The following is a 144,179-nucleotide window of genomic DNA, read 5'->3' as shown; positions in this document are numbered from 1 at the left end:
TTCAGAAAATATTAGCATTCCAAATTTCCTCTTACTGTGTAAACGGCCCTCTAGAACACTGATAAATAATTGTGTGTGTGTGTGTGTGTGTGTGTGTGTGTGCGTGTGTGTGTGTGAGTATGTGAAGTTTTTGCTTTTGGTGAGGAAAAACAGCTGAAAGTAAGGGATCAAACCCTGGCTGGCTGGCTGAAAGGCGAATGTCTTACTCATGGCATTATTTTTCAGATCCAGTGTGTGTAACATTTGATCACACTGCTAGCATCAATCAGCAATCCTCTATCAATAAACTTTATACAAAAGAATGCCTACATATTTGAATATAAAATTCAAAGGGAGATTATTTTGATCTGGCATATGTATTATCACCAGACATAAAAGAGCTAAATGAAACTCCCATAAAACACTTGATTTTGAGGGGCTGGAGAGATAGTATAGTGGGTAGGGTGTTTCCTTGCCTGAGGCAGATCTGGATTAGATAACCGGCATATCCAGAATTCCTTATGGTCCCCAAGCATCCGGTAGGGTAATTCCTTAATGCAAAGCCAAGAAGAAACCCTGAGGACCACTGGGTATGACTCAGAAAACAAAACAAAGCAAAACAACAACAACAAAAACAGCTGATGATGAGAGACTGTGTTTCTTTCTTTCTTTTTTTTTAATTGAATCTCTGTGAGCTACAGTTACACAACTTTCATGTTTAAGTTTCAGTCACATAATGATTGAACACCATCTCTTCACCAGTGTACATTTTTTACCACCAATGTTCTCAGCATTCCCCCACCCCCCACCTCAGGCCCTTCCCTTCCCCCTGCCTCTATGGTGTTTCTTTAGTAAAAAGAGACAAACACTATATTTAACTCTGGACAATTGACCAATATGCTTGCAATTAGGTTTCCTTAATTTGGGCTGGCAAACTTTTTGATAATATTTTGCCGTTCATAAATTAATCATTCTAAAAGTTAAAAATGAGTATTAAATCATCTTAAATTATTTTAATAATTTTAATGATAATTACTTTCGGTATTTGCCTCAAACATGGCTGACTCAGATTTGAGCACAAGCACTTCATAGAATTTTCCGAGGAGGGATCCTTGGTCACAGAGCTACAGGCAAGCCCTGAGGAGTGCTGGGTGTGACTCCCAAGCAAATACAAAAATAAATGTATCTGCATGCTAATATTAAAATAGAGATGACCTAAGTTTCAAATACTTAGCATATACAAAACTTCCAAAGTATATCCATAAAATTATAGTCCCATAAGAATTTCCAGTTAAGAGAACACGGTTAACTTTTGAGTCTCTTTTAATTTTTGTAGATTCATTAAACATATAGTAAAGATTCTGGAAACTTCAATATGAGTGTGATGTGTTTAGCCTAGTATTTTGAGTAGTATTTTTGCCACAATTTAACCTCTCCATAATATGTTGAGATTATATTCTAAGAAATAAATTATGAAAATCATTTCTCTCTCATAAACAAATAGCTCTATAAGCACAAAGCTGCTCGTTTGAGTTTACCTAATCATCACTTTTGATGTTTGACACATTATTTACAAAGCTTTAATCCTTCCCTCCTTCCCTCCTTCCCTTCTTCCTTCCTTCTTTCCTTCCTTCCTTCCTTCCTTCCTTCCTTCCTTCCTTCCTTCCTTCCTTCCTTCCTTCCTTCCTTCCTTCCTTCCTTCCTTCCTTCCTTCCTTCCTTCCTTCCTTCCTTCTTCCCTCTCTCCCTCCCTCTCTCCCTCTCTCCCTTCCTTTCTTCCTACTTGGGTCACACCTGGCAGTGCTCATAGTTTGGTCCTGGGTTTGTGTTCAGAGATCATTAAGCAATGCAAAGGGACAGTAAACAGCACCAGAGATCAAATTGGGATGAGCTATATACAAGACAGGCACAAAACTATCTCCAACTCAAAATATTTTTCTTTTCCATTTTTCTACTTGATAATAACAATCTTGGTATTAAATTTCATTTGCCAATTTATAGATGAAGAAAATATATAAGATTAAATAATTCATTTACTTACACGTTCTTCTGTGATATAGCTGCAAGTAGGACTGTGATTTAACTATTTTCTTTACAACTTACTACTAAGTACTGAGTACATTATTTAAAATCTTGGATCTGAAGTTTTTTTACCACTCCAAATGAAGGATCATTATGAGAACTCAAATAGCTGATGCTTAGTAAGTGTTTAATGAAGACATGGCTGAGATGATCACTATTATTACTATTACTATACTATAACTATTTTCATATTCATGACTGCATTGCCAGAATATCTTGAACAGAATAAAATTATTTCGTTCAGGGGAAATATTTGATTACTGAATTCATATCCAAATTAATACCTAACTTTTATAATCTATGTGGACTATAAGTTTTCACGACCTTTTAATAGCTTTTATTTTGACCTACTGCCTTTTTGTATTCTTTTCCCTCACCTAGCATTTCATTTCATTATTTATTAAAGAGATTGTACTTATCCTTCAGGATGCATCAAAGTGCTATTTCTTCTTGACATTTTAATTTTATTTTCTGTGATGAGTTAGTTGTTCTCCTCTTGGCATTTTCGACCATATTTTAACATGAATATTATATTGTACTTTCTATTTACTTCACTGTTTCCTCACTCTGTTGTACACATCTTGAAAAGCTTAGTCTATGGTTTATTCATGCCTGTCTGCCAACACACAGAGCACATAATATGTTTGTTACATGACATATGATATGTTGTCTATCATAAAATATAAATCAAAACATTCACAAAATCTTTCCAGATTTTTAAACATGTGATTTTGACATGTTTTATTAAAAGGGACTTGATAGAAAGTGACTGCAAATATCTCTCACCAACTGTAAAGCAGTAATTTCTATTCTCAAATTTTAATAGTTATTCATAAAGTCAAATGAAAATTGTTCAACTAGCTAAAGTAAGGGGTGCACTTACAAAATGTATAGCCACATCTGTCATTGACAACTGTGCCAGTAATTGGTAGTTGTTTATTTTTGGTGGATACATTTTTTAAATGAAATAACTTTATTATTTTGTTTCTTTGATTTTTAGGAATGTCCAATAGTACTAAGTGGCTCCTCCTAGATAACTGGTTTAGAATCATTCCCAGGGTGTTCAGGGAAACTTCTAGTACCAGGAATTAAACTAAGGTCTCCTACATTCAAAGTATTCACTCAAGCTCTCTGAGCAACTTATTCAGAAATAAAGTTTTTTGTTTTGTTTTAATTCTCCTGTTGTCCTTGAAGGAACTTCATTGCAATTAGATTCATTCCTTGAATAAAATGATGTGGAATCAAGTACAAATTAATTTTAGAATTGTTAATCAGATGTTTTTTACCATTTTATTAACAAAGTTTAATTTCTTCTGTCTTATAAATGCCATTATAAAGCACCATCTCTTTTTTAAAAATTATTTATATTTTTTGAATCACTGTGAGATATAGTTGCAAAACTTTCATGATTGAGTTTCAGTCATATAATGATCAAACCATCCCTCCACCAGTGTACATTTTCCACCACCATTGTACCCAGTATCCTTCCTGCCACCCTCTCCTTATCCCTGCCTCTATGGCACACACTAAACTTCTTACTCTCTCTCTGCTTTTGTGTATATGGTTTGCAAAACAGATACTGAGAGGCCAACAAGTACCATCTCTTTTTATCATTTTAAGTCTATCTAAAATTCTGTATATTCCAAGTATACCAGGTAAGTATATTTCTAAAAATATATTTACTACAGAATTTTGGCTCACCAAGATATCTTTGAATTGGATATACTTTGAATTGGATATATAAGATATATTTTGAATTGGATATCTTTGACAATTCAAAATAGATTGCCTAAAAGATGAAACACTGAGTTTATAATCAATTTTTAAAATACACTGCTTTAATAAGCAATTCTGAATAGCAATATCCTTTGAAATAGTCTCTGAGAATTTGCAAAAGTTCAAATTACACTAGATGGATAGAAGTTTATAGGCCGTTTTATATTATTCTCTCTAAATTGGGTTTGGAATAAAACTAATTTATGAGCATGTTTACCTACATTGTGAACTAAACACTAGAATTAATGTTACAATGATCATATTTTTAAATACATAAGTACTCATCTGCAAAACTGGGGTGGAGGATTTTGATGTTTTTCAGTACCATGGACTCATTCCTTAAAACTAGTTTACAGAGATTCTTTTGTTTACCATGTCTTTGCATTCACACATTTTGCCCATCTGACACAACAGTAGTTAAATATGATATAAATATCTAATTTCATGCTGTGTTTAATGCTGTTCCCCTATATATTTTATTATTATTTTTATTTTTATTGTTTTTTGCTTTTGGGGTCACACCTGGCAATGCACAGGGGTTACTCCTAGCTCTGCACTCAGGAATTACTCCTGGCAGTGCTCAGGGAACCATATGGGATGCTGGGAATCCAAACCCGGGTCGGCCAGGTGCAAGGCAAACGCCCTACCCGCTCTGCCATTGCTCCAGCCCCATCCCTATATATTTTAAGATCAATGTTTTAAGACCATATTTTAAGATCAGTCAATAACAATTATTTTGAACTCATAGAGAATTGAAATTACAAAATGTCTCTATTCCTTAATGGTCCTAGAAGCATTAAAGAAAATCATGAATAGATAAGATATTTTGAGCAAACTCTTATTTAGGTGACAAGGAGACATCACAAAGAGTTGAATATGCCAAATACACACAGAATGCTACTGAGGAGGTGATAATAGGTATAAGAAGGTGATCAACATCTCTAGAAAGAAACATGAGCAGACACAAAAAGCCTTATTCAGTGTCTTTTTTTTTTTAGGTCACACCCGGCGATGTACAGGGGTCACTCCTGGCTCTGCACTCAGGAATTACTCCTGGCAGTGCTCAGGGGACCATATGGGATGCTGGGAATCGAACCCGGGTCTGCCGCATGCAAGGCAAACACCCTACCTGCTGTGCTATCACTCCAGCCCCCATCCAGTGTATTTCAAAAGGTTTAGCATTTGGCTGACAATATACAAGCTTGATGTGGTAGTTGGAACTAAAGGGAAAAAGTTTGGTGTTCGTTTTCATTTCCAAACCAGCCCAGATGGATAGAGGCCAAAATAAAAATGAAATAAAATTGCAGTTAACAAATTTTAATTTTTACAAGCATATGTGTGATCTTCATTGAATTGGCAACAAGATTAAGATGTATCCTGTCTTTAATGTGAACACATTAGTAACAGATTACCTTCAAGGAATGTGAAATAATTCTCTCTTGTTCCTTAGAGAATATATTTAGTTGACTTATATTTTGGAACTTAAGACAGCAAATTAAATTTGTATGTGTGGATAGTCTGGTATGTATGTGTCATTTGTCTATTAAATTAGATTTTAAAGGTACTCTTTTGATATCATAGTGAAAAATGAGATAAGAATTACAATGTTCAATGCTCTGTAAGTTCTGAGTGCTGCCGCAAACCAATCAATATCTAGTGAATGTCCCAGGCATCAGGTTGAAAGGGTTAAGTGCAAGCAGCTTAGATGAATTATCCCCAGAAAATTGTTTTGCAATGGTATAAACTGCCTTTTGATATCAATCATGTTAGTTTTAGAAAGTATAACCCAGACAAACAGAAATAATATCCCCAATGCCATTTTCCAATCTTCAAGTCACTGTAGGAATACTGGCTGGCGCAGTAACAATTATTTTTAAAATAGTAGAGCTTGTGCTATGAAAGGCATTGGCTTAAGTGATATGTCCACTGAGTAATAGAAGCTATTCGGTCACTATGATTAAGAAGTAAAACTTGTAGGTATAATTTAATAAGCAATTTAAATCTAGTCTGTTGAGATCTTACTCAGCTTCTAAAGAGTAAAAATAGATGAATATTAGGGTATAGTGTTTATGTTTTCTATTCAAAAAAGTTGCCTACAGCTTTGTTTGTCCCTCTGCTATAAATATAGCTGAATTTAATGTTGATGCACAGGTAAATATAGCCAATACAGATCTACTTAGAAAATATTCACATCACGATGTTCAAAAGCAACATAGAGTCAAAAATCTTTCAATAAATATCTTTTAAAAGCAGACAAAAAGATACATTTTCTTGGGTGATGTGTATATTCAACTATAAAGATTATTCTCATCAAGGGAATTTTGTATTTTTATAAATGTGCCTAATAGGCTCTAATGAACTTTAGAGGATAATATAAATCTTTGAATTTTAAAACAATTTAGAGAATTGAAAAAGGCTTTTGTAGGCTGATCTCTTGATCGTCTTTGATTAAGCAAGGTTTATTATTAATTGGTAGTGATATGTTATAATGAAAATGTCCTGGAAAATGTTTACATTTTATTATTATACAACTATATTTGAAAAAATTCTTACTGAATTGACATATACATAGAAAATTTAACCCGAATGATTAGTAACCAAGAGATTCATGGAACTCTAGATTTAGTGATTTTAAGCAATACCTTTTGAAGTTTAATATACTAAAACACTAAGTACATACCTAATTTGAACCAAATATCAATGACACTGAAGAAATATGAGAATACCACATTGGTTGCATCTGGGTAACATTGCATCTGCCCATGCCCATTCTGTTGAAATTTCTACATCTTTCACAAGTCCTGCTGTTTGAACAATATGTTGTCATTCACATGTAGCCAATTCCATTTGGCAAGCAGTATCCTTGGCCATCTGCAATTGATGCATAGCTAGTTTTTTTAATCACTCCCAGTGGCATTCACTGCATTACATTTTTTTCAATTGTTCCCAGGTCATTTCATCTTGCAGGGAATTGAGTTTAAAGGTAGCTAATAAAACTAAGATGACTGACACAAGCTGTTAGATATATGAAAAATGAACACATCACCAGAATTAAATATGGTCCCTAAAAAGCTTTGGGATGAGATGAAATGAAATACAAAATATTGACTATTTAGACCACAGACAGAAGAAAGCAACACCTCAACTCTTCCAAGCACTTTAAGAAGCCCCTCATTTTAGACCCTGCATGGTCTTCTCCTTTGTCAATTATCTACCATCAATCAAATTCCTGGTAGAGGGGCCATAGAGATAATTCACTGTTTAAAGCACTTGTGTTGCTTGTGGCCAACCCTGGTTTGATTCTCAGTCCTTCGCAGTCCTTCACAGTATCAACTGGTAGTAACCCCTGAACATAGAGCCTCAGAACTCTCATCCCACAAAATACAAAAGCTGTCACTTATAAAAATGTAATAGTGGTGAGAGATTGACTTAAATTCCTCACTTCATCTGTTTGGGACTTTTGTTTTGCTTAAATTTCACAGTGATTTAATCTATGAAGGGCTAATTTTGTCTATTTATTCATAGGCCTTAAAGATATTATAACGTATAAGTAAATACATAGCTGAAAGTCAGAAATAACCAGTAAACTACAGTAATGAAAGGAATGCAGTAAAGTTAAAATGCCGGGCTTTTAATGCAACAAACTCTAGTGTTTAATTATAAGAATCAGGAACATAGCATTTGACTGGCTACAATAATATTTCACATGTATATAAAACATAAATAGTGCTGAAGTTTCTTTTTACAATCTAATTTTCATTTCATAAGATTTTAGTGAGGTTGACTATTGTTACAGGTTTGTTGTATTAAAGGTTTCTAATACAAATCTGTCAGAAAGGGTATGGATGTATGAATTTAGAATATTACATATGAACCACTTTAAAACAAACTCAGCTATGATCCTTTAAAAAAATTCCAGTAACATTGTTAACTGTAGTTACTTTTTTCCTTCTATTACATGAGGAATATTAGACTGGAGTAAAAAATTACATAGCTAGTAAATAATGGGATGGAATTCAAGCCAAGGTCTACCTTTTTCCAAAAGTCATTTTACATTTATTTTTAGAATCCATGAATAATTTATGAATTGTAGTTGACATAACTTGGATAATAAGGAGATACTTGTTACAATTTTACATCAAATTGTACACAATTGTGAAACAAATCTCCAGATCTCTCTATCATTTATGTTATTTATATTATTATTTTATATTATTTTAGAAAAATAGTAAACAAGAAGCAAAAATAGTAAATCTAAGACAAAATTTTCCTCAATTAAGTGAAAACTTAGACATATCACATTAATTTTCTTTTTTTTAACTTCCGGTTGTTTTTATTTCAATTCAGATATTGAGTTCCTTAACTGTGAAATATTAATTTTAACATCAATGACTTGCAAAGATTCTAGGAACAAACTAATTTTTCAATGTTTTGATATTACATGATCAGTTACAGAGGTTTAGGTAAAGCAATAAAGATGTAATGGCTCAAAGAAACATTTAATAGCTTCTTGGAGTAAAGAAAAGTGTTAAACATGAAATTTGCAGATATTTGGGGTGATTAACTTTTATGTGGACTAAAATCTATGCCATTCTCTTAAGGGAAGTCAAATTTCTTAACAAAAACAGATATGAAACAAGGGAAAAATAATAATTGTTAATTCATCAATACCTTTACACATAGTGTAGAAATTCTTATGTTTGTGTATCAAATATTGATTGAGTATTGATTACATGCCTGACCTTATTCTGTACATACATAGTGAGTGAAATAGCACAGTGTCCTTCCCTAGAGGAGCTTATATTCTCATTCCTAAGGTGAAACACTGACATAAGTACTTTATGCTACCTCAGACCATGCCATTTATTTTCTTAAAGTTGGTCATTAGTACATCCTATGAAAAATTCTTCAATAGAGTTGTATGCTGCATTCACGAATCTGTTTGCAAATGTGTATTATCATCCTTTCTTGCTTTCTTTCTGACCTTTCCAAAGAAAGCTATTCGAAGAACTGTGTTAATGTATGCACTCTAACCTCGATGTCAAAAATAACTTGGTTCTCTTGGGTGAAAAGAAAACCTCACTAGGAGTAACTTGCTGCTTTATCTTCACCAAGGGGGACACTGAAACAACTGGACATCTTTTACTGCCAGCGATCACTTTACTAATATAGCATTTCACAAGGTTTTTGCAATAACTATCTTTGGGTCTTCTCATAAGAGCCCTGTAATAGACATAAATTTTCCTCAAGAGAGTAAGATAGGATCTGAAAGGCCTATAATAGCTATCATAAATGAATAATAAAATGTAGAAAGGACAAGCCACCATGAAAATGGCAAATGAATATGATGACGTGTGTACTGTGCTTGTAGTAATTGTTGGAGTGTTATATTTACAGAAATGTTCTACATTTGGGGGGGTTATCTGTGAAATTTAGCAGAAGTGGCATATACCAGAAAATTAGTTGCTTGGTAAGAGGTGGTTTAGAACACTATAACCTAGAGCCTCTCTTCTTGTATCTTTTGGATTAAATCTAATACAAACATCTCATTATGTTGATTTCCAAAATTTATCAGTTTTAACAAAGTCTATGCACTTTGAACATCCAAAAAATCTCTCTTGGACACATAGAAAAGAAATAATATGTCTAATAATAGGCTTCTCATAATATAACCAGAACTCATTTAGTGGCAAGGAACTTTAAGAGCTAAAATAAAATGTGATTTATGTTATTATAGAGGTTGGGAAAGTGTTAAAGAATGAAATTAAAAATATGGATAATCACTGCATAACTCAATCTAAGATGGGAGGTAAAATAATCAATTCTTTCAAATATTGCTTTATTTTCAATCTAGTTTGCCAACAGTAGTAAGATTAAGCCCCCTAACATCTAACATATTCTATCAAGTATATGCTCTTCCCATATCCTCCTACAATATTCCATACAACTTATCCGTTTAGTGTCATAAATATTACACACTAGTATAACTGCATTACCCCTTGGCCCAATCATAAATTCACATAAGTATATGCTTTATTCAACATTTGTTTCACCTTCCCAATAGCAAAGTCCAACTCAGATTTTTTTTAATCATTTATGAACTGTTGGTTGATTACAGTTGCCAATAGGAACTCCTACAATGACTCTGACTTACTCTTCAGACTTTATAACGGATTGTTTTATTTTGCTTATATTTGTGTGCATTTATCCTCTAAAAGAATCTGATTAATTTCTGGAATTTATCAACTTAAAAGCACACTGCTTTGCACATAGTTGATAAGATTATATAAGTCTTATTTAAAAAAAAAGAGTTAAGATAGCAGACACTTTAAAATTCTTCAAGATAAGAAAAAACAAAAAAATGATGGTTCAAATTTAATTCCTTCTTTTGATTCAAGTTAATTGAATTTAACACCTCTTGTTTTAATGGAAACAATTATCCAGTTCACTTTTTTTTTTAATTTGAAAACTTGATACAAATTTTCCTGTTTGATTATGTTGATTTACTTAATATTATTGAAAGTCTATGAATTACTGGAAATAACTATACGTTAACCTTTCCTTTATTATAAAACTTGATATAGATTCTCCTATTTGCTTTTATTGATTTACCTGATATTATTGATATACTATGAATTATGGAGATTTCTCATTAATAAAACAAACCACATAGCCTCTAATAGCATAATGTGTTCTCAATTACACAACACAACTAAAATTTCCTGCCCACTCAACTATGAAAAGACTGTTGAGAGAATCAAAATTAGATTAAGGTATAAAAATGTACTTACAAAGTGCATGCAATGTGAACTATTTTCACATATGTTCATATTCTCTCGTGTCCTCTGATACTAATAAATTAATGCGCTATTCAATATTTTTATTATATGGACCTCTAAAAGTACATTTCTGATTTTTCTTTCATTATTTATTCTGAATATTGCTATCACAACATATTTAGTTTATCTAGAATTTAAAAAATTAGTGTTAGGGCCTGAGTGATAGCACAGCAGTCAGGGCATTTGCCTTGCATGCAGCCAACCCGGGTTTGATCCTCGGCATCCCATGTGGTCCCCCAAGCACAGCCAGGAGTAATTTCTGAGTGCAGAGCCAGGAGTAACCCCTGAGTACCGCTGGGTGTGACCCCCCAAAAAATTAATGTTAAAATATAAAACACAACTTGATCAAACAGATGATTTCAACAATATTAATTGAAGTCCTGAAATGCATAGATTACCTTAATTTATTTATACTCAATATCTTGCAGAGAAAGCCAGTCTAGACTTTTATTAATTTTTCTTCAAATTATTTTTATTATTACTATAATGGCACTAAAGTCCAAAAACAAAGATAAAATTATTTTGACATTGTTTGAAGTAAAACATTAGTACATCATTCATTATTCATTTACCTAAATTGACAGGTTTAGTTACTACTTTGTATTTATATTCCAGTGGTCCAATACTGAGAATTTTTTAAATGTTTTTCTAAAGCATTTTTCATGCTTTGTGGATAAATATTGAGCAGACTAATGAGTGGATCTAACACAAAAACCTGAGTTATTTTTTTTTCTGTTTAATTTGCCATTATTCTAAAACCAATGGTGATTAATGTACTTTAATGCAGTAGAAACAGTTTTAGGTAAGGCTTCTTTCATTAAACAGATATTTATATTACCCAGTTCTATTATTGGCATTAGCTCTGTTCATATTTATATAACATACAATATGCATGGGTAAGTTATCACATTAGGTAAGAAAAAGGTATTTATATTTAAAATTGCCATTTAAATCTCAACTTTTCTAAACAATGTCTGATTCTCAAGCCAAATTAATGCTTCTCTCGACTTATTAAAAAGATTTTCTATAGATCAGAACATATGCATTGCATTACAATTACTTAAACAGTAAGTATTAATGTTGATCTCATGACAATTTTCTTTAGGTGAGGAACACTAATTCATTTTTATGACTCTAAAGCCTAAGAACTATATATTCTGGGCATATTTTTAGCATTGAAACATCTTTACTAAAAGAAAAACTATTAGATTGTTCATACATGCAAAAATATTTAAGATTGCAGCTATCTCAAAGCAATAATTAAAATTGACTATGGCTATGAATTATATCATAAGCTACATTTTCCTTTTCTAGTATGTCTCTCAGGTATTCAAATCAAGGAAAAATATCTATTTGGATCCACAATGTCCTTTAAACACTACTTGTCATGGTAATATGAATCATGATGCCATGACAGAGGCTAAGTGTAGATGACAATTTAATACAATTTACTGGAACCATTTCCTGTATCTTTTCTTTTTCTTTTGAAAACTGGCAGAATCGACTTTGGTACAATTAAGCAAAGATTAGTTTATGCTTGCGGCGAATACCTTCAGCTGTTAGACTGGCAGTAATAATATATTTGATAGTAGTTGACAATTCACCAATTTCAAATTATCACTATTTTACTCCTTGCTCTAAGAAGATTTAATTCTGGAGAAAATAGTTTCATAAACAATTATCCCCTACTATCATTCATATCATTATCTTAAATTTTGTCTGTTCTCTTTGTCCTTGTTCTGGATATTGTTCCATTTCACTAGATGACTTGATATCTCATTATTGCTATTTATTGCAAGCAAAGTCTAATATAAAGAACCTTAATATTATACCATAATGGTATAAAACATTACATTTCATTGCCAAATTAACAGCAATAAGCTTTTAATTAAATTTTAAGTCATTAATACTAGAATTCATGTATCAAAATAAAATTAATGGAGATACTTTAGAGGACCTAAGAGCTACAGTAGTGGTTTTGAAGTGAGAGTACATGCACTTACTTTTGTGTATATTAATTCTACAAGTATTGAATTTAAAGGGAAATTTAAGAATTAGCTAAGACTCTATACATATCATTGTATATATTATACTATAAATATTCATATAAACATCTATCGAGCTGGTTGTTTAATTCAGCTGAACTCAATCATTTTTGGTGTGTAAACATAAAAAGTCAAACTATTTATAATTACTTTCAAAATATGTCAGATTACATCAAATAACTGAGAAATTAAACAAATGGGAATATTAATTTTAATTATAATAGAATATATGGGATTTATTTAATTTAGTAATTATGGGATCAAACATGGGCTGGAGCAATAGCACAGCAGGTAGGGCTCTTGCCTTGCACACGACCCACCTGGGTTTCTCCGCCTTCGATTCCTCCGCCCCTCTTGAAGAGCCTGACAAGCTACCGAGAGTATCTAACAGAGAGTAAAGTATCTAGCAGAACCTGGCAAGCTACCCGTGGCGTATTTGTTATGTCAGAAACAGTAATAACATGTCTCACAAAGGAGACTTTACTGGTGCCCTCTCAAACAAATCGATGAGCAATGGGATGACAGTGGGATCAAACATATCAGGAAATCTTTTTCCTAAGATAATAAAGGTTTACCACTTTAGGAATATGTTAAAACAAAATTTGTTTGTGATTTTTTGTTGTAGTTGCTGTTGTTGTTTTTAGGTCACACCCAACAGTGCTCAGGGCTTACTCCTACATCTGTGCTCAGAGATCACTCCTGGTAGTGATCAGGGGACCATATGGGTTGGCAGGGATTGAATCTAGGTCTGCCCAGTGCAAGACAAAAACTCCATCCACTCACCCTGACCTTTAAATTATTTTTTAAAACTTGGTTATTTTATCAAAACAAATGTTTCAAAAAGATTGATTTTGCTTTTCTATATTTTTAGAACTATGAAGTCCTTAATAGATCAATATTTTTTAAAAGTTTAGAAACTGATCAAGGCTACATGAAATAAAATGTCCATAACATTGTTTGTTGCCTAATAGTAGCAGAATAAGTCATGGAACTTTGTAGTTTTCATCAAGAAACCTTAAAGACCTTTTCAACTACATGAAGAGGAATAAATAAAGTAGCAAAATAAAATATTGGTAATGCAAAGTATTGCTACTGTTACTGACTGCTTTGAGTACTAAATCTGCTTTTGATTAAAAAGCTGCACTTTCACTATACTTCAGAATTCTGACAGCAGCCCTGCAAACTTTATCTGTGACTTTTTCCCCTCTAATTCATTCAACTCTTAGAATTTTATTTAGCAATTTAGTGTCATTTTGATAAAACTTTAAACTACTCATACTACTACTTTTTCTTTCCAACTTTTTCCCAAAGGACAAAGACAAATTCACTCAAGGAGAGTAGAAGATTACCTATACAGAATACTATAATCTGAACAATACTAGTCAGGGCTGGGTGTCATAAATATTCAATAATCTGTTATATAAATTAATGCATAGCTTTCCTAATTTTCATTCATGGTTGAAGTATTAAGAAAAAATACACTAAAGTTGCATAAAAGTTTGGAATATTTTTCTACTGATAATTTTAAAAGTCAGCCCAAAAGACTCAGAATTCAGAAAGCTGAGATTAAAAACCCAATTGCTTTAGCTATCACTGGATGGCTTTAAATAATTAGTCTATCTATGTCCTGATACTTGAACTTCTCATACGTGTGAAAGTAAAAGTAAAACATACCTCTGCCCAGTGATATGACTCAGAAGATAGAGTACACACCTTGTATGTGCTAAACTCTAGGTTCAATCCCTGACACTGAATGTATTGAGCACAAATGGGAGTGGCTCTGGTGGCATCTGAGTCTTGTCTCTGGCCCTCAAGCATTCACAACAGCTAAACCATTCTCCACGTTTCTTCACAGCAAAGGTTGCAAGAATTTCCTCAATCCAAGAATACAAAGACAGCCCACTGAATGGAAGAAATTATTTTCCCACCGCTCATATGACAAGGAGTTAATACGAATATGTAGTATAAGTCTCTGGAAGAACTTTACAAGAAAATAAAATCTATTTTTATTTATTTAATTTTTTTGCTTTTTGGGTCACGCCTAGCGATGCACAGGGGTTACTCCTGGCTCTGCACTCAGGAGTTACCCCTGGCTGTGCTCAGGGGACCATATGGGATGCTGGGATTTGAACCCGGGTCGGCCGCATGCAAGGCAAACGCCCTACCCGCTGTGCTATCTCTCCAGCCCCAAGAAAATAAAATCTAACCTTCATCAAAATTTGGGGAGAAGAGATGAACAGAAACTCCCTCAAAGAAGAAATATAAATGACCAAATGGAACATGATAAAAATGCTCTGTATCAGTAATCATCACAGTTATGCAAATTAAGAACAGAATGAGATAATCATTTCGCACCACAGAGACTGGCTTGCATCAAAAAGAGCAGGACAACCACTGCTCACATGTATGCAGGGAGAAAGGGACTCTCATTCACTGCTGGTGGGAATGTCTACTAGTCCAACCTTTCTGGAAAACAATATTGACTTTCCTAATAACAACTAAGAATTGAGTTTCTGTTGGACCTAGCAACTCCTCTAAGAAGAGTGGGTGGGAATTTGCCGTCAAAGGTCAAAGAACAAAATGGAGAAAATACATTTGCAAGTCTATGTTCCTTAGAGCACTATCCAAAATAGCCAAATCTGGAAACAAACTCAGTGCCCAAGAACAGATGATTGGATAAAGAAAATATGGTGCATATACACAATGAGATGCTACTTGGCCATAGCAGAAAAGATAAAGTCATAAAATTTGCTGCTACATGGAGGTAACTGGAGAGTATCCAGCTGAGTGAAGTTAGGCAGAGGGAGAGAAGGCAACACAGAATTATCTTTCTCAAGTGGAGGGTGGGGGTTGGGGAGGATAGGGTGCGGCCTATGGTGAAGAGAAGCATTCAACCAGAAGGAGGAGTAAACTGTAAGGTGGTAAAATGTTATGCATTTTGGTGGATATAAAATACAAACTAGCAAGCAGTTTGGTGGCTGTGGAAGCAAATGTAGGGTGGTGGTGGGAGGGGATTGGAGAAAGAAAATGGACACTCTTAAACTCATGCCCATGAACTGCCTCTGGTGGCAAATAAGCTCATTAACTGGCGATGATCCTGAGACTCATAATTAAATCTCAAAAGAGATCCACAAGTTGCAGAGATGCTTCTGAACCCCACAGTGGATTCTATCACCAGACTCTGCCACCCGAAGTCACTATCCAGTTAAAAAATAACTCTAGGTGTATCACCCCATTCGAAATTTTTGAATTCCTGGAATGCATGGCTGCAACTGACAACTTAACCTGTACACCACTGATAAAACAGGAGTATCACACCACATTGGATGGGATGCAAAGTAGATGGCAACCAATCTCTATTAAGAAAATATAGATATACAGGTTCAACCTCTTACAACATGTTAGTAATATCTTCCACAAGGGCTTAATGGCTCCATGGTGACATACAACAATATTCAGTTTCTTCTAAGAAAACACTTTTTGATAATTTTTAGAGAATTATTTATAGCAAGCAATATAAATTAAATTATTCAGAGCCTGCTATAGGAGGTTGAGAGTGTTGTTAGAAAAATTTGAAATAATGGCGGTGGGAAGGTGTAATGATGGTGGATTTGATGTTGGAATATTGAATGCAATAAACCATCATGAACAACTTTAAAAATAAATTTAAGAAACAATCTAAAAAGAAAGATAGAGAAGAAAAAGGAAAAAAGGAAAAGAAAGGAAAGGTAAGGAAAGGAAAAAGGGAAAGGAAGGGAAGGGAAGGGAAGGGAAGGGAAGGGAAGGGAAGGGAAGGGAAGGGAAGGGAAGGGAAGGGAAAGGAAGGGAAGGGAAGGGAAGGGAAGGGGAGGGGAGGGGAGGGGAGGGGAGGGGAGGGAAGGAACTTTCTGGATCTACGTCTTATCTTCTTACCTGGCTAGTGGTTTTAGAATGGGGGAGGAGGAGGAAGATATGAGTAAATTATGTCATTAAATAGGAAAATAAATTTGACTTAATTAGGTACATTGAATTTGATATTAAAAATTCAGTCAAGCCCTTCTCATTTTGGCACTGTTTCTCCAAATATAACTTGATACTGTTCACTATTATATCACCTTTAAAAATAAAATCTAAATTCAAGATGTGTTCCTCATTGTAAGAAATATTTAGAACTATAACCCTTCAAAAATGCGGTGGGAGAGATGGTACAAGGGTAAAATTCATAAGTGTTAACCAGGTTCAATTCCTGGAACACTAGGACTTCCTGAGCCTTGATAGGAGTGATTGATCCCTGAGCACCAACCAGGTGCAGCCCCAAAACCAAGACCAAAATTTTATTTTATATTTTAGCATGTAAAACTTTACATCTCTTCAAAAAATTGCCTTATAGTCATCAGGACACAGAGGTCTCTAGGCACTTAGCAAAGAAATATGCTGCTTGCCATTAATACTGTCAAGACCAGACACAAAAAGTTCTGTTCTGTGAAACAGATGCGGGTAATAAACATTTGGAAAGTGGTTATATTTTTGTGTAATCCAGTACGAAAGATCTTCATGTAGGCCATCCTAATGCTGCCTTATTACTTACAGGCTCAAATTTTAATCACTCACTTTCCTTATCATTGAGCTTTCCAAAAGTCTACCACCTAATAATCTGTCATCTTTTTATTCCAGAGACTGGAAATATTAATCATTATTCAGGAGACGTGTGAAAGAAGTATACATTGAGCAGTAAAATGTAACTGTAGTAATTAAAATAAAAATTAAACACTTTTCCTGTCCATACTATAATTTGGAGTTATTTGTTTTGGGTTATCGTGGAGATCTTAAAAACGTTATCTACTGCAAACTTTGGAACTTAGAGGATAAACACTTCATTTGAAGGTTAAGACTATCACAAGCAACAAAATCTTATAACTTTGATGGAAAACAAGAGTTCCTGGAATTTAGCTCAGCAATAAGGTAATTAACTTTGCATGTGTGAGATCCCGGGTTCAATCTTAACCCCCCCCCAACCACACACACACACTCACACACACACACACACACACAGACACTTCCTCCTTCACCTTAACTTTCAATGACTATTAAAATTTTATTGGTTATGTAGGCAGAAACCAGTAGTAGAGGGCACTGAGTAAGTTCTATATGTTGTCCTTTCCTGTGAAATAGTTGGAACACATTGCCTCTAAAAAATCAGTTTCTGCAAACCTGAGTGTGGAAGAGTTATAAATTTGAGTCAGATCTGTTATTGATATTTTTCTATCCCATTAGATTTATAGTTTTATAAATATTTCTAAAACAATAGCAACATATTAGAACAATAAGTGAATTTACTAAATGATGTTTTAAGGTTTCTTGTAGGTCATTTTATTCTTATACTGAATTTCCCTATTAAAATGCAGTGGAATTAGCTGTCTGGAATCAATAACAATTTCTCATTTTGAGTTGCCACATAAATGCTAAGGGATGGTTATTTTAGCTCAATGCTTGGATTTATTCTCAATTAGAATTTATTGACATTATAATGCTTAACATTCTTTCAAAGGGTAAAGAAATGTACTAGCAAAATATATATATATATATATACATATACATACACTAGTTAGTAAACAGATGACTAATTCATTGTAAGTATTTTCTAAGATGAAAACGTGAGTGGTTCATTCTCGAGTTATATATATTAGGTTTATTTTGCTAACATTCCAGTCTTATCATTATGCATATATTTATAAATTGCATATTTATAAAGAAGGAATCCTATCAGAAGCTGTGTCTGGACAAACATTTCGTCCTCCTAATATTTAAATTTAAAACATAATAAAACATGTTATCCCGTATATAATCAGACCTTGATTTTCCTAAGCCCTGCTCTACTATTTAAGCTTTCAAATTTCCTTTTTGAGTTTCATGTTCTTATTAATTTAACATTTTAGATTTAACTTGAGGGCACAGAATATACACAGGGCTGTGTCGCCTCATTGACACATCTTCAATTAATATTTACAGACAAAAAATTACTCCTACTGAATACTGAATTCAAGTAGATAGCTGTATAATAAGTGGCAAAAATAGATAGAATGTGTTTTGAAATGCGTTTTGTAAACACATTTTAGTTATAGGTTAATAGTCTAATTTATGTTTTGTAGGTATAGAAACCCTTACACTAATTTCCTAACTTCTCACAAGCCTTTGAATTGATACAATACTTATTCATTACTGATACATAGATTAAAATTCCACAAAGCAAGTAGATATGGTAGAAAAAATATCTGAAAAATTAAAAAAATGTTTTTTCAAATTATTTTGTATTGCTAAGTATTATTTATAAAAGATCCTGGTTTTTATATATATTTGATTTTCATGAAATATTTTGTTGATACATTTATTTTTTTTTGAAATTTTGTATCACAAAAAACACTGTGTTTAAAGTAGAAATACAAGGGGCTGGAGCAATAGTACAGCAGGTAGGGCATTTGCCTTGCACCTGGCCAACCGGGGTTCGATTCCCAGCATCCTATATGGTCACCCGAGCACTGCCAGGAGTAATTCCTGAGTGCATGAGCCAGGAGTAACTCCTGTACATTGCCAGGTGTGATCCAAATAGCAAAAATAAATAAATAAATAAATAAATAAATAAATAAAGTAGAAATTCAAGCTTCTAAATTTCATAAAAATATGTTGTGGTCACTCAATTTCCACCCTATAATTATGTATACATTTTATGAATGACACCTCAAATCATATTACTGATGTGTTATAAGTAAAACCTAAGTTAAAAAAAAATGATGATACATTTGAATTACATTTTGAATTGAAAAAAAATACATTACAAATGCCTATACTCTGAATAAGTACTTTGGCAATCAATTCAATTTATAACTTGTGGGATAGGAGTGTTTTTATTTGTTAAACGAAAATAGACAGTGTTCCAGTCTTGTCCCTAATGTTATTGGGACACAATGCAGTATTGGGGATTTAATCCAGGCCTTCTGCATGCAAAGCATGTACTCTAGTCTTTTGAGTTATCTTTTTGTTCCCTATAGCTGTGTTTTTCCCAAAAATTATAGCCCCATAAATTGGTATCCATATTTTTATAGTCAGATTTTATTATTTTGTGATTGTTGTTATTGAATAATATTTAAGTACACTTCAGTTGGAGTCACACCAGTGGCAAATAATAAAGATCTACCAAAATCTGTTTCTCATAAAAGCAATGAGAATGCTGAAAATTTATTCCTTTTTTCATATCTTTTAAAAAATTAACCAGTCTTGCAACCCTTACAGCAGTTTCTTAAGAAACTGCTGAATGTTTGTTTAAAACACTGAGATCAGTAGCATTTTTACTTAACCTATTCTCATCCCTCTCCTTCAAACTCAACACTAACCAAATATCCAGAATTACAGTGACAGCCAGCAGAGAGTTGTAGCCTGCTAAAGAGCAGATGGATTTGGGACTGTTCAAAATCTACATTCCCAGAAAATTCTCACTCTTTGGACTATTTGCACAGATCTCTGAAAAGCCCCACTCCTGGAGTTTGTATTCATGTGAAATGACTGAAGTTGTTCACTGCAAAGAATCATGGTGGGCAATTGTCAAAAACAGCCAATATTTGTTTAACAATTTGGTAGTCTAAGGTATAATCATTTTGACAAGTAATCTGAACAAGAATTGTGGAAATACAAAATGTGATGCACATATGTATATACACCCAATGCACACCTATGCACAAACCCAGGAAAGATGGGCATGGTCTAAAATCTTCCTTCAGTGTGAATATGAGGCCCTCAGAAAGAAAGATGTGAAAACAGCAGGTAGGAAACTTTTCTTGCATGTAGCCAACCTAGGTTGATCCCAGGCACCTCATAGGTCCTTTCAGCCCTGTCAGGAGTGATCCCTGAGCACAGAACCAGTAGCAAGCCCTAAACACACACACAAACACACACACACACACACACACACACACACACACACACACACACACACACACACCCCTCTACCACCACCACCAACAACAATAAAATAAACTTGAAAGCTATTGACTGCCCTCCTGAGAATCAGATGGAGGTTTGTTAATTTAAGATGTTTAAGGAAAATCCAACTTCATCATCATAAACTACTAAACAAATCAGAGACAGTGACCAAATATGACAAAGATTATAAACTTTATAGAAATATTTCAGAAAAGACAGCACACAAACAACAATGAAAATGTCAAAGCAACAAATTCTGAGTAGTTGGAAAGCATGAAGATCTAAATTGCTATGATATTAGTATCACTGTCATCCCGTTGTTCATCAATTTATTCGAGTGAGCACCAGTAATGTCTCTATTACACTAGGCCCTGAGATTTTAGCAGCCTCTCCTTACTCATCTTTCCAAACAATTGGAAGCTCTTTCAGGGTCAGGGGAATGAGACATATTGTTACTGTTTTTGGAATATGGAATACACCACGGGTAGCTTGAGGCAGGCTCTGCCGTGCGGACAGGATACTCTTGGTAACTTGCCGGGCTTTCCAAGAGGTATGTATATATCTTTTACTGTATTTGAGATATGAATACACCAGGGGAGCTTGCAAGGCTCTCCCATGCAGGGAATAGACTCTTACACTTTTCAGGTTCTCCAAGAGGGAGAACAAGGATATTAGATGCCATGCGGCCACAAAGCGGCTGCGTGCTTTCAGGAACTTGGTCTTATAGTCTCTGGATGTTGGCTGTTAGTGGGATTAGATGGTGCCGGGAGCAGCTTGTGTGTGTAACTGCCAAGCTACTGGAAAATGGGGGGTCTGGGTGGAGAAGGCTCAGTCCCAATCTGAGCAGGCTTGGAGATCTCAGCCCCGGATCCCACACACCTGGGTTCCTCTGCTGGTCCCTTCATGCGTGAGGCTCATCAGAATGTGTGGAGAGTGAAATTAGTATAAAATACAATTATTCAAACTAAAAAGTACAAGGCATGCAAGAAAATATAGGCCATATGTAGAATAAAGAAAATATTGAATGGAAACTGTCACTGTTTTGTTTTGGGTCTTTTTGTTGTTGTATGTATGCCAAGCCTGGTGCTTAGTGTTTGAGCCTGACTCTGTACTTAGGTGTCCCTCTCAGTGATACCAGAAAGATCAGGTGGTATAGAAAAATGTTCTAGGTTTTGTTTGTTTGGTTGGTTGGATTTTGTAACAGATATCCTAACAGTACTTCCGCCCACCAGAGCCACTTCAACATAGGAAAAGCAGCAAATGAAATTCTATCTAAATAAAAAGGGAAAGATGACAGTAATGCTTCACAAAATAGAGACTTTAAACAACAAAATAGACATTCTTAAAATAATCAACTAGAAATATTGAAATAAAAAATACTGAAACACTTTTTGTATTCATGTACTCATTTTTAGTGATTTCTTGCTAAAACATTTATGTGTGTATGTTTATGCATGTATTAATTAGAAGAGCTAAAAGCAAACATTCTCTTGAAACAAAGAATCAACAAATTTGAATGATATTAACTGAAAATTTCACCTTGCAAAAGAAATAATAAATTAATGTTCTTAGGATTGTGAGTTACTTAGTGTATCCATATATTCATAAAGGTAATTCCATCACGAATCAGAATCACAAAATCCCATTAATTATCGATTTCTTGAGCGGGCTTAGTAACCTCTCATTTTGTCCTTTCTCTGAGATCTTAGAAGTCTATCTCGACTTGGCACTCCCAACTATGTCGCACTGAGGGCTTTTTCAGGGTCAGGGGAATGAGATCCAGCTTGTTATTGGATTTAGCATATGAATACACCATGGGAATTTATTCCTTTTTTCGTATCTTTTAAAAAATTAACCAGTCTTATTTGGGAAGTCTTACTTGGGAAGCTTGCAAGGCTGTCCCTGTGGGCAGGAAACTCTCAGAAGCTTGCCAGTTTCTTCCCAGGGAGAAGTAGCCTTCAAGATTATCTTCTGAGAGCTTGCTTTTAAGTCTCTCTCTGGATGTTGGCCGTTGATGGGATTACACACACCTGGGTTCCTCTGCTGGTACTTCATGAGTGAGGGCTGTCTGAACGTGTGGAGAGGGGCTTCCAGCATGGCTGTAGCTAGGTTCCGGTGGTCTTTGGCCGCCGGGAGCTCTGCTCGAGGTGGGGAGGGAAGCTGGAGCCCATCCCCTCCGAGGGACCCGGTGAAGACAGCCAGGCGTGCAGGCAACAGAGTCTCCGCATTAAGGTAATTCCATAATGGAAAGAATCTTGTGCATGAAAATAATAGTGAAAACAACAAAAGTAAAAATGAAATTGAGCTACATCAGAATTGAAAACTTTGGAAATTAGGAGACACCATCAAGAAATTAAAAAGTATTGTAAAGAATGGTAATAAATATTTGCAAATCAAATATAAAGGAACATATACATAATAAATAAAAAAGCCTTTTATAGCCCAATAATAAAAATAAAACAATTTTTCAAATCACTGCCACTGTCATCCCGTTACTTATCGATTTGTTCGAGTTGGCACCAATAACGTCTCTCATTGAGAGACTTATTGTTACTGTTTTTGGCATATCCAATACGCACGGGTAGCTTGCCAGGCTCTACCGTGCAGGCTCGATTCTCTCAGTAGCTTGCCGGGCTCTCGAAGAGAGGCAGAGGAATCGAACTCGGGTTGGCCATTTGAAAGGCAAATGCCCAACCGCTGTGCTATCGCTCCAGCCCAATAGGTACCATATTTGACTAAGGAATTTTCTGTGATTTTTTTTTGGGGGGGGGTCACACTTTCCTTCTTTCTTTGCTTTTTGGGTCACACCCGGCAATGCACAGAGGTTACTCCTGGCTCTGCCCTCAGGAATCACCCCTGGCGGTGCTCAGGGGACCATATGGGATGCTGGGAATCGAACCCAGGTCGGCTGCGTGCAAGGCAAACACCCTACCCACTGTTATATTGCTCCAGCCCCTAACTAAGGAATTTTCAAAGAGAGTATGGTCATAAGTTCTTGAAAAAACTCTTAATGTCAGGGATATTTAATAAAATGTAAATGGAAACCTTGATGGGATACCACTTTATATTTACTAAGAGAGCTCTTAAAAAACTAGACAACAGCAAGCATTGGTGAATATGTGATAGAAAAAAATCTCCACAATATGCACGTTGGTAAGGATACAAAATGGTAAAACTAATTTGGAAAATATTTTAATTGTCAAAAAGTTTTACATTATTATAGTACCTAATTCTACTACTGGTACATCATTACTCAAGGTCATAGAAAGCATAGATATATACAAAAGCCATATATGAGTGCTCATAGCAATTGTGTCATAATTTATCAAATATATAATTGTATACATTACAAAGATTATTGTTAACATCATTTAAAAGGTGAAAATATATATCAACTAATGAACAGATAAACAAAATGTTATATACCCATGCAAAGAAATATCAGCCATTTTTTAATGTAAAGAAAAAGCTCATACTGGTTTTAATATTTACAAATTCTGAGAAAATTATGAAAAATGTAAAAGCTTATACAAACTATCCAATAATATGCAATTCCCTTAATACAAAATGTCTGTTACATGTAAACCCTTAGAGACACAAGATAGATTGCAGTTGCCAGGTGCTGAGGCAAAAGGAAAATGGGTAATTGGGGTGTGACTCCTAAAAAATACAACTTTTATTGGGGGTAAATATTTCTGGAATATGATACTGGTGATGGTTGTGCAACTTCCTGGATATTTCTAAAACTACAGTTACAAAATTTCAAGTGCTGAATTTTTTGATATAGGTAAGTCATATCACAATTCAAATCAGGAAGTTAGGCAAAAGTGTTTTTGTTTCTTTTCTCTCTTAAGGTCAGGAGTCCCACTGCTGAACTTTTTTACCACTTAGCTTTTTTTTCCTTTTTTATTTTATTTTTTATTTTATTGAAACACTGTGAGATAGTTATAAGCTTTCATGTTTGGGTTACAATCACACAATGATCAAACACCGTTCCCTATACCAGACCACTCAGCTTTTAATTGTTTTTATCAGCCCACAGTTCATATTCTCAGATGACCCCAAAATTAAACTATAAAAAAAGAGTTATGATAAAAAAGATAAAGTGAAAACTAGGGATAGAATTATTGGATTTAAAGGGGTTTTCTTCACATCATATTTGTTTTTTAACAAAATTAATTTTCATAATCTTCTGTCAGATTAGAAATATAAAAATCATGTACTAAGACTATTCAAACACAGTCTCTTCTATATACTGCTGCTAGTAAATGCTCCCTTTTTTCCTATTAAATTCCTGTAGAGGTATATATCTGTTCCCACCAAAATGACAATTACATACTATATGATGTTCTTGCAGGTTAGAATGATAGAATATACGAGAAATATACCCTGGTTTTGAAAAGTCATATGAACTAAAATCAAATTTTAAAAAGTTGAATATTATTAATTTAATGTCTAATATTTTTTCTGAGATATGGAAAATTATCAAATTTTATCAATGTTAATTTATTTGTTCTCATTTATTCCTTCTTTTAAATTTTTCTGACTTTTATTATATTTTTATTGATCAACACTTGCTAGAATACATGTCTGCACATAGACAACTAATCTTGATATCCAAGATAAAGAAACATCATTCCTAATTCAATATATTTTTTAAAAATCTGTCAATGACATCACTTCAGTCACTTTAGAGTTAAACATGTACTTATCTATAAAGCAGGGAATAATTTCTATATTAAAATGGAAATACCTAGAGCTAAACACACATATATAAGTGTGTATATATTACACACATATATGTATGTGCACATACATACACACATATATATACACACAATGTGTATATATATGGATTGGGCTTCATCCAGAAGTGCTCAGGGATTACTCCTGGTTCTGTTCTGGCAGTGCTCAGTGGACCCTCTGGGATTCCAGAAATTGAACCTATGTTGGCTACATGCAAGGCTACCCACCCACTATACTATCACTCCAGTCCCTAGCTACATACATTTTAATAGTCTTATTTAATAGTATTATTTACTCATTATCTCAATTCATATTTTTAGTAAAATATGGATGCATACCACTCTTTTTTTGGCTTTTTATTTTACACTTAAGTTAATCTGCTGCATTTGGTAAACTTCTATTCTACACAAAAGCAAAGACATCAATATTTCTAAAGAATTTTGCATTTTCTCTCTTTTACCCTGAACAGTACACCTCTTCTTCTACTCTCATTAAGGGAATCTGATCTCTATAATGATATATGACCGGAATTCCCCACCTTTGACTGAAACTTTCAATTGGTCATCAGGATACTAAGAATATAAAAGGAGAGAGACTCTGGGCATGAGTTTTCTTGTTTCTCAGCTGTCTATCTCAGGATGACACTAGCAATGTTTCTCTTCCTAAAGTCAAAGGCTGAAAATCAGTTCCTATTTCATAGCTATCATTCTTTCATAGCTCAAAGTGTGGGGTCATCAAAGAAGTTCCATCTTCGTTAGCTCTTCCATATTCTTTACATCAATTAACAGCTGTTATACCCTACATGAGCTTTGCCTTAAATTCTCTTTAGTTATCTATTTGAATGCACCATCTGTTCCTACCAATACCTTGATTGATGCAGAAAGTGTACTGTCTTTGGTATATTCTTTCGTCAAAGAAATCGACTAAAAAGTCTTTAGTGCTACAGTGGACTCTTTTAGAGACTGGATGCATTTAGGAATAAACCCTGAGGGATTAATCTTCTAAAATGTGTGAGTTGGACTTTTGCTGTAAAGAAATATTAAAAGTGTACTTGCTAAGTTTTATGTATAATTTTTTGTTAAGATCTCAGTATGATTTTTTTTATAGCCTTTCTTAACTACCTATGTGAGAGACTACATTTTTGTCTTGCTTGGGGAAGCCTTATTTTTCTGAAAAAGTTTTACCTGGGCAGAATAGAAATCTGCTTCATTTTTTCTGATGTGTCACTGAATCTCATGACAAATAGTTTTAATTGTATGCCTTTAAAAATAATTTTCAAAAATAAATTCATTGCATATATTTTACTTGACATCTAAAATTAATAATATTCCAATGTTTAATGGTAGCTGAAAGGCATTTTATTTATGTACATTAAAATCATATTTTAAAATACCACTTCACATCACTTAATTATATAGGCCAGTGACATCAGAATGTAATCAAAATTGGCATAGCCATCTAATTTAAATAGTGATGACAAAACTCATCCATAAATGGGTATTTATGTCAATTTTCTCTTGTCTTTGTACTCATTTTCTATTTTGCTTCTCATCCAGTGTTATAGATTGATGCAGCATATTTTTATTTCTAAAAGTATTTTATTGATCCTTCGTTAAAAAAAGCATGTTAACATTTTAAATACATTTTCTTGTAACATAAGCCTTATGTAGTAAATATATATATATATATATATATTCTTGGCACTAGGGACATAGCTCAAAGAGGTGATCACATGTCTATATGTATGTAGCTCCTCAGTCCCTAGCAGGGCAGGACCCCAGAGAAAAGCTAGTGGCCCCTGTCAGAACCAGTCCCAGCCATGTCTCTTCAGTAGTCTTATCTCCGAAACAGAAGGACTATCCAGTGTCTCTAGGAGTGACATCTATTCCCCCAACACCACTAGGGAATACCCCAATGAAATAAATACATCTGTAGACATACTGGCGCACCTGCCAGATCAAGTATTTTCATGAATTGTATCTGCGTCCCCTGAGCAGTACTTGTGAGGTATCCTGGGGTTAAAAATTGAGTAATCAATTACATTTAATTGAAATCTCATTTGAGTTTCAAAATGACAGCTAATCAACAAAATACTTTGAAATTTAAACCATATTGCACACACACACAAAAGCAGAGAGATTTTTGTTTTATTTGGGGGCTACATCCAGCAGTTCTCAGGGTTTACTCCTGACTTAACTGTCAGGGATCACTCCAGGCATGCCTGAGGGACCATGAACCCGAGTTGGTTGTGTGCAGGACAGCAGCAACCTCCACATCAGAGATCTTTTCATTAGACACAGGCTGATTTTGAGGGTGGAGGTGGAGGTAGTTTGGGTCACCTCCAGCAACACCCTTTGCTCTGCAGTCAGGAATTTGTACAATGTTTTGAATTTACCGTCTTTTATTTCTTCTACCTTCCATCTCTCTGGCCCCAGACACACATACTTCTTAATGAAATGAATTTAACTTCTTTGGTGTAAATACTTAAAAAAAATCTATATATGATTGCTTGTTGCCAAAAGGATAAATAACTTAATCACAATACTCTCACTTTTATGTTCCGTATAGGACATTTGCACCGAGAAAACATACTCACTTATCTAATTAATGAGAATAAGCAGATCATATCAACGGCCCTCAATTTTTTCACTCTTAATTCTCAGAGACTCAGCTGAATAAAAGGTAAGTTCAGTTATTTAAGAAGCAGTCACTATGCAAGAAGTCAAAAAATAAAGCATTTTATTACTGCTAATATAAAATAAGGAGTCTAAAACTTAAAAAAGTATGACGATCTCTTTGCTACATGGAATAGCACAGATGTGGAGGAGTCTCATTATAAAAGAAACTCCAAAGAAGGTTCTGACAGTTTACATATAAGAAGGGAAGGAAGAGAATGTGGAGGATAGTTGTAAGAACAGAAAAGTACACTGAGTTAAAGTGAAGGAAAGCATCACAAAGGTTTCCCCTTTTCCCTTCCTCCCCCAACCAGACTTGAGAAAACGAACCCGGAAAGGACATCTTCCCAAAGTTCAGGTAAAGAAACAATAGGAGTTCAGACTTCTGGTGCAGGAATACAGAAGTGTGACTGATCAGTGGATGCTGGGTCCTTGTGAGAAATTCTTTCGAGTCTGCAATGCATGGGATGGACATCAGATCTGGTGCAGAAATGGTAATGTTCAAAGAGACTTTGCAGTTGCCTGTGATTATGCCTGAACACTCACACATAGATTTTTAACCTCTAGCCAGATTCCTCACTTGGTTTTATGCTAAATATCTCCAATGAATCTATTACAGAGTATGCTATTTCAGCTGTCAAATGCATCAAGTCAACTTTCAGTTACATTAAAAACAAATTTTGAGTTGATATGTACAAACAAAATTGCTTAGCACCTATCTGCTCTGCTATCCAATTGTTGGATACATAACAATAATGTTTTGAATTCTCCATCTTCTATCTGTTCCAGGATTTTACCTACAAACAGTAGACTATACTGAGATGTCAAATGATTGCAAATATTACTCCCCTGATAAGATACTACAAAGGTGATTTTTTTAAAACATACAGGAAAGAAAAATAAAATATTTGTCAAATGAGATGCCTTTATAGAAAATCAATTTGTGGAAAAGTGAATGTTAATTTGTGATATGGAAATCAATTCATTTTGTAACCAGGAAGATCTGGTTTCCTTTTTACTCAAGAACCAATCAAAAGAGAGGCATTGTAATGACTGGAGAGATAGAGCTAAATTGGGAACACTGTGGCTCATATTCTCTAAACAGGAATCTTGTCTGCATGGGCACGGGAAAAGGATTCTGTAAAGAAAGCAACAAGGAAAGCACATTTTTAGAAAGGGAATGTTATAGGCTGGTGGGTACCAGAGTGATCAATAGATTCACTAAGTAGCTGATTCCCTGAGGCATACATTCAATGTGAGTGGAAATAAAGATTTCTGATTAAGGTCTCAGTGCTTCTATCCATTAGGAAAAGATAAGACGTATATTCTCATCATTTCTTAGCCATTCATTGCCGGGCAGAATTTTTGCTTTCTAATACTGAATTCAACTTCTAATTTCTTTGGGCTGGCTTCACTTTGTAGTTGCTGTACCATTTTTCCCATCTATGTTATTATTTATATCTTTCCAATGGTGTATATAACCAGTTGTAAGACCAGCAAGAAAGTTACAGATACTCAGTGGAAGAGCCGCAAATTCCAAGTCAGCTTTGAGAATCTTTAAAATCTCTTCAATATGACACAGCCTGAGATAGATTACAGGATCTGCCTTCAAGACATGACTTAACCATTTAAAGAATAAAACATCTATTTCTTATATTTGTTTCTTTAAAGATATTACTAGATTGTACAACAGAATAGGGATGCAACCTAGAAAAAAATATTCTAATGAGAGTTGTGCAACAGATCTTTAGATTCATAAATCCAGTCTGGACCAAGAGAAAAAAATCAACTGTGAAGTTCACTGGATTGCATCAACAAATTGTACTAGCAGAATTAAGTGGGTTTTCTCCTGAGAGCAAATACAATGATGTCTTTACTCCTACACAAAAGTCTATCCAGATGGATTTAATTTAAAATGAAAATTGGGTAACTTAAAAGAAAATTAAAAAAAGAAAAACATTATTTTGTATACTAAAAATAGGGTAGACTTCTGAAATAACAAGCAAAAGCACAAACCCTTACATTTAAGAAGCCACTGTCAATTTAAAGTCAATTTTAAATAGGTGAAAATAAAAACTGCACACCGAAATTATAAACAAATAGAAGAAGTATATGTTCTTTGCATAAATTTCTTAGTAAAGCAAGAGGCAAAATGAAGTATTCAAGAAAAATGACTAAATATTTAAGAGGATATTTATAGAAGTTCAATAATTCTGGTAATCAAAATACCAAAAATTAAAAAATTTCAGTAACAGAGAGTTAAAAATTCGCATTTTCAAAAGATTTTGTATTTTTGAAAGGCTTTGGCAAGAATTTGAAGGACGATAAACCCAATGAGACTAAAAATTTTTTAAAGTTCAGTAAATAATTTGTCACTAAGCAATATGAAGAAATATACATATTCATATGAACCAAAATAAAATCATATATATGTTTATGAAAGACTCTTGAAAGTCATTATATTGTAAATTGTCAGTTGACCATTTTTTTTTTTTTGGTAATGCTAGCCTGAGCTGAGCTTGATGCAAGTCATCCATATCAAAAGGCATCTACTTCAAAGAGGCTTAACTTTAGAGCTAGACTAACACCACCACACCCCCTCCCCCCAGGCTACTCTAGTTTTACAGATCCTGGTTGATTTCGGTAAGTGGCCAAGTGAGACTGAATTATTCTTTATCTCAGAATACTTTAAAAAATTTTATTTTATCTTTAACAGGTGTTTTTTATTGTAGTTTGAGTACAGTGGTTTCAATAGTATTAGTGTTTGACTTTGATATACAAAGTTACCGTACCTTATAACCATAACCGCGAAGTATCCAAGATCTACCACCATGATCTTTTTTTTTAAATTTTTTATTAGTGAAAAATTAAGAGACTGAGAGCTCCGAGCCTGCTCAGATTGGGACCGGGCCTCTTCCGCCCAGATCCCCCATTTTCCAGTAGCTAGGCAGCCACACCCAGGGGCTGCCCTTGGCGCCACCGTGTAATCCCAACAAACAACATCCAGAGACTAAAAAACCAAGCCTCTGGAAGCGTGCAACATCTTATAGCCTACTTCTCCCTCTGGGAGAACCTGGCAAGCTACCTAGAATGTCCTGCCCACATGGGAGAGCCTCGCAAACTCCCCATGGTGTATTCATATGCCAAAACCAGTAACAATGCTGGGTCTCATTCCCCTGACCCTGAAAGAGCTTCCAACCTCCAATGCAGCATCGTTGGGAAGGACGAATAAAGAGAGGCTTCTAAAATATCAGGGCTAGGATGAATAGAGACGTTACTGAGACCACTCTAGAAATTCGACAATCAATGGGATGATGATAATGATGATGATGATGATGATCATTAGTGAATTACCATGAGGTACAGTTTCAGATTTACAAACTTTCATGCTTGCATTTCATACAATGGTCGAGTGCCCATCCTTCCACCAGTGCCCATTCTCCACCACCAATGCTCCCAGTATCCCTCCACCCACCCCATCCCTTCCTCCCCCCACTCCACCTCGCCTCTGTGGCAGGGCATCCCCTTTTGCGCTCTCTTTTCTTTGGGTGTTGTGGTTTGCAGTAGAGGTATTAAGTGGCCATCATGTTCGATCTATGTGGCCATCATGTTCGGTCTATGATCTACTTTCGGCCCACATCTCCCATCCTGAATGGGCCCTCCTAGCACCCTTTACTTGGTGGTCCCTTCTCTATCTGAGCTGCCTTTTACCCCAGCATTCGAGGATGGCTTTTAAACTATGGAGTAATCCTCCTGGTACGTATCTCTACTACTCTTGGGTGTTAGTCTCCCATTCTGTTACTTTATATTCCACAGATGAGTGCCATCTTTCTATGTCTATCTCTCTCTTTCTGATTAATTTCACTTAACATGATACTTTCCATGTTGATCCACCTATATGCAAATTTCACGACTTCATCTTCTTCTCTAATAAGCCTAAATAGTATTCCATCTTTGTGTCACTGCCAGTATCCACTCTTATGATTTGAAAGCACCCAAAATAGAGTAACTCCAGAAATCTTAAAACTTAACTCTAAGCCCAGATGCTTGAGCTCAACACCTCTCTCTCTCTCTCTCTCTCTCTCTCCTCTTTTAACTCATAAATCTCTAGTATTTTAATTTTTGTGTGTGTGAAAAAGCATCTTGCAAGCTTGGAACTCTAAGGGCTATTCCAGTCATAATATCAAAAGACTGAGACCAATGCACAGAAAAAATTTCATATATCCAGACCTATAAAGGTGTCCACATGAAAATTGTTAATAAGGTGAGCAGTGACCACAAAGACCTTAAATTTTGATCAACTTCAGAATAGAACAGTATCCAATGAGAAATGTTTGGAGTAAACAACTGTAGAAGTGAATGATATAAAATTAAATACAGTGATAAAGGTATTGTTAAAGCATCATATGGATGGGAAAAAAATCCGGTGAAGAGTGTGCAGAGTATGTTAGCTTTTCAATATGGTATATAATGGGGGCTGGAGATATAATACAATACACAGAGCATTTGCCTTGCATGTGACAGTTCCAGGTTTGAACTCCAGTGCCTCATATGGTTGCCTGAGCTGCACCTGGAAAAGGAATGACATTGTCTCAGTCCTTGACCCTTGTCTCTTAAGAATTCACTTTGGGGGTCCAGAACAGTATAACGGGACAGAAATTTTATATATATGTATGCATGTGTATATATATACATATATATATATACATATAAATTTTATATATATGTATGCATGTGCATATATATATACATAAAACAGTAGCAAGTCTCACAACGGAGACATTATTGGTGCCCGTCAAGCAAATCAATGAAAAACGGGAGGACAGTGCTATGTGTATATATATGTATATATATGTACATGTACATATATACACATATATGTAGCTTTTTCAGTAATATTGTGTGTGTATACACACACACATATATATGTATGCACTGTATCACTGTCATCGCATTGTTCATCAATTTGCTCGAGTGGGCATCAGTAACGTCTTCATTTTGAGACTTGTTACTGTTTTTGGCATATCGAATACACTACAGGTAGCTTGTCAGCCTCTGACGTGCAGGCGGGATACTCCAGGTACCTTGCTCGGTTCTCCGAGAGGGATGGAGGAATCAAACCTGGGTTAGATGCGTGCAAGGCAAACGCCCTACCTGCTGTCCATATATAAGATGGACTGGAGCAACATATATGTATGTAGTAGTAAATGCCTGAGGCTTTAGAGCAGGCTAACCTGAGAGTAAGCCATGTCACATTGGTCGTCTGAACTGTCCTTCCCTGTCCGCTGTTGGCCGTTCTTTAGGTTTCCTACCATTGTACCTCTCACACAAGGTCATCTCCTGGTCTCCTGCTGCTGCACTCTGCACCCACACACAAACCCTGCACATCTGCAGCCATCTCCATCTTAAAATTTTCTCATTATTGCCCCATAGGCCAGCGGGAAACGGGAGGGTGAACACTGTATTAGCGATGGGGTTGATAAGGGAAAGGTTAAAGTTTAGGCACTCTCACTTTTTCCCTTTCTTCCTATACTCAAGTGCTCCAGTAGTATCTTACTCCTTGCATTGGCAAATCCACAGGAATCTTAGCATTATCGAACACTGAGATACCCCATCTATCTCCTGGGATCATGATCTGGTTTCCTGCAGTTTTTCCCTCCGTCAGCATTCCAGAAGGACTCCGTGCAATTGCCTCTCGACTCCTGAGGCATCGCTCCCTCTCTGCTCAAGTCTGACTAAAAGGTCTATGCTAATATGCATAACTTTTATATCTTAGCTTGTTGGGAAACTTGTTATTCTATATAACATTGTTCAACAATTTAAAATAATGAACCTGTGGTTTGTCCTTTGGGAAAGAAATAGATATCAGAGGCCATATAGTATAATTGGAAGCATAGAAAAATGTGATGAAATACTTTTAAATACAGAATAAAAAGGGAAGTTGCACCAGAAGGTCATTATCCAAATACAGTATACAATAACCACCCAGAAAAGGGCACATATGATTAGCAAGGAAAAGAAATCAAGAAAATTGGAATGTTTTCCAGAAGGTTGCTGAATTGTATTTAACCATTCTATTGTTATCTGTACATTTAAAAAATGTGAACCATTATCTCTGAAACCAGTTACTTACAAATGCCAACCAGAGAATGTATTATATAGAAATAATAAAACTCCTCTTTTTCAGCCAAATTAGTGAGAGAAACAGTATTTATACTTTCTAGTCACAACAGAAGATAGTGGGTTATGTAGAAATTAATAGATAATGGTTTTCTTAAATTAGCACTTAATTGCATATAGAGTATAATGTAGCTATTGTCAATCTAAATAAAATAAGGTATACATATGATAGGACATAAGGGAAGGAAAAGCTGAGAAACAGAGGCACAAGGTGCTAATACTTTTAAGAGTGAAATAATTTTAAGAGTGAAAAATCTAGGGATGAGGGAGATGGCTCAATGTCTGGCATTCAAGTTTTTGGGGGTGGGGTGGAATGTTTTGTTTTGTTTTATTTTGTTTTATTGAAACACTACAAGATACACAGTTACAAAATTGTTCAGGTCATATGTTTCAAAAATTCAAAAATTGTTTCAGTTCACACAATGTTCCAATTCCTGTCCTTTCACCAGTGCACATTTTCCACCAAAATGTTCTGTTGTTGTTTTCCTCCCTTCACCCTGCCTCTATGGCAGCTACTTCTCTTCTTGTCTTCTCCCTCTCTGTGTCTTTCTCTCTCTCTCTCATTCCCCCCTCCCTCTCCCTCTCTCTTTTCTTCTGGGAATTATGGTTTACAATACAGGTACTGGAATCATGTATATCCCTTGACCTGCTTTCAGCACTCAGTTCTTGTCCAGAGCTATCATTTCCAACTCTTCATAATCATAGTTGTCATATCATGTCGTACCATTTCCAACTATCATTGTCATAGTCCTTCTCTATCCTAACTGTCCTCTCCCCCACTCCCACATACACACATACTTGTAGCAAGCTTCAAACAGTGGGTCAGTCCTCCAGGCCCTTGTTTATATTGTCTTGGAGTATTAGTCTCATATTACAATTTTTTTAATATCCTACAAATGAGTGCAATCATTTTAGGAAACGCAGGTTTAATTCCTGGCACTGAATGATCTCCTAAGCACTGACCCTGGGAGTAATACCTAAGTACTATACAGTGTGATCCTGAAACAAACCAAAAAAAGATTAAAAATCCTTAAATAATTTTATAGTATCTGGTACCAAGAAAAACCCTAAACAGCACAAGATTTTAATATGATTTTTAGAATTGATCCAGTGATCTCTTCAGGAATTTAAGTATAAATATAAGTAGAGGTAATGGTTTCATACTATGTCAAATTTTACAGTTGCTTATATTGAATATATGAATCATCAATGGTAGTGCTCTACAAATTCCCATTTTCCTAGAAACCAAACACTCAAGAAGCTACTGGACAAGTTTCATATGCATTTCAACAGTAAGGACTCAATATTATACTGGTACTTTCCAGCTAAACAAACACTCCAGGCACACTTGTTTCTGAAGATTGGGAGAAAGAAATGTAAGTGACATTGACAGAAATTGAGAAAAAATAAGAGAAATGTCATTTCTAAAACCAATGAACTAAGTAGAAGTAAGTTATTAAAACAAATTATTTTCTAATATTTAAAGTTAGAAACACTTGATATTATTATCACAGTGAGCACTCTAATCATTTCCCCAGGCAAACTGAAGACGGGTACCATAATAATACTACATTTCCTGTCATTAGATCAAAGAATATCATTTTTTTCTGTTTCTTTAACCCTATTTCTACTGACCCATATTTCCTGCATTTTGCTCCCAGAGTTACCAATTCCAAAATATCTAACACCATGAGAGTCTCCTAAATATGTCCCAGTCTTCTTTATTTCCAGATCAGTTTTTTTATCCTGTCCAATGTTTGAGCCCATTGTTCTGTACTATCAACAGCCTTTTGTATTCTCTTTTGTAGTGTCCATCCTTGATCCACAAAAATAAATGCTCCATTCAAATTATTTAACACCTTTTCCACTCACCTTCTTCCCTACACAGCAAGTGGAAACTCAACATTTTAATGATGAATTCAAAATGTATATCAAAACAAGTGCAGATTTATTTGTGGAATATAAATTAACAAAATGGGAAACTAACACCCAAAAATAGTAGAGACAACTAACAACTAACAACTTATATCGAACTGACCGCATATACCAAAACTTCCATTGCCTCACTTTCTCCTCATTCTTCAGAGGTATACAATTTTGTTTCCTTCTCCACTACTACACTAAAGTTCATTTTGTCAAAGTCCCACAAAAACTTTACTTTTGCCAAATTCTGTGATCAGGTTTTGTACCCCCTTGACACCTCTGCAATCCTTATCACAATTTACTGTTCTCTTTTCCTAAAAACCACCTCCTGTCTTAGCTGCAAGGGTATCAATCTCATCTGATTTTTCTAATGCCTTCCCAATGGTGAGAGCTTCCCGTTGGAGTCTTCAGGGCTTATTCCTAAGTCCTTTGTTCTTTTCTGTCTCCCTCTCTATTTTTATTACTGTTAATGACTCTAAACTTCTTGTAGGATCTTTACTGCCTGCTTTTACTGCCAACTTTCTTGTTTTCTTTTCAAATCTCAAAAGCAACATGTCCACACTAGACACCGTCACTTCTAAAACCTGAATGTGTTTCTTTTCTCAAAAATGGCACAATTATTTACACAGATTCTCAAGCTTAAATAAAGCAGTCAGGGAATTGACTGCATTCCCTCCTTGCCCTTTATTAAAAATATTGGCAAGCTGAAATAATACCACCATCAAAATAAATCTCATTTTCTCTTCCTCTTCTCAGTCCATTGCTACTATTGTAATTCAGATCATCTGTTCTAATACATTGTTATTGACCTTGTAGTTTCTCTCTTGTTCTCCACCCTCTGAATTAGCAATAATCTTCAAAGCACAGCACAATCTAGATTTTTCCCCTTTTTTAAAAAAATTTTTGGGAGAGGATTTGGTTATTCATTGAAGTGCGCTGGGGCATGAAGATGTGGACCCTATGCTTATGCGTGTGTACTGCGGTGCTAAGGGCCAAGAGAATTACCCCATCACTGCTCAAGGGATATCTGGGTCATCATACATAGTGGTTTTGGAGCAGACTCACAGTGCTGGGGATCAAACTCAAGACTTCATACAAGCAAGACATGATCTTAGGCCTTTGAAATATCTTTCTGGACTCCTGATATATCTATTTTTAAGCTTTAAAAACAGACTTGTAATGTCCCTGACTCCACCCCCACCACACACCACACACACACACACACACACACACACACACACACACACTCAAATTCTTGTTTTGAATGCTTGTGCAGTTTTGAATATAATATAAATCCTATACATAGACTAAAAGTCTCTGGCCCTTTTACTAAACACTTTTACCGAATACATATCAAATAGTTATTTCTGATTCTTTATGCTACAATCACAATACACACTGTACATTTTTCAATCATACCAGGTCTCTTTTCAAATATATAATATCCTTTTCTGTCTCAGCAGAAAATATTTACATTGTTTAGATGGCAATATTTGACTTTACTATATAGTTATCTGTTAAACATCATGTCTCATATTCAACAATGCCTATTTAAAAATGCATATATATTACTCTCCCTTCCCATCTAATTAGCAGCCCACATTTGTCAATTTATCTCTGTCATTAAACTTTTCTTTATTCAGGGAGACTGTTGTAGTTTTAAAGTTACTTGTTTATTTACATGTTTATTTTCTGTCTTTTAAAAATACATAATTTCATGATGGCAGGAATTATGTCTTTTTCCAGCACCAATTATCTACCAGAATTCATTTATTTTATAGAGGAATGAATGAATTTAATGGGTTTGAAATATTCCATATGTTTTTAAGCTACCAAATCCATTTTAAGTGTCTGAAGTGAGAGATGCTATCATATGTTCTTTTGTACTTCTGCAAAGCATCTAGCTGTGCCACATACACTGAAATTAAGTCTTTAAATCTTTACTGACAGCTTTAAATTCAAATTAATATATATGCAGATATACATACACACATATATACATATATATTTATATATATTTACACATCATACTATTTTTATGTCAAGTTATCTCATTTATTTCTCTTTATATCATATTTTTTGCCCTGGAGTCAATACCCATGTTCAGAGTCTGAGCTAAAATGAACAATATAGAACTAATAAATATAACAAACTGGTTAATTTAATTCCCTCTTTGTTGTAGCCAATTTGGAAGCAAAATGTAAATTCTAATTTCATTGAATTTTTATAGGAAAAATAAATTAGTAACATTTCTTCAAGCAAAATAAACCCACATGGTTTCTATTTTTACATTGCCTTTCATTGCAATTTTAAACCACCCACAACAATTCAGTCAAACAATCTGTGTGCTTTTTCCTCTAGGGAACTTGCTAAATTTGCAATTGAGATAAGCAATCAATGCTCACCTCTGCTAAACTGTACATAAATATTATTTCAAAAGGAAATTCCTAGGAGGAACTCCTTTATAGAATGTAACTTCATTAGTAAGTAATGGATTGCTCTACTGTAGGTTTTCTCCCATCAAGCTAATTTGGAAATTGTTAATTGTCTTATATTTCTTTCCTATGGTAAAATGAATGATACTCCTGTGTGAGAATCGACCTGATTAAAATTATGCTTCCACACAAGATAATGGTATTGACTTCATTTGACTTTTGTGTTCATATTAATCTATTTATTATAGAATATCTGCAAAATTAAACTGATATGGGATACATCCTCATCTGTTACCTTGTTTCCTTATTGACAACGAAGGATCTTGGAACACTGGTAGAAGGTTTGGTGTAGTAGTTCAGCAACTGTGAAGCTACTACTTTAATAGTTTTTCAAATTTTGGTATCTCAATAAAGATTATTAAAATGCAATTTTAAGTTTATAAAAAATCGTTTTAAAAGTTATTAGACCTAGAAATTGAGCTTTCATATGATTCCGCAATGCCACTTCTGGAAAATTATCCTAAGGATGCAAAAAAGCACAATAGAAATGACATCAGTACCTATATGTTCACTGAAGCACTGTTCACAATAGCCAAAATCTGGAAACAACCCAAGTGCCTTAGAACAGATGACTGGTTAAAGAAACTTTGGTACATCTACACAGTGGAATACTATGCAGCTGTTAGGAGAGATGAAGTAATGAAATTTGCTTATAAGTGGATAGACAAGGAGATGAAGTCATGAAATTTGCTTATAAGTTTATAGACATGGAGAGTATCATGCTAAGTGAAATGGGTTGAGTCGGAAAGAGAGGGACAAACATAGAAGAACTGCACTCACTTGTGGAGTATAAAATAACAAAACATAAGACTGAAACCCAAGGACAGTAGATGCAAGGGTCAGAAAGACTGCTCTATAGCTGGAAGCCTGCTTCATGAGCAGAGGGGAGAAGGAAGCTGGAATAGAGAAGGGATCACTAAGAAAATGATGGCTAGAGGAATCTGTCGGGATAGTAGATGTGTGCTGAAAGTAGATAATGGACCAAACGTGATAACCTCTCAACATCTGTATTCCAAACCATAATGCTCAAATGTAGAGAGAGAGTATGGGGAATATTGTCTGCCATGGAGACAGGGGGAGGATGGGAAAGGGGGGATATACCAGGGATATTAGTGGTGGGGAATATGCACAACTAATATCCCTGTATATCTTTCCTTGGAGGAATGGGTGTTTGATCATTGTGTGATCATAACCCAAACATGAAAGCATGTAACTATCTCACTATGATTCAATAAAAATTTTTTAAAAGTTATTAGACCTCTTTAAAATTTTCAAGAGTTCCTCTATCTTTTGCCATTCCTGTAACTTTACATACTTATTTTCTCTAAAAGTAAATTATGGACTGGAGTCCCTTGCATGAGGCCTACCCAAATTTGATAACTGGGATCTCATATAGCCCCCTGAACACCACAGGAGTAATTCCAGAGTGTAGTACCAGGAGTATACCTTGAGCATGGCAAGGCGTGGCCCAAAATCCAAAAATAAAATAAAATAAAGTATATATCTCTTATTCAAATTGGAAAATTTTATTTTCTAGTAAGCAAAAAAAACACATATGAATGTATTTTTGCTCATTTAATATAAATATTTATATCCCAATTTTTTTCTCAAACTATAATTTGAGATTACCAGAATGCTATACAATTTTGATATTTAAGACACTTTTGAGAACCATAATCTGAATAAACTGTAGAGAATAAAACTAAGGAAGTAAACTTTCAGTAATTTAATGTATTCTGTGTGTTTGTCAACCTTTTATCCTGATCTTGGCACCCTTCCAACCTTGTTTCCTTTCTAAGGCTCCTCTGACCTTGCCCCCCTCATCTCCTGTCAAGACTCCCCATTGATGTGATTTTTATCTTTGGATCCCTTGGAATATTCTGGGGCTTTACAAAGGGTCATATATCCCCTTGTTGAGAAATCCTGGTTTACACCACTAATTAACAGCATCATAATCCTAAAAGATGACAGAGAAAGATCATACCTCTTTTTCCAACCTGAAAATCATTTCAGCCAGTATAAGAAAGTGACTCCCAAATTTTATTAAAACTGATACAATTCTAAGTTGACATTTGCAAATCAAATTTATTTTTGAACCTTCTCCACAATTTACTTTTGTGGGAAGGGGGTTGTTTTGCTTTTGTTTGGGGGCCTCTTCCGATAGTGCTCAGGGTTTAAACCAGGCTCTGTGCTCAAGGATCATATGCAAGGCTGTGAGGATCAAACCTGGGTCAGTTGTCATGAAATGCAAATGCCCTACCCACTGCACTATCGCTTGGGTCCCCCCATTTTATTCTTTATAATTATTTGTCATGGATAAATAATGAGCCTTATATAAGTATGAAATTGCATCTGCAACTGCTAATTATCTATTGCTGTATAATGAATAGTCAAATATATAAAACATATTTATTATCTCACCATTTTTATGGCAATGGATTTAGTACTATCTTGCAGATCACTGTGTTTAAGTCACATGTTGGAAATAAGTGTATTTCCTCATGCTGTGATTTTAGCTCTATGTTAAAGACCGTTTCCAAGCTAAATCATTTATTACAGTTTGCTTCTGTTTGGTGGAAGAACAGGATTTCTTCTTTCTTACTTTCATAGCCACGGTATTGTTAGCATTAAGTTTACCCACCATTTCCCACGTTACTGTCTCTTTCCTCTACTTTCCTCCTGTTCCTGCCCCTTTAGTAGAAGAGTGTTTGATTCTGCTTCTACTCTTCAATATCTTCAGCTGATAGCACCAGGCAACCCAAAAGTTCTCTTAATTTTATTTTATTTTTTTGCTTTTTGGGTCATACCCGGCGATGCTCAGGGGTTACTCCTGGTTCTGCACTCAAGAATAGCTCCTGGTGGTGTTTGGAGGGACCATATGAGAGGCTGAGAATCAACCCCGGGTCGGCTGCATGCAAGGCAAATGCCCTACCTGCTGTGCTATCGCTGCAGACTCCAAGTCACTTCATTTTCTTCAGGTGAACTGTTAAGAAATCTGAGAAATAAGTACCAGGAGGTTGACCCCATGGCTTCGAGGCTGGCCTCACGTTCCGGGGAAAGGGCAACTCAGAGAAGTGATCACCAACTACATTGTAGTCAAAGGCCATGTGGGGGAAGGGAGTTGCGGGCTGAATGAGGGCTAGAGACTGAGCACAGCGGCCACTCAACACCTTTATTGCAAACCACAACAGCTAATTAGAGAGAGAGAACAGAAGGGAATGCCCTGCCACAGTGGCAGGGTGGGTTGGGGGGGAGATGGGATTGGGGAGGGTGGGAGGGACACTGGGTTTACGGGTGGTGGAGAATGGGCACTGGTGAAGGAATGGGTTTCCGAACTTTGTATGAGGGAAGTATAAGCACAAAAGTGTATAAATCTGTAACTGTACCCTCACGGTGATTCTCTAATTAAAAATAAATAAATTATTAAAAAAATATATATCTTATCTATTTAAAAAAAAAAAAAGAAAGAAATCTGAATAACATTTGTAAAAGCCCTTCGGCTCTAAAACGTAAGATAATTCTAAGTGATAAATCCAAATGTCGCCATAGTTTTGCAGCTTTCAAATAGAGACATTATCTATGTTTTATGATAAGCAGGGGATATTATTCATGGAATTTGTACCATGAGGTAGAAAATGTCAATTGTGTCTACCAAACTTGATAAATTAAGTGGGTACAAACTGACTACAAATGATATATGTCACTGTCATCCCGTTGCTCATTGATTTGCTCGAGTGGGCACCAGTAATGTCTCCATTGTGAGACTTGTTACTGTTTTTGACATATCAAATTTGCCACGGGTAGCTTTCCTGGCTCTGCTGGGCGGACTAGTTACTCTCAGTAGTTTGCCAGGCTCTCCGAGAGGGGCAGAGGAATCGAATCTGGGTCGGCTATGTGCAAGGCGAATGCCCTACCCGCTTGCCATTGCTCCAGCCCAGTGATTATATATAAAGTGATTATTTATAAAGTGATTATAGGTAAGGTGTTATATATGATTTTATATGTATATAAAGTAATCAAGTGACATTAGGTGACAAACACAAGAGTAAATAAAAATAAATGACTCTAAGATGAAAGGTATAAAAAAAGAATCATTCTTAAATTGCTTTATAGACTGATTTATTGAAAAATTAAATATGGCTGCTGAATGCCAATCTTCAATATACTTTCAAAGGGTCTAACATAAAACATGAGCCCATAGTTGATGGTATTTTATTATAATATATATATTTTAATAGAATAGAACTCTCTCACGCTAAAATAAAAAGACAAATTAAAGATGTAATTGGTCTATACTTAATTAGAAGGAGGGAATCATTTTTTTTTTTGCTTTTTGGGTCACAACCCAGCGATGCTCAGGGGTTACTCCTGGATTTACACTCAGGAATTACTTCTGGCGGTGCTTGGGGGACCATATGGGATGCGGGGGATCGAACCCGGGTCGGCCGCGTGCAAGGCAAACGCCCTACCCACTGTGTTATCGCTCCGGCCCCAGAGGGAATCATTTTTAATGTATAAATGTCAACAATTCATGAATCACACTGTAAATGTATTATAAAATTGTACATGATAATACTCCAATAAAGCTAAAGAACAAAATTTTTATATCCTTAGGTACAAAAGGGTGCTTATTGAACAAGTTCAGGATGTCTAAAGGAACAGAGCTCTATAACTTGAATGATATATACAATTTATATTTGGGAGTTAAAGTGTTATTTCACAGTTGATGAAAACAAAGAAAAATGTTTTGTTTTAATGTTTCTTGTTTAATGCAAATTACCATGGCAAATTTTCAGTGATAAAATATAAGGTTAGAGTTAACTGGAAATGGTCCTATACTGATTTTTACAAAGAATATCAGCACTACATCTATTAGAGTGAAGAATGTTAGAGAAAGCATAAGCAAAACAGTCTTTTACACCATGATATGCCATGTGATACCTATAGAGCAAACTGCTGTCTGCCTGACAGGTTGTCGTGCACAGCAGCAAAGCATTCCTGTTTATAGGACTTGCTCACACACTTGAGAGTACATAATATCTGTCAAATCCTCTAAAAAAAGATCAGAAGTACAAGTAGACAATTTTTAATTCATCACATCTATTTTTAAATAGATTTTAAATCAAGATAGGTCTTGATTTTAAAGGACAAAAAAAATATCATGTTTCATGTAAAATGCACAACTGGGAGATTTTATTTCTCTCCCTTTAAGACTCCTCTAGTTACAGAGAATTAAGGTATCCTGGGACCAGAAAAACAGAGAGAGAGAGAGAGAGAAAGAGAGAGAGAGAGAAACAGAGACAGAGACAGAGAGAGACAGAGAGACAGACAGAGACAGGGAGACAGAGATGGAGACAGAGACAGCTAGCCAGACAGAGACAGAGAGACAGAGAGACAGAGACAGAGAGAGTACAGTGAAGAAAGAATGAAACTTGCACCAGGACAACCCTGGTTTGATACCTGGCACTGCATCTGGTCCTTGAACCATTCCAGGAGTGATCCCTGAACACAGAGCCGGGAGTAAAGTCTGAAAGCTGCTGAATGTGGCATCAAAAGCAAAAAGTAAAAATAAAAAGAAGAATTCAGATATCTGTTTAGATGTTATCAGTAGAAAAACTCAGTAACACCTTCAATTTTTGTGATTCATTTTAGATTAGAAATAATTTTATTTAAACTCAATTTTCAGAAATTATATGCTTACTAGTATAATTCTGAGTCCAAAATCATCAGTTTCCCCAAAATGTGCTGGAATCCCAGTGAATTCTCTCAAGATAGTATTATGAAATGGAAGATTGCTTTCTTAGAGAATTATGATTGTGCACTCTCACAAAAATGGTCCTAAACTCCGTTTAAACTGGCTCTGGATTAGTATTGTTTGCAGATTCTTTAGCAAAAGAAGTACTTGTACACCTGTATATTCTGAAAGGCAAAAATAAGTACTTAAATCTAGACCTCAGATTATTACCAATTGGTATTATTTCAAGATTATTGTCCATTGAGTAATTAATAATAATCAGATGCAAAAAAAGGAAAAATAAGTGACAATGTGAGGGCTGCATAAAAAATCTCCTGGTGTGTGACCCTGGAGGCTCCTGAACCATGAGTCTGAGCACCATAGCTTTAGTAAGTCAGGGCATCAAAATGTAGACAGCAGGTCCAGGCCTAATTCACTGGGACTAGTCTCCAATGCTTCCAAACACCACTGATGAGGTCCAACAAATGGTTTTTAAAATGAATTTAAAAAAAAAATATTAGTGAATCACTGTGAGGTACAGTTAAAAACTTATGAACTTTCATGTTTGCATTTCAGTCATATAGTGATTGTTTACATCCCTCCACCAGTGCCCGTTCTCCACCAATGTTCCCCCTATCCCTCCCAACATCCCCACCTTATCCCCCACCACCCTACCCTGTCGCTGTGGCAGGGCATTCCCTTTTTTTCTCTCTCCTTTTGGTGTTGTAGTTTGCAAGAGAGGTATTGAGTGGCCATCATGTTCGGTCTATGGTTTACTTTCAGCTCGCATCTTTCAACCTGATTGGGTTCTCCGAACATCCTCTACTTGGTGGTCCCTTCTCTATCCCAGCTGCCTTTTCCCCCAGCTTGTGAGGCCAGTTCCCAAGCTGTGGGGCGGACTTCCTGGTTCTAATCTCTACTACTCTTGGGTGTTAGTCTCCCATTCTGTTACTTAATACCCCACAGATGAGTGTGAACTTTCTATGTCTGTCTCTCTCTTTCTGACTCATTTCACTTAACATGATACTTTCCATGTTGATCCACTTATATGCAAACTTCATGATTTCATCTTTTCTAACAGCTGCATAGTATTCCATTGTGTAAATATACCAAAGTTTCTTTAACCATTAAAATGAATTTTAAATGCATGAGAATAATTGTTTTAAAGAACTATGTATCACATACATTTTTATAATGTACTTCAAGAATCTGTGTATCATTCCACACACCTTTTTACTAATTTAGTTTAGTTCTTATTATCAACAAATACTACAAAATGGATAGCAGTAAATGGACTAAATGGTCCAGTAAAACAAATTATATTCAGAACTGATTTAATGATTTTTACATAATTTACATCAATTATAAAGAAAAGATCCTAAAAATAGCCTGAAGAGCAACTATAGCCGTGCATACAGCTGAACCCCAGCTCCACATAAGGTCCCCTGAGCACCACCAGGAGTGATTCCTGAGTCAGAGTCAGGGATCTCTGAATGCTACCAGATATGGTCTCCAAAGAAAATAAGTTATTTTAAGAGATGAAAATGTATTCTACATAAATAACCTTTAGAAGTTAGTATAATTGACTTATTAACCAGATTAGTGTTTCACAACGTGAGTATCACCTCCTACCACCACCACTCCTGCCGAGGGGCACTGGAACAATCTAGTGGGGCTTAGTAGTCCCAGGTGTAACTAAGGATACCTGTGGAATCTTTGTGGAATCTTTCCTTTTCTTTCTGAAAGCAGGACAGTAGACCACATAAGTTTGGGAGACTCCGATCTACACAAACACATTTGAATTAAAGTAACTAATAAAGAGAGAGGGAATGATTTCATTATGATAATCACACTTTCTTAAATAGTATTTCAACACCACTTTATATAAAGAATTTACTAAATTACACCATAAAATGGACTGGAGCAATAGCACAGTGGGTAGGGTGTTTGCCTTGCATGTGGTCGACCCGGGTTTGACTTCTCCATCCCTCATGGAGAACTCTGCAAGCTACCAAGAGTATCCCGCCCGCATGCACGGCAGAGCCTGGCAAGCTACCCATGGCATATTCAATATGTCAAAAACAGTAACAAGTCTCACAGTGGAGATGTTACCGGTGCACACTTGAGCAAATCAATGAACAATGGGTCGAGACAGTGCTACAGTGCTGCATCATAATATAGAAAATAATTAAATTGTGATTGTTTCAAAATATTTTCCTATAACTTACAGAACAAACTATAAAACGAATATTAAAAAATGGAATTCAAATGTAAGTGGTGAGGACACAGAGCAACAGTACAGTTGTAGGGCACTTGCCTTGCACACGGCCTACATGAATTCTCACCCTGGCAACCCATATGGTTCCCCAAGCCGCCCAGGAGTGATTCTTGAGCATAGAGCCAGGAGTAAGCCCTGAGCAGAGCTGGGTGTGGCCCCCAAACAAACAAAAAGTATACAGGAAAAGCCAAATAATTACAGTATAGCTTACTTACATCTCAATACTTTTTAGAGTACCGAATAATTTTTAATGATCAAACAATCACAAAAATATATAGTCTCTATTTTCTGACCACAAATTTAGAGTGAAATTCTAAAATACAAAGAGCAGTTATTATATATTGGAAAATTACAAGATATACTTCACAAGAAGCAAGGGCTTAAACAAAAGAGAAAAATGGGGTGGAAATTAGAAAGAAATTTAAGTAGGTGTATTAAATTACCACACACACACATAAAAATGTGATCCTGTGAGATTCTGAGACCTGTAAATTTACCAAGGTCAGCCAAACAGGAAGGAGGAAGTGTTTCCTGCTAGTTTGACTCTGCAGTATACACATTTAACCTTTACTTCAGACTACTTTCCACATTAGAAAATGAATAAAGATTTAATAATTGATTTTCTAACTTATTTAAATTGTCTCTCCCTTATTTGTTACATCTGCATTAGCTCTCTACAAGAAGTTCTGCTCATTCAGGTAATTCATTCAAGCCTCTTGTCTCCATAGATGCAATCATGAAGTGTAGTTGTGATGCACTTAGAAAGCACTTTCTTCATTATTCCACATTTCCGTTATTAATTCCTTTTTATACTTAAGTGCTAGCTATTAATTTATATAGTGAAGTAATATAAGTGGAATAAAGAAAGACATACCACTTGCCATCAGATTTCAATATTGCTGTCACCTTACTAACTTAACATAAAGTAATATAAAATATAACAAAATATTACAGAAAATATATTTTGAGAAGAGGAATTAAAGTAAGGCAGTAGGTTACTGATAAACTATTTTATCAAGGCAGCATTAAATTACAATGTATGTTTCAGGTGTATTTGATTATAAGTCAACATCCTCATATAGTATATTAAATATCACTTGCATATAAATCAGTCCTTTTTTACATCATCCAACTGTGTCCCCTTTCCCTAAATTTATAATTTGGTTTTATCTATCTATCTATCTATCTATCTATCTATCTATCTACCTATCTATCTATATATATATAAATACATTTTGCTTTTGGGGTCACAGCAGGCGATGCACAGGGGTTACTCCTGCCTGTGCACTCAGGAACTAACCCTGGCGGTGCTCAGGGGACCATATGGCCATATGGGATGCTGGGATTCGAACCTGGATCTGCCACACGCAAGGCAAATGCCCTACCCACTGTGTTATCACTCCAGCCCCTAATTTGGTTTTATATTCTGAAATATTTTTTATTTAGATTTTTTATTTCTTTTTTATTATCATAGAGTGAAATCACATAGCATTTATTTTTGACTTATTTTATTAAATGTAGCATCTGCCAACTCTATTCATGTTTGCTTCAATAGCACAATTTCATCTTTTATTTGATAACTGACAGGTATTATATGTTGTTTATGCTCTTTTTGTTTGTTTGTTTTTTGCTTTTGAGGTCAAACCCAATGATGCTCAGGGGTCATTCCTGGCTCTGCACTCAGGAATTACTCCTGACAATGCTTCTGGGGAACCGGATATAGGATGCTGGGTCTGAACCCCAGTTGGCTGCATGAGAGGCAAACACACTCCTTGCTGTATTATTATTCCAGTCCCCTTATATGTTGTTTACAATTCTGCTGATGAAAATGTAAAATGAAAACAACCATCATTTAAAAATTGGCATTACATTCTATGAACTTCATGGTTGTTTGCATGGTGGGTGATTTGTATGATGATAACCAAGAGTTTCAAATAGGGAATCAAGAAAGAAAAGTGCAGTGCACAGGAACAGTATTAGATTTATTTATACAGTTTTTCCTCCCCACCTTAGAGTCTATTTCTAGAGATCAGGGATACACACATGATTTGGGTAGAGTTGAAATCAATTTAGTCAGTTGTTAGAATAAATATATGTTATGATAATTGAAATGCTATAATTGAAAGGTAGAATTGTGGAGTGGCTAGCAAATGTACCTTAAAGAAGATGATAGTGTGAGCCAAAAAATGTGGAATATATTCAGATTTCAGATTAAGTATAAGGTAAAGATATTCACAATAAAAGGAAGAAAAAAATCCACATCAGTTAACTATTCATATATTTAATGTACTTTCTGATCACCTATGATATAAAAGGTGATATAATAAGTTTTAATAATATATGGAAACTAAAAATGGTCTGAAGAATTTAAGCATCCACTCCAAGATAGCTCAGGGCTTAGAGGTCCATGCATGTGACCTCAAATTTAATTCTCAGCATTGCAAGTTCTTCCCCTCTAATTTATAACCAGGTGTATCTCTAGAGGCCGTGAGCACTTGAGCCCCTGCAAGTGTGTGTGACTCAGGTGGTTCCTGGCAGCTGTAGTCCTGAGCAGCACCATGTTGTCAGGCTCTAGAACGGAACAACTTACTCTGTTGTCTGTATCATTTTCAGGGGTCTCTTAGAACCCTGAGCACTGCTTGGGAGAAGCCCCCGCCCACACATACACACACAAAGAATTTATACTTATCTGAAAAAACAAGTCCATTTAGTATGAAAAAATAGCTAAAATTATGGAAGTATGTAATATTTGGAAGAGAGAACAAATAACCAAATTTGATTTTGGTACCTAAGTGGTCACAGAAATGCAAAATTTTAAGCTGTTTTCTTGTTCGTGTTGCATGGAAGTGGGGTGGGTTTTTTTGTTTTGTTTTTGGGTTTTTTTGTTTGTTTCTTTGTTTTGTTTTGTCTTGGGCCACACTGGATGTTGCTCAGTATTTACTCCTGGTTCTGCACTCAGCCTGGTTGGCTTCAGGTTGGCTCTAGGGACCACATCTGGTGCAGTGGATTGAACCTGAGTTTGCCACATGCAAGTCTAATGTTCTATGGGCTATAATATCAATCTAGCTCTGTGAGCTGTGTAATTTTTTTATGTAATAAGAGATTATTAGCAAGCCAATTTTTCTAGTATTAAAAAATATGCTTTTTTGGGAGAAAGTAACAGTAAATATAGGTCTTTGCATTGGTTGTGTGTGGTGAGAGAGAGAGAGTGAGAGAGAGATAAAAAATTATAGAACCTAGCAGGGAATTGAAACGATGAGCCAAAGCTCTAGGATTTAGATTGAATCAAAAGAAATTTGAGATTTATTCTGTAGGAAATGGGCAAACTATTAAAGAATGATTAGCAAGACAGAAGCATGATCAAATTTTAATTTCAGAAAGATTACTCCAGATTGAGTGTAGAAAAAGATCAGAAGGCAAAATTGAATTAGGGAGAGTATTAAGGGGATGAGAGTTTAGGGAAGATGAAAAACCTGAAATAAAACCATAGCAGACAGAAGAAATAAAAGAGTATATCTGTCTGCTGTCTTCTTAATAAAAAATGGAGAAAATTTAAATTATATAATATAAAAAGCAAACATTTGCTTGACTTGAGTACTTTATTTAATATTACTTTGCAAAAATATAATAGACATAATAGACACTAAGTAGCTGTTTAGCTTACAAAATAATTCCCTTCTCTAATTACAGCTGAGTGACTATTTGTGTAAGATATAATCTTTAACTTCCATAGCTAATGTATAAAAGAATTTTCTTTTCCCTAACATGAATAATCAGTTTCTTTCTGTTAGAAATCAAATTTGCATAGATACATAGAGATTAGAATTTGAGGATAAATCCTTGATGATGCTGTCCTACTGAGAAGACTTTTCTTGGCTTAGTTTGTATCTTAACTAAACAAATAAAACACTTTATTGAATCTTCTTTGGCCTCAGATAATAATACATTATGCAAAATTTTTAAGTTTCAATTAAAATATTAAACTTATGAGTATTACATAAAGTTGAATAAATGTTACAAATTTTTATTATTGTCATTGATCCTACAAATATAACTGTCTCTAAATTAAGTACATAAAGTTAAAGTCATGGATTCTAACTTCATAATTTTTCTGTGTATGTGTGTGGAGTGAGGTAGTCGGTTTATGTTATGGATGACAGGACAAGTGAAGTGTTCCCTACCAAAAAATGAATTCAATTTACCTATAGACATATTTTTTTTAAGATCGGACAGCTTAGTTTGAAATGTGAGAAAGCAGTCTATGCACAGACTATATACTACAAGTAGAGAGTGTATGAACAAATTTTAATATGGGGAGTTGAAATTTTTTTCTTGAAGGCATATTATTTCAAATTAGCTTTGAGGTAAAAGAATACATGCAAGTAGAAGAACCAGATTGGTGTTAATGCAAGATTTCATGTTGACAGGATAAATGAGATAGATCTGCGACAGGAGGGAGCTGGGAGGAGTGCATTATAAGAATAGTAGTGGCTAACTATTCAATCCAGGAAGAGAATGATGTGCAATATTTCAATCATTGGTTGCAGTGCTCACACACTCAACTGGAGTTCTCACCTGGACTCAGACATTTGGATTGTGGTAGTTGCACAAATACTCATCAGAGGGTCCACTAATTTGTTTGAGGAATTCCCACATTTCTGAACATAGGCTTGTGTATCTTTTAGTTGTACTGTTTTCCTGGGGTTGTATATGCACAGACACACACACACACACACACACGGGGTTGTGTGTTTTAAGTCTCACACCCTCAATACCAGGGGTCTACAATAGCCAAGTAGCCACAACTGCTCTCTACCCATGCAAGGAGCCCTGGGAGTCAAACTCATGATCTTACTCTTGTAAATCAGCTGAGTTTAGTCCCTGAGCCATCTTTCCAAACCATCAAATAAAATTTTTAATCAAGGTTATTAATAGACTCTTTTAATAGAGCAAATCATTAAGTAATTTTTAATACAATTAAAAGGCATACCTTTTCCAATTTCCTAGTTTTCATTAGCAAAAATTCCCCTTCACAGTGCTTTTGACATATTATACCACTGCACTGTAGCACTGTTATCCATTGTTCATCGGTTTGTTAGAGCGGGAACCAGTAACGTCTACATTGTGAGACTTGTTGTTACTGTTTTTGGCATATTGAATACGTTACGGGTAGCTTGCCAGGCTCTGCCTTGCGGGTGGGATATTCTTGGTAGCTTGTCAAGCTCTCCGTGAGGGGCAGAGGAATTGAACCCAGGTCAGCTGCGTGTAAGGCAAATGCCCTACCAGCTGTGCTATCGCTCCAGTCCTTGATATTTTATACCTATGTTATTCCCAAAGAGCTAATCTGTAAATAGATTGCAAAATTCGAGAAGAATAATGCTTCAATGCAGAACAGTCCCTAATATGACCTCAGGTGCAATTGTTCCGGGGGCTTCAGCTCAGCATTTGTGAGTTGAGTTCCATACAACACCTGGAAGACAGGCCAATTCTCATAGCTCCATTTAATGTCACACCATGCTCTATTCTACAACTGGTCATTGACAGTAGTAAAATGATAAGCTATTGACTTTCTTTATTATTTGGTATTATTTCTCCAATAAAGCAGTTTTCTATTACTAAAGAAAACTGTTTCTTAGTACACACAGAATAGAACAACCAACACATCAAGATAAAAATGCAAATTATAAAACATTTTACTGTTCACTGAGAGAAGGCTTGGGAAACATTTCAATATTTGGGCAGTTATTAGTTTATATTATCACTCTATTTAGCTAACAATGCAGAAATAAATTATTTTCTAATTGCTTGAATTTCAATGATTGTGCCTCTGGAAAGTGGAGCCAGCTTGGCGGAGTTTTGAAGCCTTTGTGTGTTTATAAGATGGGGAAAATTAAGAAAATGCAACTGTTGTAAGGCTTCATCTTTCTGAACTGAATTGTGGGTGCAATCTTATAATATATGGCTAAAGTGAATGTCTGAACAAAGGTTGAATTTCAAAGTGAATAATGGATCAAAAGCTGGTTTGAAACCAAATAACAGATTAAAGACAGGGCTTGTTTTCAAAAAAGTGATATGAATAGCTACAAAGAGTGCTGTCAGATTTTCTCTAAGGTTGCAGAAGAACAGTCATTGTTTGTTTGTTTTATTTTCCCAGGCCTGTGATTAGCTGATTCAATTCCATTTTCCCCAAGTAACTACTAAGATAATGTGTGTGGTTGCAATTGAAAAGGTCCAAAGAAATCTTACCTACACAGTGCAGAAATAAGTGAAGAAAGCTAATTGCGCTGGAAAGGCCCACGATTACAAAACATTGGACTTTATTTCAGGTATTCCTATAAAAAGTAAGAAGATTAGATAGATAGATAGATAGATAGATAGATAGATAGATAGATAGATAGATAATGTGTATGCATAAACATATATAAACACATGTCTAATAACTTAATATATGTATAAAGTATATACATATATTATATGTGTATAATATTTTAACAATAATATTAAGTATATATTGCACATATACATTATATGCAATATACTGACTATAGTTTAAACATATAATGCTTAATGTATTTTAATTTTATTTTATTTGGAGGAATTTGGGATCATACCCCACATTTTTCAGTGATTACTCCTGGCAATAAACTCAGAGATCACTTCCATAGATCGTAAAGAACCATATGGGGTGCTGGGATCAAACCCAGTTCAGTCACATGCAAGTAAGCACCCTACTTGCCGTATTCCACACTCCACATCTGGCCCCATATTTTTTAAATTTCAATTTTTATTTTTTTTATTGAATCACCGTGAGATATAGTTGCAAAGCTTTTATGATTGAGTTTCAGTCATACAAAGATCGAACACCCGTCCTTTAACCAGTGTACATTTTCCACCAGCAATGTCCCCAATATCCCTCCTGCCACCCCCACCCCACCCCATCCACTGCTGTTGTGGTGGAAAATTTTCTCTTCCTCATTCTCTAGTTTTGGGCATTACAGTTTGCAATACAGCTACTGAGAGGCCATCGTGTTTGGTCCTTAATCTACTTTCAGCACATATCTCCCATCCCGAGTGATCCTTCCAACCATCACTTAGTGATCCCTTCTCTATCCCAGCTGTCTTCTCCCCCAGATCATGACGCAGGCCTCCAACTGTGGAGCAATCTACCTGGCCCTTGTCTTGGCCCCATATTTTTAAGTAATCTGTGGACACTGTGTTAGAGATACATACTGTTGGTGAATCTCGGTAAAGTAGCAATTTAAGCCTGGACTATAAAAGCTAGTACTAGGGCATTTGCCTTGCACATGGCAGACCCGGGTTCGATTCCTCCACCCCTCTCGGAAAGCCTGGCAAGCTACCGAGAGTATCTCGCCCACACAGCAGAGCCTGGCAAGCTACCTGTGGTGTATTCGATATGCCAAAAACAGTAGCAACAAGTCTCACAATGGAGACATTACTGATGCCCACTTGAGCAAAATGATGAGCAACGGGATGACAGTGATGCAGTGATACTATTTATAATCATAATTCCTCAATAAAATTTGAATTGAAAGACAGTTTAAAAACTTTTTCCTGATTATAACCAGTACATTGGTTGAAAGTCATATTTTTGTACAGAGCAAAGAGAAAAATATGTTTTGCTTCTTTTGTGGGCTACACCTAGTGTTACTCAGGGTTTACTGCTGGGTCTGTGTTCAGAGATCACTCTTGGAGGGTCTTGGGGGTCATGTATGAATCCTGGACTCAAACTGGTTCTGCTCTGTCCAAGGTGAGCACCCTAGCTGCTGTACTATATATCTGACTCCATAATCAGACCTTTCATCTTCCATATAAGAACAGCAATATTATACAAGACAAACATTAAGTGTGAAGAAAAAGAAATGGAAAAATAAAAAGATATGTGTAATGCAATAGCTTAATGAAGGAAGTGAAAGAGTTTCTATCCTATACAATATGTAATGCTTTACACACTTAAGCAAAATCTATTTGCACAACTAGATCTAATGGGAATTAAGATTTATAAACAATGCAGAAAGTCCCTTTTGTTATTGCACCATATAACCAGATGCAGACCCAGAAGGATATGGCCTTTTTTTTTTCTTGTTATCATGCCAATCGGGGAAAAAAAAAGACACATTACTAAAATTAATGTGTTGTGTGACTTTGTGAATGACCCTTCAAAATGTCAGTCTTTTGCAGTAACATTAACCAACAGGAAGATGGACTTATTTCAAGTCCAGGTGTTGAGCAATTTGAAATGCATGAGTTACTTGTTGTGAAACAATCATTCCCTTTGAGACTCATATCCTCATCATTCCATGGACTATACACATGGTGAATACGCATTTACTTTCCTTCCTACATGCAGATTTACAAAAAGACTAGGATTTTGCTGTCTCCTGTTCCCTTGACAAATTCTTATGGCAGGAGTCAAAAAAGGCAAACTGTATGAAAGAAGGAAGGCTGGATGTGAATATTGTCCTAAAACATTGTAAAATTGAGCATCATGAATGAAAACATCAAACCAACAGATGGCCTCTGACTGAAACAACTATACAATTAAGCATTACTTAAGTAAACCCACACAATAGAAATAAACTGAATAATTACAAGCTGTTAACATGTTGCAAACTCCAAGGTTGTTATTCCTAGAATTTTTCACTCTTTCTTAAATGACTGGTATTTTAAATTATATTTTCTTCTGTCACAGAACAGCAGAGACCTTTATAAGTAAAATATTTTGTTTGTTGTTTTGTTTGAGGGCCACACTTGTCAGTGCTCAGGGATGACTCCTGAATCTGTGCTCAGGCATCAATCCTGGCAGTGTTGGGAAACCTTAAGCTGTGCGGGCATTGAATTGGGATCAGGTGTATTCAAGGTGAGCACCTTAACTATGTATGCTATCTGGCCTCACGAATAATTTTTTAAGTGTTTATTTGACTGTATTTGGAATCAAAGCTTGTAAAATATTCGTATTTTTTTCTGTGCATCTTAAGAGATAAATTTCTTCTCTTTAGTGTCAAAATAAAATCACATTGTACACAGATGTGCTCTCCCAAACAATGGGGTGATATTTATTTCCTAATAGTGTGCTGATATACAGAGGACTTAAATATGAAGGTTATGCTTGTAATGCTGGTAAGAGGCATTTATGTATTTGAAAAATATAAATTGCTCATGTGTATAGTCTTTAGGAAGCTTAACTAAGAGAATATGGTATAGCTAAAAATCATCATATGATAAAAATCATAAAAATAATCATATGATAAAAATCATAAAAATCATCATAAAAATCATCATGGCATAGCTAAAAATCATATTGTGTTGTTTACTGCATTTAATTTTCAGATTTTATGGTCATTTAGGACCTCATTTTCATTAAATATGAGATTATTATCTTAGAAAATGGTATAAGGGAATATTAGTTATGAAATATTTCCTAAAGAATCATACTAGTTAATTCCCCTAACATCAGAAGCAGTAATTCTGTGATCAAATATAACAATTTTTACATTAAAAGATTGATACTTTTCACACATCAATTTTTTAATTTCAATATTGGAGTTTTGTTATCTGATCAATTACAACTCTATAATTGTTATCAACAGTTGTGGCATTTTTCTACGTTAGAAAATAAATAAATACTTTTCCAAAAAGAAAAGCCTAAGGTAATTAAATCTCCATGAAATAATTTCATTTTATAAGTATTGCTAATTTTGTTTACAAATAAATTGAAGAAATTCTTTTTAAATAGAAGAAAATGTTAAACACACAAAAGGAGAGATTTGTAAAGTAAATTTAGTGTGCTTGTGTAAGATTTCACCAATTATCAATACATGATGATCATTTTATATTTTCTGTCATATTCACCTCTTCTCCTCAATTAAAGGAGTGGGATGTCAAGGGATGTTTAATCTTTGATACTTTCTTGCTTCTTCAGTAACTATTCCATTATATATACATGTGTGTGTTTGTGTGTATACATCTGTATACATATCCATATATATATACATATGTCCCCCATACAAGGACTCTAAATCCCTGAAATTTTATAATCATAAAAAATATAATAGTTTGCTATGTTTGTTAAATATTTAGTTTATATTTCTCATGTTTTTTTCTTCAGTAAATTTCTTTGAAGTAGAAACAAATAAATGCATCTACTGACTGTGCTTTGTACATATGTTTTTAAGTTCCTTAAAGATGTAATCCTTTTCTCACATAAATATGTGTAATCTCACATAAAGATGATCTATTGTATACATTTCTCCCATACAATAGTGACATTTCCCTTACTACCACAAAACTAGTAAAAGTGAAACAATGATTTAATGTTGATTTTTAAAATCTTTGTATCACCGTATCACTGTCACTGTCATCCCATTGCTCATCGATTTTCTTGAGCGGTCACTAGAAACGTCTCCATTGTGAGACTTGTTAAATCTCTGTAACAAGAAATAAAATAGTTCATTTTATATTAAAAATAATTAAAATTAAAAATCATCTTTATTTTCAGGAATAAATAATCTAACACAGAAAACAACAAACAACCCCACTAGATTGATAAGGATTTATAATGACATTAGGATTTTTAACTGAAATTTAAGCTTTCATTCAAACATTTTAAAATCCATTATATTTCTCCAATTAATTATCTTTATGGCTTTGTGTAAGTAAAATAATCTTTGTGCCTTACTTTTCTCATATATAAAATGGAAGTAGTATTAGTAACTGTATTACAGAGTTATATATATAATATATATAATTATACAATTATAATTTATTGTTAAACTACCAATGTTTTGAATAACATCTGAGATATAGCAAGTAGCATAATTTAAATGTATAGCTAATTTGTCTTATTTAGTTCAATGTTCTAGATCATGTTCATTTAGCAAAATACAGGAACAAATGAGCGTAATAAGATGCAAACCTAAAATACTTGGTAATCCCATTTAATTTTATCTTTCTTATTTACAAAGCACATTCATACAGATATGGAGACATTTTAGCAGAAAACAATGCTATGAAATAATTTAATTAACCATTAATAACTTACACTTAAAAGATCTCAATAATTTTTACCTAATATCCCGTCTGAAAAAGTGCACTATGACTTCCAGGAAGTTTTAAATATATGCAGAGCATATTCCCATATAGCAAATCATAAATAAATAAAATATGTGAGAGGGTTTTTTATTTGTAAAGCCTTAAGTAAAAATTTCTCCCATAAGTTGAGATTCTGGCATAAATACTCTCTGGCTAAGGGTAAGCACTGTACCTTAATTATAGCAGCAGGGATAGTGCTGGTCCCATGGATTTAGAAAAACTTTCCCTAAAAATGTATTTACCAATTGGAAAAAAAATTCACGATAAAGGATACATAGCCTTATGAAATAAGATGCTAAACAAGATTTTCAGTGCAAATTAAGGTTGCTTCCAAAACAAGGAAAAACGAGTAACATATTTGCAAGCATAAAAAGAATTTTGAATTGCATCCCTAGTATTGTTTACAATTATAACATAACAGTCATTCATTCCATTATACAGGAGCCTGTGAGCTCTATTATCTCCTTATTGGTATTATGAGACAAACAAAATTTGCATATTTCATGTTTAGACTGTACATAAAAGATTTGAATACCCCCTTAACTCAAGCTGCACATGAGATATTCCAAATAGTTGGAACAAATTGTCCTTACTCTTCAAACATCTCACATGAGCAATTCCAGGGATCATTCTTCGTTTAAGTGAAATTATGACAGAAAGTGAATTGCTGATCATCCGCCACTGGTAATTTTGTTAAAATATTAAATGAAAAATATCTCCTTTATCATATGATTAAAAAGGAAATGTAAAGTCTAAGTATTGATTATAAGAGCTAGTAATATTAAATAATCTAAAGTTTGTTTTTTTTAATTAGTGATGCACAGCTATCATTCACCAGCACACACTTTTTACATTTTATGAAAGCAATAGTGTGTGACCATTTTTGTTTGTTTTGGGACACATCTGGTGGGGTGCAGGGCTTACTCCTGGCTCTGTTCTCAGGGATCGTTCCTGGCAGGCTTCAGGTATCATATGGGGTGTCCTGGATCGAACCCAGGTGGGCTGTGTATAAGGCAAAGGCTCTGTCTGCTGTACTGTCGCTCTGGCTCCAATTTTAAAGAATTATTGTATTTTGCTTAAAGTATTATCTGAACTATCTCAAATTTATTTCTTAGGTTGTCCAACCCTTATAAGTGACTATTGGATATGTTTTATTTGAAAATGAAATAAAGTATTGAAAATGAGGACAGTTTATAATATATTTATTTTTATACAAACTTGCAGGGATATGTGAACATATGTAAACATATTTATATGTTTATATCTAAATATTTTTAACATGTAAAATAATTTTATATGATTTACATCATTTTCTACATCATCTTTGGGTACAACATCTCCTAAATTATAAGGAAGATATTAATTTATGCTTTGATAGCATTGAGGTTACTTAAAAATGCAAATATCATGAAACAATTAAATTATAAATATTAATACAGATAATATTAAATGAATGTTTATGTATATTATTTTAATAATCAACCTTAAGGTACTATTTAAATTATTGATATTAATGCTAAATTTGAACAGAATATATAAAATGTATCTGGAATCTGATACAAACAAATGTACTTTAAAAATAATTTTTGAAAAATCAGAAGCATTACACCATTAATTATGTGTCAAGTTATCAGATTATTTACTCTGTTAGGTATGATAATGACATGATAATTATGAAAGGCACCAGATCACTTACATTACATGGTCCCCTAAACTATTTTACCTCATTAGTACCTTAGGCGAACGGCTTCTTCCGTCTACAATATATGCAATAAAATTCTGTGCTTTGAACTCTTAAGAAAGGAATAGGAAAGAAAGAGTATGAAAGTAGGTTGGAGAGGAGAAGTTCACACAGAGTATAAAAAAAGGAGTAATAATCTGGGGGCACATTTATTTAACATATTAGACCATAAGTACATACTAATACCACTACAAATGAGGTTGGATTCTTTGTTAGATTTTCTCTATTTTTCTAGTGGAACGGGGTCAGTGAGATACACCCTAAACTTTGACATGAATCCAAATGCTTCTCTTCCTCTACATAATCTTTCTGAGTGACTTCATTTGAAACACTTCCCTTGTTTCCCAGAGTGATAGCTACCAACATACCCTTCCATATGCCCAGAAAAGTCTTTCAGAATATCCTGCTCCAGGGAAGCCCCTGTCTGCCAGGAGAGCTCTGTAACTGGACTCAGCCGCTGGCAACAGGAAGTCTTTGGCCACACATAGCAGCAGGCAGTCTAGCCTCCTATGCACCTATTTTTGTGTGCATCATCAACTAAAGCATTTATGAGTGGCCAATTTGCTCAAGCAGGACAGTATTGAGAAACAGGCCAACTTGATCTTTGGCACATCTCTCTCATCATAAACTCAATTCTATTCTTTGGCCAGGCCAACAGTTAATTCTTTCAAAATACAAGTCTCCAGTTAAAAAAATCTCAAAATTATTTTGCATTAATTTACTATGCGCCTACAACATTGGAATCAAATGGTAACATAAATGTATATAACCTAAGTTTATCATTCAACAATCAGTTTCTTAATTATAAAAAGTATTGGGATTTAGCATTTCTTCATTTCAAAGTACAACCAAAGCTAGGTTGAGAATTGGAAAGAAAAAAAGACCAGAAGATAGGAGTTCAAAAGGATGATAGAAATAAGAGAATAAGAAAGATCAAATTGTGTGGAAGGGCAGGGGAAAAAAGAAAATAACGAGGGTATGAGAAAAACTGATACCAAGATAAAACTGAGGTGAGAACAAAGAAGTAAGTGGAATGGTGGAAGGAAAGAAAATATATGCTAAATATGAATATAATCTTATATTTTTTACCTTCTTTGGTTCTTAAAATCAAGGGTCCATTCTTGCATAATATTGAATGAGACATACATTTCTTAATTAAAATCAGTATGCTAGAATGAATGTTAAAACTTCAACTAATAAAATCATTATTTATTATAAGACATAAATAGCACTATTAATTGGTTTATGTGTAATGCACAAGAACTTTTGAATCTAATATGTTACTTAGCAAAGACTCAGCTTCAGAGATATGTGTGATATGCAATTTCCACCAAAAATGACCTTAAACAGTTTATTTTCAACATTTAATTAGACAATTTACTGTGACTCATTCATTTTATCTGAAATATTTTTGTCTCTCACTAACCCTACATTGTCATTTTCAGATGATATTAGAATAGAACTTTTATTCATGTCAACAAACTGACCTCTTGAATGACATCATTTCATTTAAATTTTTTTTCTCATTTTCAAAGAAAGCAACCATTTTTTTTATGATTTTACAGTACTACAGAGACTAGTTTTTCTTCAAAACATATATAACATTGTATAATTTATGTATTTTAAGGAATATTTTATTTTGACTCTTTCTTACAATTTATCAGTTTATCTTATGTTTAGACAGTACAGCACTATTGTGTAATGAGATTGTAACATATAAAATATGGCTTATCAAAATTAAACATAGTATTTATAAAACATTTCTACTCAGTGTAAACAAACAATTTTTTAGGGAAACTCACAAATTAAAAATAAAGTTTTAAAAGCCAGTGGTATGCTCAAAGTTCTAATCTTCTAATACAATGCATTGTATAGGATTCTTGGCATTTATTTCAATCTGAAACATTTTTCAGATATTGATTAATATGAAAATATGATATGTTATTGTTCAAGTTAAGCAATAAAAAATCACTGAAGATCATTAAAAGACTAAAAATATGGAGCTAACCTATAAACTGGGTCTTCTTGATAAAAATTTTTTGCCAATACTAAAGTCATGTTGTAGCTATATAGCTAACATATGAACAATCTCTATGAACTTAATGCTAGCTCTAATATTGTTCTTATTTTTGTTTAAAAATACTTCCTCTACTAATTAATGGAATTCTGACTAAATTATAATTTTAGAGCTTCAGATTGTAAATACATAATGCCAAGCAATAAGACAAATATTCCAGGATAAATATATCAAGTAAATCCATGTTATCTATTTATTTCAATGGCTATACTGAACATATCTTGCAATAAATACTAATGCAAAACATAAACTAAAAATGACAGAAGGAGATAATGAGAGCATGAGAGAAAAATAGATGGGATAATAGAAGAGACTCCAAATCAAAGCCATGAACTCCAAAAATGCGAATTTGAATATGCAATTAGGAGCCAGGTTAGAAGTTTAAGGATAAGTCAGAAAATCTGAGAGACAGAATGAAGAAAAGTGTCATCAGACTCAGAATAAATAATTGATTTTTCAGAAGAGGAAGTCAGACAGCAAGTTTTAACACTTTCTTAAAGTTTGAATTCATAGAAGTTATCTGAAAATTATTTGTAAATAAAAGAACTTAGATATAAAACTGGCATGATAAGTGACTTATATTTTAATTACCATATAAGTGCTTTATATCCTGTCGTTGTTGGTGAAAATTAATTTAGTCCACAAAAATATAAAATGTTTTATTAAAAACATGCAAAAATAATGGACTTGACTTAAAATATTTATTTATTTTATTGCCTTAAATGAGCTGGAGTGTTAGCACAGTGGGTAGGGCATTTGCCTTGCACATGGCCGACCTGGGTTCAATTCCTCCATCTCTCTCGGAAAGCCCAGCAAGCTACTGAGAATATCTTGCCCACACGGCAGAGCCTGGCAAGCTACCCGTGACATATTCAATATGCCAAAAACAGTAACAAGTCTCACAATGTAGATGTTACTGGTGCCTGCTCGAGCAAACTTAGATGACAACGGGATGACAATGATACAGTAATTTAATTCAATTCCAGATTCAATCACCTACTGTTAGTGAAATATTGGCAACACACTCCTGTCCATGATTTACTGTCATCTTGGGTAAAATTGGAGAGCTGTTGTTCTTAACTTACCAATTTGCAAGAAATAAGTCAGGTAAGAAAAATAATGAATTTGAAAAAGTTCCAAGCTCATCAATAATCCATATATTCCATGTATTGTATTATACATCATCCCAACTTCTGTATAAAGAAGACCACATCTTCTACAATGTCATTGTTGGTGATGTTCATGCCACGATAGGACCAAGAAGGTCATCTGAAGAACACATTGGAATCCACAGCCTAGAATGGAACGAACAGGGTGAGAGACAGTCTGAGTTCCTCATGTTGGCCAAGATCATAAATAGTAACTCGAGTTCCAGAAGGCCCAATATAAACGCTGGACATGGGAGTCTCCACAATGAATTGATCACATCATATTCAACCGATGGTTTTGCCTGACCAATGCCGCTGTTGTCCTAAAATTCCAAATGGGATCAGACCACCATCTCCTTCGTGTGAAATTCTACTTCACAGAGCAGGGAGAAAGAGTGGCAAAGTTTAAGAAAAGAACTCCCAGAACGACCATTAACTGGGAGCTCTTTGGCACTATCGCGGCACTATGGTAAGATGCCATCATTGACAACAACGACGAGGAATGCAATAGACTGGTTCAGCACCTCCAAGACTGTGCAAGAATGAATGAGAGTGAGAAAGCCACAAAAAAGATGCCTGTTTTTGGAAAATCTAGAGCTCATTCGCCAACGGGATTTGGCGTAAATCTTAGGCAATCTTGAGCTAACGTCCGAGCTCTAAGAGCTGTGAAGAGAAGCGATAAAGGAAGACCTCAATGAGAGAAGAGTAACAGTGTTGGCCAATGCGGCAAAAGCCTGGAAAAGTATTCACAACACTCGCTTGTCCTTTGCCAACTATAAGGCCAAGATGACTGCCCTCTGACGTCCTGATGGATCTACCACATCTTCCAATAGGGCAATAGAAAAGGTTATCCCCGACTTCTAATCAGATCTCTTTGATAGCCACATCTACCTGCCCACATACCAAATTCCACAGGATGATTATGTCATTCCCCAGCATTTTCCCTTCCAAAATCCAACACACCATTTTGTCGGTAAGCATATAGCACCTGGTCTAAAGAAAGTCAGATATGAACACCTGAAGAATCTGCTGCCTATACTTGTCAATACACTGGCTCAGCTCTTCACATGCTACATGTTTGAATGCAAGGTTCCATCCCAATGGAAAACCAGTAGGACTGTCCTGTTGTACAAGAAGGGAGACATCCACAACATTGGCAACTATCACTCGATCTGCCTGCTGACCACCATCTACAAATTATTCACTCGAGCCATCCTGAATGGGATTGGCAGAACACTAGATGAAGGACAACCATGTGAGCAAGCCCGGTTCCAAAAAGGATTCATCATGATCGACCAAATCCACATGGTGACCAAGCCCCTTGAGGTTTTGCAAGAGTTCAAGATGTCACTCTATCTAACATTCATTGATTTAAAGAAAGCCTTTGATTCTGTTGAGACTGAAGTGGTCATTGAAGCCCTAACCAAACAGGGCATTCAAATTTAGTACATCAGGATCCTCTGTGAGCTGTATTACAGATTTACCACCAAGATCTCACCATTCTACAAGGAAGTGATCATCTACATAAAGAGAGGGGCTCAGCAGGGCGATACCATTTCACCGAAACTCTTCAGTGCCATCCTCAAAAACATCATTCGATGACTGAAATAGGAAGGAATGGAAATGAAGATAGACAGTCGGCAACTACCCTATCTCCACTTTGCTGATAACATCATTCTAATAACACCAAACATTAGCCAAGCGGCATGAATGCTGGCCAACTTTGACTGTTATTGTGGAAAGGTAGAACTGAAGTTCAATCTCGTTAAAACAATGTTCATGAGAAATGGATTAGTTCCTGACGTTCCTTTTGCTCTCGATGGAATGATCATCTCGAATGTAGCAGTTTTGTGTAGCTAGATCGAGAACTCATCATGGAAATTTACCTGGCACCTGAGCTACCCAGAAGGAAGTGAGCAGCATGGAACACCTTGAAGAGCATTGAAGAAGTTGTCAAGAGGATGAAGAACCTCCGCCTCTAGGCACATCTTTTCATCTCCACCGTTCTTTCTGCACTAACATACACCTCAGAAACCTGGGCCCTACATAAATAGGATTAGAACACTTAGTGTCTCCCAAAGAGGAGTCAAAAGAGCTATGCTTGGAATATCATGTTTCACTCAAGTGTGAGAAGGAATCTGGAGTTCCAACCTCTGTAGATGATCAAGAATCAAAGATGCTGTCTTGTTTGCCAAGGCAGAAAAATTCAGATTGGCTGGACATGTAATGTGATTTGGAGATGACCACTGGACTAGAGCTGTTACCTACTGTATTCCACGGTACGTCAAAAGAATGTGTGGCCGCCCACCTATGATATGGTCAGACTTCTTCAATACCCTAAAAAAAAAAAAAAACGGTTTGAGGCTCTTGGTGTTCCTGGAGCAAGCTGACGCCATTGGGCTACACTAGCATGCTACGAGGATGAATGGAGACATTACTGGCGCCCCCTAGAACAAATCAATGAGTAACAAGTGATACAAGTGATCATCCCCCAAATCTCCCCCCACCCAAAAAAAAACTAATGAGTTTCACCAAAGATAATTAATTTAAAAATTATTTAATGAGATTCTTAGAAAATTCAGAAAACCAATAAGAAATGTTGAGATACTCATGGACTACAATAATATGGGGTGTCTTTAGTACAGTGAACTTATAAGGAAGAGACCAACTAGCATTAGCAGTGCTGGCAGAGACCCACACTGTAGCTAAAGAATGTTTTTACTTTTCTAATATTTTTTCCTCTCTGTTGTCTCTTGATTATGCTTGGCATTGATTAAAGCCAGGAAAGACAACACAGCCAAATGAAAGCACAAAGGGACATTTTTTATGAGGTGGTGTGAAAGTCAGAATAGAGTTTTGTAACCATGATATTCAACTCCTTTTGTTATTTTGGTCCTTTACTTGGATGGATATATTTCATCCTCAGAGGGTGTGTTGACCATCAGGGGATGATGTCAATTCAGAAACTTTGCCATCTAGAGCATAAATTATTACATGAGTAACACTTGAACTTTTCATATATGGAGACAGAGAAAAGGGCAAAAACTAACACTTACCATAAAATATAGTTGCAATGATGCCTACTATAGCAGATCATAATGTCTAAATTTATAACCACTGCTTTCTTCTTACATCATCTGTTCTATGTTCCCTTTAACCTCTGTCAGCACCTAAAACAGTCTGGGTTGTTACTCAGGGGAATGATCCAAGTAATTCTTTCTTCTCCCAAATCCAAGATTTTAATTATCTAGTCTTCACAGGATTGCTGCAATTTACTAGTCATTAGTGTTTTACAGGAATTATCAAAATATCTTTTAGTTTCTCTTTGAAAACATAATAGTCATGTTTTATAGCTTTATTTGGCTGTACTTATTCCTGGCCCTATGTTCAAAGACCACTCCCAGTGATATTTTATGGAAAATATGTGGTGCTAGAAATTTGACCTGTATCAGCAACATGCAAAACAAGTACTGTAAGCTTCTACTACTCTGGCTTCCAAAATTTTGATATTCTTTATTCACTTCATAATAATTACCCAATTTATGATTGATAATTTTTATTGTTCACTCCAATTCTGTTTACAGTGTAGTAATAGAAGAAATCCAAAATGGCTTGAGAGCCTTAGTTTTTAAGTTACTGAAACAATGACTATTCTTTCCTTGTAGAAAAGTGATTCTTCTTCAATATCACTTAATTTGACATGATTATGGTTATAGAAATGTAAACAAAGGTTCTCCAAGTGACACTTATATACACAAATAAATGCACCTGTATGTATACACACTGTAAGATATATGTAGTTATATAGTTTATAAATATACATATATACATGCAATATATATATATGGACATATATATGCATACACATATATAAATATTATATATGAATATGAGAGAGAGAAAGACAGAGAGAGAGAAAGCAATCACATCTACACCTTTCTTCCTAGAACTTAGCTTTCTGGCTATGAACTATGCTAGCATTTCTCAAGTGGGTGGGCCATATATTCAACTTTCCGGGTCCCCAGGATATTCCAAGGTGGATTCATGAAAAAAATTCCGTGCATAGTTTCAACCAGTAGGGAAAAAAAAGTCCAACAATCAGAAAAACCTTTGAGATACAACAATTCATGCCATTATATGCAGGGTTTTAGTTTCAAATGACCCCACATGCATTCTCTTGGTTGGCACCATAAGGCATCCAGTAGTCAGGCCTATTACTTTTATGTAACAGAATATATTACAAATGTGGTAGTTTTGTAAACATAAGTCTTTTAGATTTCCATCACAGTAAGACTTAAGCTTGGATAGAAGTGGAGGGTATCATGTTATGTGAAGAAAGTCAGAGGGACAAATACCTGTTGATTTCATTCCTTTCTGCAAAGGGTATTGGGCACTGTGACCGTCAAAATCCCTATGTTAACACTATTATAAACATATTACTTTAACTGCAACAACAATGGAAATTTTTAAAAAACAATTTTTTAAATGAGGTTTTAAGTCAGTGTCAGAAGTCATTTCTTTAATTGATTGTTAAGTGCCCCTCTCAAACTCAAATTACCAAGTAATGTAGTCAAGATGCATTTGTCCTAGGTGATGAAATCAAACTGCATTTAATTGACTTTTTGAATACAATTAAGAATAGCCTTTGTTATGTAAGCAAGATAAAATATCTTCTTCTTTGGGTTATTGGAATAATATTTGGATTATAACATCCTGCAAATTTTAGGTGTACATCATTAAAAACCAGCATGTGATATATCACATTTAATTGTTTTTGTTTGCTCCAGTAAACAAACTTTTAAAGAAAGTCCTCTAAAAGCAAACCTGAGCTAAGGGTTTCAGAGCATGTAATTAATTGTGTGCTCTATAGAGAAGAGAGGAAGGTAGGCAGGATAATGTGGAACAAGAAGTTATGTAAAGTTTAACTTCAGTTTGAATTTGCCTGTAGGGTGATTCCTCTAGCAGCTTTGCATCATGATTCACACCACATAATTACTTTCTTTATTGTGTCAAGAAGGCTGAGCTTTTGTAACCTACTCCCTAGGACAAAGAGGTGAGCTCTGTGGGGAAAGTGCAGATACCCTTGCACCAGTACAGCACAATTCTTTGGAGAAACACTTGTAAAAGTTGCTTCTAACATGCTTATGTACTGTGATGCAGAGGTTTAGAAAAGAAAATCTGATGCCAGCATCCTAGTAGGCTGCCTAGTTAGTTAACTCCCAAGAAGACTGATCTCCCACAAAAATTAAAATTCCCTTGCATGAGCTGGAGATATAATACAGGGAATATAGTTTTTGCCTTGATATAGCTGAGCCCAGGTGATCTTCGGCCCCTCGTGGGATCCCTTGAACACCCCAAAAGTATTCCCTGAGCAAAAAACCAGGTGTAAACTCTGAGCAATTCCAGGTGTGTTCCAAGAAACACTCCCCAAAATATTTCCACTGCATTCATGAAGAGTTAATCACAGAGTAATTAATACATAGATAACTGAAGTTGTGCATTAATAATTTAAAAACAATAATCTGACATTCATCTGAAGAAAGAAATAGGAGAAACAAACTACATTTATAAAAAAGCATTGTCAAGGGAAATAAATTTTGGTGGAAAAAGCCAACTCAAATTTAGGCAAACTTCTGTCTTAAGAAAAAGCATAGGTAAACTCATGAAAAGTGTTTTTTAATTTACTAACCTTTATTGGCTCTGTAGTCCTAGAATTATCTTGTTAATTAGATTCCCTAATAATTTAATAATTTTACTTAATTGCAAATGCTTAAAGGTGGCAATTACTTATTTAAGCATGTAGATAAAATAATCAGAACAGTATGAGAGCCCATATGTACAATTCTACATTTAGTGCCATTTACTATGTGAAGGAAATGGATTCATTTGTTCATGGATGGATAGATAGAAATTTGTAAAGTGCTGCATTTTGTTCTTTAATGTTAGCACTTTAAATGCTTCTAGGAAACATACTTGCATTTTGTTCTTCATTTAGAAATGAATTTAGGGAAACACTTCATTTTTTTTTGTGATTCCTGGTAATAAATCACAAGCAGAGATACATTATTTAGGAGTGATACGAGAGGATTGTCTGCAGCTTTCATTACTGGTTGGCAGAGCTGCTGGGATGATTTGGTTGGAAGGCTACAGTGAAGCAGAGACTCTACAACATGCTAGTGTGCTTGATAGAGAAGATTTTTTTTTTTCTGAAGTTGTCTGATAGCTTGGAAAGACTTGGGAAGATGACAAGTATTCCATATTCCTAAATAAAAATCAGAACCTTACATGAGCATGATCCATGCTAGTCACTGTGATGTTGATTAAATATGAATAAAAATGATTTGGGCAGCTTTTCATCAGATATTCATAACCATATTTCTCCCCACAGTGGAGAATACTCTGCAGACTCGGATCAGTGCCTAAAGGCTCCCTCAGTATGCATAGACACAGTGGACCATAGCAGCTCTGAAAGAGCCATTATAGTCTATCATGTCAATGGTCTGTGCACGAGGACTCCCTCAGTATGCATTGACACGATACACCATGATGACCTCAGAACATATGATTAAGATTTCAATGGAAGAACCATAAAGGTTGCATTAAGAGTTCAGTAGAATTTCAACAGAAGTATCTCATATACTTTTCATGAATTCATAATAGCTCATAGGGGTTTGTTATTAATTTAAGTAGAAGTTAAAAAAATAAACCAAAAGGGACACAGCCAGTAAGCTCAGGTTTTTTTTTTTTAATTTTTATTTTATTAAATCACCATGTGGAAGATTACAATGCTTTCAGGCTTAGGTCTCAGTTATACAGTGCTGAAACAATCATCCCTTCACCAGTGCCCATATATCACCACCAAAAAAAAAAAAAAAAACCCACACAGTACACCTCTCATCCCGCACCCCCACCCCCCGTCTTGTAACTGATAAGTTTCATTTTACTTTCTGTTTACTTTGATTACATTCAATATTTCAACACAAACCTCACTATTGTTGTTAGGAGTACCCCACTAGAGTCAGACCTACTGTGAAGACAAATGAGGTCGTGCGGCCGCACGGTTTTGAATTTCTGTACTTTAACAACTAAGTCCAGGGAGATTTCTTCCAGATATTGGATCATTGCAGGCTTCAAAACCCAATCTGTGGTCGTCATAATATGGCGGACACCGCGCCCTTCATCCCCGGAGAGAAAGAGGCGAGAGAGAGAGAGAGAGAAATACCTTTCCTCTCCTGGGTGGGCACGGGGCCGAGGCTTAGTTCTCAGGCTGGAGACATTCTGTGAGGAGTTGCCCATGCCAAAAGAGGTTTTGCTGGGTCTGGATTCACGCTCGTGCAGCTGCGGAGAGGCCGCACACGCGTGCGGCCCCCGGGGTTCACATCTCGGCGGTGGGAGGGGGCCGGTGCCTCCCCAAGCTCAGGTTTTTTTAAAGTCAGGTATTTTACTTTTCTTTTTAGGTTATTTTTTTATTCTACACAGACAATAATGAACAGACTTACTGTCAGTGTGCACAAGAAATATAAATAGCACTGTGGCACTGTTGTCCCATTGTTCATCTGTTTGCACCAGTAACGTCTCCATTGTGAGACTTGTTGCTACTGTTTTTGGCATATCGAATACGCTATGGGGAGCTTGCCAGGCTCTGCCAAGTGGGCGGGATACTGTCGGTAGCTTGTCAGGCTCTCCAAGAGGGATGGAGAAATCGAACCTGGGTCAGCCACTTGTAAGGCAAATGCCCTACGCACTGTGCTGTTGCTCCAGTCCAAGAAATATAAATAATAATAATATTTTGATAGAAATAAATATATTTTGATTATTGTGATAACTTGATGTGCCTAACACTGTGCTAATTATCTCAGAAATATCATCTTATTTTATAAAAATAAAAACCCGTAGGTTAACAGTATAACATTTGCTTCCTCACATATGGGAAAAGAAGGCCTTGGAAAGGGAAAGATATTGCTTTGTCAAGCACTTGCTTTGTCAAATGTTTTGAAAATATTTAACATATCCACTACTCTTGATTTATCAACAACATAAATTCAAACATTTATGTTTCAGAATTCACATGAATGACTGCCATGCAATCTAAGTAAACATGTACAAATAAAAATCTTAAGGAATCAGGCCTTTCAAAATTTTCCCAGAGTTCTACCAATATCCAGACATGTGTGTGAGGATTCAGTTTATTCAATACACCTCAAGAAAGATACAGATCTGTGCTAATGGAACTAAATGTATCTGTGTTGTTTCTACCTTCATAAACCTTTTCTTCTGATGGCATCTTAAGTGAAGACTCAATAACAATAAAAAAAAAGTAAACAGTATTTTTCCTGTAAAGGGGTGGAAGCAGTGTACTTTGGTCTATTGGCATATCCTATACTGTTGTCTATTTTTAAGAATGTACGTAGCCAAATTTAAAAGAAATACTGGAAATAATTTTAAATATTTATTAACCTGTGTTTTTGTCAAGATATGTGACAACCCACATGTTCATTGAGTTTGTAAAGATAAAAATAAAGCTATGTTTCGTGGAATGGGCTGGAGTGATAGCTCAACGGGTAGGGCGTTCACCTTGCACACATCCAACCCAGATTCGATTCCTCTATCCCTCTCAGAGAACCTGGCAAGCTACTGAGAGTATCTTGCCTGCTCGGCAGAGCCTGGCAAGCTCCCCGTAGCGTATTCAATATGCCAAAAACAGTAACAACAAGTCTCACAATGGAGATGTTACTGGTGTCCGCTCAAGCAAACCGATGAGCAACGGGAAGACAGACAGCTTCATGGAATACATTTTTGCTGAATCTCTGAAAACGATTAAGGTATTTAAATTGTATGAATTAAATAAAATCCAGAAGAGTGTTATTTCTGGAAATCAGATGTCTATGTAACTTAATAAGGCAGGGTTTGTTTTTATAAGGTGGAAGGAGCCATTATTAATTAGTTTTAATCAGTATTTAGTATGTTTAAAATATGAAGGTAAGTTTAATTTTGCTAAATAGCCCACTTATTTTGATATGGACAAGATTCAGGAACATTTTAGGCTAGAAAGAATTATTTTTTGCCTACAGTATATTGTTATAGCGAGGACCTTGAACCAGCCAGTGATCCGTGTCATTTTAGTGAACATGTCATATTAGAATAGCAGATTAATTCACAGCCAACAACAAACACTCAGGGCAGCTGTAAGCAGCCTCTACTATAATGTCCAAACAACCAAGTGTGACATTCTGCATTAATATTGCTAACCCTTGTGGTAACCTCTTTCATAATAAAAGAGTTCATTTACCCATAAAGCAAATCATAAAAAAAGTCATAATATTCCAGGGGAAAAAACCTACATGATTACAGGTATATATTGAGGGTAACCAAACAAAGGAAAAATAATTTGTCATCTTGGTTGTCACAGTTGAGCCAGGTAGGAAAGAGCTTTTGAAAAATAAATTTCGAGCAGAAATATGGAGATTATTTTTGTTTGTTTGAGACAGGCTGTGGGTTGCTTAAATCTAACTTGGGAATTCGAGCGTGCAAATGAAATTCACATTAACCTGTAAGGCAATTTCCAGAAGAAATATGTACCTATTTTTATCATAAATATTCCATCTTCCATACCCTCTTGAAAAGGTAAAGGACGTTAAACTATAGTGAGAAGTCAGTTGCAACCACCTTAGTGAGAATTCTGTCCCTGGGTTATAATTGTTACTCTAAGTTACCTGTGTTATTTGATATAGGCATCACTGTATCTCTGTAATTCCGCCAACGGTCTCAGATTCTGATCAGTGAAAAGAATGCTATTTGTTTCTTCTTACCCTCACAGGAATATTGTGATATTCCAAGATATGATGTCTGTTAAGTGCTTCCTTAGAAAGCAAGTGATTTATAAACTCTGATCTTACAGAAGAAAAAGTAGGCTCTTGACAGTCATAAGAAAATGCAATGACAGATCTTGCTATTTTCAAATATATTTCTTATTTAACCAAGGAATGAAAAACATGCTTTTAAAAGTACACATTTAAAGAAGAAAATAGTTTAAAATGCATTCCAAAAAATAAGCAACTGCTCAACTATCTTTACCTAATTTAAAGTATTTATTTGGGATGTATATATTGTTGGTATATAATTGCTTCTCACTTTTCATGCTTCAAAAATCAAAAGAACATATATTCAAACAGACACACATAGGAATATATTCTTAAATCTATGTACATACACAGATATAGCCTTATTCTTATATCGATGTAGATAGGTTATAGGCAGGGAGTTACCTGTGTTCAGTATGAAAATATGTAGGACAATAGTTATATTTTATACTGTCTTGATTTAGACAAGTTCAAAATTTTACATACTTTGGTAAGTTTTTTTGTTTCATGTTGTGATAACCAGCTACATATTTCAATGTAATATGTTTTTATTAATTATGATGTGATATAATGTTTTAGCAAATAACACACATTTTTTTACTTTAAATTATATATAGTATATTTGATTGTTTTACTCAGAACTGCTCGTAAAGCAGCAATTTAATAAATGGGAAGGAAAACTATATTTTTTAAATGTAATAAAAAACTATATTTTAATATAGATAAAATTATATTTTATCTATATTAATAATTTTTTATGTATTAAAAAACTATACTTTTATTTTTATGTTTAAGGAGAGTTCCTTAAACCTGCAAATCTCTACAGTTTTATGGAATATAGTTTGGGACTCTAGTTCCATAGAGCACATTTCCCAAAAGGAGTAGCTAAAAAGTCAGTACGTTTTCCCCCCAGGGCTCTTGATATCTCAAAGTGATATCCTTAAAATTCCTCAACAGTCAGAATATCTAATAAATATAATAGTTAATTGATGTTAAAAATAAACTATATTTAATTAACATTTTTACAAGGCCAAAATATCATTCAGTAAAGAGAGCATTAACCCTAATCTTCTCATCTGACCTTTTTCTTTTTCCTTTCCAAAATTTAGTGATTATATCAGTTAACTGAAGCATCAGATTATGGGTATCTTCATTTGCATATTTTATTTATTTAAGTCTAAGAGCATGATTCTGTCCACCTCTAAATGGAGTATAAGTAATTAAAAGATGGAAAGAATTTATTAGTCCTTTACTAAAATGTTGACTGTAAAAAACTAAGGCACACAGAAGGGTGTGTGCACTCTCGGGCTCTCCAGGCGGCTTTGTCTCACCGCAACTCGTTCGGTGCTCTGGAACCGCTTTGTATGGGCTGGATCGGGACAGCCGTTGGCCAAGGACAGGCTAAGGAAGAATGAGGTCCAAGCTGGTTGCTGATTAGTTACTGTTTATTCAATCTTCTATCTTCCTCATCTCCCTCACTCCCAGCTCCGGCCTCTCTCTGGATCAACTGCCGCCACTTCTCTCTCCCATCTCTGGATCTGCTGCACAGCCTTCTAGGCTACACCCAGCCAAGGTAGCAAAATCAACATAAGAAAGCCCTTCCTGATGGCAGGGCATTCCAAAGCCCTTCCTCACTCTTAAGGTTTTTTTCTTTCCTTAGTCCAAACACTTATTAACATCTTAATACTAGTTATTTTTGTATGGATATAGCAAGAGATACATTGAGGTTTGCAAGGCAGCTCTCCTGCCAACAGCTTGCCACAGGCTCAGACCACAGCACTCAGGCCAAATAATCACTCCTAACTAGATAACTCCAAATCTAGTTATCACTGTTTGGATCATGACAATATTTGTCCATGATCAAGCTCTTAACTTATAGTTAAGCATTAGGCACTTTGGCCAGGCCCATCTCTATGCCAGGGTAGCACACAACTCACCGCTTACCCTGGGTCTGTCTCATCCCTCTTCGGGCCCCTGCTTTTGGGGGTGCTAGGAAGTAAGGGCAGCTGAGGCTTAGGTCAAGAGAACAGATGCCCAGGAAGAAAATATCATGTAGAGTCAAATGACTCCCAGGTTACAAAAGCATAACATTTGCTAAGTCTTCCTGTGTCCATACAAAAAGGACATTGCTCTGAATAAACTATGCAAAAGATTTGAAGAGAAGAGAAAAACATTATTTACAAGTCAACAGAACACTAAGAAAGAAGCTACAAATAAACAAAGAGGAATAGGAGCACTGTAATGGGAGTAACCCAATAAACCTAAACTACCTGAGGCTATGTTATCCTACAGTTCACAGTCCCAGAAATCCTGGAAATATCAAGCAATGCATTATAGGCAATTAGCTCTTCAAAATTTATATGTATTATGATAGCTTTCTCAGACTATACCCAACTTCTTTCTGCTATGAAGATAAGGTGAATTTTTTGCCAAGAACTGAAAAAAAGATTCTCCAAATACTGATACAGAAAGGAAAAGTTGTCCCTGAAGGAGTAAGATACTCCAAGGAATAAAGGGGCAATAGATGCTGAGAGATCCTATTAATTAACACAAATCCAGAGAATTTAATACATCATCAAATCAGTACTTGAAGGCAAACAAAATGAGTCTATATTCCAATGCCTACTTAGTTCAGGGGAGTAAGTTAAGTATTTTAGAATATGCAATTAACTTGTTTATAATGTAAAGGTGTTATTGAGTATATTGCAACAATTTACTGAATAATACTCTAGTAACCAGAAAGAACAAGTATAGCTCCCCGTGTGTTAACATATTCCAAACAACTATTTGGACCCTGGAAAACTCTAGGTGATTGCAGTCCATTTATCTGGAAAATGTGAAAGAGGAGCCAGAGTGCACAGAATCAATTCCACTGCCTCAAAATTAAAATTATATTAACACAGTATGTACATAAATTTGGAAACCTAAAGTTCTGTATTTATAGTTTCTCAATATTGTGATTTCACTGATTCACATAACTCAAAGCATGAAAAAGAATAGTCTTTGTAACATAACTGCTCCTTGCTCCTTATACTTATAGAAGTTCAATAGGCTGTTCAAAATTCAGAAATAATTCTATATAACACATTTGTAGGGTATTTAAAATAGATTGCATTCGTTCTAAAAACAGAAGAATCTGTATTTTCTTTTGGGTCACACCCAGCAATGCTCAGGGGTTACTCCTGGCTCTGCACTCAGGAATTACTCCTTGAGGTGCTTGGGGGACCATACGAGATGCTGGGGATTGACCCAGGTTGGCCGCTTGCAAGGCAAACGCCCTATCCACTGTGCTATCACTCTGGCCCCAGAAGAAAAATCTTTACTCATCTACTTCCCTTGTCTATTTGGTAGTCTTCCATGCTTAAATTAAATATTATATTTTTCATTCTATCTATTAGTAGTGACTAATACATTATTTTCAGAATATGTGAAACCAGTTTTGAAAAGTTGCTTTTAACTAATCTTAATGATGAAAAATAAGAGATAAACAGGCCTATACTATATAAATCCTTTTTAAAAATCTTTGGATAATGTGCAATGCAAATGCTATTTTTTATTTTTATATTACACATTTAGCCCTCATCAAATCTGAAAAATATTTACTTTTAATAGGAACATCATTTAAAACATTTTTATGCTTACTTGTTTAGAATTAGCTATAAGTTTAAAAAAATTACATTTATTTAAACCCGTGTGACCTGTTGTGGCAGAGGAATTGCTGCTGAGTGTGCAGTTGTGATAGGAATGTGATTTAGTATAACTGCCCAGGAATTTCCCCTTCAAAGCGGAAAAATCTACACTGACTTTAAAAAAGCTTTTTCCCTGACTCTGGACAGCATAAAACATTTATTCTTAAAGAGAATCTATGTATGAGCAACCTTGAAGAACCCACAAAAAATGAGGCATGTCTATAGTTGTACTTTGCTTTACATGCTAAAATTGAGCAAATTAAAATGAGCTTAAATATTAAACAAGAAGTAATTTTGCTATTAATCATGCTTTGTGGAAATTTTCTTTCAGTTTGTGGTAAAATATCACTGTTGGTGCTTAAATACTGTACAGATGAACTATAAAAACCTGATTTACAATAAATAAATGTTTGAGAGTAAATAAATTGAAAAATTCTCAGTAAATAAAATTTTTCAATAATGTTTTTATATTTAAAATATAGGAATAAAAAATCAAATAAATATTGGCTAAAATGGATGAAAAAATCTGTATGAAAACAGTTTAAGCAGCAAGTAAATTGTGTGTGACATTCTTCACATGAATTGAGTTTCAAGTCAATCTTTAGAAAACCATATTCTTTCATCCAAGAGTTACTAATAGATGAACTCTTCTAACCAATTTATTGACACAGGAAGTGAGACCAAAGCTTCAAATAGAATAATAATGAGCCTTAATAAAAACATAATGTTAAAAAAATTTAAAAAACATAATGTTGAGATATAATAAAATGGCAACAGCATAATTTTATAAAACCATACCTCTAAATGTACAAATAAAAGCTATACTAAGGCTATGAAAATGAAGATCAAAAAATATATATTTTCTGATATTTGTTTTTACTAAATATAGAGGGCTTACCATGTTTGTGGTATTTTCTAGTTTATGATACACAAATCCAAAGATTAGTAAAACAGAGTATGGGATTTACAATCTACCAGAGTATAATTCCAGCTGCATATTTAAAGATCATTAGAATTCAAGGCAGAGGCATTAAAAAATATCTAAAATTTTAAAAGGTTTCTGTAGAGGGGTTAAAGGAGATTAAAATAAAACCAAGGTTTATCACCTGTTATGTTGAAAAAAGACATGGAATTTGGAGCCAGAGATAGCTATTCTTAAATTTTATTTTTTCTAATGCTAATGATTAATGATTGATATGATGATGAAATATACCTGTTAGGATCACTTACCATAGTATTATAATACAAACAGGAAACAAAAATACTATACAAATTGAGGTCTATAGAGCACTCTAAATCTAACAGATTGCCTCCTAATTAATCAGAAAATTACACAGCAGATACACTGTGGTCACTTTGATCTTAGTAGCTGCTTAAGTGGCTGACAGAAACTGCTGTGTGGCTGGGTAGAATAATCTTTGTTATTAAGAAATGTATTGACACTCAAGGCACAATGGATGCTTCTCTCAATATTTGTGTAAAAATCATCTGGCTCGCTTTTATAGAAATATTTTAAAATAATTTAAAATAAAAGCAACTGCAATAAAATAGAGTTTTAATATTTACTTGCATACTTCTATGAGGGAATGGCGACAAAACCATTTTTTTTTTTAAGAGAGAAAAAAGAAAAAAGAGAGATAAAATAGGTATTAAGGAGCTCAACTGACTCACAGCCAGCCTGGGTTTGATTCCCGATAGCACATCTAGTCCCCAAACATTTCCTGGAATGACCTGTGACGACAGCCAGAAACGAACCTTAGCGTGGTGAGGTGCGTCCAACCCTTACTCTCCCCATCCTCACCCGTAAAAAGGGAAAAAAGCAGAGGGGATAACAAGGAATAAGCAATGAGTGACAAAGAGCAAAATGGAGAGAGGTAACAAAACAAATTCACCACGTCCATACTTTATTCTGGCCTTGTGATAAATCCATGAAATACATAATCTTATGTAGTACAAAACTACTTTGAAAGATTCACTATTATTATTGTTGCTTTTAAGAACACAGAAGCTTTATCATTCAAATAGATTGCTTGCAACATTGTGCCCAAGTTTGGAAACTTGACTAGAAAGTGTTGGTGGCAGAATTGAAACAATATGATATCTTATTATATTTCTGATCACTAACAATAGTCTGACTGAAATCTTCCAATTTGAGATAAAATTCATTATTTTCTCCTATCTTCAGAAAAGGCAAGGGAAAAGAAGGGACTTTTAGTTTTTAAGAAAATAACGAAGAGGGGGCTTCTCCTGAAGCCCCTGCCTGGCACCTTTCCGCCGCCGCCGTCGGATCCTGACCAATCTCCATCCTGCAGGTAAACAGGCAATCCCTTGGAGAGCCTGCCTCAGCGCGGAGAAGCCCCCCTCCCCGCCCCCTGCCCGCCTCGGCTCGGGGCTTCTCCTGAAGCCCCTGCCTGGCACCTTTCCGCCGCCGCCGTCCGATCCTGACCAATCCCCACTCTGCTGCTTAGGGGCGTGTCCTCATCTCAGGGGGCGTGGCCTAAAAAGTGGGCGTGGCCTCTTTCCGAGCGGCCAACGCTAACGCGGCCGCAGTTATTTTTTTTTTTTTACCATTCCATGCCTTCTCCTTTGGCCACAATTGATAGAATTCATTCTATCTGTGTCTTAGTGGGCGTGGTCTAAAGTGGGCGTGGCCTCCTCTCAGAGCGGCCAACGCTAACGCGGCCGCAGTTATTCTTTGCTACCTCAGCTCAATCCGTACTGTGTATTCCTTTGAAAACTCACTTTTGCGAGCTCAAACATTTACGCAAAATAGCCATTAGCTTAGGCTGACAGTATAAAAGCTATCAGTGAATAAGGGAAGTTTAGCACAATCGGAGCCCCTTCTTCCCACAAAAAGGAAGAGGAATAAATAACTACAAGGTTCCAACTCTGCACTTCCGTGACAATATGAAGAAACAGCGAAAATCCCCTCCACCAAGAGAGGGAGAAGAAAAGATACTAGAAACCTCAAAAGAGTCTCCCAACATCTACGACCTCTCAGATAAACAATTCAGAGAGGAAATATGGAGGAGAGTCGACCTACTCCAAGCAACTATGGAACAGACATCCAATAAATTAAGGGAGGAGATGAATGAAGCGCTGGAACGGTCTACCAAGAAAATGCAGGAAGAAATGAGAGCAGAAATGAGAGCAGAAATTTCAAACCTTCGAACCGAAGTCTCACAAATAAAGCAATCGGTAGATGAAATAAAAATCTCACTAGATGCCCTCAACAGCAGAATGACTACAGCCGAAGACAGAATCAGCGAGCTTGAGGATGAGCTGCAGAAAGCTTACAGACAGCAACAAATAATGGCCAAAGACCTCAAAATGGCTATAGAGCGAATCAGAGCCCTGGGGGATGACTTCAAGAGGAACAACATAAGAATCATTGGAGTACCAGAACCACAGGGAAGTAACCCCAATGAAAAAAACATAGTCAAAGACATCATCACTAAGAAATTCCCAGAGCTGGAGAAGGCAGGCATCCAGATACAAGAAGTCCGAAGAGTGCCAGCAAAAAGAGACCCAAATAAAAAGACTCCAAGGCATATCATAGTCAGAATGGCGGATGCTGTAGATAGAGACACAATTCTACAAGTAGCAAGGTCAAAGAGGGAAATCACATACAAAGGAGCACCCCTCAGATTTACGGCCGATCTGTCAGAAGAAACCCTCCGAGCCCAAAGACAATGGTGGGACATAGTGAAAAAACTCAACGAAATGAATGCCTCACCAAGAATACTTTATCCAGCTAAACTCTCACTCAAACTCGAAGGAACTATACACTATTTCTCGGATAAACAACAGCTCAGGAACTTCATAGACTCAAAACCAATCTTGAAAGAAGGTCTAAAGGGGCTACTGTAAGACAAGGAGGAGCCCCATAAGAACAACAAATCCCACAGAAAGATGACACAAAACCACATCACAATAATCTCTCTCAATGTCAATGGCCTAAATGCACCTATCAAAAGACACAGAGTGGCTAAATGGATCCGGAAATTAAATCCAACATTCTGTTGCCTGCAAGAAACACACCTGAACAAACAGAGTAAACATAGACTCAAAGTCAAAGGATGGAAAACAATCCTCCAAGCAAACAACCCCCTTAAAAAAGCTGGAGTGGCCATCCTGGTATCCGACAACATAGATTTCAGGATGAAAAAGATCAAAAGGGACAGCGAAGGTCATTTTCTGTTTATCAAGGGATATGTACAACAGGAAGAAATCACACTCTTAAACGTATATGCTCCTAACAAACGACCGGCTAAATATTTCAAACGACTCCTAACAGACTTCAAAGAGGACATCACTAACAGCACAATTGTAGTCGGAGACTTCAATATGGCCTTATCACCTCTAGATAGATCCACAAGAACAAAACTCAACAAGGAAACACTGACTCTGAATGAAGAAATTGAAGAGAGAGGCCTAATAGACCTATACAGGGCCTTATACCCCAAAAAGAAAGAATACACATTCTTTTCCAGTGCACATGGAACATTTTCAAAAATAGACCATGTACTGGGCCCCAGAACATACCTCAATAGAATCGGAAAAATAGAAATTGTATCAACCATCTTTTCAGACCACGATGCGCTGAAGATAGAAGCTAACCACCCACAAATACGGAAAATCAAATCAAACACCTGGAAATTAAACAATTCCATGTTGAACAATGAGTGGGTCAAGAAGGAAATCAAGGAAGAAATCAAAAGATACTTAGAAACAAATGAGAATGAAGACACGAGCTACCAAAACCTATGGGACGCAGCTAAAGCCGTGTTAAGGGGAAAATTTATAGCTCTCCAAGCATTCCTCAGGAAGGAAGAAAGGATCCACATAGATAGCTTGACTTCACGACTCAAGACCCTAGAAAAGGACCAGAGAAAGGACCCCAAACCAGACCGAAGGAAAGAAATAATAAAAATTAGAGCAGAAATTAATGACATCGAAACCAAAAAAACAATCCGAAAGATCAATGAAACAAAGAGTTGGTTCTTTGAGAAAATAAATAAGATTGATAAACCGCTAGCAAGTCTCACAAAGAAAGAAAGAGAGAAAACTCTAATAAATCGAATCAGAAATGAAAAGGGGGACATCATAACAGAAACCAGTGAGATTCAAAAGATTAGAGACTACTTTGAAAGTCTTTACGCCACAAAAAAGGAGAACCTAAAAGAAATGGATGGATTCCTTGATTCCTATAATCTCCCAACACTGAAGAAAGAAGACCTGGAATACCTGAATAGACCCATCAATGTTAAGGAAATTGAAACGGTAATCAAAAACCTCCCCAAAAACAAAAGCCCAGGCCCAGATGGTTTCACTGGCGAATTCTTCCAAACATTTAAAGAAGACCTATTGCCTGTTTTCCTCAAACTTTTCCAGGAAATTGAAAAAACAGGAACTCTCCCAAACAGTTTCTATGAAGCACATATCTCCCTAATACCAAAAGCAAACAAAGACACCACTAAGAAAGAAAATTACAGACCAATTTCCCTGATGAACACCGATGCGAAGATCCTCAACAAAATACTAGCAAATAGGATCCAACAACTCATCAAAAAGATCATACATCACGACCAAGTGGGATTCATCCCAGGGATGCAAGGATGGTTTAACATTCGGAAATCAATCAACATAATCCAGCATATCAACAAAAGTAAAGATAAAAACCATATGATCATATCAATAGATGCAGAGAAAGCATTTGACAAGATCTAACATCCTTTCATGATGAAAACCCTTGCCAAAATGGGGTTTGGAGGAACTTTCCTCAAGATAGTCGAAGCCATCTATCACAAGCCTACGGCAAGCATTATCCTCAACGGGGAAAAACTAAGGGCCTTTCCTCTGAGATCGGGCACAAGACAAGGATGCCCACTCTCACCACTCCTCTTCAATATAGTACTGGAAGTACTTGCGATAGCTATTAGACAAGAAAAAGAGATTAAGGGCATCCAGATAGGAAGGGAAGAAATCAAACTCTCACTATTTGCAGACGACATGATACTATATCTAGAGAAGCCTAAAACCTCTACTAAGAAACTCTTAGAAACAATAGACTTATACAGTAAAGTTGCAGGCTACAAAATCAATACCCAAAAATCCATGGCCTTCATATATGCAAACAATGAGGCAGAGGAAAGGGACATGAAAAAAGCAATCCCATTCACAATCGTGCCCCAGAAAATCAGGTACCTCGGAATCAGCTTAACCAAGGAAGTAAAAGACCTTTACAAAGAAAACTACATAACGCTACTCCATGAAATCAAAGTGGACATGAGGAAATGGAAACATATACCCTGCTCGTGGATAGGGAGAATCAATGTTGTCAAAATGGCAATACTCCCTAAAGCATTATACAGATTCAATGCGATCCCTATAAGTATACCCATGACATTCTTCAAAGAAATGGATCAAGCAATCCTAAAATTCATATGGAATAACAATCGTCCAAGGATAGCTAAAACAATTCTTGGGAAAAAGATGATGGGAGGCATCACCATCCCCAACCTCAAACTTTACTACAAAGCAGTAACAATTAAAACAGCATGGTACTGGAACAAAGGCAGAGCCGTAGACCAATGGAACAGGGTGGAATATCCCTACACACAACCCCAAATGTATGACCATCTAATCTTTGATAAGGGAGCAAGAGATGTGAAGTGGAGCAAGGAAAGCCTCTTTAACAAATGGTGCTGGCACAACTGGACAACCACATGCAAAAAAATGGGTTTAGACCTTGACCTGACACCATGCACAAAAGTCAGATCAAAATGGATTAAAGACCTCAACATTAGACCACAAACCATAAGGTACATTGAAGACAAGGTCGGCGAAACTCTCCACGATATTGAAGATAAAGGTATCTTCAAAGGTGACACGGAACTAAGCAATCTAGTAAAAACAGAGATCAACAAATGGGACTACATTAAACTAAAAAGCTTCTGCACTGCAAGAGATACAGTGACCAGAATCCAAAGACTATCCACAGAATGGGAAAGGATATTTACACAATACCCATCAGATAAGGGGTTGATATCAATGGTATATAAAGCACTGGTTGAACTCTACAAGAAGAAAACATCCAACCCCATCAAAAAATGGGGCGAAGAAATGAACAGAAACTTTACCAAGGAAGAAATACGAATGGCCAAAAGGCACATGAAAAAGTGCTCTGCATCACTAATCATCAGAGAGATGCAGATCAAAACAACTTTGAGATACCACCTCACACCACAGAGACTAGCACACATCCAAAAGAACAAAAGCAACCGCTGTTGGAGAGGATGTGGGGAGAAAGGGACCCTTCTTCACTGCTGGTGGGAATGCCGACTGGTTCAGCCCTTCTGGAAAACAATTTGGACGACTCTCAAAAAATTAGATATTGAATTCCCATTTGACCCAGCAATACCACTGCTGGGAATATATCCCAGAGAGGCAAAAAAGTACAATCGAAACAACATCTGCACATGTATGTTCATCGCAGCACTGTTTACAATAGCCAGAATCTGGAAAAAAACCGAATGCCCCAGAACGGATGACTGGTTGAGGAAACTTTGGTACATCTATACAATGGAATACTATGCAGCTGTTAGAAAAAAGGAGGTCAAGAATTTTGTAGTCAAGTGGATGGGCATGAAAAGTTTCATGCTGAGTGAAATGAGTCAGAAAGAGAGAGACAGACATAGAAAGATTGCACTCATCTATGGTATATAGAATAACAGAGTGGGAGACTAACACTCAAGAACTGTAGAAATAAGTACCAGGAGGTTGACTCCATGGCTTCGAGGCTGGCCTCACGTTCTGGGGAAAGGTCAACTCAGAGAAGCGATCACCAACTACACTGTAGTCGAAGGCCATGTGGGGGAAGGGAGTTGCGGGCTGAATGAGGGCTAGAGACTGAGCACAGCGGCCACTCAACACCTTTATTGCAAACCACAACAGCTAATTAGAGAGAGAAAACAGAAGGGAATGCCTTGCCACAGTGGCAGGGTGGGGTGGGGGGGAGATGGGATTGGGGAGGGTGGGAGGGACACTGGGTTTACGGGTGGTGGAGAATGGGCACTGGTGAAGGGATGGGTTCCAAACTTTGTATGAGGGAAGTATAAGCACAAAAGTGTATAAATCTGTAACTGTACCCTCACGGTGATTCTCTAATTAAAAATAAATAAATTAAAAAAATAAAATAAAAAAAATAAAAAAATGTTACCCTCAAACTTGAAAAAAAAATCATGTTTAGATAAGCTAAAAAAAAAAAATAACGAAGAAAACACAGCCCCAGTTTTTTCAAAACTACAGATAATTATTAAAAGAAAATCTTAAAGCTAAAAGAAAATCTAGAAAGACACTGTTATTTTTCTGTACTGTTTTGAAACTCAAAAGGGAAGTGATAACAGTTAAAAATGTAATAAAAAAAAAACTGCTTTTGCAACATGTCTCCTTCAAAAGTATCAATTTTTCCAAATGTTGTAAATCTAAAGAAAAAAATCTTATTACATTTTTCATAGTTGAATTTGCTAAAAATAACATATACTTAAGTAACTGAGTTCTCACTCAGTGTAATAAATCTGGACTGGCCTTTTAGTTTGAAGTGCATTACTTTACAAGAATCACATGGTACAGTCTGATGGTAACCAATGATTTGTTGACATACACAAACTTAAGCTTAACTATTCAATAATAAAACCCACTCAAATTTATTTTTTGCTGAAATGGTCAATGCCAAGCTTATTTACAAAACAGCTATTGATATCTGAGCAGAATATTTTAAGAGAAGTCCTTGGTAATTTTCTGGCACATACTCCTTACATAACCTATCAATCTTAGAAAAGTTTATAGAACAAACATCAGTATGCTAATTTAGGATTGATACTCATTTGGTACATTTAAATGAATTATTTCAAACAATCTCAGAGGAAAGATACATAGTTGAATTAATACCAATTTAATTTGAATTCCAGTATCATGCCATTTTAAGCCCACAATTAATTGAATAGTCCTGCAGTGCAAGTGAACATATCTGGTGCCATATTAGATTCATATTTACCTAAGCATTTAGATATTATTTATTATTTAAATAAATATATATAGATTATTTCAATCCTCCCAACTAACCAGTGATTTTAGGAAGAGCATATCTTTGTATTGTAGTATTATTAAAATATACTTTAATTAATATGTTCATATCTTTCTAAAATTAGGTAATAAATAGTTACTTTCAAGAATGCCATCAGGTAACTAGAGGATTAACTTTTGCTCCTTGTTTAATTTTAATTGATTTTTTTTCTGTATTTCCATTTAAAATGAAAAACTTTCAAATGTTTTCCCTGAGAAATAGAAAGATATCTTTTAAATGTGTCACGTGGTTAAGTCACTCTAGGTCTATGAGGAAGATAGGACAAGAGTTTCTTGAATACATATTAATGGCATTTATAGTAATGATTAGATTATCATTTGCATTTCATGGTATGAAAAATAGCTCTTGTTCTTTGTGGAGTTCTCAGTGTCATTCTCCCTTTGTCAGAAAGTAAATTTAATATCTCAAAGAAGCTTTGTGCAGAAATGTTTGCTTCTTTATTATGTTCTGGAAGGTTTGAAATACAGATATAGCTTTCCTTTTCAAAAGGCAGTATAATAAGTCTGACAAGAATATAAGTAGAGTTGTTAGCCAGGCTAAATGCAAATAATATGGCCCAAGTTCTAGTTTGGGAATAACTGGCATACGTGTGATCCATTACGACCCTTTGTTAAAGGTTTTATGTATATGATATCAATTCAAAGAGGGTATTTGATTGTTTAAATTTAAAATAAAATCTCTTCCATTTGTTCTTTGCAGAATTTAAAACTAGACAAGTAAACCAGCTCTCTTTCATGTCTTAAGCCCTTCTTAATGATTTTTCAATGATTTAACAAAGGGCAGCTTTATTTTAATTCACTAAGACTCTAATGTCTCCTACCATAACAACTGAAAACACCTAGAACAAATTAACTCTTAAACAAATCCACTCCAGTTACTTTGTTTTCTCAATAATCATGTGACATTGCATGAAATTTTGCAAGTACAATTTTGAGGAAGTTTGATATACAATATTTGAAACATAGATTCCCCAATTTTTAAATGTAGATGCAAGTTACCTAATTGGTATTCACTGCCTTGAATAACACTGATTCACTGAAACCACAATTTTTAAAAGTACAATTCACTATTTGTTTTTATGAACAGTAAAACTTTCATAATATGTAGTATAACATTTACTCACTCAATATACAAGTTAATATGCTTTCAAATCATCCTTACAAATAATTTTATTTTATCTTGAATATTGATTTATTTTTATTTAGGATGTATCAATATCAATTGCTATTTTTAGAATTAAGCTCTAATAACATCTATGTCACAGTAATGACATTACTTTCACTACACAGAGTTTCATGCTTTATATCTGATTAGGAAACCAAATGCTACAAAAATACTAAGAGAAAATTGATGCTGAAGACTATATGAAAAGTTGAAGTTGGTGGAGTCTGGTTTAAAATAAAGGGACAGTTATAGTTATAGTACAGGTGGTAAGGTATTTGCCCTGCATAAGACAAAACTTGGTTTGAATTCTAAGCATTGTATTTGGTCCCATGAGTACTATCCAAGGTTATTCCTATTCACAAAGACAGGATTAGCCCCTGAGCACCACCAGGTATGAACCAAACACAATAAAAAAATCTTAAATCATAAAAATTAAGTTTGTTAGCCATGAAAAGATATACTGCACACCTGTTTAGTTTGAATGAGGACAGTGACCTTTGAACTTTGGCTAAAGCAATTGTCTTAAGAATCAACAAACAAAAAACAACTTGAGAAGTCACTCGAACTGATAATTATAAACTTTCAGTCTGAGAATAGGATGGGTAATCAATTATGTGTAGTACAAGAATAGTTTAAGCTTGTTAACACCAATCAACAATTCTTTATTCTTAAAAACAAATAAAGAACAACAATTCTTTATTCCTAAAAATTTCTAACTTTGTTTCTCCTGGAATATATTCTTTTCTTACCCAAAAATACCTTGTTAACACACTCTTCCTTTTATTTTACCAATTTATTATAGGGGCTATTCACGAGCTCTGGACTCTGGGACCATCCACAGTGATGCATTGCCCAGTGGTATGGTATGGGGTCTATCACTCAATGCTTAATAATGCAGAGGTTTGGGACCCAAAAGAGTAGTGGTCATTAGGCTTTTATTGACAATGCTGAAAGGGTGGTGCATGAGGTTCCAGGGATTAAATTCAGGGCCACACATATGCTAGAAACAAGCCATGCCACTAGAGCTATCTCCCCAGAACCAGGCCAGACTTTGTGTTTCACCATTTTTTTTACTGTTGAAAGTACTTGCTGAAAATCTTGAATTCAAATTTTATAATAGCCAAATTCCAAGGACAGCTGAATAATGGTCCAGTATTTAGAAGCAGGTGTGAACATTTTTAACTGAATAGAAAATATTAACTCTTGAATGCATCAAATTAATTTTATTCACTCCTTGTTTCTCATTTGTAAGAAGTGATTCACATTTTCTGTAGTGCTCAGAACATCAGAAGTTTTCCGTGACACTTCTGTATAGCTTTAGTGTTAGATAATCTACAGTATGACATAGATTAGCCACAAATTTATTTCTGTGAACTTAGAGTTAGATTTGGGGCATGGGGAGATTCACATCCAGTTTGTACTCAGGGATCATTCCTGGTAGGGTTCAGGGCACCATGTATTGTTCTTAGGTTTGTGTTCTTAGGTTAGGTTTGTGCAAGGCACTGACCCACTGAACTCTCTCTTTGCTTGTAATAAATGTTGATTGCTTTACTCTATGTGTATAATGAGACTTGGGAAGCATGGAACAATAAAAAAAATACATTGACTATGAATCTGAGAAATTCACAATGATTAAAAAATAAGAAAAAAATCATTTCTTATATTTTCCTAATCTAGCACAGTGGGTAGGGCATTTTCCTTGCATGAGGCCAACTGGGATTCGATTCCACTATCCCTCTCGGACAGCCTAGCAAGGTATCAAGAGTATCCCAGCCACAGAGCAGAGGCTGGTAAGCTACCCATGGCATATTCAATATGCCAAAAACAATAACAATAATTCTCACAATGGAGACATTACTGGTGCCCGCTTGAGCAAATCAATGAACAATGGGATGACAGTACTACAGTGCTACAACATTCTTAACTACTTAATAATCTTGTCTTTAATTTTTTTCTAATTTGAGCTTGTTTTATATGGCAACAAATATTTCTTTGATAGTAAGCCATTGTTTTATCCTGATTAAATTTTACCCTACAAACCAATGGATTTTCATACTTTCCCATGTTTATACTACATCTTCAATTCTTTTAAAGATTATTTTTACTATTCTTCCGGAAGTGACAATTCAAATAATCTCTACCTTCTCTATCACATCTAGTTAGTGGTCCCCAATCCTACGCTACATATATATTGCAGTAGGTTATGCATTTATCTTTGAGAAAACTAAAAGAAGCCATGATTACCTTTAAGCCAGTCTATTAAACTTGTAAAACTGAAAAATTCTCTAAAGCAATACCTATCTCTTGTTTAGATGTGAATCATTAAATTCAAATGGTAGAAAGATAGAGAAAAGTTGATCTTCTTAGCATCTTGAGCTTGAATCCCCTTGATATGGAAGACCAACTTTGTTGCAAAGAGATTTTAAGAACTCCTCTAGAGATAGAAGTTGGCCTGAGGCTAGGCCTGTATTATATTTCATAAAAGTGATTTTATACAGTTAAAGGAAACTGGTCAGACTTAAATGTAAGATACCCAGAGTGGAGGCAATAGAAACTTGAGGCAGAATAGAAATGTCTATAGGGGATTAATTAAATAGCTTCCTTTTTTGTGAGCAATGATCTACCTCCCTTAAGATATTTTCAATATGCTCTATAGAATACCTTGAGTTGATATTCTATGGTGCATAAGAGAAAGATCATCTGGATCCTGCTTATCTAAGTGATAAAAGTCAAACTTGAACACTGAATATATTTTTAAACTTTGCTAATTCTATGAGTGTGCGGAAGAGAAATAAACTAAGCTATAGGGGTGTGTGTCTGTATATGTGTGTGTGTGTGTGTGAAAATTTATTTATTCAAAAACAAATTTCCTAAGCCAGGAAGTCAAAGGGCACTAACTTTCAAAACTTTCAGTGGAATCAAGGTATAAAAATGCCTGTTCCTATATGGTGGTAGAAAGGTGTAATGGTGGTGTAATAGTGTTTGAATATTAAATGTAATAAAATATTGTGAACTACCTTATAAAATAAAAAATAAATAAAATAAAAAAAAATGCCTGTTCCTGACTAATGTTTCAAAAAGCAGCAAAACGTGTAAGCAAAGACAGTTTCCCATTTATGCAGACACACACACACACACACATACACACACACACACATATATATATATATATATATATATATATATTCAAATTCAATGGCAGTATAGAAAAAGCTAACATTTACTTTGGCACTTGATTATGCTATAGTTACTGTGCTAAGTAAAACACTTTACATCAAGTATCTCTTTAATTCTAACAAAACTCAGAGGATACTTTTATTCATCTTTTACAGATAGTATTGCAATATGGAAGAAGTCACCTGGTATAAAAATAATACCATACATTAAAATAGAGTAATTTTAAAAGGATTGGTTAGAATTTTTTTCTACGGTTATAGAGATAGTACAGAGATTAAGTCCATATGCCTAACTCCAGTTTGGTGCTGGGTACTAGGCACTTTCAAACATTACTGTAGCAGTGCTGGCAAGCTAAGCACCACCAAGTGTAGCCCTGGAGGTCCAGTAATCTCCAGAACTTCAAGGCCCGAGAAACACTTACTGGACTCTCACATTGAATCTCAGGTCCGGTTTGTCCACCACAAACAGAGGAGCTCCTGGTCTCCTGAGCCCTGGGTGAAAGATCCAAAAATTTAAAATTAAAAGTAGAAAATGCAAAATAGGCTTTCATGATTCTAAGATCCATCCTTTCAATATCGCAAAATGTCATAAGCAATTGTAGTAATGATGTCTACTATACCCAACCTAATTATAAAATGATATTCTATAGAGCACAACAAAAGTTACATATAGATGGAGCAAATTCAAGAAAGTAGCTTCTATATAGTGAAAAAAATTTTCTAAGTAAATTAATTATATAACTCATGTGTTAATTAAGGAATATATTATCTTACATAAATTATCTATGAATGTCATTGTATATATTTTTACATAACCCATCAAAGAATTCTTTTAATTTTTTTTTCTTATAGGTAGGCAATATGATAACAATGATGTTAGAGTTAAAATATTGGTGAACAAAGTTATTGCACTTCACTCATCACCAAAGTGGTAGCAAAGTGCCTTTGACACCAGACTACTGTTAAGTCACCTCTGCTCGTCTTCATTCTCCCATGTAACCCCCAATTATTTATCAGTTTTTTATTCCAAAACCAAGGTTTTATTTTTGGCAGACACTGTCTATTCCCTTGTTTTACCTCTATCTATTCTATAGATGAGTGATATCTCCAGCAATTCTGGTACTACCACTGAAATATTAGAGATGCGAAATTAAAGTTCTTAGTTTCTAGTAATTTTCATTTTCCAAATGAATTTATATTTTCTATTTTTTTTGTAGCCAGAAGTACATTATTTGAAATTGTCGATAATTTTTTTAATTTGTAAAAGTCACGATAGTAACTACTACCACAATATCATATGGAATTCAAATTTGTCTATGGTTTACACAATGCATGTAAAAATTACTGGTTATTAGCTTTTTAGACTGTTTTTAAAAATGTGGTCTAGTTTAAAATATATTACTGATCCTTGAAACAAAACAATAAGATATTGTTAGAACATTCATATGACAAAAGGTTTGTATTTGTTATCTAGCAGATTATAACTGTGTGTAAAGCACCTCACATATAAAAGCAACTCAGCCAGACTTAGCTATCTCTCTGCCTCAGAAGCATGGAAAGCTTTTGGCGCTTGACTCAATTGTGCCCACTTATTGCAATCAATGGTTAGGGAAATTCCAAATACTCAAATCTAGCCCTTTACAACTGGTGCTATTAAGTAATAATCTAAATTATAACTGCTATGGTGACTGCTACACACTTTGATTATAGGTTGCACTATGAGAAGGCAGTGATACAGGTGTTAAATGATCACGCTAATGGGCTTTCTGTAAAGTATTTGGCATAATGGGGTAGATATAGCTCAAAATGTCTTGAATTTTCTTCTGTATGTTTAAATATTGCCAAGAAATGCATATTTCAAAAATCTCTTTAATTCATAGAAGAATATTTCTTTCAGTTGAATCTTTTGCTTCCATAGAAGTTCATAATTAAAGAAAATATTTACAATTGAAATTATAAATATAGTCATAATTTTGCATTGTACCATGCTAGAAGCAAAATAAAGAAGCTGACACTAAATTTGGGGCTTCAAGAAATTATTTTTCCAATATCATTAACCACTTATATTCAACAATATTTCAAATGTGCAAAATTATTTCAAATCTCCTAAGGAGAATACACTAGGTATTTGCATATCGCAGATAATTTCCATTCCATTTTGATTATAGATCTAATTGAGCTTAGTCTATGAATTACGTGCAGAATATGTTTTTGATTCACCACTGGATATTCACACTTTGGTCCAAGTAGAAATACTTATTTTCTTCCTTTGAGAATTCATTATGAATAATACTTTTAAAAACACAAGCAATTTCAAAGTTCAGTGACACAATGATAGATCTTTACCGATCTGAAGAGCTAGAGGATATAGGCACTACCTTACTCATTATTTGGCAGTTGATGCCAGCTAAGTGTCTAGCTCTCAGAAATTCCAAAACATATATTTTTACCGAATTTGTGAGTTAGGAATCTGAGACCCAATTACAAAAACACATATTTATCTCTACTTTGTCACTAATAATGACATAAACCAGATGCAGTTCTTAGATTTTGAAATAATAGTTTCTGATTATTTCCCACTATAAAATAATCAATTGATTCAGTTAAGTAGTAATATAGTAGTAAGGCCACATTACTTTGCTTTTACTATAAAGAGATTATTTAGTGTTATGAACATATATGTGGATATCAAAGAGAAAATAACTTTAGCTGGATTCCAAAACTTAGCAGTGGTTAATCCTACAGTATTTACAAGTTCTCTAAACTTTTCTATAATAAAGTTTAACTTAGTGTTGCAAGCCAAGTGTATACAAAAAAACATAAATGAGTACTGTCAACTTTTTTTTTTGTGCTTGCCAAAGTAAAAGTACTGGGAACATCTAACTAATTGGCTATAGGTACACTCCGGAATTGACAGCTTGATAACCAGAGAAAACCAAATTATCTCTGTGCAGAATGCTAACTAATTTAATTGAAACTTTAATTAAAAGAACACCAAAGTACATCTTTCCTTCTAATAGACAGCACCTGCAGCATATGAAAATGATTTGTTTGGATTGCTACATTTTCAATGTTACAGAAGCAATTGACTGTACCCATATGTCCATTAAAGTTATTGCTTTATGAACAAATACAGAGGAATTTAAATGATTCATTCCTAAAAATGATGACAAATTACTCATTTTCTGAAAAAGAAAATTGTGATATTTAATATAGTAATATAAACATCATTAGTTATTCTCTTTTAGATCTGCTGATATTGGGCGAAATAATTAGGATTTTACTTTTATTATTTTTTCTTTTAATGTACTTAGTAAGAAATCACTTTGGAAAAATTACTTCAATGACACATGTTGATTATGCTTTATCTTGAAATGAATGCCATAAATTGCGTGCTCATTTGATAAAGGTATGTGAATCTTCCTCAACATGCTAATTCATTACTGGCCGCCTCAGACACCTGCCAAAATAAAACACAATGTTCATGGTTTTATTTTATTATGAAACAACAGAAACAATTCTGAAAGTTTTCCAAGCATCTGGTAATAAATATATCTACTGACATTAAAGTGCAGCTCTTAAAATCAAATTAATACTATTTCAATGTAATAGAAATAGAATGTAGTACATATTAAAGATAATAATCGATACTAGACAAAGGGAAGGAGGTATAACATTGTCTTATTATAAATATGCATCTATATAACATATTAGTAAAATCAATAAGAAAGCCCAGTGGTGGTTCAAAGGGAAATGCTTTGCTTATTTAGGCTCAAAGCATCATTTTCAGTTCTCCATTTCCTTACATTTGAAATTTAATGCAGCTAAAAATTAAACAGACTTCTCAATTTGCATTCTATTACCAAGAGTTTGTTATGAATTGGTATGATCTATTCCTTTGTTTTTGTTATTTATCTTCCCTCCCTCCCTCCCTCCCTCCCTCCCTTCCTTCCTTCCTCCCTCCCTCCCTCCCTTTTTTCCTCCCTCCCTCCCTTCCTTCCTTCCTTCCTTCCTTCCTTCCTTCCTTCCTTCCTTCCTTCCTTCCTTCCTCCCTTGCTTCCTTCCTCCTTCCTTCCTCCTTCCTTCCTTCCTCCCTCCCTTCCTACCTCCATCCCTCCCTCCCTCCCTTTCTCCCTCCCTCCCTCCCTACTTCCCTTCCTCCCTCCCTCCATCCCTCAATCCCTCCCTCCCTCCCTCCCTTCCTTGCTTGCTTCCTTCCTTCCTTCCTCCCTCCCTTCCTACCTACCTTCCTCCCTTCCTCCATCCCTCCCTCCCTCCCTTTCTCCATCCCTCCCTCCCTCCCTACCTCCCTTCCTCCCTCCCTCCATCCCTCCATCCCTCCCTCCCTCCCTTCCTTCCTCCCTCCCTCCCTTCCTTCCTCCCTCCCTCCCTTCCTTCCTCCCTCCCTCCCTCCCTTCCTTCCTCCCACCCTCCCTCCCTCCCTTCCTCCCTTTCTTGCTCCTTCCTCCCTCCCTCCCTTCCTCCCTCCCTCCCTCCCTCCCTCCCTCCCTCCCTCCCTCCCTTCCTTCCTTCCTTCCTTCCTTCCTTCCTTCCTTCCTTCCTTCCTTCCTTCCTTCCTTCCTTCCTTCCTTCCTTCCTTCCTTCCTTCCTCACACAAGAAGTGCTCAAGTCTTATCCCTGGCTCTATGCTCAGAGATTACTTGAGGCAGGGCTCAGGCAAACACATCATATGCCTTGGATCAATTGGGTCCTAACATATGCAAGGTAAACTGTAGCCTCTATACTTTCTTTCCAGTCCTTTATCTTGTCTTTCATTTCCTGGAATTGCTTTTCTCTCCAGCGTTACAGGTTATCAATCCTCCACCTCATGCCCAGCCATATTTATATGTGAAGGTTTTCAAATAAATTCTAAATTTTGCATATTTATCATCACTATTTGTACTATTATTTTATTTTCTTCTAATTCATCTCTGTCATTTCTCTATTTTTTGTTCATCCTTCAGGGTAACACCCATCACTAAGTCTACCAGAAAAAATTATTTAATTGCCTACAGCTATGAAGATGTATCACCTTTGTAATGCCTCGGATACTAGTCCTTCTTATTCCACAAGTAACATAGATGATTTTTTATTCTATAGTAAGTTAATGAACACCTTGTCACACAGTGCAACACACTGTAAATAATTAGGACTCAGTGACTCTCCCAGGTTTTACTTTCTGTCCTCAAATTTTAATCCATTTTTAATGCCTGTTGAAACCTCTCAAGCTGATCAGAGTATCAATGTGGGCCATTATTAGTTTATTAATTTGACCTCTCAAGCAGTGTTCAGGGACCTGGGGGCCACTTCTGGCAATACTTTAGCTGTGTGAATAGGAGCTTTTGGTGTTCCAGGTGAGATAATTGGGGCTATGGGGGTCATATCTGTTCAGTGCTCAGGGTTCGCCAGTGATAGACCAAGTGATGCTCAGGAGACCATGTGATGTTAGGGGTTGGCTCCCTAATAATTCAAAGCATGACCTCTAGCCTTTTAATCTAACTTGCTAAGCTGTATTTTGTTATTCAAGAATTTGTACTGAACAATATATAAAAAGGTACTTACCCAATAGAACTTTCTTTAGTAGAGAAAATACTACATATGTACTCTTCAGTACAGTATAGCAACCACTCTCTATATGTGACTTTTAAAAATAGAAATTGGGGTTAAGAGATATTACATGGGATAAGGTGCTTTCTTTTTTAAAAAAAACCTTTAATGAATCACTGTGAGATATTGTTACAGACTTACAAACTCTTGTGATTATGTTTCAGTCATACAATGATCAAGTACTTCTTTATATGTTATAGATCCCAGTCTATCCCCAACATCATAGATGGTTCCCTGAGCACAGTCAGTCACTTGAGTATAGAACTAGGAACAGTCACTGCCTTGAAAACAAAAAAAAAAGATAATAAGAGAAACTAAAAAAAAATGTATTGTGATCAAATAACTGAGTAGATACCTAAGCATAATTTAAAATTTAAAAACCACTTGTATCTAGTTGCTGTCATATTGGATAGCTTAGGCCTAAGACTTTGGAACCAAGCTCAGGTAGTATTTCTGGAAATCACTGAAGTTTTCTTGAAAAATAAAATTTCAGAATCTCAGAATAATAAGAGAGAGACTTACCAAAGGAATAGTAGAAGGTATTAGAGAAGTGAATCAATGCTAATTTTCTAATCTGTACATGTTGATTGGCTTTGTTACTACTTAAGTAATGTTCCTCTTTAAATTAGAAGATGCCCTGTCCTCCAAAATCTTTCTACTCATTAACTGACCCATTATTGCATCTACCTTTTATTTTTGTGATATTCATTTTGAGTTTCTACAAAAGTAAGCATAGCACTAAAAGTTAAATGAAGAGGTAAAGGTGACTCTAGATATTATAGTTTGAACTTTGACCTTAAGAATGCTTCTAATACAAAATCTGTTCTGTACATGAAAGAGAATACTGGATCTATGCCACATCAGGTAGGGCATTTGCCTTGCATGCGGCCGAGTTGGGTTTAACTCCTGTGTCCCTCTCGGAGAGCCCAGCAAGCTTGATACCGAGTATTCCACCCACACGTAGAGCCTGGTAAGCTACCCGTGGTGTATTCCATATGCCACAAACAGTAACAACAAGTCTCACAATGGAGACATTACTGGTGCTCACCTGGGAAAATTGATGAAACAACAGTATGACAGTGCTACATATGAAAGAGAAATATTCCTTCCTCTACTTGTCCCATTTTGCTATTTTAGTATTAAATTTTCACTTATATCTATATCCAATGAGAAGAGATAATTTGTTTGAAGTTTTACTTTAATTTTAATCTTTAAACTTATTTAAAATATGTAAGTAAATGGTATGGCTTACAGTTTTACAGATCTATAATAGAATATGCCATTGATAAAAGATATTTCTCTAAATTTTAGTACATTTCCATTAACTAAACCTAGGATAATAGTAACAGTAATAACATATGTACATTATTGCTAATCAACTTCAGTTCCTGCCCTCTTAATTGCTTCATTATTTTTGTACAGAGAGATATTATAGTACGTGATTAACTTGCCTTGAACCTAGTCTACTTAGGTTAGCCATATCACTACAGATGTTCTTCCAAGCACTGGCAGAAGTAATCCTAAACACAAACCCAGGAATAAGGCCCAAGCACAGGAAGATGTGGTCCCAAAACTATGGGAAAAACTGTATTTTAAATACCAGACATTTATGAAAATTAAATAACTAAAAATATAAAACATGCCTCACTGGGTGTCCAGTGACAACACAGCAGGTCGTACACTTGCTTTCCACATAACCAACCCGGGTTTGAGCCCTGGCACTACCAGAAGTGATTCCTGGACTCAGAATCAGAGCTAAGTCCAAAACTCCACTGAGCTGAGTGTGGCCCCTCAAAAAACACAAACAAAATAAAATAAATTGGAGATGCTTATTGAATGCCATGCACATGTTATGCAATAACACAATATCAGGCATTTCCTCTTCCTGGTACAATATTCAAATTATGTAAGTGTCCAGAGAGCTTGGCCAGAGTGTTTGCATTTCAAGCCATTTACTAGCTGAATGAATTTGGACAAATACTGTCTGTGGTTTTTTATTTATATCTATAATGGTGACAATAACCATGCTACCTCCAAAATCATAAATTAAATTAGGAACAGTAAAGTTCCTAGTCAATTGATTTGTGAAGATCAAATTGGGTAACATATATAAAATGTTTAGGGGAACATTGAGTATAATGTAACCATTTAATAATTATCCATTCTCATCAGCATCATTGTACAGCTGTTTCTATCACTTGCTGCTAAACCTTCAGTTTTACACAGCTAAAATTCCAGGGACTTAAGGAGTAGGATTTTGGATTTTTTTCCTTGAATGTATAAGGATCTTGAAGCATGCTATTTGCACTACTGTTGTAGAGCAGAAATAACCCTAAGCCCCAAGCACAACTAGGTGTGGCCCAAAAAACTAAGGGAAAAACTCTATTTTACATACCAGACATCTCTGAAAATTAAATAAGTATAAAAAATTTGTCTTACTGGATGTCCAGATTTGATCCCTAGAACCATCAGGAGTGATCGATGGGCACAGAGCCAGATATAAGTCCAGAACCCCACTGAGCTGGGTATAGCCCCTAAAGAATAAATTTGAAATGCTTATTGAATTCATGCATATGGTATGTTATAACACAATATTAGGCATTTCCTCTTCCTGTAGATACAGTATTTAAATTATGCAAGTGTTCAGAGAACTTGACCGGACTATCTGCATTTCAAGTCACTTACTAGTTGAATGAAAGCAGCTTTATTTATACTATTGTAGGAACAGTATTAACTTTATTTTTTGAGGACATGGATTTTACAGTCATAAAAAAACGTATTCTTACTATGTAGCACAATACAAATAAATTTATCTGCTTGGTGTTCATATTTCTCATTTATAAAAGAAAAAATAGATATCAGTGTCCTTAACTCATAGAGTTATTACATTTAAAAAATGTTTCTAAAATATCTAAAGCATACTCAGTCTAGCAAAATAAACTCCTGATACTGTTTCTCCATTCTACTATTTTAAATTACATCTGTAAATGAATTTTCAGGTACTCACAATTGCCTGTCAATGAGTAACTAAACGTTTGTGTTCCATGTTTCTATTGCTACTTTTAAAATGTTTTCTCCTTCCTTTCCTTTAGCTGCTATTGTCACTGTGATAAGTAGAGGTCTCTCTCTTTCTCTGTCTCTGTCTCTGTCTCTGTCTCTCTCTCTCTCTCTCTCACACACACACACACTTGGTTGTGGTATTTGCCAGAGATCACACAAATTTTGTTGCAGGGTTTACATGACTGTTCATCATTGGTTTGCTCTTTAGTTGTGATACTCTCACACATGCTTTCAATGCATCATACACCCAGCTTCAGTGCTCACAATTTTTTATTGGTGGTGTACTCCAGGGATCACACGCCCTTTTACTAAGAAATGAATGAGAAGATGAAAAATTCATACTTATGTATTTATTTATTCTTTAGTCAAAGGCTGGAGCAATAGCATAACGGGTAGGGCGTTTGTCTTGCATGTGGCCAACCCAGATTCAATTCCTCTGCCTCTCTTGGAGAGCCCGGCAAGCTACCAAAAGTATCTCCCACACACAGCAGATCCTGGCAAGCTACCCATGGCATATTCAATATGCCAAAAACAGTAACAATAAGTCTCACAATAGAGATGTTACTGGTTCCCGCTTGAGCAAATCAATGAGCAATGGGTGACAGTGATACAGTGATACAGGTATCAGGATACAGAGTCCAGGTCAGTTTCCAATTCTGAGGTGTGTATTGCCATTTGAATGGAGTACTGAGTCAAGTGAGAGTCAGGACCAGCGCACTCTGCTGGTGTTTGGTGTCTATTCGGAACATCACTTAGCTTTTCTTCACTTTATTCCCTCCAACTGTGAAGTAAAGATCATACCCTCCCACTAGAACAGTTACAAATGTATGTATCATCTTCAGACGAATACATATATTTCTTTTATGAAGCTTAAATTTTTATTTTTTTGCTCCCACACTATATGAAATACTGCTGCTGTATCAAGGCTTGGTAACAATAGCAAAAGGCACACAGCTGGGATAAGGACCACAAGGGGAATCTGTGCTACTTTACTGCTTCCCAAATGATCACAGTATATGCTTAGCAAATACATTATTTTGTTTCCACATTTCTTACCCAAAGGCTGGAAATGATCGAATGATTTTTTCAGGGGTGGGTGAGTTTGAATATCAATTCTCTTCTGAAGGCTTTGCCAAAACTCATTTTCTCAGCTCCACTGCCTGAGTTTCTCCTTCTCCTGTTTAATTCTGTATTCTTTAATTGATGTGATTAGGTTGATATTGGATATTTATCACATTTAGCTATGGTGCAGTTGATGGTATGTCTCTCATTCTGTAGATTTCATGATGACAGAGATCTTTTTTGTTTGGCTAAGTCAGAGCTGGACATATATCAAGATTTCCTCTCAATTCCACTTGAGTTAAACCAAGATCTTCTTGACTTCCTGATACTTCCTCTAAACTATTTTATACTGTTAAAACAAAACAAAAACTGTTATTGAATGGTTATAGTACTAGATAATGTTTTTATTTTTCTTTTGATGATAATTTGATGCTCTGATAGTAGTCTATGTTAAAATAAAGGTCATGAAAACATGAAGGTAAAAAGGAATGCTCTTTTAAATTAATAAAAACTGAGACATTATTAACCTGCCAGGTCAATCTATTCTGAGCAGATGTGTGAATATTCACACAAGCAATGAAAGCCAGCACAGATATATAATTTATGGAATTAGTACAAAGAAAATAGTTGTAAAGGATAGTGTTTTTTGACTGCTTCACCTATGGTTTAAAATGATACAAATAATAATTCCCTTTGATTAATATAATGAAATCAAATATTATTGTTGACAAGAAAATATATCAATAAATAAGATATAACAAAACTTGTGCAACACAAATATTTATTGTACAAATAAATCATAATCCGGGTACATAAAAACTGGTTGGACCGTTTCAATATATGTAAGTTGTAGCTACATTAAATTATAATAACTGCCCAAATGAGCAAACTGATCTTTCCTTAAAATGTACCAAAGGGTTTTTTTTTTCCATTCATTTCTGGACAACAGGAAACCAATCCTAAAACTAAAGATCTTGTAATGTTAATTGGAGTGAACAGGCTCATTCTAGAAAATCAGCAGTTTAATGATTCTGGCTGAGCTGCTTTCCAATTAGTGCTGGGTCACCAATTAATTCTTTTCCAGGTGCCCAGGCTTCCTGGATACCAACACTGGGCTAAATTCTTTTGATCCTTTCACCTAATGCTCCAACTATATTAATGACTTTGACCTTGTTCAGATTTAAACAGCACTTTTTTTCAATTTAAAGGAAAAGTATCATTTTCTTTTCTTTCTTTTTTTTTTTTGAGTGGGACATATCATATGAACTCAAACAGTGGCTCATTCTCCAACATTGTTTTTTGTTTTTTTTTTAATGTTAAAACAAATTCATGTGGGGCACTGGCTTCCTGTATCACTCTATGTGTATCTCCTACTATAGCCCTTTAGTCATTCTAGTGTATTTTCTCACAACTTATCCACTTCTCTCCACCTATCCCTCATATGACATGTTGTAGTTTTCTCAGCCATCTTCAATTTCCTTATTTCTCTACACTTTCAAATTATTTAAACATTCATTTCTTTAAAATGTCAAATCACCTCTCTCAAATCTGCTATGTTCTTTCTTTCTCTCCCTCTTTTTTTTAATAATGTTGGAGTACTGCTATTTGTTCAGCCATTGATTAAGCTGATTGAATTGGGCATGAACTCCACATCACTATTTTTTAAAATTCATCACTGTGAGATAGAGTTACAAAGCTTTCATGTTTGAGATTCAGCCGTATAATGATGGAACACCCATCCCTCCACTAGTGCACATTTTCCATCACCAATGTCCCCAATATCCCCCACCCCCATTCCAGTCCTCCCCCTGCCTCTATGGCGGACAATATCTCCAATACTCTCTCTCTAATTTGGGACATTATGTTTTGCTCAAATTTTCCCACCACCATTCAAGCCTACCTGCCAGGGGCAGACACTAGATAATTTATTTTCCATTGCTCATTTTGAAAATCATGAGAGATCACGTGGCCACAATTGTAAATGCAAATTTCTAGACTGTAAATGGTTGGGTTCCAGAGACATCTCTGTATGGCACTAATCCATTTTGGGATTCAATTGGGAGTTTCTGAGCCAGGACTGTTGGTGTGCTAAAATGGCACCTGAAAGGCAAATTGTGGGTGTGACAGACAGTCTTCTGGGTGGGTGGGGACCCAACAAGGGACAGCCCATGTCCTCTGCCGTCATGCAGTCTAGAGATTTAGTACTGAAACCCATATACGGGATTTGGAGAAGGGGGTGCTTGCTTGTAGAAGCTCTTGGTCACCGGGATTCCATCTGGAGTAGGCGGGGAGACTGCACCTGTTCCACCTGGGGTGCCCTGGTATAACTGGCTAGGTATGGGGCCTGGAGAGATATCTGGTGCTATGCTATATTCCGGGGGACTCACTGCTGTGTCTCTGGGCCAGCGCTGGCTAAACAAATTTTCTAATTTTCATAGATATATTTGTTTTTAAGGAAATTTTACAGGTGTTTCCTGCATATTTTATTATTCAAAGCAAAGTGCTATGTTTCCACTAACATACCATAGATTCTTTCTACTTAAGGGAAGCTGAGGAACATATCTATACTCAGACTCCATCCCATTTCATCTCAATAATGTTTCATATATTGTAAATTACTATACCCTAGCTTTTATGTCACTGATTTCTTTATTATTTCCCCTTGGGATTATGAAATCGAGAATCAGGTTGAGCCTCAGTACATGCCAGCTTGACTTTGTCCTCATTGGGAAATTTCTGAAACATCATTTAACCTTTATTTGTCTTAGAAACTCATAAATATTTTTGATACAAAGATGTAGCACTTAGATCAGCTTATTCAAAAATTTCTAATGTAGCCTTGCCACTACTTGAGCTCTTAAATGTGATCTGTGTTTTTGATACACCCAAAGATAAGATAATTAATGGCTTAAATATAGATACATTATTAAGTTTAAAAAATGGTGTAACTAACCATTTTTACTGCATATCTATGGAAAACCCAGGGCTCTCTCAGTCTGAGTCTAATCACCAAGTGTGATTAACAGTCTATAGTGGACATTATGTTTTCCACTTCTCTGCTTTTGTTAATTTATACCTCTCCTGAGATACCTCTCTACACTCTCTCTGATAAATAAATCTTTCAAGTGTCTGTCCCTCTCTCATTCCCCAATTATACAACAAATTATTATAATTTACCAGTAAGAGTTGATCTTTCTATTCAGGACAACCAAATTAAGTCCACAACTGTCATTGTGAGTTGCCTTTGGATGTCACCACCAGAGTTTACTGCTATAATTAGCATATATTATTTCTATATTATATTTTTAACTTTTTCCACTTGAATGTATATTCATTAATGGAGATAGCTTAAACCAATACTTTTTGTGTTCTTTGCTGTTTTTGCAAACAGTATTTATTAATTACTTATTTTACTTAATTATTAATCACTGTTACAATTTTACTATGTTGGGCTGATATATAAGGTAAATTATCTTAAGAACGGTTTTGTACAATATATTACATGTATTCAGATATATTACCAGTAGTCAGATATTTTCAGGAAGACTTCTTAATTTAAAATTCTTAATTTTAGAAATGAATTGAAGGGTGAGAGAGATACTCCGCAGGTATGGCACTAGTCTTGCCCTGCTGAGATGGGTTGATCTCTAAAACCATGTACAGTCACTCAAATAGTTCTAGAAGCGATAACTGAGCACAGAATCAGGAATAGGTCTTGAGCACCACTGGTATGCTTCAAAAATAAAGGACAAACGAACAAAATTAATGGGCCAGAAGGTAGTACACTCTTTAGGTCTTATGCCAAGTTTTTGCCTGACTTGGATTCAATTCCTTGAACTCCATGGTTTCCAAGCATCACCACATGCAGTCCTGGATGGTCCAGCACATTGCGGTGCCAGCAGCACGGTATCTTCAGGTCATTGCAATGAGCCACTGGCCCCATTGGCCAAGAATTGGACCTCCCCCTCACTTAAAAAAAAAAGCTCTAGAGGCAACGTAATGTTTAACACTATTTGTTAATGACATATTTAACCACCGCCTATCAAAATATTAGATTAACAAGAATATCCTTTCCCTCTAAAAAGAATTTTAAAAAAATATGAAGGAGAAAAATAAATCAAAGTATAGTCTGAACCAAAAAAAAAAGGTAGAAATAAGATAATCTTTTGAAAATGAAAAAAACAATAAGGTGGCATAAGGTTTTTTTATTACTGGAACAAATTTCACCTCCCTCAGTGCTCAGTTATTTTCCTAGCACTTTCAGGATTCATCCTACAATAAGAATTTCCATCCAGGAGCAAAAGAGGGAAAAGAGGAAGAAGAATGAGTAAAAGAGTGGCTCATTTTTAATATATAAGAATTTCAGCAATTTCTCTTCAAACATGGAAAGGGAAAAAAAAGAAAGCAAAATCCATTTACTTTCTCTTTTCTCTGTCTTTTTTGAAAACCAATATCACAAAAAGTACAATTATGTTTGTGTTTACTTTTTTATTTTTTTATTAATGAGTCATCGTGATGATGCAGTTACAGAGTTTCGTGCTTGTGTTACAGTTATATAATACTCGAGTACCCATCGCTCCACCACTGCCCATTCTCCTCCACCTATGGCTCCAGGGTTCCTCCCTCCGCAGTCTGCCACCCTGCCCCTCCTGTGACAGGAAATTCCTTATTGTTTTTTCTCTCCTTTTGGATGTTGTGGTTTGCAATGGAGGTACTGGGTGGCTATCATGTTCAAGCTATCGTCTGCATTCAACCCTCCTCTCCCATCCTGAGTGGGTCCTACACTACACTTTAGTTAGTGTTCCCTTCTCTATCTGAACTGCCCTTTCCCCCAGCATGTGAGGTCAGCTTCCAAACCGTGGAGCAAGCCTCCTGGTACTTATTGCTACTATTCTTGGGTGTTAGTCTACCATTCTGTTATTTTATATTCCGCAAATGAGTGCAATTTTTCTATGTCTATCTCTTTCTTTCTGACTCATTTCACTTAGCATGATACTTTCCATGTTCATCCACTTATATGCAAAGGTCATGACTTCATCCTTTTTGACAGCTGCATAGTATTCCATCGTGTAGATGTACCACCGTTTCTTTAACCAGTCATCTGTTCTCGGGCATTCGGGTTTTTTCCAGATTTTGGCTATTGTAAACAGTGCTGCAATGAACATACAAGTGCAGATGTCATTTTGACTGTACTTTTTTTGCCTCTCTGGGATATATTCCCAGAAGTGGTATTGCTGGGTCAAATGGGAACTCAATTTCTAATTTTTTGAGAAGTGACCATATTGTTTTCCAAAAGGGCAGAACCAGTCAGTATTCCCAACAGCAGTGTAGGAGGGTTCCTTTCTCCCCACATCCACGCCAACAGCTGTAGCTTTTGTTCTTTTGGATGTGAGCCAGTCTCTGTGGTATGAGGTGGTATCTCATAGTTATTTTGATCTGCATCTCCCTGATGATTAGTAATGAAAAGCATTTTTTCATTTGCCTTTTAGCCATTCGTATTTCTTCCTTGAGAAATTTTCTGTTCATTTCTTTGCCCCAATTTTGATGGGGTTGGATGTTTTCTTCTTGTAGAGGTCAACCAGTGCCTTGTATACACTTGGTATCAACCCCTTATCAGATCAGCCTAACTGTGGAGGTAAAGGATCTTTACAAAGAAAATTACAAAACTCTACTCAATGAAATAAAAGAGGACACGAAGAAATGAAAGCATATTTCCTGCTCATGGATAGGAAGTCTTAACATTGTCAAAATGGCAATACTCCCCAAAGCACTATACAGATTCAATGCGATCCTATAAGGATACCCATGAAATTCTTCAAAGAAATTGATCAAACACTCCTGAAATTCATATGGAACAGTAAATGCCCACGAATAGCTAGAGCAGTTCTTGGGAAAAAGACAATGGGAGGCTTCACCCTCCCCAACTTCAAACTCTACTACAAAGCATTAACAATTAAAGCAGCATGATACCGGAACAAAGGCAGAGCCGCAGATCAATGGAACAGGGTGGAATATCCCTACATGCAACCCCAAATATATGATCATCTGATCTTTGATAAGGGAGCAAGAAATGTGAAGTGGAGCAAGGAAAGCCTCTTCAACAAATGGTGCTGGCATAACTGGACAATCACATGCAAAAAAATATGCTTAGACCTTGACCTAAGTCCATGCACAAAAGTCAGATCAAAATGGATTAAAGACCTCAGCATCAGACCACAATCCATAAGATACATGGAAGACAAGGTCGGCAAAACCCTCCACGATATTGAAGCTAACTTTATCTTCAAAGATGATAAGCAACTGAGCAACCAAGTGGAAACAGAGATAAACAAATGGGACTATATTAAACTTAGAAGCTTCTGCACCGCAAAAGATACAGTGACCAGAGTACAAAGGCAATCTACAAAATGGGAAAGGATATTGTGTTTCCTTTTTTTTTCTTGTGTTTTGTTTTGATGTTGTTTGTGGGTCATGCCTGGCATTGCTCAGGGCTTACTCCTGGCTCTACACTCATGGCTCTAAACACAGGGTTCACTCCTTGTGGCGCTTTGGGACCATTTGGACTTTGAGGGATAGATCTTGGGTCTGTGGGCATGCTTTGTGCAAGGCAACTATGTTGCCCAATGTACAATGACTCTGGCTCCTTGCGTCTATTTTTCATTGTTCAACTAATTCTAAATAAATAATGATATGACTTTGAATATTACTGTTGGCCTCTTTCAATGTCCAAACTTGCTTTCACTTTGTGTCCAAATTTAGGTAAGCCTGGAAATCCCAGATGCTTCTCTTTTAGAACTGATAGGAAAGTCAAGCCATGATAAAACTCCACAGACTGTGACCTTTAAATTGTTTTTTCAGTCATTTTTCTTGACCAGTTTTGTTCAAAAGTCAACCTTGCACTTTCCAAAAAGCTCCCTCCCAAATGATATGCAAATCAGACTTTTTAAATATATTCTCTCGGTGCATCTGAAAAAAATTCTAATTAGGCATCCATCTTGGCTCTACAGAACAATCACAGCACTTTTGGTTAAAAAAATGTTAAAAGTCTCTAAATTTATGTAAGACTATAACTGACATGGAATTTTTACAGTTAATAGTGAGAGAGGGAATATTATGACATCCTGTTGATTGTAAAGGAATATTACTAAATATTAAAAAGCACCACATCAATACATATCTTAAATTAGAATAATTAATAAATTATATTAAACAACACAGATTTCAAAGATCGCCTTATACTGATTCAACTGCCACATTTTGTTTTCCTTACTATATATACTGATGCTGTTACCACATGTGTTGTAATTGAGGTAACTGTGAGACAGCTGTTCTAAATTAAGTTAGTTATTTGAGGATCATATGATGTCTAGTTTATCAAGCATGATAATAGTGAATACCAAAATGCAATTTTGGTGCTTTGGTAATAATTTCATAAAATTAAAATATTATTAAATGTCACTTTTGCAGCTACAAATAATAATTTAAAATCCTAATACTAATGATAGTTTATACAATCATAATGAACTTTTATTAAGTTCTTTAAGGAAAAGCAAAATGGAACTATGAGCCTGGGAAATGTAGTCCAATGGCAGAATGACTTCTGGTCCAGGCAAAATTTCTCAGGTTTGATTCCCAGTATCATTTTACACGGGTTCAATGTTTGTGACCTCAGGTACAGTAACCCAATGTCTTGAGCACACTATCACCAAGTGTATGCAAGCAACACAACTATACCATGCAATGGCCAGCAAACATCACAAACAAGTGACCAAGCACCCAAACTAAGTGTATGTTATCTGAATCATCACTGTCACTGTCACTGTCATCCCATTGTTCATCAATTTGCTCGAGGGGGCCCCAGTAATGTCTCCATCGTGAGACCTGTTACGGTTTTTGGCATATCAAATACGCCACCGGAGCTTGCCAGACTCTGCCATGTGGGTGGGATACTCTCGGTAGCTTGCCAGGCTCTCCAAGAGGGGCGGAGGAATCAAACCTGGGTCTGTCACGTGCAAGGCAAACGCCCTTCCTGCTGTGCTATCGCTCCAGCCCCTATCAATTGTAGAAACAGAAATAAGAATAGGAGAAGGGGAACCTCTAAAGTGCTGAGTACTACAGTATCTAAGTGAGGTAGAGACTGGATAAATAGAACAGGGAGTATTGCTCTTTTTTTTTTGCATCTTGCCAACCCTGTTCAATCCCTAGCACTGCATATGGTCCCCTGGCACTGCCAGATGGCATTCTTGAACAGAGACGAAAGTCGCTCCTGATCATTCCTGGGTATGACCCAGACACCTCTCCCTCAAAGAGGAGTGTGAGAGAGGAGCCAATATTCAATTTATATCAATGGATAAATTATAACTTTTTAAATTTCATGGTTTTTTTTAACTTAAGTACTGTGATTTACAAAGTTTCTCATAATGCAGTTGTTTCAGGCATTCTATGTTGCAGCCCCAATCCCACCACCAGTGTGTCCTTTAATGTCCCCAGATTCAGAATACAGTTGATTCCGGTATTCAGTGCTCAAATACCAAGTGCAAACCAGTGTGATCACCAGTGTTCCCAGTTTCCTACACACCCCCAAAGCCAGCCCCCTTGGCAGGTACAAACAAATTTACTTCATATTGCTTATTACAATGAAACCGCAAAGTCAATTTGTGATCATTGTTACATCTTATAATGGCGTACTAAAGTCATAGTGATGTTATTACAGTCATGGAGGGTTTACTGGTCTGAATGGTACTGGCTGAGCCTTTTGCATTACTGCTTTTATTCACTGGGCTTCTATATAACTTCACATCAAATTTGTTGTGCTCCTACTGGGCTGTTGTACTATGAAATATGGAGGGTGTGTCACGTGACTGCTTATGCAGCTGTGCACTTCCAGAGCTCTTATGTTGGAGGAGGTTAGGTGTGGTGGCTGCTGAGTCTGTCAGGAAGGGAGGGATAGCTGCTTGGCCGTATTCTGAGTCTCCGAGTTTTCAGTCTAAAGACTGACCTATCTGGGATAATTTGGAGGCTTGGCAACTTTTTTTACAATAAATGATATCTTTGATGCCTGCTTTAATTAGCATTTCAAGGAGGGTAAGTATAAAATATGCAAATACCAAAAGGTTCTAATATTAATTATAACATTTGTAATAAGTATTCTAGTATAGTTAAAAAAGCATTTAGCAGTGTAGAAATGAAACATATTTTAGAATTTCTAATATAGGAAGATTCTTTTACAACTGAGAAAAAAAGCTAGATTTAAAGAGGTTGGTAAAATATAGCATGAGACCCCAGAGAGATTGTACAGCATGTAAAGAGTTTATCTTGCATGTAACTTACCTGTGTTTGTTCCCTAGCACCACATGTGGTCCCTGGAACACTGCCAGGAGTAATCTTTGAACACAGGACCAGGAGGAAATCCTGACCCCATTAGTGGCTATGGTCTGGCACTGCTCACCCTCAAATACATCATGTATAAGCGATTAAATAAAAATGTGAGCAACCTTTGTGCATTTTCTTTTTAAAGCATACTAATGTGTCAGTTATATGTATGATACACTATAAAATAAATATTTTTATAGTTGCATCTAAAAACAGATAAATATAAGTGTTCATTACATGAATTATGGGGCCCACATGCATTATCAAAACTTCCTTCTTGTTAGTGCACTTCACATAAAGGTTCTATTATTGTCTTAGAAAACATGGAATGAAGACTTATTTGCCTGCTCGATTGTCATTGATTTTTGTCTTCTAGTACCACTAGGGAAGGACCAGGTGGAAATGAGGCAGCACTCAGGAAAAAAATTCAGTGCTGGTTTGATTTTAAAGATAATTTATGTAATCTTGCTCTTTTAGTCAATGATTATACTTAGAAAGAGAAATCATGGGACTGGAGTGATAGCACAGCGGGTAGGGCTTTTGCCTTGCATGCGGCCGACCCGGGTTCGATTCCCAGCATCCCCTATGGTCCCCTGAGCACCGCCAGGGATAATTCCTGAGTGCAGAGCCAGGAATGACCCCTGTGCATCGCCGAGTGTGACCTAAAAAAAGCAAAAAAAAAAAAAACAAAGAAAGATAAATCACTTATCTCCATTGATTCTTGTTTCACTATCTGGAAACATGAATTAATGTTTGATTAATTGGGATCGTAAAATCCTTTTTTCCCCACTGTATTATTTTCCAGACATGAATTTTGTAATTTTATTACAGTATAAATGACTAGCATTTTAATATTTACTGATTCAGTCCATTAAATAGAATGCTATTAATAGCCAGAACTTTTGCCCAAAAGATTATTCTCTCAACAATTTAGTAATTATATACTAAGTATAATTTTTATGTTATTCTAAACTTGAAAATGTTGAGTTGAAGATACTTGGCAGCTTTCTATAAAAACCAAAATGCAAATACAAATAACAATAACAAAGTCATTGTTTACAATTTTTATCAGGCACATTACTTCATACAACGGTCTGTCATTTACTTCACCCCATACTTAAAATAATCTTATATAGTTAATTCTGTTTACAAAGTCCTAAAGAAACATACACTGCCCTTTTCTTTTTCAAATTTTGTCCAGTAGCACTGTACTCTTTAACTACTTTATCACACCTTTTTCTCCATTTAATAACACAGCATTCCTCTTTGTGACTCTATAGATTTTGCAACACTACCATATGCCTGCACTATGATATAACTATCTATCTTTCTATCCTTCTCGTTAGCTAGCTCTGTATATACCTGTATCTGTCTTGTCCAGTGTTGATTGGTTAATACCTGGTACTCAGAACCAAACTAGACTCTACATACAAGAAACCTCAACTTGGAATATGCAGGTTGAAAAATGAAATTAATAGAAATAAGTGGATGAATAGAAATTACTGTTTAATACTACAAGTGTTTGGGCTATATTTAGAAATTTGGTTATCTTATGAAACTGGTTTATTTTAACTGATTTATGGTAGATTAGTTTTGTTGCATAGTTTTGTTGCATGGTATTTTGCTTGATGTCACAATTTCCAAGAACCTTTGTTTAAATGAAGACTTTATTGTAGTATTAAATGAGGCAATGTGTTGCCTCCAGCTTAGTTCTTCTTTTTAATATTTCTCTGAGTACTTGAGGACTTTTGTTGCTCAATACAGAATTTAGGATGGTCTTATTTATTTCTGTGGAATATGTCACTGAGAATTTAACTGATATTTCTTTTTGTGTAATATGGACATTTTAACAACATTGATTTTTGCAGTCCATGAACACAGAATATGTTTTCATGTACTTATGTCTTGCAATTTTGTTCATCAATTGGTTGCGATGGATATGCGTATCACTGGGTTGAATTTGCTTCTGACATTTTTTGCTCCCGTTATACATAAATCATTTTCTTGCTTAATCTTTCTAGTAGTTTATTGTTGGTGTTTAGAAACAAGTATTTCTATATTGATTTTATATCCTGCAGTTTTTAAAGAGGAAGCTTTTGTTCTGTCCATATAAAATATTACACAAGTAGAGACAGTGTTATTTATTTTGATTTGGGTGTCCTAAGTTTTCTTGCCTATGTCCTCTAAGAATGATATAGAATAAAAGAGGCACAATTGGGCATTTTTGTCTTGTTCATCATAAAAAGAAAATTCAACTTTTCCACAATTGAATACTCTACTGCGGGCTTCCTATGAAGTTTTATAGATCGACTGTAACTTGCGGTTTCAAAATATTTGGGAAAATAATATATTCACAGGCAATTACACTAAAAAATAATATTTTATCGGTTATAGCTAAATGGATGTTGTTTAGAAAAATTTAATTCTTGATATCCAGAGTTTGTAGGCCATCACATATAAATAGAAATATTTCTGTGGAAATATAAACTAATCCCATTTGCCTAAAGGGAATTTCATTAAAAAGATCTGGGCAAGCATACAAATTGAACAAAATGAAAACAAACATATTGCTAGGTCTCATTTTACATTATCTATAAAAGTTGAAATTTGGACAGATTTTCCACCCATTTCATTTCAGCTTTAAAATTCAATGATTTCTGAAATAGGCTATTTTATAAAGACCAGATATTATTATGCAGTCTTCTTTATTAATTAGCAACAAAAGCAAGTATTCTATGCACTTAATTCTTAATTATGAACATCCTGTTATTATAAAGACAAATGAAGAGTAACTGTTTTAGTGACATGATATGAGTTTTTCTAAGGTATTCTCCCTCTCAATCTCTTATATATGTGTAATATAAAATCAGCATATATTTTACTTATCTTTCATTTCATTAACTTTTTTCATTTATTTAAATACTGTGCTTTACAAAGTTGCCCATGTTATAGTTGTTAGGCATTATGTTATATTATTATGTTATGTTATAGGCATTCAATATTTCAACAGAAATCCTCTAGCACTGTGACCTTCTCTTCTTTATCGTTGTCCTCATTAAGAGGACTAGCCTGTCCCCTTACCAGGCACAAATAATTTATTTCATATTATTTATTACAACTATTTGGCTTATTTGGCTAATAGAATTTTTTAAATACGCATTATTCTTCAAGTTTATGACCTTATCTTGAACTTTATAAATATAACTTTGGGGTGGAGGTAGTGCTCAGTGGTTTGGGGCTCAGTGAACATGAATCTCCATCTGTGGCTGGGGGAAGGGGTGAATGTTAGGCAAAATAGTGGCCCTACTAGTGCCATGTGGTAAACCTCAGTGGTATTTTGGGTCCAAAAGGATATCCTGACAGTGTTCTGGAACAAATATGACCATTTTACAAGGAAAATTTGTGTCTTTATCTGGATATTACATTTATTTTCTTAAATTTTATGCCACTGATAGGTCTTTTCTGTTAACTTGATGGTCATTCATCAGGGAATCAATTTAAAGAGAATACCTCTGTAAATATGTTTTTATTGTCTGTTTATGTTTGGGGGCCATACCCAGCTGTGTTCAGGGCTCACTCCTGACTCTGCACTCAGGGATCACTTCTCGGGGCACAAGGGACCGTATGGGGTGGTAGAAATCAACAATGGATGCGCCATGTGCAAGGTAAGTACTCTACCAACTCTCCTACCTTTTCATCCCTTGTAAATATGTTTTATCACATACAAAAAGTTCAAAGTACTTTGAAATTATTCACAGATACTTTGAGTACACTTTTCATCATATTGGCAAAAGAAGAAAATATGTTTATGATTTTACAGACTCTAATACACAATATAGAGACAGAAGATAAAGGAAGAAACATAATTATATTTAAGAGAAAGAGAAATAATTGTATCTATTTCTAAAGATGATATACTTTTGGTATTTACATATATGTGTGTGTATTTATCAGTATTGGTCAAAATCAAACTATAATTTGTCCTTTGAGAAACCATAAACTTTTGTCTCACATTTAATATCTTGTTTACAATATCTAGATAAGTTAATTAAATTTAGTTCAAACTCAGTACCTGGAAACTAATTACAAGACTGTCTTCAGCATCACTTTATATATTTCTTAAGCATTTGTTTATTTAATTACAGAGATGGTTGTTGTGATACATCCTAGCTATACTCAAAGCTAATTTCTGTCTCTAAATTCTAGACATAGTCTCCTGGGACCATATATATTCATGATTTCAAAAGGAGTAATACCATCTCTAAATGCTAATAAAATCACTCCAATTAAACTTATAATGATTTTACTTGAATCATATACCTATCATATGACCAATCGTCTATCCAAGGGAAAAATCTTGATAAGAGAGCAAGATTCCAAATCATGTTTATGCTACAGGCTTGGGAACACTTGGTTTATAATCAAGTTGAAAGAGAAGGCTTCTTCTCAAAAAGATGATTTTATGTACCGAAATATAAGATGACCATTATATTTACTTTAAATCATTCAATACTAACATATTTTATAAAAGTGTACCCCTAAAACATATATAGACTTATAAACCAGCATAATCTCAGTAAAAAATGTAAAAGCAAAAGGCCAAACTATTCTTAAGCCTTTGATAATTCAAATTCACAGCAACTGGTATATATGTCACATTAAGGCCTGGATATTCCAAAAGATAATAATATACTCACAGATATGTTTTCTGTTATCTTCATATGCACATTTGTGGTACCAGCTCCACGTGATTTTCTTTCTTCTTTTTTTTTTCTTTTTTGCTTTTTCTGGGTCACACCCAACAATGCTCAGAGGTTACTCCTGGCTCTGCACTAAGAATTACTCCTTGCAGTGCTTGGGGGACCATATGGGATGCCGGAGATTGAATCCAGGTTGACCGAATGGAAGGCAAACGCCCTACCCACTGTACTATCGCTCCTGCTCTTCCACATGATTTTCAACAGGTTAAAATGAAAATCTATTTAGTATATACATGTCACTGTCACTGTCACTGTCATCCCTTTGCTCATCAATTTGCTTGAGTGGGCAACAGTAATGTCTTCATCGTGAGACTTGTTACTGTTTTTGGCATATCGAATATGCCACTGGTAGCTTGCCAGGCTCTACCATGTGGTTGAGATACTCTCAGCAGCTTGCCTGGCTCTCTGAGAGGGGCGGAGGAATCAAACCCAGGTCGGCCGCATGCAAGGCAAACTCCCTACTGCTGTGCTATCGCTCCAGCCCCGACTATTAATGGTAATTTTCCACCATTTTTTAAAATTCAATGTGTAAGTCATTAATTTATGCTTTTGTTCACTAAACAAATATTTATTGCATTTCTAGCTTGTGATTTCCTAGTTCCTCAAATTTACTACTAAATGTTTTCTTTAAAGTTTCTTACGTGACAATACTTAAGCACAATCACTGTCACTGTCACTGTCATCCTGTTGTTCTTCGGTTTGCTTGAGCGGGCACCAGTAATGTCTCCACTGTGAGACTTATTGTTACTGTTTTTGGCATATTGAATATGACACAGGTAGCTTGCCAGGCTCTGCTGTGTAGGTGGGATACTCTCGGTAGCGTGCCGGGCTCTCCAAGAGGGAAGGAGGAATCGGACACGGGTCGGCTGTGTGCAAGGCAAGCATTCTACCCCGCAGTGCTATCGCTCCAATCCACTTAAGCACAATGTGACCCATAAATTTTAAATATTTATTTGGCCTCTGTGACAAGAAAAAAAAAATAAGTAAAAAAGGGTTTTGTAAAATGTCAGCCTGGTATAAAAAGTTAAAGAGTAAAATATCTCATAAAATCAGAGAAATCTTTAAAGAAATAATATTTAAAGCCTTGGTTTTCAGATTAAAACCTTGAATTTCTCAGAGGAATAGCAGTGGCTATGCAACTTTGCTTGCATATTTATCTGTATATGTGTATGTAGCACTACACTGTAGCACTGTTGTCCCGTTGTTCATTGATTTGCTCCAGCAGGCACCTATAACGTCTCCATTGTGGGACTTGTTACTGTTTTTGGCATATTGAATACCTATTGCTGGAAAATGAAGAATAAGGGAAGGTTTTCAATGCTTAAAGCCAAACAAGAGGACTGAAAAAGTGACTGTGTGACACTACAGTAACCTATGAGAGAAGACTATGGCTGAGAAATAGTGGTTCTTTGGCAGCAGCTGTGGTCAGGTAACACAATTTAAAGAGATTTTAAGTTGTACACCTTACACACAAACAATTATATAAATACTATTATCTTAATTTCTAAATTAAAGATAAACAGAGAACAGAAGCACAAAAAGGTATATGCCAGCCACGTAGGTCTTTTTCACTTTAAAGAACTTTTTATTTTATCCTAAGAGAAAATTTTAAAATATTAAATTTCTTTTGCAAAGGAGCAATGCAGAGAGATTTGTGGTTTTAAACTATTACTTTGCATATGGTTGTCCCTTAGGATGCCTGAGGAAAGAAGAAAAGACTATTAACGTGTTCCTTTAAAGAAGACTTCTTATAATATAGTGGCAGAAAATATGTCTGAGGTCCAAGGCATATGAATCATCAATCTGAGAGCATTCTTGGAAAAGAAATTATCAAAACAATAATTTCCTGCTTTTATGTACACTTATAACTTATTCTTTTAACTTAATGTAAATCATAAGGAAGCTGTTTTTAAGTAAAAGTAGTTGAATATGTATTTACTATGTTACGTCAAAAACCTAATTAGTTCCTGTGATTTGAAATATTTAATGAATTAATTACAGACTTTAAAATGATGTATCTTCTTTAGGAACAATAATTTATTTTGTGGATTTAATAGCCATAAAATTGTACTCATATACATATTTTCAAATGTAACCTATGTTACTGACTGACTGGATTTCTGAAAATCCAAAGAAAATCCAAAGTTTTTAGAGTAAAAGGACAAGAAACAAGTTATAAAAGAAAAAGACCATTGAAAACAAACAAACAGAACAAACATACGCAGGGGCAACATGCAATCTTACCTAAGTTTCTATCAAATCAAAATTTGAAATATACAAAGAGACAACTACGTACAGGAGAAACAGGTATTCCCTACTCTTAAGGTTGCATTCACCTCTTCTAAATGCTTCACATTGCTTACTTATCCTTTTGTAACTAAATTTGTTGTCTGTATAGAGGCCTCTCCTTGAGGAGTCGTTTTTCAAGATGATTTTGTTTTTTGTTTCTGTGTAATAAAACAACAAGAACAGCAGCAGCATATTGAGCACATACAGATGTTCTTCTATATGAGAAGATGACCAGCCTTGTTTGAAGTGCCTTACTTATATTAACTCCTTTAAACTTCACAACATATCTTGGAGGTAGTTACAATACTGTTACCATTTACCAATGAATGGGTTATCATAGAGTGAATTCATATCATTTGCCCCAGGGGTCATGGTTACTAAATAACAGAGTTTAGATATGTTCATATCTAAACTATATGTGTATAAGAGCTCAAACTCTTCTTAAACACTTATCAGATTAGCAGATTATATAACAATAGTTATCACCCATGGGATGTTCTTTTTATCAGACACTGTTAGTAGAAAAAAAAATTTTTTTCTTTAATTCTCCAAGCAGTTTAACCAACGCTTTCAGGATAAGAATAATTCTTATTTTCAAAAAATGAATTGGTGACTCAAGGAGCTTAGTTCATTTGACTTTGGTCACAAAACGAGTGCTAAACTGGAGGATAACATGGGTTTGTCCTTTCTGCTTGCTACAGGAAGCCTAGGTTTATTGGGTTACTCCCATCACAGTGTTCCCATTGCTTGGTGTTAAGTTGTAACTTCCTTCTTTGTGCTCTATTGACTTGTAAATATTGTTTTTCTCTTCTCCCTAAGTCCATTGCATAGTTAATTCAGAGCAATGTCCTTTTTGTATGGGCACAAAAAGACAGTTAATGCTATGCTTTTGTAACTTGGGAGTGGACTCTCAATGATATTTACCTCCTTGGCAACTGTTCTCTCTACTTAAATCTCAGTTGCCCTTACTTCCTAGCACCCCCACAGGCAGGGTCCCTATGAGGGACTGGATGGACCCAGGGCAAGCAGTGAGTTATGTACTACCCTGGCATGGAGATGGGCCTGGCCAAAGTGCCATAATGCTTAACTATAACATGCACTAACTATAAGTTAAGAACATGGGAATGGACAATTTCTGTCATGATTCAAAAAGTAATAACTAGACGTGGACCCTGCTAGGATTTGGAATGATTAATCTGGCCTGAGCACTGTAGTGTGAGTCTGTGGCAAGATGTTCCCAGGAGAGCTGCCCTACAAGCCTCAATGTATCTCTAACTATATCCATACAAAAATAACTAATATTAAGATGTTAATTAAGATGATCATTAAGTTCTTGGACTGAGAAGAGAAATAACCCCTACATGGTGTTTCCCCAGTTAAGCCTGATGGGCAGTCAGGAAGGGCTTTCTTATGTTGATTTTGCTGCCAAACTATTTGTAGCATTGGCCCAGAGTGCTAAGTGAAGAGAGAGAGAGGAAGCATGGAGAGACTGGAGAGTTGGAGGAGTTGGGAGATGGAGCAGAAGAGCAAGATGCGGCGTGGAGAGGTGAGCGGAAGAGACAGAAAGAGGCAGGAATGAGAGGCAGTGTGAGGCTAGAATGGGGTCTCAGAGACACTGGAACAGGCAAGTGAGAACAATGGAATAAACAGCAACTGAACAACCAACCCGCTTGGCCCACGTTTCCTCCTCCTTCTGCCCCATGGTTCGGGCTGCCCTGGCTGGACAAGCGGCCAGAGACTACTGAACCTGAGTGGCGAGAGAGAGTGCCACTGGGGCTCCCCTGGCCGCCTGGAGATCATACACTAAAGAGTCAAATATCTCAGTATCTGAACATCTGAACTTTTTAAAAGTACTTATTTTTTTATATAAAGAAAATCCAGTTTTGGGCTGAAGCGATAGCAGAGCAGGTAGGGCATTTGCCTTGCATGCGGCCAATTCTGGTTCAATTCCCAATATCTCCCATGGTTCCCCGAGGAGTAATTCCCGAGTGCATGAGTCAGAAGTAATCCCTGTGCATTACCCCGGGTGTGACCCAAAAAGAAAAAAAAAAAAAATCTCGTTCCTAGTTTAGGTGCCAGGTCATCAATTAATCTGCCCCAGGTCAGATTAAGTGGGCAGTACTTTACTTTCAAGTAGAAAATAAAAATTATTTTTAAATTTCAGTACACTTAGGATTATGTTACTGTTATTTATCACAATGTCAGAATTGTCCTACTTATGCCTAAATGACTTGATCAAGTAGATTTGGGGTGGGGGAAGCAATCATTTGCTATTTAAATATCAATTTTTAGTGATTTAAATTTAGTTAAAGTATGGATAACTTTTTCAGTAGAGGTAGCTGAATTTTCCTGTAAACATGGGCCAAATGCTTGTGTTTAGCTCTATTATTCCATTGATTGGAATTCAACAATCTTAGGGCAAATCATATGACACCTGTATTATCTTGCCACTAACAAGTATCTAAACAATTGTTTAGAATTCATTAAAGGAGTGGATAATGCAAGACCACATTTAAATATTAAAATTCATGGAATTTGTCTTTATGATGTCTTTGTTAACTGCACATCTATAAAATGTTTATACTCTCAGAATCAAGGACATAAACTCTTAATTGTTGTTCCTGTTATTTTTCGTATTATATAGAACACTCATGTGGATTTCAATGCCCTACTATGGTCTGCTTTCCCTTCTCATTTCTTTATGCACTGGCAACTAGGATTATTCCATCTTAATACTTCTAATAACAATTTCTGTAGCACTGTTAAACTGTTGTAGCACTGTCGTCCCGTTGTTCATAGATTTTGCTCAAGCGAGAACCAGTAACGTCTCCATTGTGAGACTTGTTACTATTTTTGGCATATTGAATATGCCATGGGTAGCTAGCCAGGCTCTGTCATGTGGGTGGGATACTCTTAGTAGCTTGCCGGGCTCTCTGAGAGGGAGGGAGGAATCAAACCCAGGACGGCTGTGTGCAAAGCAAACGCCCTACACGCTGTGCTATTGTTCCAGTCAATAACAATTTCTATAACTATTATTTCTAAACCACCTTCATAATAATCATTGTACTTAACCACTTTCTAGAATTTTTTTCTCTATTTACTTTCTGCTAACATTGAAAACTAAAATTTACAAATGCAGAAGTTTGACCAGTTCATACAGTCATATGTATGTAATTGTTTAACATTTATGTAAGAGTTTAACATAAATGCTTAATAAATATTTCTTTAATGAGTTAGTAATGTTAATTTTATTTTAGTCAAATTCATGACATTTTAAGATAGAACTATTTAGGGGAAACAAAGTAATATGAGATATTAATACATTTGTCCATTTTATAAGCAAAAAATTTATAAGCATTAACAACTACTTTCTCGTTTTCTTTTTTATGGGTTGGCTGGGTTCCAAAACAGTGCTCAGGGAACCTGGGCATCCCTCTCGGATATTCTTCTCCATCTGGGCCTGGAGTTAAATGTAAGGACCCAAAGATAGAATCATAAAAAAATAATTCTTATTTTCAGAAAAGGATTTTGTAACTCAGGGAGCTTAATTCATTTGACTTCAGTCACAGAATTAGTGCTAAACAGCCAAATACCACAGTATCTGAATTTTTAAAAAGTGCTTTTTTTTATACAAAAGAAATAAAATTTCTAGTGACTGCTCAGGACCTGCAGTTTGGGAGATTACTTGCTGATGATCAGAGCCTCCAGGAGTACTCAGGGACCATGCACTGCAGAGGATTTAACTGGGGTTAAGTCCGATGCAATACGACTATCTTTTCAGTTATCATAGTTTAATTGTTTCATAATTATTTTAAGTTTTATTTTTCATTGAGAGGTAATATTGGATTATAACAGTGTGAATGTTTATATTTTATAAGGGAACACTGTTATTACACCACAGCCACTCATAAATATTAATATTCTGGAAGGCCCTTCTCATTAACTGCTCCCCTTCGCAGTGCCACCATCTGAATCTAATTTGTTATCATTGGACATCTTCTATTCTCTATTTTCTTTGTACTTGTCATCATATGAATTTGTGTTGTATAAACCCATTTGCTTATTTTTCTATTGTTTCCCTTTTCAGTGGAGTAAATTCACCGAAGACATCATCAGGGAGTGTTTTAACAATGTATTTTATGGCTATGGGTCTAATATCTACATATTTAACTCTTTTTAAGTTAATTTTTTATGCATGGTGTCATACGCTGGTTCAGTTTTATGCGTTTGTGTGGAGCTGACCAGAATTCTCAATACCACTAGCTAAAAAAGACATGTCTTTCAATATCTCCTACCCCATGCTCCTTAGCCATAAATAAACTCCCTATCAGTGGGCTTATTTCTTGGATCTCAATTTCATTCCATTCTTAGGAGTAGCTGCTTCATTCTATAAGTCACATTGTTTTGATTAATATAGGTTCTATGCATAATTTCATGTCATCTGAAAATAGTGATCAGTTATTTTATTTCATTTTTATTGTCTAATTTCTGTCCCACGACTCTAATACTAAATTATATTGCTGAAAATAGTCAACCTTGTCTTGTGATTTACCTTGGAAAAGAAAACATTTAGTTTTCCAGAGTTGAGTGTGATGATAGCCCTGAATCTGACAGGCTTAGGACCATGTGGGGTTCTTAGAATTGAACCCAGGTTGGCCACCTGCAAGGCTAGTGTCCTACCTGCTGTATTATTACTCCACAAGTTGGTATTTTGCTTTGCATTTTTAAAGAGCTTGAGAATTATAACTAGTAGGTAATCTTTGAGAGTTTGTTACAACCTCAAGTCAAGCTCTCTAGACTTGGGCTTTTATTGAAAGGTATATTTTTATTATTGTTTCAAGTTTCTAGCTAGAAATTGATTTACACAGGTTTTCCTCCTGGTTCCGTTTTGGGAGCTGTATGAATCTAACAATTTATCCATATCTCCTAGGTTCTCTAATTCAGTGGCAAAAAGTGTCTCATATAAGGTTTTTATGGTGTTTTGCATTTCTATGGCATATGTTGTAACTTCTTTCCTTTTATTTCTAATTCTGTTTGTTAGAGTTCTCACTTTTTTTTTCTTCACAATTCTGGAAAAGGGATTGATAAGGCTTTGTGTATTTTTTTAAAGACCTATCTTTTGATTTATATTTCATTTATTTCTTTTTTTAAATTTTTACTTTATTGAATCACTGTGACAAAAGTTACAAAGCTTTCAGGTTTAAGTCTCAAGCATACATTGATCAAAACCCCATCCTTTCACCAGTGCACCTGTTCCCCCACCAAGAACCCCAATACATCCCCCTCCCACACACAGCCCCCCCCCCCCGGGCACCAGAGTGGCTAATGATCATCACTTTATTCTCTCTATATTTTGGATACATTCATTATTTCAACAGAGAACTGACTATTATTATTTGGAATTTTCTGCCAACACTGAAATCTGCTGAAAAGGCATCATTTGATAGTTTATTTTCCATTGTTGAGAATGAAGGTTATAGGAGCTCGTGCGGCCATGATAGCGGCCGCACGGTTTTGGATTTCTGTTGTTTTATCTCAGTTTACAGTCTAGATGGATTTCTTTAAGTTTCTGGGTGCCAACATGGGTTAGTAGACCTCCCAGATCACAGTCTTTAAGGAGCAGAGGGGCCGTGTTATGTGCGGCTGCTCCAGATCTCATCTTCGCGTAGAACGTGCCGGTAACACCCCCATTCTAAGATCTCTTGCGTGCCACATCACTACAAGCTTGTACCTCTGGGTTGTGAGTTCTGGAGAATGGCTGATGCCACGTGGGTGCTGCTATTGCTGCCGCTGCCATCTTCCCCATAGAAAGAAAGCGTTGAGGGAGAAAATCCTTCCCCCTCCCTGGGCGGCATGGGGTCATAGATCAGCTCACAGTCTAGATGCATTTCTATAAGTCTCTGGGTGCCAAAATGGGTTCGTAGACCTCCCAGAACACAGTCTTTAAGGAACAGAGGGGCCGTGTCTTGCGCGGCTGCTCCGGATCTCTATTTAAGTTATTTCTAAACTAATTTCATTCTTTTTCTCTGACTGACTTGAGGTTTCATTTGTTCTTTTCTAAATTCCTTTAGCTGTGAGGTTAGATTGCATATCGCAACCTATTCCTGTTTCCTGATATAAACCTATAGTACTCTAAACGTTCCTCTTAGGCTCTAATTTTGCTGTGTCTCATATGTTCTGGTAGTTTATATCTTAATTTTCATTTGTTTCCAGGAAATGGTTTCTTTCCACTATGATTGTTATTCAACAGTGTCTTATTTAGTCTTCAGATATTTTTATTTTCCCCAGATTTCTATTTTCATGATTAATTTATACCTTTATAGAATTGTGATGCCTGCTGCTAATCCTGACCTTTACAGGTATATGATAGTCTCTTGCTTTCTCTTCTTTTCTTTAAGAGTTGAATTGTAGCAGCTGGGTACCAGAAGTTCTGCATAAAGCCCTGTATGCCCCCACTTTCCAGTGTATTGAGATAATTCCTGTAAGTCTGCTACAGATTTCTGTTTGCTTCTCAGGGTAGATGCCTGTACTCTATATTCTCTTCTGATATTCACTTGTTGGTCCAAGATGGGATTTCTCTCTCCACCAGAGGTCCTGACTCCATTCTGTCTGCAGGCTTCTCTGTGTTCTATTTGATGGGGACCTCAAACATGATTCTGTGATTAATTTAAGTTTGGAGCAGTACTCACAGGAGAATCAGCTGCCTATTCTGCCTATTCTGCCTATTCAGCCATTTTGATCCTACCTCCTAATATACATTCTTGATGCTACCACCTTTTAAGATTTTTTTTGCAGACTTCAGAATTACTGCCATTACTGTCACAGTGGGCACTACTGCCTGCACTCATTCTGCTATGATTTACCTGTGCATTTTTTTTAATGTTATATTCTGTAGACTTTGTTTCATCAATAAATTTCTAGTGATCAAATCTTTAATTGATCTCATTGCTCCTATATAAGGTATAAAATCTCTCTCTTTATTCTCATAGTTATTATGCAACTAATTACAAACTATTTTTGTTTTTATAAGTTTGCAGTACCTAAGCATTACTTTCAAAAATAGTATTGCCTCTTTACTATCTCAGGAACACAAATAATCCTGTCCATCTATGATTTGTTCTTTCTCATTTGTACTTTTACTTTACCACATAGTTCTTAATCATCATAGTTATCTCAGATACATTTTATGAAATAAGTTTCTCTGATTCTGATATTGAACTATGTTTTGCTTTATATATTATTCCTTTTCCTGAGCCTGTTACAATCTTCTTGAAGTCAGAATCTTAATATATTCTAGAAGAGTGTTTTCCAATCTGCTCTTCCTGGATCTCAACTGACATTTGGTAATTATATAGGGAAAAAATAACTGAATGAAATATGGTGGAAAGTGAATACAAAATCAGAATATTTCACTAATATAAACCACATTTCTACATTTTGATCATGTGTTTGTGTTTGGGGGCCATAACCAGTAAAGCTCAGGATATATTCCTGGCTCTGTGCACAGGAGACCATGTGGTACGCCCAGAATAGTAATATATCTCCCCTGCTCTTGTTTATTTCTTTTAAAATTGTGTGCTGTTCCAAGAATAAAACCTTTGACATCCCCCCGCACACACACACATGCTCTTCTACTGAGCTACAGCCTAGCTCCAATAGTTCATTTCTAGAAACGTTTTATTCTCTTAAAATGTGTTCACAAATCTTCTATTGTTTATTTTCTGGTTGTTTTGTTTTATTTTGTTTTGCTTTTTGGGGTCACACCTGGTAATGCTCAAGGATTATTCCTGGCTTTGCACTTAGGGATTACTTCTTTTGGTGGTGGGGGGGGGGGGGTGGGAACCATATGGGATGCAGGGAATTTAACCTGGGTTGGCTACATGCAAAGCAAATGCACTGCCCGTTGTAATATCACTCCAGCTCCTCAAAATGTGTGCACAAGTTAACAATAAGACATGTATTATATAACTGAAGCATAGCTAAAATTATTTGAAATAACATCCTCAATATATCAAACTACAACACTGGTCACATAAAACCTTAGTAAACACATTCCATTTGATTTGTTAAAATGATTCTCTTACAATATGTACAATTAATCATAGGAAATTAGGTTCCATATAAGGCAAAATAACAATATTGGTATTGAAGCAAAGCACAGAAATAAGATTTATTTAATTATTTAAAAGTTGCAAAGAGGGATTTAGGTTACAAATGTAATATGACTCATTTAGTGTTGCTTAAACTTTCCATTACTCTGGTTTTAAATTTAATCTCCTCTCTAATAAACAACTTTAGTTTGAGTGTTTGACAAAAAAAAAAGAAAGACTAATAGGTTTGAGTTATATTTTTAAGCACTAAGTAAGAAAGGGATTTTAAAATTGACCTAATATACTTTAGTTTAATGAGTTTTAGACTTTGGGGTTTTACTTCGCTTCACCATAAATAATCAAATTCTAAAACTAATACTTCTCTCCTTGGGATTTTTCATATAATAGGAAGAACAAAGGTTTTGAGTTTTGAGGTGTTATAAAAAGTACTACTTTCAGAAACCTGTTATTGCTTAAATACTGAATCAATGGAATCAGTGTTTTTTGAAATCTATGTCATTTCATTTTGAAATCTATGTCATGTTTCATTTGGTTGTAATCAGTAGAAAGAGAAAAGATGGCAAGAAGGTGGGGGTTGATCTGTATTATGCAATGCATTGATGATAATTAGCAATATAGAGAGCAGTATAAATCAACGTTAGACTTCTCTGAAATATCGAGAGTGACTGAATTATAACCATTGTTAATCCTCAACACTTGTTCAATCCAATGGTTTGGGGGGAAATTCTAAGTTGGAGAAATTTTTAAACATTTAGAATTTCGCTAAAGCCAATTTTTTGAAAAGAGAAAATATTTTGTTACTTTTATTTTGTTTTGCTTTGCTTTAACTAATGAAAAGAAAAATCTGGGTCACATAATGCTAACACAAAGAATACAAGTACAGGAGGGTGATGTTTTGAGAACAATGATAATTTGTAAAATAATAATAGTATTAAAGTCTACCAAGTCAGGGCTGAAAGGAAGTCAGACTAAGCAGGAGAAATACCAGTAGAGAGGTTTTGATAACAGGCATGGACAAACACACACGGGAAAAACAAAAGAAACGCAAGTCATAGAGCATACTTCACTTCGGAATCTCAGAATCATAAAATCTTTGCATTTAAAGCTGGAAGAGACTTAATTCAAAACTCTGATTTCACAGAAGAGGAAACTGAATTATGTTCTCCTAACTGTGTATTTCGTGTTTGTATAAATTACATGCAGCTTTTCAGAATTAGGCCTACCCATCAAATAAAATATATATTGATTTCTCTCCCCTATACTGCATACCTTCTCCACTGATGACACTGCAACCCTTTATCCTTATTCCCCTCGAACTTTCCATTATTATTTTATATTAATCATTAATGTACTTAATCTTCAAATTTTGAGATATATTTGGTATTGGAAATGAGAGATGATGACCTTTACGTTTATGATTTAATAAGATAGAAAAGTATTTCAAGAAACAATTATAATGCAGAAACATAAATCAAAGGGACTTAATATGTGATTCTAATTATTTCATGACATTGACATCTTGCTATCTTTATATGGAGAATGTCATTTCTAAACTGAATATGAAATTGTTAATATTAGTTCATCAGATTTTTATGGACTGGAGTGATAGCAAAGCAGGTAGGGCGTTTGCCTTGCATGCAGCTGACCCAGGTTCAATTCCTCGGTCCCTCTCGGAGAGCCTGGCAAGCTACCTAGAGTATCCTGCCCCCACAGCAGAGCCTGCTAAGCTCCCCATGGCGTATTCAATATCCAACAACAGTAACAACAAGTCTCACAATGAAGACGTTACTGGTGCCTGCTCGAGCAAACCAATGAATAAGGGGACGACAGTACGACAGTGCTATAGTGCTACAGATTTTTATAAAGAATATGCAGTGTTTTATTTATAGTAACATGAATGTGTGTTGAAATAAGAAATAGAAGAAACACTGAAGCATGATGGTGATTTAGCTGCATAATAATCAAAAGAAATACTTCTATTTATAATTTTCAAGTAAAGTCATTCTGCTTTCTAATTTTTTAAATTTATTTAAACACCATTGTTTAAAAAGTTGTTAATAATACAGTTGCTACAGACTTTTGCTATTCCAACACCAATCCCACCACCAAAGTGACTTTCACTTTACCATTGTGCCCATTTTCCCTTACCACCCCTCGAGCCTACCCCTTAGCAGGCACACAATAATTTATTTTATATTGCTTGACACAACTAAATAGCTAAAGAAATTATCAAAAATTCTTCCGAAAAAGAAAATGCGTGAAAACTGTTATATCTCGCCACCTGGTTATTAACTCATTTGTCTGAGGATTTATGAAGCTGTTTGTTGTTAGCTCAGCTCTTTGTGTTATTATTTTTGTTTACTGAGTTTAGTTGGCTTCTCTGTTCCTTTTCCATCTAATTAGGTCTGCTCCCACTGGAATTACAGTATTGTGAAAGTTGGAGGTGTCCTGTGGCCAGGTACACAGCTGATGGGTCTAGAAACTTCAGGATCTATAACTCTGGGCCAGTGAGTTTAGATGGTAGCAACTGTGGGAGGTTGGATGTAGAGGGTGGGGGCGGGTGGGGGAGTCTGCACACCACACTCTGAGAAGGCTCCAGAAGTCTCAGCCTGAACACTGAGTACTGGAATTTTCATGGTTTGGGATCTCTGCAGAGGTTATTAGTTTAGCAATGGAGTTGGTTCATGGACATGGCTGTAGCAATGGGTCGTGGCTGCTGCTGCCAGACTTGAGCGACATGGGGACTCAATCCATCTCCCTCCTGAGGGTGCACAGGAGTTTTCAGAGGGTGCCGGGTGTGCCCATGAATTTTAGGTGCTTGACTTGCAACTCCTCAGTTGTGAATTGGAAGAGCATGGTCGGTTGCTCTTTCATTTTAAATATTTAGTAATGCCACACCCATTTTTAATTGTAGCCAATTCTTCTTCCTTGAAATTCAGATTGTTTTGTTTGTCCAACGTCTTGTGCAGTACCTCACTCAGAAATATAGCAAGCATCTCAGATATATGAAAATGTGAGGGTTGTGGTTTCCTTCCTTTGCGTACTACAAAATTCTTCATACAGAGATGCTGAGGGAAATTCTTTAGAATCAGTAAAAAAGTGATTGTATGATGAATACAAGCAAATTATTATTTTTCTCATTTAGTATTGCGCATACCTTGCTCTAAATAGCATACAAGAGAGATAGGCAAAGAGGCATTATGGATATAGTTCAAGAAATAATTCGTTAAAGAAGTACATCTACTTACTAGTTTTATTTAGTTCTAGCAATAAGTCACAGCTAGTAAATAAAAACAGAGCTCATAAACTTCTATGGATCTATAGCAGCAGGTCTAAACATTCAGTGGTCTCTGAAAATTTTATATTTTAGATAAATTCTACATTTTGTCAAAGAAAAAATATTTCTCATATCTAATATAAAGATGCGAAAAATTACTGAGAGAGAAAAAAATAGAAAGACAAGTGATGGGGGAATTTGATCCAAATGAGTGAGCAATTACTAAGGAGTCTTGCTTGAGCAAGACAGAGTCAGCACTGTAGGGGGCATTAGTTGAACTAAGGAATCAAGACTGATTAAGAACAGCTGGTAGGGGGAGGAGCTGAGTGCCACATAATCACCCTATGTGAATTCAATATAATTGACTCACATTAGTCCAGTAGCCTCAGTTATTTTTCAGCTCTACAAAGCATATTTTAAAAATATAATCAACAATTTCTGTCATTAATGTTTTGATGTCCTGAGGAATTACCTTTCACTAGCATTCAGATGTGTCTCTTCATAATAATAATAATAAAATTCCAGATTGATTATAAAATATGAAATAACACAACTCAAGGCAACTTGATTACAAAATATAGACATTTCATCTTCCACCCTCTGTTCCCCAAGAAAATGTGAGAAATCAAAATTATAAGTCTAATAAATCCATTACTATCTTTATATTTGTAATAGACATTTATTCATAGAAATGTAGCTCATTTTTGTGTTGATTTGACAAATCTACCCAATATTTAGAAAGCGTGGTTAACTTTTTAAAAAAACTGTATTATATTTAAAGTATTGCTGAGACCTAGAAAATCTGAAATTAACTTATGTAGATTATGTGGTTTGCTACCTTAGGAGAACATAGATGCATTTACTCCCCAAAAGAGAAATGAACAAGGTGAATATCCAAAGGATTTTATAAAGACCTATCCCAGTTAGAAATTGTTAGCCAAAAATGAAACAATTAATCAGCATTTAAATGAGAGTTTAAAGTGAACAAATATGTATAATAATAGCAAAAAAAGGAAGCCCACACTGAATTTTCCCATTAGTGTGAAAAATGGTATGCAGGAGAGGAGAATGACCCTGATTATTTCATTTTTTATAATTAAAAAATTATTTTCCAATATACCTCATGTAAACACTGTGACTTACAAAGTTGTCCATAACAATTTGTTACAGACATTCACTATGCCAACTCAAACCTGACAATCATTGCAACTCTTCATCAGCATTATCTCCAATTTTCCCAATCACCCCTTAAGTATGCCCCCGTAGCAAGTCCTCAATAATTTATTTTATATTTCTTACTAAAATTTGCTAAAAGGTTGATCAAATAAATGTTTCCTCACAAGAAAGTTAAAGAACTTGTGTATCTCACCATGGAACTATTAAGCCCTTGTATAGAGATTATTAAGATGTTGTTACAAGTAAAGCCTTTTATGTTGGTATTTGGTTAATTAAGATTGTATGACTTCTACTTTACATTACTGGTGTTCTACTTCTATTTTATCATGTCGTAGTGTTTGAGGTGTTCATGACTGAATGCTCCAGGAGGTCAAAAAATTTTAACAAGATGATACAGCTGTAGTTAAATTTTTCGCTTGGTGGAGTCTGGGAGCATGTACATGAATGCCAGGGCTTCCAGAACTACAGGGAAATGGGGGAGGTAGCCCATCCCCGATTTGGTGAAAGCCTGGAGATATAAAGTTATAAAACCCATATACCTGATTTCTTCAACAGATTAATTTCTGTTTGTGAATTTTCTAGAGCAGTGGAGTCCAGTCAAGAGCATGGTGGTGATTGTAGAGTGTGGAGGTTTTCAGCTATCAGAGTTCTGTTTGTGAGGGTGTTGGACTCAACTGCCACACAACAGGTAACTCAGATGACTCAGTCTTGTGCCAGATCCACAAGAAACTCTGCATCAGGTTGATTTCTCTTAAGAGTTATATATGACTCTGGATCATGGCCAGTGAAAGAGCTTACATAGCACCAGAGATGGTTTGTGGGCATCACTCAGCCCTGATTATTTTAAAGAAACATACAACATTTTAATAGTGCTTCAAAGTTTAAAATAATTAGTAACTCATTTTTATTTAACATACTAATTTCACATTAGATTTTTAGATAAAAGTTTTTAGATCAACAACACTTACTATAAATATTATTATAGAACGAAATGATAATTTAAAAGTGTTGGTAAAATGAGTAAAAACTAAATATTACAAAGTTCCTGTAATGAACTTATTAATATAGTTGTAACATGAGGTTACTACTTTGGTTCCCTGTTAAATCCATGCTCATGTGCTATAATTTAATAACTTTAAATAGTGGGCCAAGAATGTGATTCAGAGGTAAAATATTGCCTGGCATGTTTGAATCTCTGATTTTTGCTGCCCAATACCACCAACCCCACACGCCTCGTTCTTATAACTGTTTTATTATATTTTGACTCATGTTTTTACGTATAATATGTTAACAATCTTTAACAATTTATGCAATATTTGTCTACTTTGGCTCTTACTATTTTCGCGTCACACATGCAAATAAGTATTTTGAATCACAATTGATAGTGTTTACTGGTGGCAAACTAAGACCTTTTAGAGAACTGTTCCCAAAGTATTATGAATACAAATGACCAACTTGCGTCTTGTGAAAATGTAGAGTATGATATAGTGGGCCTATATTGTGTCTTTCTGCATTTCATAGCTGTGCCAGAATATAATTTTGACATTGTTGGTTTATCTGCCAAACTAAGTAAAACAAAGCTTTGGAATAAGCTGCTGTTGACCTTTTCTTGTCACTAAAAATGTCTGATAATTATATGAAGATGTACGCTGCCTAACTTTAAGACTACTCTCATTTCCAAATTAGAAGTAAAGTCTATCACACACAGAGGCAACGTGATAACAAATAAAAGATGTTTTATCTTCAGTTCTCCTTTTAGGTGCTCTATTCCTACATTTCTTTAAAGTTCCAGAACACTTTAACAGATGGACCCATAATAGTAAGTGACATTAATGAAATGAAATATGAAATCACCACATTAGAGCATTAGCTTGGTTTTTAGATATCAATTTCAATCACCTAAGAAATATCTATGACAGGCAAGATTTATTTCTAAATGTTGATAGCACAGTGAAAATTTCAGCATCAAATAACAAATCTTTTGATAAACAACGTATTGGCTTTACTTAATTTTTACTATTAGCACCCAGTTTCCTTAGATCTGTTGTCATATTTAATTGTAATAATTTCTAAAGTTGCACAAAATCAATATTATGTCTTGCAATCAATGGCCTAGTATATTTTGTATTCTTTTCATGGTTGCATGGAACTTTAATGATTCCATATTTTTTACAATCATATTTCCTTGCATTGACTTTTCTAATTGTCAGATAATGAACCATCTGACAGGATCAGCCGCATTAAATAGTTGAAGCTAAAAAACATAAGCCAAGAAGTGTTCATAATCCATAATCCAGAAAATCATGGATTATTTGACACTACAGAAAGAAAATTAAATGAGCTAAATTCTAACGACAATTGCTAACCTTTCAACATCGCAACCATTGCCTTCACTTAGGAATATACAAAAAAAAATAAGGCAAATTTCCTTGCAGGTAAGTCTTTCTTCCCTTTCCTAAATGCATCATTTTTAATGTATTTGAAGCTTTAAACAAAGTAGCACACTTATTCATTGCACTAAGATATTTTAGCACATGATAGAAGAGTACAACTGTTACAGAATACAGGAACATATACACTGTTTATACCATCCAGATTGGGATCACTTTATTTGTTTATTTATTTGGGGACTCACTCTCAACAATGCGTAGGGGTCACTCCTAGTTCTGCACTCACAAATTACTCCTATCAGTGCTTGGGGGACCAACTGTGATGCTGATCTCGGATCCAGGTTGGAAGCATATAAGGCAGGAGCCTTATTCACTGCATTGTTCTCCAGCCGTTAACCAGAATCCCTTTAAATTAAGATGATTCCAAGAAACTTGAGGCATCAGAGGTGAAAGTTGAATACTCCACCTGAAAGATCAGTAGAAGAATGTGGAAGCATTTAATAAATATAATATAAATGAAACAAATGCTGATTTATCAGGCAGAAATGATGGGGGCTGGAGCGATTGCACCGCAGATATGAAGTTTGCCTTGCACAAGGCCAACCTGCGTTCAATTTCCAGCATTCTGTTTTGCTCCCTGAGCACTGCCAGGAGTAATTCCTGAGTGCAGAGACAACTGTGCATCACTGGGTGTGACCCAAAAAGAAACAAAGAAAGATTGCATGGAAGTTTGCTATTATTATAAATAATAGAATATAGCATAATCTGAATCATAGCATGGAACTAAAAGGAAAGTAAAATGTCATAGAATATTTCCTAAGATTAGCAGAATAATTTATTTAAAAAGACAGCAACAGAAAATTATGTATAAATAAATAATACTTATTTTGTTATATATTTGCATGTATTTATTTTAAACATGCACAATGATACAAACCATTCATACGCAATTTAGAATTTATGTACCACTAAAATCACCTAATTTATTCAGGATGGAAATTCAGGCCACACAGCAGTGCTGCATAAGGGCTTACTCCCATCTCTGTGCGCAGAGACCATTGATGGTTGTTCTCAGGAATTCCTATGTGGTTCATAGAATCCAATCAGACTTGGTCACTTGCAAGGCAAATACCTTAATTCTTGTACTATCTCTCTGGCCCTACAGTGTCTAAATTAAATTAACCAACTTTCCAATGGGAGAAATCAGTGTTTATTCTATACCAGGAAAACAGATTCATTTCTCTGAGAAACACAGCTTATTTCAAACTTTTACATTTTACCAATGTGGAAAAATTTGTGTAAAACCTGCCAAAATGGTATCCACTTTAATGGTGGAAAAAAAGTAGCCAAAACACATTATTTAATGATATCCCAGGTAATCTACACTTTTTTTTACAAGATTTAAAAAATTAGCCTTAAGATCTCACTAAAATCAACACAGAGCCTATTATTTACTTAAGAGAGAAGTTCATTTTAACATTGAATTAACAATATTTTATGCTGAGTTGAGCTGAATGTGGAGAATTTCTTTGTGCTGCATGTTCCTTAATTTTAATTGCCCAATTAGTGGGGCTGCCTTGTTCATGCTTAACAGGAGCAAGCCAGATCACTGCAGTAAGCAGCGCGGCAGTGAGGTCTGGCAGTTTACTCATGTGGAAGTCAAAAGCAAATTAGCCTGTATTCTCCAAAAGCAATATTTTAGGATTACAAATATCAGAAATATTAGAAGTAATTAATATAAAACTAATGTTAAGATTTCATTGCGACATTACTCATTATATTTTGTTATATTTTCAAAAACTTAAAAAATGAATTTAATCATTAAGGGCCTTTCATTTAGAAAGAAGAAAATGTTTTTGTTGTTTCTAACATGAAGCTTTGCAAAAATGACACCTCTTGTGAAAAACATAGTCAACCAAGAAGTGTTTTTCCATTTCCACAAGCATAGAGAGGTGTGTGTGTGTGTGTGTGTGTGTATAAAAATTAAAAGGATTGATATAACTAATTTTGTCTAAATAAATAGATGAATAAAATTCTATGATGCTGGTATTTTATCTTTACCATAATATTATATTTCTCATAAAATCATTGCTGAAAACACCGCTTATTCACAAAATGTGATTTTTAACATTTAGACTGGAGTGATAGCACAGCTGGCAAGGCATTTGCCTTGCACGAGGCCAACCCAGGTTCGGTTCCTCTGTTCCTCTTAGAGAGACCAGCAAGCTACCAAGAGTATCCCGCCTGCATGGGAGAACCTGACAAGCTACCTGTGGCATATTTGATATGCCAAAAACAGTTACAACAAGTCTCACAATGGAGACATTACTGGTGTCCACTCGAGCAAATTGATGAACAACAGTACAACAGTGCTACAGTGATATTGGCATACATATTTTATGGGTTATACAAATGTTTAATTGATCATTGCTAAATTAAAATAATCATAAATCTTTAAGTGATACTATTTGAATCATCATCATCATCATCATCATCATCATCATCCCATTGATCACTGAATTTCTTGAGCGGTCTCAGTAACGTCTCCATTCCTCCTAGTCTTGAAATTTTAGAAGCTTCTCTTTACTCGTCCTTTCCAATGGTGCCACATTAGAGGCTCTTTCAGGGTCAAGGGAAGGAGAACCATCATTGGGACTGGTTTTGTCATATGAATACGCCACGGGGAGTTTACCAGGCTCTCCCATGTGGACAGGAAACTCTTGGTAGCTTGCCAGGTTCGCCCAGAGGGAGAACTAGGCTATAAGCTTCCAGGAGCTTGGTTTTATAGTCTCTGGATGTTGGCCGTTGGTGGAATTACAGGGTGCCGTGGGCAGTCCCTGGGTGTGACCACCTAGCTAATGGAGAATAGGGAATCTGGGCAGAAGAGGCCCAGTCCCGATCCCAGCAGGCTTGAAGGTCTCAGCCCTGGGTCCCACACACTGAGTCCCTCTGCCAGTTCCTTCATCTGTGAGGCTCGTCCGAATTGAATATGAAAGTTATTTGAATGTGAAGTTATTTATAAAAGTTTAGCACTGTGATAAAAATAATCAAGTTAAATTATTAAATTATAACTTTATTTAATAAAAATAATGAAACCAATTTTAAAAAACAAAATGCATACCTACAAAAATAAAATAAAAATAGATATATATTTAAAATACAATTAGTATGCTATCAAAAACCAATGCAATTAGGAGATAGTCAATAGAAAAATTATTTGAAGCAGCAAATGTCAGTATGTTAGTTATAAGTTTTTTAAAGACTCAAGAGAAAACGTGATCCTAATGATTTCACATTGAACATCAGAATAAAAGGAATCCAAACATATGAAAATATTAAAATAGCTTTTTTAGAACTTGAACATATACTATATGAAATGGAACAAGTATGAAATGGGCTTTAGATAGGGCAGATTAAACATAATGGAAGAAAAATATAGTCTTGGAAAAAAAGTAAAGAAGTTATCCAGTCTGAATAAAGATTTAAAAATAAAAGAATAGCACCCCAGAAACAAATTATTAACATACACACATTTTGGAAAGTCAAAAGAGAAGAGGAAGGTAATGTGATATACAACATATTTGATGAAGTAATGATTGTGAAATTTCAAAATAGTTAGAAAAAAAGCAACTACTTATAGATTTGAAAAGCTTAATGAAACAAAGCAGAATAAATGCAAAGCAATCTATATAAAAGAACATAATAGTCAAAGTACTAAAAATGAAATATGAAGATAAAACTTTCAAATGAAAATGACATACATAAAATAAATGTGCATACGTATTGCATAGAAATATATACATGCATTTATATACATATATGAGTAGATAAAATTAGTATAAATTATAACTAAGTTCTTACATTAAGAAGTTGAGACCAGAAAATAATAAAATTAATTCATTACATGATTTTTATATATGTGTATTTATCTCACAGAGAGAAAAAAATAACAGTTAAAATAAATGAAACAGGTGTTTTTATTTCCAGAAACCTATGTAACCAAAATTCCAAATGGAAATGATGAAAATTTGACCCTAGGTAGAAAGCGATAAAGAAGTATGAAAATATTAAAGGATTTTTTGTGATTTCCTTAAAATACAACCTTAAGGTGGTCATATAGATACTTTATAACCTTTATCAGTGAAGAAATATAACTTAAATAAGCAAAAATATCATTGAAAATATATTAAGATGTTTTAGGAAACTATACCATTTATCATTTTGGACAACCGTGTATATTAAAGGGAGTTGAATCCCACATAGAGATCTCTACCTTGTTGTACTACAGTGAAAATGCTCCCATGAGATTTTGCAATATTTGTAAATTCCACATGCACCTCAGAATTAAAATGAAGGAAGAAAATAGAAAAACTATGCAGGTACATTATGTTAAGACTCCCCAAAATATATATACCTTTTCTCAAGTTGAATTTAACCATAACAACTCACAAGATTTAAAACACACATGTTGTTAAATATAAATTTTTTAATGAATAGTAAAACCATTTTTAATAATGGTTTGATAATTATTAAAAATATTTTTGCTATTTTATTTATAAAGTAAAGACAGAAATGAGAGAAAGTTAATTTTTAGATTAATTCAACTATATTTGAACATAAGACCCTAACTCAGTTACTACACTACCATCACCAAATACGAAAGTAGTATCAGGGGTAGAAAGTTCATGCAAAATCTATGAATATATAAATGATTCTGAAGCTTCAAGTGTAAAAGAAAAATATGATAAGGAAAAGAAAGGTGGCAAATGAAAAAGAAGATTGCCAAAGATGTTAAGACAAATAATAAGACATTTTTCAAGCAAGGAAGGAACAAAAGGTCACTGACAGAGAGAGTAGAGTTTCTTACAGATGGCCAGAGCAATTTACTGACTGAGAAGACAGGCATTGCTAAAACAAAAATCAAATGAGTTCATTGCCTTCCTATTCTCACAGAGGGCTTGGGGAACAGAATCAGAAATAGACAAAAAAGCTCAGGGGAATAACAACAACAACAAAAGACCAAAGAAAGGCTGTGCTATGCAGAAACGAGTGCCTAAAAATAAGATCAGTTAATTTTAAGAATAAGAATGAACTCTATTCTGTATTACTATCAAATGTTTTTATAGTTTAAAATGGGCATCTACAAGTCAAGCCATTGCTAAATTCTGTCAGCCGGTAAATTCTATCTTACCAACACTTAACTCAAAAAATTAAGTCATAAGATATATAGCACATCTACTTGAAATCCATTTTCCAGTAATATAAATAGCGTTTGGAAACAATTTGTAGTGTTCCCAAAATCTTAATCAAACAATGAAAACAAAGTCATCAGGTGATGAAACTTATCCCCCAGGCTACCATAATTTCTGTTATACGGCAAGATTTGTCTCTGTAGAAAGCCTTAATTAAATAGAAAACTATTTTTTAAGATTATATCTCACAGCAGCTCTTTAGCTAAAAGAAATAGTAAGAGAACAAATGTATTTGTTAAGTCAGGACCCTGGTTTCCACAGCTCAGGCTTGATAATATAAGTGTACAACTAGTCCTTGAAGTTAAATACTGAGAAGTGATGGTATATAGCACATCAAGGTGGAGAATGAGAGTGTAGAAACATTTAAAAAATGTTAGTTATAAACAAATAACATAAAATAAATAAATAGGAGAGATCATCTCAGTAAGTGGCCTCTGAAAATTGAAACAAAAAATATAGGATAGGCTTTTTCAGGTATGGAAGATGAATAAATCTAAGACAGAAAGCAAAAAACTTTAGATTCTCTCTGATTTATGCTTTGAGTAATATGTATGTGTAATGAATATATAATGCATCTATAAATATGCATATATATCCTTGAAGTGCACGCCTTCGAGGAGTGCAAGTAGTTTATATGGAGCTTGTATATAGTACATATACAGAGATCATATGATGGCTAATTTTATTTTCAATTTGGCTGGATTTGCATGGCTGATATTTTGCTAAATATTCCTCTGGGTGCTTCTGTGTGTTTTGAATGGGATTAATATTTGAATTGGTGGATAAAGTGAGGCAGAATACACTCCACCATGATGCTGAGCCTCATTCAATCAGTTGAGAGGCTTATTAGCAAAAAGTCTGGCTTCTTCTGGACAAGACAGGATTGTGCCAGCAGACAACTTTGGATCAAAATGGAAGTCTTATCTGTCTCTAGCCTGCCATCTGATTTTGGTCTGTCAGAGCTTCAACAATCACAAGAGTTGATTCCTTAAATAAGTAACATTAATGTTAACAAGTACAATAATCATGAATAGATGAATAACCCATAGGTCCTGCTATTAGATCTCCTTGATATCAGGTTAGACACTTTATCTTAGCACAAAATCTAAGTCTAAATCCCCTTTGAATCAACCTAACCTTAAGCAGGTATGAATCAGGATGGTTGAGTCTGTCTCAATAGCTCGTTTACTTAGAAGCCATTCTAAATATTATTTGACCTGGAAATAAGCATAAAACTACAAACTTCAGGTAGTTGTATACTTTCTTGGAACATTAACAAAGTCAGGTCCTGAAAGTCTAAGAGAGAAACCAGACTCAATCTCAGAGTGATAAGAATTCAGTGCAAGAAACCAAAGAGATCATGCAAAGAGAATTTAGAGTCCACAAGAGGATGAAAGGAACATTACTCTTTGTTCTTCAGATAGTAAACTCCAGCCCAAAGCACTGCATGGAGCTCAACACCCGTTTGATTTGAAATTGGTTCATGTTAACTTTTTTCTCCAAAAGGTTTCAGAGATAGGTAGAATGTCTTGGGATACTTATTTTTAGAACAAACTTTTCTGAAACAGTGGGGCACAGCCAATTCAGTCAGGGAGCTTTAATTTTGGATTGCAGTTTACTAGATCTTAAGGAAAACCATGGCTTGCTCTTTTCAGAAAAGGATATTTTGAAGAGGTCTTTCGCTGTAGCCCTCTTTGCAGTGTAATTTTATGGCAAAACCTTATTTTTTAAAGGTTAGTAAATTAAAGAAATGACTTGAAACAAAGAAAGAAAACACAAGATCAGAAAACTTAGGCAAACTGTATCAGTGTCATAGCAGAGGTAAAAAATCCAAGAGATTAATTTTAAGATCTTAGCCATTAAATGAGAAGAAAGCAGGAAGAAAAGAAGAAAAGAAGGAGGGAAGGAGGGATTGAGGGAGGAAGGAAGGAAGGAAGGAAGGAAGGAAGGAAGGAAGGAAGGAAGGAAGGAAGGAAGGAAGGAAGGAAGGAAGGAAGGAAGGAAGGAAGGAAGGAAGGAAGGAAGGAAGGAAGGGAAGAAGGGAGGGAGGGAGGGAGGAAGGAAGGAAGGAAGGAAGGAAGGAAGGAAGGAAGGAAGGAAGGAAGGAAGGAAGGAAGGAAGGAAGGAAGGAAGGAAGGAAGGAAGGAAGGAAGGAAGTGAAGAAGGGAGGGAGGGAGGGAGGGAGGGAGGGAGGGAGGGAGGGAGGGAGGGAGGGAGGGAGGGAGGAATGAGAAGAAAGGGAGGGAGGGAGGATCAAATTTTATGAGGGAGTTATGTATTCAGATAAATAGCCTGAAACACTAATGATGGAAAATGAAGCTAAAGTTACTAGGGCTGGGGGTGTGACTCACTGGAGGAGTAGTTACTTGTGTGTGTGTGTGTGTGTGTGTGTGTGTGTGTGTGTGTGTGTGGTGTGAAACTCTGGGCTCAGTCCCTAGCACTGAACACAGAAAGAAATAAAACAAAAGCAAAACTGGGTACATGAGGCTCTACAATTTGACCACATTAAAAGCAATACTACTAATCAAAATGGCACTGGAATAAGATGACACAGGTCAATGAAAAGAATTCACAGCCCAGAAACAATCCAAACAGTATTCCTGTGATGTGAAGAATATTTTCTCCTGTTATTATCCAATAAATGTTTTATATACTCTTCAGCTTCTTAATATCTGCTTTCCATTGTCTCTTCTTTTATGATGGTATATTCTATTTTATCTCCAAGCACACTGATTTGAATTCATTATATCTAATTAGAAAAGTCGCTCAGCACCATCAGCGGTGGTCCAAAAGCAGCAATAGAATTTTTTTGGCTTTTTGGGTCATACCTGGTGATGCTTAGGGCTTACTCCTGTCTCTGCACTCAGAAATAACTCCTGGCAGTGCTCAGGAGACCGTATAGGATGTCGGAGATCAAAACTGATTCAACCGTGTGCAATGCAATTGCTCTACCCACTGTACTATCACTCCAGCCCCCAAAATTTTTATTCTTTCAGATCACATAACATTTTGTAACCAAATTTATCTGAAAATACAGAGAAAGACAGAGACAATCATTATTTGCTTCAGAGCTTCAATCATGAATACAGTGCTTGATAATTCTTATGTCTGGTCAACTTGCCCTTTTATCTAATTGAAAAGGGAATCATTAGAATTTTTAAAATATGTTTGTGCCCATTACATTCTAGTTGTTAAAAGTCAAACACTCAGCAACTTCAAGATATTGTTGAATTTTTCACTTTTAGCTTTTCAATTTATTTATGATTGACATGATTATTGATCAAATAGAAATAAAATCCTTTATTGTATATATTACTTTAGACAATAATATTATGAATATATAAATGGTAAAAATAATTTATACTGATTTTCATTGAAATGGCTATCTGTATTATTTTGTCATATACCCCATTGTTTCACTCTTTTTTGCTTTTACTTTTTACTGCAGTAGCCTAAACTTCTGTCAAATCCTATATGTGATTTCTGGGACAGAACAAAGTTTTAAATTTGTTCAGAAGAAAACATTTATTTTTTACATGTGTAAGTATTTCCTGTATCTTTCATTCACTCGCTTTCATTAGCATTAATACAGTATATATTCTTGGCTTACTTTTTTGGTTTTGTTTTGTTCTTGTTCATTTTATGTTTTATGGTAAAAAGGGGGAAACCTTTTTTTTATGTCATCCTCAGATGGAATATTATTAAAGCTATTCTAGCTTCTTCTCTGACATTTTAGAATCCCAATGGCATTCTCAAGTTTTATTGGTGATTCCAATTGTGGGCTTAGAGACAAATTTGAAAGCAAGATACACCATATTTTATTGGGAATCACTCCTTTTGGTGAATACATTGTTGTTAATCTGCCAGGTTTTGTACCTTATCTCTTTTGCTTAGGAAAACTTTCCTTCTAGGTGGAATAATAAAAGTAGTCTTTGACTCATGCCATAAATCCTCAAGATATAAATTGGAACTTTGGATTTGTTATGGTAGACACAGCTGGGATTTTCTAATACATGTAAGAGAGTTGTTAAATAAAGATAATAATCATTGTTATAAATATTTAAAAATTTAACCTTTATTTGTGTACTTTTTACACTGGAACATACAATCTTTCTTCTGGGCATAACAAGAATCGGCTTCATCTTATCATTTTATATGTACACTTACTTCTTGTCTAGATTATACCACATGTGGCATTTATTAGCTTGTGTCATTTATTATAATGCCTTCAAAATGTAAACTAATAGATAATAAAAATGTATTATTGGTGAATAAGCAAATTCATGATTATACATACTTTATTAAATAATTTTAGTAAGTTTCACAATGAATAATTCAATTTACAAATAAATGTTGAGTTTACATGAAGAAGAAACATACTTAAAATACTGTAATAGTATTACTTGGACTTTAAAATTGAAGATATGCACATTTCTCATGGTATAATTATGTTTTACTGGAAATATGTAAGAATATGTTTAAAAATTGGCTTTTCCAGGGGGATAAAAAAGGCTGACTTACAGCATTTGCCAATATCTTCGGTGAAAGTATTCTGATAGTGACTAATTTCATGCTACAAGTGTAAATTCAGTTAGCATACAGTTGAGTGGAGGTGTGCAAAATAAACTCTTACTAATAGGTACAAGATAGTGTGTTTCCTTTTTAAATTGTCATTGTGTATTCTCATATATGTGACATAGCATTTATTAAGTTTTCCTTTCTTAGTTAATGAATTTTAATTTGGAATTAAATGAAATATATTTAAAAGCTAGTGCTATAAAATAACCTTAAATGTGTCCATCATAAAGAGACTTCAGCTTTAGGTAGCATCTGTCTAAAATTCTCAATAAAAAAATTGTTTTTAAAAAATTCCTCAATACATAATGTCTGTGTACTTCTTGAAAAAGCCTCTTCCCTCCCTGAAATAATAATGTCATCATGCTCTTTGTCACCTTACTGGTTCTTTGGCCACATTCTTAAGATCACATAAATGTACATGAGAGAAAGCGCAAGGTTTTGCTCTTTTTCCTGGCATTTCTTCTTTGGGATTCTTTCCTCTATTATTGCCCCATTCCACATAGTTCTCTATTCTGCTTTATATACAGTCAAGAAGTTTTAGGTCTTACACAGTTATATTCAACACTATTTCAATAAGATACTCAGAATGATTCCTATGCATGGGTGTGAGTGTGTGTGTGTATGTGTGTGTGTGTGTGTGTAAAGCCTGACAATTGTCTCCATAATAAGATTATGTGAGAGAGAAATCAAGAACAGTTGAAGGTAACGATTAGAAATATTATGTACTCTTTTTTTCCTACTACTGAGGTTTTGATTTAGTATTTGTACAATATTAAGTATTAGTTTTTCATTACCTAAACTAATAATACATGCAAACATTTTAAAAATGAATCAGTTGCTATCTACTTCTAAAGTATTTTAAATTCTCTATATATTTACCAGAACTTTTGATTAAATTACAAAAACAGGATTTCCTGACTTTTTAAAAGTGACTTCATGCCATTGCCTCATTATTTTTACCTAGGAAAAAGAGGTCATGGGTCAAAAATTTATTTATGACACATCCTGGAAATGTTAGCTTGTTCTTAAAAGTTATCAGCCAATTTTTTTCTTAAAATGGTTTCTATGAGGTTTATATTATAACGAATAATGTGGATGGTGATATCAATATTGTTTCATGTAATACTACCTCTTTATGCAAATATCAAAATGAAGGTCAGAGTTTATTTGATGAGGGTTTCTGTCAAAGCTAATATGCCAATGTTTTGTTTGGGGGCACCACACCCAGCAGTGCTCAATGGGTCACTCCTGGCTCTGCACTCAGTGATCACTCCTGTTAAGCTTGGGGAACCATATGGGATGCCAGGGATCAAATCACAATAGCTTCATGCAAGCAAGCACCTTACCCACTGTACTACCTCTCCAGTTATTTGGTGCTAATGTATTTAAATAAAGTTTTTAAGGGCCAGAGAAATACTACAGAGCTAGAGCATTTGCCTTGTGAGTGACCCACTTGGGTTCGATCTGCGATATCTCATATAGTCTCTTGAGTCTGCCAGGAATGATTCCCTGGGCACAAAGCTGGGAGTAAAACTTGAACACTACTGCATGTGCCCTTCCTGAAAAAAACTAAGTACAATTTTTAAAATGAGTCTGAATGTTTATTTGATATGCATATTTTAAAGAGTCTGCATGTTTAATCTGCATATTTAATTGATAGAGACTTTGGTGTTGGACTGCTATCAAAATATAAAATTGTTGAACAACAGGGAAATCTTATTCCCTCAGTGTTATTCTAGTGCTGTCAAATAGTCAGCAAGTATAAAGCAACTAAATAAGAGAAAAAAGTCATAGCAACTTTCATATTTTCCATATACATTGGGAAAGATCCAGTATGGCAAAATGACTAATAAAGCTCCACTCAATTTCTTTAATTTTGATTTTTCTTTATAAAATATTTTATTGCCATCCAGGTAAGTTAGGTCTCTGAACTGATATTGGCTATATAGATCATTTGAAAATTGAGAATTCTTGGTTGAAAAGAGAACAGCCGGTAAGGTGCTTGTTTGCACACAGCAGTTTCCAGTACGATTCTCCACTATACATGGTCCCCTGAGCCCCACTAAAAGAGATTCCTGAGCATGGAGCAAGGAATAAGTCCTGAACTCAGCTTGATGTGGCCTGAAATCAAAACACACACACACACACACACACACACACACACACACACGGGTGTGCACGTGAAAAAGAGAGGAAGATGAGGAAGAAAAAGAAGAGGAAGAGGAAAAGGAGGAGAAAGACTGGAGGAAGAATAAAGAGAGAAATAAAGAAAAGGAAGGAAGGAAGGAAGGAAGGAAGGAAGGAAGGAAGGAAGGAAGGAAGGAAGGAAGGAAGGAAGGAAGGAAGGAAGGAAGGAAGGAAGGAAGGAAAGAAGGAAGGAAGGAAGGAAGGAAGGAAGGAAGGAAGGAAGGAAGGAAGGAAGGAAGGAAGGAAGGAAGGAAGGAAGGAAGGGAGGGAGGAAGGAGAGAAAGAGGGAGAGAAAGAGTGAAAGAAAGAAAGAAAAGAAAAGAGAGAGAGAAAGAAAGAAAGATAAAAAGAAAAGAGAGAAAGAAAGAAAGAAAGAAAGAAAGAAAGAAAGAAAGAAAGAAAGAAAGAAAGAAAGAAAGAAAGAAAGAAAGAAAGAAAGAAAGAAAGAGAGAGAGAAAGAAAGAGAGAAAGAAAAGGAAAGAGAAAGAAAGAGAGAAAGAAAAAGAAAGAGAGAGAAAGAGAGAGAAAGAAAGAAAGAAAGAAAGAAAGAAAGAAAGAAAGAAAGAAAGAAAGAAAGAAAGAAAGAAAGAAAGAAAGAAAGAAAGAAAGAAAAAGAAAGAAAGAGAAAAAGAAAGAAAGAAAAAAGAAAACTGTAGATTTCAAGGAGAATGTTGACTACTTACTAGAACTTCAAATACACACTGAAGGAAAGTGTGCTGAATATTAATTAAATACCATGTCACTGTTGTTCTGGCTCATTGCCCAACTTCTTATCCATTTATTGCTACAGTATAAAATCACAATATTTATCCTACTAATATTTTGAATTTTTTCATATTTCAACATTATTTACAAAAGTGTTAGTGTTGATTAAAAGCAAAAAGGAAGAATTAAGAAAATTACAATAATTTAATATAAATTTTATTACTTAAACTCTGAATAGTTTCATAGGTAAAGATTTAACTTCAGCCCTTGAAGTCACCTTGAATGTCACTTCTACTATACACCAATGTCCTAATAGATATGAGCTTAAAATAATCTTTGGTTAAGAAAAATTTAAGTATGAAATCTGCATGTATTTGAAAACTGAAATAAAGGGAATATTTTTCTTTATTTTATGGGGTATACAGCAAATAATATGTATGAGTTACTTTTTGGCTTATAATTTTACAAAGTGACCTTTAACCCCAGTTGTATAATATGATACTTTATGCCCAATAATTTCCACTGTTCAAATGTGAA

This window comes from Sorex araneus, chromosome 1 (genome assembly GCF_027595985.1).
Source record: "Sorex araneus isolate mSorAra2 chromosome 1, mSorAra2.pri, whole genome shotgun sequence".
Classification (NCBI taxonomy): Eukaryota; Metazoa; Chordata; class Mammalia; order Eulipotyphla; family Soricidae; genus Sorex; species Sorex araneus.
Note: the sequence above shows the minus strand (reverse complement) of the source record.